General features: G+C 46.6%; 2 protein-coding genes across 5 annotated transcripts; one reads left to right on the top strand and one right to left on the bottom strand.

The window, feature by feature from the left end:
* The first annotated feature begins 46,085 nt into the window (after positions 1-46,085).
* Positions 46,086-70,313, top strand: klhl15 (kelch-like family member 15). 3 transcript variants are annotated; one of them, XR_011948685.1, is made up of 5 exons: positions 46,086-46,373; positions 50,504-50,619; positions 59,188-59,899; positions 66,086-67,260; positions 69,961-69,978. XR_011948685.1 is itself a non-coding variant. In XM_072514039.1 (4 exons), exons 1-4 carry the CDS (start codon positions 46,368-46,370, stop codon positions 67,193-67,195), a joined length of 1,944 nt encoding a protein of 647 aa, XP_072370140.1. In that variant the 5' UTR covers positions 46,086-46,367; the 3' UTR covers positions 67,196-70,313. The 3 variants fall into 3 exon arrangements, 1 of the variants encoding a protein (XP_072370140.1); XR_011948684.1 differs by lacking the exon at positions 69,961-69,978 and adding an exon at positions 68,768-68,878; XM_072514039.1 differs by having other exon boundaries at positions 66,086-70,313.
* A 6,697-nt stretch (positions 70,314-77,010) lies between these two features.
* On the bottom strand, positions 77,011-136,477 carry c8hxorf58 (chromosome 8 CXorf58 homolog). 2 transcript variants are annotated; one of them, XM_072514038.1, is made up of 10 exons: positions 136,298-136,477; positions 134,590-134,903; positions 126,222-126,349; positions 120,931-121,030; positions 106,500-106,594; positions 105,907-106,018; positions 102,704-102,835; positions 95,555-95,784; positions 81,493-81,637; positions 77,011-77,472 (listed from the first exon to the last, which is right to left on the bottom strand). In XM_072514038.1, the coding sequence occupies exons 3-10, from the start codon at positions 126,326-126,328 to the stop codon at positions 77,299-77,301; spliced, it is 1,095 nt and encodes a 364-aa protein (XP_072370139.1). In that variant the 5' UTR covers positions 126,329-126,349; positions 134,590-134,903; positions 136,298-136,477; the 3' UTR covers positions 77,011-77,298. The 2 variants fall into 2 exon arrangements, with proteins under 2 accessions (XP_072370139.1, XP_072370138.1); XM_072514037.1 differs by lacking the exon at positions 134,590-134,903.
* Between the last annotated feature and the right edge of the window lie 7,702 nt (positions 136,478-144,179).

Here is a 144,179-nt window from a genome sequence, read left to right as displayed (position 1 = left end):
GTCACTGGTGTATGAGGACACCCAGGTCTCGTTACACGTTCCCCTCTCCTCATTTATGGCCATTCAGCTAACAGTCTGCCTTCTCATTTTTGCTACCAAAGTGGATAACCTGCATTTATCCAAATTATACTGCGCCTGCCATTCATTTGTCCACTCACTCAATTTGTCCAAATCACACTGAAGGATCTCTGCATCCTCCTCACATCTCATCCTCCCACCCAACTTGGTGGCATCTGCAAATTTGGAGACATTATATTTTGCTCCCTCATCTAAATCATTAATATATATTGTGAATAGCTGGGGCCCTAGCACGATCCCTGCGGTACCCCATTCGTCACTGGCTGCCAATTTGAAAAAGACCCGTTAATTCCTACTCTTTGTTTCCTGCCTGCCAACCAGTTTTCTATCCATCTCAATACACTTCCCCCAATCCCATACACTTTAGTTTTACACGCTAATCTCTTATGCGGGACTTTGTCAAAAACCTTCCGAAAATCCAAATAAATTACATCCACTGGCTCCCCCTCATCAAATCTACTAGTTACATCCTCAAAGAATTCCAGTGGGTTTGTCAAGCATGATTAACTTCATAAATCCATGCTGACTCTCTCTGATCCTGCCGCTGTTTTCTAAGTGCTCTGCTATAAAATCTTTGATAATGGATTCTAGAATTTCCAACGTCAGATTTACTGGTCTATAATTCCCTGCGTTCTCTCTACCTCCCTTTTTAAATAGTGGAGTTAAATTAGCTACCCTCCAACCTTCAGGAACTGTTCCAGAGTCTATGGAATCCTGGAAGATGGCCACCAATGCATCCACTATTTCTAGAGCCACTTCCTTAAGTACTCTGTAGATTATCAGGCCCTTGGGATTTATCAGCCTTCAATCCCATCAATTTCCCCAACACCATTTCTTTACTAATATTGATCTCCTTCAGTCTTCCCTTTAACCAAACCCTACCTTCTCCAACATTTCTGATATCTGATTTGTGTCCTTACTTGTGAAGACAGTACCAAAGTATATGTTTAGTTGCTCAGACATTTCTTTGTCCCCTATTATACATTTCCCTGTTTCTGATTGTAAGGGACCAATATTGTCTTCACCAATCTTTTTTTCTTCACGTACTATAGAAAATTTTACAGTCAGTTTATATGTTCCCTCCAAGTTAACTCTCGTACTCTATTTTCCCTTTCTTAATTAATCTCTTGGTCCTTCTTTGCTGAATTCTAAACTGCTCCCAATCTTCAGACCTGTTGTTTTTCTTGGCCAATATGTATGCTTCTTCCTTGGATTGAATATTATCTCTAATTTCCCTTGTAAGCCATGGATTGGCAACATTTTCCAATTTACTTTTGTGCCAGGCCAGGAATAAATAACTGTTGCAGTTCCCTCATGCGTTCCTTCTTTTTGGTTTCAGTTTCCAGCATCCGCAGTAATTTGCTTTTATCCAGCATAAGCAATAAGTAATGGACAGAGCTAAGCGATTCCACAATAAACGCATCAGATATAAGCTCTGCAGTCAAGCCACATCCAGTCATGAACAGTGGTGAACAATGAAACAACTCACTGGACAAATACTGCTTGCCATTGCCTATCCACTGTCATCCCTTTAAGTAACGTTCCCCAATCGATCAAAGCCAACGCACCTCATATCATCATAGTTTCCTTTATTAAGATTCAGGACCGTAGTCTCAGAATCAACCACTTCGCTCTCCATCTTGTTGAAAATTTCTAGCATATTATGATCGCTGATCCCGAAGGATTTTCGCATAACTAGATTTTTTTTAAATTCATTTACGGGATGTGGGCGTCGCTGGTTAGGCCAGCATTTACTGCCAATCCGTAGTTGCCCTTCAGAAGGTGGTGGTGAGTTTCTTTCTTGAACCGCTGCAGCTCTTGAGGTGTCGGTACACCCACTGTGCTGTTAGGACGGGGGTTCCAGGATGTTGCCCCAGCAATAGTGAAGGAACGGCGATATATTTCCATGTCAGGGTGGTCAGTGACTTGGAGGGGAATCTCCAGGTGGTGGGGTTCCCAGGTATGTGCTGCCCTTGTCCTTCTAGATGGTAGTGGCCGTGGGTTTGGAAGATGCTGTCTAAGGAACCTTGGTGAGTTACTGCAGGGCATCTTGTAGATGGTGCACACAACTGCCACTGTTCGTCAGTGGTGGAATGTTGAATGTTTGTGGAAGGAGGAGCAATCAAGCAGGCTGCTTTGCCCTGGATGGTGTTGAGCTTCTTGAGTGTTGCTGGAGCTGCACTCATCCAGCCAAGTGGAGAGTATTCCATTACACTCCTGACTTGTGCCTTGTAGGTGGTAGACAGGTATTGGTGGGTCAGGAGATGAGTTACTCGCTGTAGAATTCCTAGTCTTTGGCCTGCTCTGGTAGCCACAGTATTAATATGGCTAGTTCAGTTTCTGATCAATGGTAACCTCCAGTATGTTTATTGTGGGGATTCAGTGATGGTAATGCCATTGAATGCCAAGGAGTGGTGTTTAGATCCTCTCTTATAGGAGATGGTCATTGCCTGGCACTTGTGTGGTGAGAATGTAACTTGCCCCTTGTCAACCCAAGCTTAGATATTGTCCAGGTCTTGCTGCATTTGGAGATGGTCTGCTTCATTATCTGAGGAGCTGCAAACAGTGCTGAACATTGTGCAATCATTCACAAACATGCCCACTTCTCACCTTATGACGGAAGGGATGTCATTGATGGAGCAGCTGAAGATGGTTGGGCCGAGGACACTACCTTGAAGAACTCATGCAGTGATGTCCTGGAGTTGAGATGATTGACCTCCAACCACAAAAAACATATTTTTTTGTGCTAGGTAGGCTTCCAACCAGTGGAGAGTTTTTCCCCTGATTTCCATTGATTCCAGTTTAGCAAGGGCTCCTTGATGCCATACTCAGTCAAATGCTGCCTTGATGTCAAGGGCAGTCACTCTCACCTCACCTCATGTTTGAACCAAGGCTGTATTGAGATCAGGGGCTGAGTGACCCTGGTGGAACCCAACCTGAGCATCTGTGAGCAGGTTATTGCTGAGTAAGTGCCACTTAATAGCACCATTGATGACTCCATCTATCACTTTGCTGATGATGGAGAGTAGACCGATAGGGTGGTAATTGGCTGGGTTAGATTTGTCCTGTTTCTCAGGATGATGCACTATCAATTACGACGAGACGAGAGTAGAATGTAATCGAGGCTTTAATACACAGAGATGTGTGGCCTCCTACAGCAGCTGATGAAATGGCTGCTGTTTGGAGAGCACACAAATTTATACTCCGCCTGCTGGCCGGAGCCAGCAGGCAGGGATCTACCCCGTACCTGTAGTACAGGGGCCTTACCGTAATACCCATATATACAATATAATACAACAGTGGTGACTACCACATTCACCCCCTGTTAAAAATGAGTCCAGCGGGGGTGGTGGAAAACTATATACATACAGATTGGTTTTAAAATTACAGAGAAGATTACAAATTTAGACGATCGGGCGCCTTGATCTGTCGTTGAGAGCGCCGCAGTGCTGGTGGTGACTCAGTCGGATGCTTGGTCTTCGGTGACTCCGGGGGCGTGTCGAAATCCTCTTCATCCCCGGGTGGGAGCAAGGGGAGGATGGATTGTCCTGGAGCGGAGGCTGTGGTGGGGTGCGCCGGGGGAGGGGAGGGTGGCGCGGGGCAGGGGGGAGGGGGAGGGGGGGGTGTTGTGGGGACCCAGCTGGTGCCAGATCCCTGAGGGAGGCTGCATCTTGACGGCCGTTGGAGTATGCTATGTAGGCGTACTGCGGGTTCGCATGGAGCAGCTGTACTCTCTCAACCAACGGGTCCGCCTTGTGGAGCCGCACGTGCTTGCGGAGGAGAACGGGTCCTGCCGTTGCCAGCCACGTTGGGAGCGAAACCCCGGAGGTGGACTTCCTGGGGAAGGCAAAGAGACGTTCATGGTGGGTTTCGTTGGTCGCGGTGCACAGGAGCGACCGAATGGAGTGAAGTGTGTCGGGGAGGACCTCCTGCCAGCGGGAGGCCGCGAGATTTCTGGACTGTAGGACCAGCTGGACGGCCTTCCAGACCGTCCCAATCTCCCGCTCCACCTGCCCATTTCCCCGGGGGTTGTAGCTGGTCGTCCTGCTCGAGGCAATGCCCCTGTTGAGGAGGTACTAGCGCAGCTCATCGCTCGTAAATGGGGATCCCCGGTCGCTGTGGATGTAGGCGGGGAAACTGAACAGAGCGAAGATGGTCTTGAGGGCTTTGATGACGGTGGCAGACGTCATATTGGGGCATGGGATGGCGAAGGGGAATCTTGAATATTTGTCGACCACATTAAGAAAGTACGTGTTTCGGTCGGTGGAGGGGAGGGGCCCTTTGAAGTCCACACTGAGGCGTCCAAAGGGGCCGGAGGCCTTCTCCAGGCGCACACGGTCTGGCCGGTAGAAGTGCGGTTTACACTCCGCGCAGACCTGGCAGTCTCTGGTGAAAACCCTGACTTCCTCGATGGAGTAGGGCAGATTGCGGGCCTTAATGAAGTGGTAAATGCGAGTGAGTCCCGGGAGACAGAGATCGTCGTGCAGGATCCGGAGTCGGTCCACTTGTGCGCTGACACATGTACCTCGGGACAGGGCATCGGGAGGCTCGCTGAGCTTACCGGGGCGGTACAAAATCTCATAATTGTAGGTGGAGAGCTCGATCCTCCACCTCAAGATTTTATCGTTTTTGATCTTACCCCGCTGTGTGTTGTTAAACATGAGGAGTCAGTGAGGAGAGTGAATCTCCTGCCGGCCAGGTAATGCCTCCAATGTCACACAGCTTCAACGATCGCTTGGGCCTCCTTTTCGACGGAGGAGTGCCGAATTGTGGAGGCATGGAGGGTGCGGGAAAAGAATGCCACGGGCCTGCCTGCCTAGTTGAGGGTGGTGGCCAGAGCGACGTCTGATGCATCGCTCTCGACTTGGAAGGGGAGCGTCTCGATGACTGCGTGCATCGCGGCCTTGTCGATGTCGGCCTTGGTATGGTTGAAGGCCTTGTGAGCCGTCAGTGGGAAAGCGGTGGATTGAATGGGTGAGCGGACCTTGTCCACATAGTTTGGGACACACTGGGCGTAATACGAAAAGAACCCCAGGCATCGTTTGAGGGCCTTGGGGCAGTGGGGGAGGGGGAGTTCCATGAGGGGGCGCATGCGATTGGGGTCGGGCCCTAGAACTCCATTCTGAACCACATAGCCGAGGATGGCTAATCGGTTCGTGCTGAACACACACTTCTCCTTGTTGTAGGTTAGGTTGAGGAGAGTGGCGGTGTGGAGAAATTTGGAAAGGTTAGCGCCGTGGTCCTGCTGGTCGTGGCCGCAGATGGTGACGTTGTCCAGGTAGGGGAAAGTGGCCCGCAGCCCGTACCGGTCAACCATTCGGTCCATCTCCAGTTGGAAGACCGAGACCCCGTTGGTGACGCCGAAGGGAACCCTAAGGAAATGGTAGAGGCAGCCGTCTGCTTCAAACGCAGTGTATGGGCGGTCCGCCTTACGGATGGGGAGCTGGTGGTAGGCAGATTTCAGGTCCACTGTCGAGAGACCCGGTACTGTGCAATCTGATTGACCATATCAGATATGCCACACAACACAATGAAAGGTATCCTCAATGTGAAGAAGGGACTTTGTCTCCACAAGGACTGTGCGATACAGTCGTGGACAGATGCGTCTGCAGCAGGCAGATTGGTGAGGATGAGGTCTGATGTGTTGGGTGTTCTGGATCACATACAGGTCACCAACACTTGAAATAGTGCAACACTATTTTATTGAATCATTAACTGTTTAAACATACTTAGACTGTGGGTTAATACGATACTAGCTTTAACTAAAGACCTCTGCCTTGTCCTAACCAGTCGATGCACTCAGCACATGGTGAATGTCTGTGTTGCAGGCTGTGAGCTCTGTCCTCCTAGCTAGCTGCAACTCGAATGAGCGGGAACTCTGATGCTCCCTGTCTTTATCGTGCATGTGCTCTCACTGGTGATTGGCTGCGGTGTTGTTTATGTTGATTGGTCCCACTGTGTGTCCATCAGTGTGTGTCTGCACCATGATATACTGGTGTATATTATGACAAGGCCAAGTATGTTTTTCCCTCTTGTTGGTTTCCTCACCACCTGCTGCAGTCCCAGTCTAGCAGCTATGTCCTTTATGCCCCGGCCAGCTACACCTGTGGCTATATTACCAAGCCATTCTTGGTGATGGACGTTGAAGTCCCCCACCCAGAGCATATTCTCCGCCCTTGCTTCCTCCAAGTGGTGTTTAACATGGAGGAGTACTGATTCATCAGCTGATGGTTGCCGGTGCATGGTAATCAGCAGGAGGTCTCCTTGCCCATATTTAACCTGAAGCCATGAGACATCATGTGGTCCAGTGTCTATGTTGGAGACTCCCAGGACAACTCCCTCCCAATTGTAAACCACTGTGCCGCTACTCTGCTGGTTCTGTCCTGTCAGTGAGACAGGACATATCCAGGAATGGTGATTGTGGTATCTGGGACATTTTCTGTAAGGTATGATTCTGTGAGTATGATTATGTCAGGCTGTTGCTTAACTAGTCTGTGAGACAGCTCTCCCAACTTTGGCACAAGTCCGCCAGATGTTAGAAAGGAAGGCTTTGTAGGATCGGCAAGGCTGGGTTTGCCATTGCCGTTTCCAGTGCCTGGGTTGATGTTGGGTGGTCCGTCCAGTTTCATTTCTTTTTTTGTATTTTCATAGTTGTTGAATACAACTGAGTGGCACTAGTGAACCAGATGGGTTTTACGACAATTGACAATGGTTTCATGGTCAGCATTAGACTTTTAATTCCCGATATATTTTATTGAGTTCCGCCGACACGATGGCGCAGTAGTTAGCACTGCTGCCTATGGCGCTGAGGGCCCAGTTCGATCCAAGCCCTGGGTCACTGTCCGTATCGAGTTTGCACATATTCCCTGTGTTTGTGTGGGTTTCACCCTCACAGCCCAAAGATGTGCAGGTTAGGTGGATTAGTCATGCTAAATTGCCCCTTAATTGGAAAAAAACTTAATTGGGTACTCTGAATTAAAAATATATATATTTTATTGAGTTGGAATTCACCTGCTGTGGTGGGATTCGAATGCAGGTGCCCAAATGCCTCCCCCTAGATTTTTAACATTCTTTTTAACATTACTTGTCTTGCTCCCAATATTTTTCACTGTTGCCCTGTTTGAATCTGACTGTTGGTTTCTCTGCCCATCACTTTTCCTATTCTCTTTTCTGTATTTTGTTTCTGTCCTGTTTCCTCCTCCTCTGACTCCTTGCATAGGTTCCCAACCCCCTGCCAATTTAGTTTAAACCCTCCCCAACCACTCTAGCAAATACTCCCCCTAGGACATGATCCCTGTACGAAGCTGCCAGAACGTAAGGAGGTCCACAATGGAGATGGCTGCACCAGTGTCCATATCCATTGTCACCGGATGCTCATTGACCCGTAGCGTGACCCGGATCAGTGCAACCTTTGGAGCCGTGACACAGTTCAGTTGCATCAGGCTGTTCTTCTCATCCGGGGTACTCACATGCAAGGCCCTGGTTTGCGGTGATCCGATGGTTGCCATGGACGGTGTTCTCTGCGTTGAACCTGGCGGCCCTGACCATCACGAGTTCTCAACCCACAGTTGGCAATGCAGCCAGCTCTCCCCTTCATCCTCGAGGAGGCATACCACTGGTCAGCGGTCGCGTCCAAGATTAGAACCTTGCTGCAGAATTACCTCTGAGACTGCCCCTCTTGAGGAAGTCTTGCCAGACATTCACCTTTCCATGAAGCAGAAGGAGTTTGAAAAGAAAGGCGGCCCAAACAATGGACTTCAAAGTCCATGGACCCCTGCAACTGTTGCACTCCTTTCCCTGCATGCTCTTGAGATAAGATAACTCAATGGCTTGTTTCACATCTAGGGTGGGTTCCAACAATAGCTTCTTCTGTGTGGCCATATTGTTAACATCACAGACGAGCCGGTCCCACAACATCTCTGAAAGGGACGGCACAGACTCAGAGTATTCATCCAGATGTCTTAAGTGGATCAAGAAATCTGTGACTGATTTGCCAGGGGGCTGTACTGCCTTATTAAAATGATCTCATTGCATAATTATGGAGGGTTTGGGGTCATACTGTTCCAAAACCATAGTGACCAGCTCATCAAAGGATCTGAAGTCCGGTGCAGCTGGATAAGTCAGACTCTTTATGATCCCAAACGTCTGGGCCCTGCAGACGGTCAGGAGGAGGACATTCTGACGGTTTCCCCCCCCCAAATCCCGTTTGCCTAGAAAAAATATCTCATGTGTTCCACATACTGTTTCCAATCTTCCAGGCCTGCGTTGAAGGCTTCCAATTTTCTGAATGACAGTGTCTTAAATTGTTACGATGTAACATCGCAAACAGCAACTTCCAGCAGTCAGGCAGTTCTATAAGTGAGTCTGGAGTTTCTTTTAATCCTTGTCACCAGTTTATTAATTTGAGGAAGCAGGCGAAAATTGAACATAAATTTATTTTAACTATGTACAACATTCTACGTAAAGCAGTATCTCGCTCCCAGTACAATCCTTGCTGGGAGGACTAGTCTGTCTAGACCCTGTTTTGGCCAGGGTTTATATCAGGACAGAATGAGTCCCAGGTAGGTGGCTTCTGCCCCTTTGTGGGAAGTCCGTAATCCATGAGTCCCATGGGAAGATCAATGATGGTTTTCCTGTGGTCCACGTGAGGGTTATGACAGTTTGCTTATATTTTAATTCTCAGTTTTGATTAGAATATGCAACAAAACATTTTATTTGTTATTCTGTTTATACAAGTATTGACTGACTTATGTACTTCAAACATTTTCTGGCAGATTTCAATATTTACTGTTTTCATTTTTATTATTGGTTTAGGTACCCTTGATTTTATGCCCCTCCAATTGCTCTATGTTCTGATCATTGCCTTCATCTACTTATCATTGAGGGTTTTATCTAATTCATGGGAACCTGAGCCCATTTGGCCACCCCAATTCTATTATGTCATGGGCACAACTGAAACTGAACTCCATTTCTCTCCATATCCCTCAGTATTCTTATCAAATAAAGAACTCCATCCTAAAAATTTCAACTGATCAATATCTGCAGCCTTATGAAAGAGAGCATACCAAATTTATATTACCCATTGTGAGATTTCATTCTAAGTAGCCTGGTTCTAATTTTATGATTGTTTCTCTGTCTGGATTCCTCTATCATAGGAAACAGTTTCTCTGTATTTACTTTATTAATTCCCTTTATAAATTTAGAGACCTTGATTTTAGGGGTGGCACGGTGGCACAGTGGTTAGCACTGCTGCCTCACAGCTCCAGTGACCCGGGTTCAATTCCGGGCGACTGCCTGTGTGGAGTTTGCACTTTCTCCCCATGTCTGCGTGGGTTTCCTCCGGGTGCTCTGGTTTCCTCCCACAGTCCAAAGATGTGCAGGTTAGGTGGATTGGCCATGATAAATTGCCCCTCAGTGTCCAAAAAGGTTAGGTGGGGTTACTGGGTTACGGGGATAGGGTGGAGGTATGGCGTAAGTAGGGCTCTTTCCAAGGGCGGGTGCAGACTTGATGGGCCAAATGGCCTCCTTCTGCACTGTAGGAATTCTATAAATTCCATCAGTAAAGCAATGGGGCAAATTCTAGTGGGGTTAGCCTCTGGATTTGTGTACAAACAGAATGGTAGAGGTGGGAAATTTAATGGAAACAAATTCTGGAAAATTCAGACCCTGCACCAGCTTCTGGTCAGGCCTGGGACAGACAAATGAAACTCGTATTTGAAGCAGGATCATTTACCTGGGGGAGGGTACACTTTCCTTTACAGATCTGTGAGCATGCTGACACTCATTCAACAAACCTGGCAGTCTCAACCTGCTTGTTTTTTTCTCCGAGGTCCTGTGATGGTTCTCTGGAATGATTCCTTTGACCCATCAAAAAGGAGGAATTAGACACAAAAGGGAGACACGGTGCGAAGGGCAGGAAAGATAAATGAGGTGTTCAAGACCTTCTATGAGGAACTGTATAGGTCTCAACCCCCAGAGGGAGAGGAGGGGATGCGGCAGTTCCTGGACCAATTGAGGTTCCCGAAAGTGGAGGAGCGGGGGGTGGTAGGCCTGGGGGCACCGATTGGGGTGGACGAGGTTATTAAGGGACTGGGAAGCATGCAAGCAGGGAAGGCCCCAGGACCAGACGGGTCCCCGGTGGAGTATTACAGAAAATATGTGGACTTGTTGGCCCCGTTGATGGTGAGGACGTTCAATGAGGCCAGGAAAGGGGGGACTCTACCCCCGACGATGTCGGAGGCGACGATATCGTTAATTTTGAAGAGGGATAAAGATCCGTTGCAGTGCGGGTCCTATAGACCCATTTCATTATTGAACGTGGACGCCAAATTGTTGGCAAAGGTACTGGTATCGAGGATAGAGGACTGTGTCCCGGGGGTGGTGCACGAAGACCAGACAGGGTTCGTAAAAGGGAGACAACTGAATGTTAACGTGCGACGACTATTAGGGGTGATAATGATGCCCCCAGTGGAGGGGAAGGCAGAGATAGTGGCGGCAATGGACGCAGAGAAGGCATTTGATAGGGTGGAGTGGGAGTATTTCTGGGAAGTGTTAAGGAGGTTTGGGTTTGGGAAAGGGTTTATTAGCTGGGTTAGACTTCTTTATGGGGCTCCAACGGCAATCATAGTTACAGGTCGACATAGATCGGAGTATTTCCGACTATATAGGGGAACAAGACAGGGATGCCCGCTGTCTCCATTGTTGTTCGCGTTGGCAATTGAACCTCTGGCCATGGCGTTGAGAGACTCCAGGAAATGGAGAGGGGTGATTAGAGGGGGAGAAGAACACCGAGTCTCGTTATACGCGGATGACCTATTGTTATACGTGTCGGACCCAGCGGGGGGGATGATAGAGGTTATGCGAATTTTGAGGGGGTTCGGGGATTTCTCGGGGTATAGGCTAAACATGGGGAAGAGTGAATTATTTCTGATACATCCAGGGGACCAGAGTAGAGAGATAGAAGGCTTGCCTCGAAGGAAAGTGGAAAGAAACTTCCGATACCTGGGGATTCAGATCGCTAGGAGCTGGGGAACCTTGCACAGACTTAATCTGACACAGTTGGTAGAACAAATGGAGGAGGACTTCAAGAGGTGGGACATGCAGCCTCTATCGCTGGCGGGCAGGGTGCAAGCAATTAAGATGATGGTCCTCCCGAGGTTCTTATTTGTATTTCAATGTCTCCCTATACTAATCACCAAGACCTTTTTTAATAAAATAGACAGGAGCATCACGAGCTTCGTGTGGGCAGGGAAAGTTCCAAGAGTAAGGAGGGGGTTCCTTCAGCGTAGTAGGGACAGAGGAGGATTGGCACTACCGAACTTGGGCGATTACTATTGGGCCGCCAATGTGGCAATGATACGTAAATGGATGATGGAGGGTGAGGGAGCGGCGTGGAAAAGACTAGAGAGAAAGTCCTGTAAAGGGACGAGTTTAGAGGCGCTGGTGACGGCGCCGCTACCGATCTCATCTAAAAAGTTTACCACGAACCCGGTGGTGGCGGCAACATTGAATATCTGGGGACAGTGGAGGCGACAGAGAGGGGTGCGGGGAGCCCTGGTGGAGTCCCCAATCAGGAACAACCATAGGTTCGCCCCAGGAAGAATGGATGGAGGATTTCAGAGCTGGTACCAGTTGGGAATTAGGAGGGTGGGAGATTTATTTATAGATGGGACTTTTGCGAGCTTGGGAGCATTGGAGGAAAAGTATAAGTTGCCCCGGGGAAATTTCTTGAGATATATGCAGGTGAGGGCGTTTACTAGACAACAGGTGAGGGAATTTCCGTTGCTCCCGACACAGGGGATACAGGACAGGGTGCTTTCAGGGGTGTGGGTCGGAGAGGGCAAGGTGTCAGAGATTTACCGAGAGATGAGGGAAGAGGGAGAGGAGTCAGTGGGCGAACTAAAAGGAAAGTGGGAAGAAGAACTAGGGGAGGAGATAGAGGAGGGTATGTGGGCTGTTGCCCTAAGCAGGGTAAATTCCTCTTCCTCATGCGCCAGGCTTAGCCTGATTCAATTTAAGGTGCTACATAGAGCACACATAACGGGAGCAAGATTGAGCAGGTTCTTTGGAGTGGAGGACAAATGTGGGAGGTGTGGCGGGAGCCCGGCAAACCACGCACATATGTTTTGGGCGTGCCCGGCACTGGAAGGGTATTGGAAGGGAGTGACGGGAGTGATTTCGCGGGTGGTGAAGGCCCGGGTCAAACCAGGCTGGGGGTTAGCTCTATTTGGAGTTGCCGGAAGAGCCGGGAGTGCAGGAGGCGAAAGAGGCCGACGTTGTGGCCTTTGCGTCCCTAGTAGCCCGGCGCAGGATCCTACTCATGTGGAAGGAGGCGAAACCCCCCGCACTGGAGGCCTGGGTAAATGATATGGCGGGGTTCATTAAACCGGAGCAGATAAAGTTTGCCCTGAGAGGATCGGCTCAAGGGTTCACCAGACGGTGGCAGCCATTTCTCGACTACCTAGGGGAACGTTAGAGGGAAGACAGATGACCAGCAGCAGCAACCCAGGGGGGAGGGGGGGGGAGGGGGGAGGGGGGGGGGGGTTTAGTTTAGTTTAGGTCAAAGATAAAGGGGTTTTGTTACTTGTGTATTGTTAAAAATTTCTGTATTGTTATTGTTGCGTTTGCTTTGTAAGAGGGGACAAATTGTTGTTTGGGAAAAAAAATTCAATAAAACATATTTTTTTAAAAAAACTTTAGCATAGCACCAGCAGATTTACAACACAAAACTTTGGACTACATTAAAAATTGTTCTGAAGTTGTTCATGTTTGAAATTAAGATTCTTGATAGACTGCTGTAAAGATTTTAATATACTCAAAGAGCCTTTGGTAAAAATGACTCTGTGGTATAGGGAGGAGAACATGAATTTTCAGAAGAGAAAGCAATGGAAAAATGGGATGAGATGGCACGATTACTGCAGTATTCTATCCTGGAATTATGGTAGCAAACCCTCCCAAAATGATGAGGGGAGGCAAGCAGATTTACCATCAATCACCCGGTAGCCATCAAAAATCATCTGAGAATTATTAAACGGTAATTTTGTGATTTATACAGGATCTCTGGGCTAGCCATTTCCTGATCACAAAACCCAAAACCATGATGATTGTATTCGCAGTAGCCATGCAGGCGCAGGGTGATGACAGAGAACATGAACCGACACGGCTGTGTACGTGTGTGTAGTGTGGTGATACACCACTGTACCTCCCTACCATTGTACATAGTATATAATAGTTGTGCGTAACGTGGCCCTGTAATACTGTGTATTGTACTGTAACTCTGCAGAGGTTCGGTCACTGGTAGGTAACCCGACCTGGCCACGGAGAGCTCCGCCTTAGCCACTCCCCCGGGAGTCAGTATAAGAACCTCTTCTGGGACAGCCCCCATTCTTTCTGGGGTCGTCTGTGTCGGGTAAGCCTCCCTTGTAGTATATTAAAGCCTGAGTTAAAGTCTCACATGTCTTTGTGGTTCTTGACGCTTAGCGCATCATGTAGTGCTCACAAACGTCGTTGCATTGCCTGTTTTTCTGTCGCCGATGTCTCAGCCTCAATCTCGAGATGAGAAACACAGAGCAAAAGAACTGAAAAGGAAGTAAAAGAAGCAAGTGATTAAATGAAGGGCAACTGTCTGAACTTTTAACTGCCTTTGAAATTCATTCCATAACAGTAGCCAGCCTAGAAAGCTCTTTACACATAGGCTGTGTCTCAAGACTCAGAGTAAGATGGAGCTCTGCTGTCTGCTTTGCTACTGGAATAGAAAAAAAAAACAAGAACAATTCAGGCCTAGACGCATCTACTCACTGAGTGCCAGGGTAGTCAAGTGCCTACAGTACATAGCATACAGTGTACAATGCTTGTCAACACTTGTAAGACAGTAAAGTAAATATGGCTTCCTTATAAAGGTTCTCGCAGACTAATAATAGCAGGAACAGTGCAACTATAGGATAGGTGGGCAGGCGGCATTATTCTGAAGCTCTGTAATTGTGCACTAGTTTATCTGACAGGTCAATGATGTTGTCATTTTTGGAAACAAAATCCAGGAATAGCTTCAGTCACAATTGGCAACCCTACCTAGAATATTATAATGTCCTGTAGGGGTTTGTTGTAAATCATGAACCAAAGGAAAGAGTTCAAAAAAGATGGCGGGGAATGGTACAATCCTCCATTTAAATTGCATTTTATTGGAAATGGAATTGAGGCGTTGATCAATAGACAATTCAAAGAGTTATATAAAAGTGTCAGGATGATAGTATTGGGTGATTCTAACTGTTCTGAGATCAACTGAAATAAAGGACAAAGTAGAGTGTATTTTTAGACTACACCAGGAATACCCCCTCAATAAATATGTTGCTTATCCAACAAGAAAAGCAGCATTGCATGATATAGTCTGAGGAAATAACTGATTTGAAAGTAGGAAAACAATTACGAAATATCCACCATAGCATAAATTAGGTTCAATATTTAAACAGAAACAGGTAAATAAAACTCAAAGATAAGGATGTTATTGAGGCACGATCAATTGGACAAAGACGATAGTTGAATCCAACTGAGGCTTTATTGCTATCAGATGTGTGGCCTCCCACAGCAGCTGGCGAAATGGCTGATAGCTGGAGGCCACGCATATTTATACCCCGCCCCCTGAGTGGAGCCAGCAGGCAGGGACTACCGGTGAACCTGTAGTGCAAGTTCTACCGTACATCCTCTAATACAGGCACAACAGTGGTTTACCACAGTTAGACTTCGAAAATGTGGCAAAGTTCAGCTGGTTAAGAACAATGGTTCAAATTCAGTACGCAGAAAAGTCACAAACAGGTCAATAGATCAAGCAATGCAAAATAGGGGACGGGATTCTCCATCAGCTGACGGCAAAATCGGGAAACGCGATTGGGCGGAGAATTGGTTCTGACACCGAAATCGCAGTGGGTGCCAATTCGATGCCAAATCGCAATTCTCTGTCGCCTTTACAGCAGCGTCAATGTGTTCCGGAATGCACGTACAGTATACTCCCTTGACATATCATTAGCGGCCTGACCCTGAATTCTCCAGGGCCTCCACGATTTTCCGCCTCTAATGGGCTGAATTCCCGATGGTGCGGTTCACTTGTGCTTTTAAAAATCGTGAAACTGGCGTCATAGTTAATGAGGGAGAGAGAGGAGGTAGGAAACAGAGAGGTGCCACTGTGGGCAGCAGGGCCGGACACTCGCCGGGCTGGCTCGGGTGGGGGGGTACGCAGCTGGAGGGGAGGGGGGGGGGATATGACAGAGGAATGGGTCCTGTAGCCGGGGTGACCCCCCATGGAACTGAGGCGGTGTCCAGGCACGGACCGCCATTGCTGCGGCCTGCAAGGCAGCCATCTTGCTGCACACCCCACTGACCACCCACCTTGGCCCCTGGTTCTGCAATGTGTCACCGGCCATATGGGTGACCCCACTCCCCCATTCCAACTCCCATCCCCGCACCTCACCCTCCGCCTCACCCCCCACCACCCACCTGGCTGCCACCCACCGGCGATGCATCACAGGGCCCACTCAAGGACAACGCCCACTGTAGTCCATACGAGGGCGCCGGGCGGGGACCTCGGCGTGTAGGGCTGACAAGGGCCGTGCCAGCCGATGGTACCCCTAACATCAGTGACGCCAGGGCCAGAGGCTCCACGGCACCAGGCACCAGCGGGGCCAGGGGTGCGGGGAGGGAACATGAGGGGGCAGAGTGCGCTGTGCCAATCGGGGGCACCGTGTAGCCATTGGACCTGGTTGGGCATGGTTGTATGCACCATGCTAACATTTTGGCCTTTCACTCCCTGCAGGCAATGGATATTGGAAGTCACCAGCAATGGCGGCCTTCCTGCTAATCACCGCTGCCCTGGGGGATGCAGTGCGGCTGTATGAGCTGGAGCTGCTCCAGGAGGAGGAAGCTGCAGCAGCGGAGCTTGCCCCAGAGGAATATGAGGCAGCTACCCAGGATGGAGAGCTGGCCACCCTACAGCCGAGGAGGAGGAGGTACTAAGGAGGCGATGCATGAGGCCTCGCATGTACCAGCAGCGCCTGTCATTAAGGCACCTGCCAGACTGGGCATGTCATCAAAGACTCTGGCTGAGCAGGGAGACAGAGCAACATATCTGCCAGATCATGGTGTGTTTGGCACAGTGGGAGAAGGGAGAGTACACCTGCTCCCGGTGGCCATCAAGGTGACGATCGCCCTGAACCTTTATGCCAATGGGTCCCTCCAGGTGCTGAGTGGGGACCTGGCCAGGAACTTACAGAGCTCGGTGCACCGGTGCATCTGTGCCATCACAGAGGCCCTAAATGCCCAGGCAACACAATACATCCATTTTACTGTGGACCAAGTCCATCAGGATGCCCGGGCAGTTGGGTGCGCTGCCATTGACGGGATGCCCCAAGTCTAGGAGGTAATCGATGGAACGCATGTCCCCCTACCAGCACCTGCAGATGACAGGCCGGTCTACACAAACCGAAAGGGGTTCCACTTGATGAATGTACAGCTAATATGTGACCATCAGCTATGCATCATACACGGCTGTGCCCGATACCCGAGCAGTGTGCACGACGCCTTCATCCTGGCACACTTGACGATTCCTGCCAAATTCGAGACCCCCCCCTGCTGGGGGTTGGCTCCTGGGTGACAGGAGTTATCTACTGTAGTCATGGCTGATGACGCCTATCTGGAGGCCACAGGCGATGCAGGGACCCACTGCAACACTCCCATGCCATGACCAGGGGTGTGATCGTGCGGTGCTTCGGTTCAGATGCCTGGACCACTCTGGAGGGGCCCTCCAGTATGATGCTGAGAGGGTCACCTGTGTGATGCCCTGCTGCGTCCTCCACACATTCGCGCACCAAAGGGGCGACGTGCTGGAAGAGGTTGAAGGCCAGACCGCGTCCGACGAGGAGGATGCGGGGGGAGGGGGAGGATGGGCAGGATATGGGGTCCAGGCAGGCACGGGAAGCCACACAACATGTGCGCCAGGGCCATCGTGCACTGGACGCTCTGATTGCCTCCAGGTTCACCGGTTGGCTGAGGGGGGCGACTGGCCAGGGGCATGGCCACCGCATCCCTCGCCCCCCACCGCTGAATCAGTCCAGGTGCGTGCCAGTTTTGTGTCATGGATCTCCACGAATATTGCACTGGCATCAACACTTAGTCTCAGGAACAGAGAACCCAGCCCAGATGTATAGAGTACAACAAATTTCTATAAAACCAAAAGCAGTGATCTCAGACATCCTTTTACCTTTATATGTTTATGAAATCTGTTACTGCTGCATTTTATATTATTTTAATATTTTTCTTATAGTTCTTGTTTAGAAACCTATACCTATGCTTGGAGATCGGGAACTATGGTTCCTGGCGAACCGCAACATTCTGCGCATGCACCAGACGTTAGTTGGGAATTTCGGCTATTCAGGCGTACTGGCCCTGCAGGCCTGTCCAGAAAGGAAAAAGAGAAAACAGCCTGAAAAAAGTTACCTGTTGGGAATGCCATTGCGAAAGTGTGTTGCTGGTAGGACATGAGATGGAGGGGGGGGGGCGGGGGGGGGGGGGAATAGAGTTTGAATTCAAGGAAGAGCTGCAAAGAGCAGGATTTCAGCAAAGTTGGCATTAAAGGAGCCCAGAAGATTGTAGCCATCTGGGATGGCCACTTCCCGATTACAAAATGGACACTTTGCAAAGATTGCAGGGAAAATGGACAATACTGAGAAAACAAGCAGGGCGCCCGAAGCTAAGTATAGGCTTTAGCAGTAGTGATAGTTTAGTCTGTAGTATTTGTGCATGATTATATCTAACTGTGTGTGTAAATAAATAAGCATTTGACTTTGAACTAACTAACTGGTGTATCGAGTCTTTGTTCAGTATTCGGTTTGTACCTTGTGGCGGTATCGAGAGATACCTGACTACTCGAGAGCAAAACGTAATTAGAATTAAGGAAGGCGACCATATTGGCCACCATATTCAGAGCCAAATGAAGAGAAACACAATTAGCAACATTTACTGGCGACCTCTGACGGGACTCGACCTAGAAGTGGCCTAGTCACTCCGAGAGAACCCAAATTTGAATTAGAAGTCTCATTGGAAACAGAAAAACCACAATTGTGAGAACGATACTGATCAAACCTCCGAGATTCCGGAGTGTGTTAATGCATGCGTACTAACAGGGATATAAGGTAAACCTGAGAGATTTTGTTGCGTAAAACTGTCGGGAGTTTTGTAGGCCGGAAAATAGCGTAAGCCGTACCTGTGTTCACACCACCAATTTATCACCCCCTGTTCCAAATTCAGTAGAGAACCCAGAGATAGAGAAAATGGCAATGAAGGCAATGGAACGCCTTATGAACCCCCAGGAATTTGAGGTTGCAGCAACCAGTAGAGTAGGACAGAGGAAATCAGAAAGTACCTTGTAGCCACTTAAATTGGCCAACTCCCGATTCAAAATGGCGAGCAGCAAAGGCTGATGGGAAAGTCAGCCAACAAGACAAAAACCAGCAGCTGCAGGTTGGCTGTGTATTTACCTCTGGAAAGGCCAGACAATATCAATACCAGCAACCATCAGCATAACAAAACAACAGCCATCTGCATACTAATGAGCAATCCCCGGGAACAATAAGCAACATTGAGATGCACAAAGAAAAACCAGACTCTTCGGCGCCAGCAGGAGCCTACACAAAAGGAGGTGAACGAGCACCTCAAGACCGCCCATCGATCAGGAACCGCTCCAGCACTGGAGAAAATCGAACCAAGCGATTGGGACAAAGTCCAATCACTTGGGACCAGGTACAGGGTCCGCCCCGAAAGGCGGGAAGCCCCTGGGGACTATACGAATTGAGCCCCAAGTTCAAATCTCCCTCTTCTTCTCCACCTCTTCGCTCTCTTCACGCTCTTCTTCCTGCCCGGGTCACCCAGCAACAACGAACCAACATTGACCGTGACCGGAGAAGTGAAGATCGAAATTGTAAGTCTTAATTCAACGCTCGCTACGAGATAGGCGCTCCTAGCTACCAATCCGTACCAAACTTCGAATCCCGCAGGCTCAGAACCCGAACGAAAGGCCATTTGTTTCCCTGACCTGGTGGGCCAGTCCGAAGTTAAGTATAGGCCTGTTAGTTGTAGAAGTAGTTTAGACGTAGAATTTGTGCATGAGTAGCGATTACTGTGTATAATAAATGTGCTTTGATTTAAATCTTAATAATCGGTGTATTGCATTATTGATCATTACTCGGACTTGAACCTCGTGGCGGTATCATAAGGATACCTAGCAACTCAAGAGCAAAGGTAATAAAACAGAGCAATTGAACTAAGGCAAAGTTAGCAACATTATTTGGCAACATCCTGACGGGACCCGATCTAGAAGTGGAAAACCACTCCGGGAGAACCCAGAATTTGAATTAGAGATACAATTGGAAACAGAAAACCACAAGCGTTCAAGCAGTTCTGATCAATACTCATAAATTCAGAAGTGTGAGCATGCATGCGTAACTAACAGGGCGATAAGGTAAAACTGATAGATTTTTTGTTGCGACAAAACTGTCGGACGTTTGTATATCGGAAAGTAACGAAAGCCGTACCCGTATTTACAGCACCGCCTTAATACTCCTGTCCCAAATTTGAAGAGCAGCATTCTGATTAAAACCCCTGTCCCAAATTTGAAGAGCAGCATTCGGATAGGAAAGGTGGCAATGCAGGCAATGCAGCGCCTAATGAACCCAGAGGAATTTGCGGTCGTAGCGACCAGCAGCACTAGAGTGGGACAATGTCCCATTTGGGAGGAAGAGATCAGGAAATATCTCAAAGGGAAAGGATGGCCCCATTGGAATGAATTCTGTGACAACGAGGAATCAGGCCCCGGGAGTATAGGACATACTTGGTGGGAAAACCTGAGCGAGATCCACAAAAAGAGCTTAGGGAAAGCTCGCAAGCCGATGGCAATTGTGTCCTGCTTGGCACAATTGCGAGGCACAGAGGAGGTCGTTAGGACGCTCCGGAAAGAAGTTAAGGGCGTACATCAAATGAGTAAGGTCGATGTAAGCGAGGTAGAAAAGGAGAATTTGGAATTGAGAAGGAAGTTGGCAGCAAAAGACATAGAGGTGTGTGACGCCAAAAGGGCTCACCAGTCTTGTCTGGCGCACTTAAGCAGCTTCCAGTCTCAATATGAAAAGGCTTATCAGGACACGCAACGTGCAGTCCTGTTACATGAAGAAACAGAGAAACAGGTAGAAGCATTGCAGAGACAGTGCAGCGATCTAAAGGCAGCATTAAGAGCACTCCATGCTGCCACCACAAAACTAAGGCAAAGCACGCTAGATCACGCAAAGTGCCGGAAGCAGATTGCAGAGCTGCAATCACTGCTTTCTGTTCAGAAAGGTTTCCAGGAAACCTTTGGAGAAAAATTAGATCAGGAAGACGGCCCTGATTGGGAAGAATTGAATGAAACAGCACAGAGATATGTTCAGGGAACATGTGCGCAGGGAAAACCACAAAAGAGGAAAGCGCCCCAACCCCCCACACAGCAGATAGTTCAAGCTCCAATTAACCCAGTAACCACCCACCGCACAGCCACATCGGACGATGCGGAATTTCTATACTCCACCCCCTTAACAGTGACCCAATTATGGACGCGTGCGATAAGATCACACCGTTCCTCCCACCTCAGACCCCCGCCATTTCTTTGCCACAGTAAAACATCAGGCGACCATGTACGGCCTGGATGAGCGAGAGCATGTAAAGCTCACAGTTTTAAGTTTAGACCCTTCAGTAGCAGCAGCCCTTCCCGACCCACAGAATGTAGGAGGAGGCACCCTTGCAGAAATGCATACCGCGATCCTGGATGTGATCGGGTATAACCGGGGTGACCCCGTAGATGGCCTCAACAAATGCAGGCAAAAGAAAGCCGAGCACCCCACAGCGTTTGCTGGACGCATGTGGATCCACTTTGCAGCAGTTTTTGGAGACTTAGACCGTGCCCATTTGTCCCCAGACAACATGGCCAAATGGACCCGCACCCTTATCTCCTATGCCACAGAAGCAGGACAGAAAGCTTGCGCGAGTTATGATCCCTCAGAGGAGGCCCATAACGAGGAGTGGGTAGTGTGGTGTTGGGTGCTCTGGTGCACAGATGAGCCAACACAGTTGTATGTGGTACAACTCTATTTTATTTTAACTCTTATAATACAGTTCGTTCTGGATACTCTGCACGTGCTGTCTCCCTGAGTGTGTCGTGTAGTAGATCTGTCCTGGTCCTCCTCTGCAGCTAATACTGACCACCGGGGGTCGTGTCTGTGCTTTTATATCTTTCTGTCATTGGTTGTGGTGTTGTGTGTTCTGATTTGTCTGTTGGTGTGTCTATCATGATGTGTGTGTTTGAATATCATGACATCCCCCCTTTTTACAAAGATATGTGCCTACGTGGTTATAAATATAATTGTGTCGTGAGTGCATCTAAGAGTGTGTGTGTGTGTGTTGTGTACAGCGTGTGTATATGACGTAACTATTTACATGAGGCGATGTCGGGTGCGTCACACTAACAAGGTTGTACCATAACAAAACATGGATGCGAGAGAAAAAAAACTTGAACAGTGGTCCGGTCAGACGATATCTGGAACAATAAACAACAACAGGTTATAATACAGAAGTGTTTGACTTTTTGAACGTATGAACAGCGTTATAAGTCCAGTCTAATGGGTGACCGCCTCAAGAATGGGCTGGTCCTCAAGCCGGTTCAGCTGTGGAGATTTGTGGTCACACTGGTTCACCTTGGACTGTTGGAGGTGATGCTGTTGCCGAAGTCTCTACTTTACCATTTGTTGTACTTCGTGCAGTGCTTGGTTTTTCATTCGTGCAAATATAACATTCAACATCTTTGTTATTGTTGCCTTGGCTGTGGTTTGGTTCTGGTGGCGATGGAAGGGGCATGATCCGTGGCATCTCCACGAAGTCATCCTTGGGAACCAGTGGAGGATCCGGCGTGTGCGTACGGGTCAGTTGCGAGCGTGGAAGGCGGCGCAAAGCTCGCTGATTGCGCCTACGCACCAATCCATCCGCCCTGCATGCCAGGAACAAGGTGGAGTCTGTTTTCTTTTTATGTTTGTGGTGGACGGCATCTTGTAGCCGATGGGTCGTTGCCATCGAAGTAGCACCATCACTAATATCATGCAAGGCGATGACGGTGCCAGATGTGGACGTTGGCCGAGACCGTGCACGCTGGTTCCGGCCACCTGCTGTGCCGGAAGGGCGACTCCGCAGAGAAACGTCGAAGCATGTCGCCTTGGAGAGAGAATTGTTGCTCGCATCAACGTCTGGCGATGGCGCGAATTGGTGTGTCCATCTTGGACCGCCGGTGCTGGTTGCCACTGCCGACCCAGTGGGACTGCCACGCGATCCATTCCCTGTCGCCGTGGCATCCGCCGTCACCCTGAGCGTGCCATCACCGAGGCCGCGACACCGCCCGTCCGGAGCAAGGTCTGGCGTGCGCGAATCAGAGTCGGCGCTTGGCTGCTCCCCATCTGGAGTCCGGTCTGCCTTCCGTCGATGCCCCCCGTCCGGAGTCCCAACAGGTTCACTGGAGGCAGCCGAGATTCCCTGAAGCTGCACTTCTGGAGTCGGAACATGCAGGAATGCACCAACCAGTGGAGAGGCTCGAGCCATCGAGGGTGGAAGCGGTGCGCCGCCACTGCAGTCGTCAGTGGTCCCACCGTGATCGTCGAGTGCCTCGGTACGCACTAGGCGAGGTCTGTCACCTTGCACCTTTTGCATGGGAAGTGGGATGCTGTCGTCACTCGTCTCACATCCCGTGGATAGATCCTCATTAGCAGCTTGCTGTTCACTAGGGTTGGGTAAATTGTCAGAGTTTTCATCTGGTGGTGCACACCATGTCGGTGGACTGTCATTGTCTTGCCGTTGTCCTTCATTTGGGCTTTTCTTCTTTGGAATTTTAAATCTTCCCCCAGACATTGCAGAACCTTGTTTCTTACCCCCAAATTCTCCCATATGTATGGTCTCTAATATAGGATCCAATGTTTCTATCGACATTGTACTATTTTCCAAAGAACATTCCGTTTCACTTTTCTTCTCAGGTACCTCATATGTATCTTTGTCTAATGTACATGCCTTCATGGTCTCTGGGTCTGATTTTGCTGGGACTGCCATGGTCACAGTCTCTCTTTTACTGTTCTCAATTGCCCACATTATACTCCCCATACATAACTGCTTAATCACTGGGGTTAGTGTGGTACAATGGATAATCGGGTCGACCTTATCTGCATCTTCACCATTAGTGGAAAGCACACTTGGTTCACGTGAAACTGCTGTGGGTTTTAAATTCGTTATCTGGCTACTCGATGTCGGTGTCCTCAGGATTCTTGCTCCAATGTTCTGCTCATTTATCAGTGGAGTGTGTATAGGTTCAATGCAATTAATGTTCCCCTCAAGGTTTGAAGAGTCATTACTGACTAACTGCTGGTCTCCGAAGTTGGGAATATGCGGCGTTGTGTTGAAGGGAGACATTTGTCCCTGCTGTAGATATGATTCAGGTTGTGTTATTTCCATTACCTGAGGATCAATGTCTTGTCCATTTTCTCGATCCGTACTAAAACACTGGCAATTCTCAGTCTGCTCCTTGCAAGTTAAACATTCAATTAATTTCTTTAGCAAATCCTCAGCATCCTTCTGTGGCCGTGCAGCATTATTAATCTCTGTTCGGCTATAATGATCCTGAAGGTCAGCGCATAAACCTTTTTCCTTCGGGCTTGGACGAGGCGATTCCTTTGGCTTGTCTTCAGTTGGGCTTGAACAGTCTTCAGCGCTGTGCCCTTCATTGTAGCATGAGAGACCGTCATGGTCATGCTGCTGTGTAGTGGAGCATGGTAGACTTGCATCATCTGCCGCTGGTTGGTCAGGAGAAGTTGCTAGACCCTCATGGTCTTGTTCCTGCAAGGACTGCACATTGGAGTCTTGCGTTGCTTCTATCGTGGAGGCTGTCCACGAGCTCTCTGTGGAGGCTTGTGACACTGGAGTCACTTCTTGTTCGTGCAAGGACTGCGCTCTGGAGTCTTGCGTTTCTGCAATTGTGGAGTCTGTCCACGAGCTTGCTGTGGAGGCTTGTGACACTGGAGTCACTTCTGGTTCATGCGAGGACTGCGCTCTGGAGTCTTGCATGTCTTCTTTCATAGAGTCGGGAACGTTGAGCGGGATGTGGACCACGCTCTGTGTGGCAGCAGGGCGCTCTACGTGTGCTTGCAGCGCTCCCTGTCTGTTAATGTCAGGCTGCAGCATCATCCGGTACTGATAAGTTGGAACGTCATATCTGCTGGATTGAAGATCCTCAAATCCGAAAAATGAATCCGCATCTGCGTCGGATTCAATGTGGGGGCCGCCAATGTGCAACACAAAAGGTTCGTCCGAGTCATAGTCGTATAGGACCACGGAGCTATCATTGGGCTCGCGAGGTCCGGAAACACTGCAAAGATCATCATCGAAGTATTCGAGGTCGGAATCATCGGCTTGTGCGTAGGTAACTGCTTGTCGGAGGGTTCTTCGGAGGTCAAATTCATCTCCTGGGTCAATTTGCGGCAATGTGCTGTCATTCCAGGTGAGGGAAGGTTGTTTTACAGCTTTAACAGATTTTTGTTTTTTTGATTTGGGACGTTTCCCTTTTAAATTGGATTTGGGACGTTTCCCCTTTAAATTGGTGCAGTCTGGGGCCTCTGACATCCTGACGCTCGGTATGTAGCACGTAGGAAGCGACTGCGCATGCTCAGATCGCTGTTCCTTTACCGATGGCCGTTTTCTTGACTGCGCATGCGCAGCATCTCGCGCATGCGCAAACGAATCTTCCGGTTCTGCGCACTGCTCGCGCAACTGTGCTAGCGTGATACCTTTAGCAAGATGGCCGCCGACCTCGACCCAGCCCTCTCTCAGGCCCGGGATTTCGGCCTCTGGGAATTCGGGCTCCGGGATCCCAGCCACGAGGTGAGTACTGCAGCTTTTCTTACCTTTACTTGCCGATTGGATTGCGTTTTCTTCACAGTACTTGGAGAATTTGTCCAGGACTGCCTGGTAATCGTACCTTTGCTGCCTCCTGAAGAACCTGAACCTTGTGAATATTTCTCTTGCCCTTGCACCGGCGATGGTGAGGAGAAATTCAATTTTTTCGCTATCATCCAGGTCTTGGAGTTCAGCTGCCACCAGGAACAATTCGAACACTTGCCGGAATCGCCGCCAGTTTTCGCGGAGGTCGCCGTGGCACTGGAGCGGCTGCGGAACCGGGAGCTCTATCATTTTGCCTGGGCACTGCTGGTTGTCTGTGTACACTGAGGTATGCCGGCAGGTATCGATCCACTCCTGTACCATGTGGTGTTGGGTGCTCTGGTGCACAGATGAGCCAACACAGTTGTATGTGGTACAACTCTATTTTATTTTAACTCTTATAATACAGTTCGTTCTGGATACTCTGCACGTGCTGTCTCCCTGAGTGTGTCGTGTAGTAGATCTGTCCTGGTCCTCCTCTGCAGCTAATACTGACCACCGGGGGTCGTGTCTGTGCTTTTATATCTTTCTGTCATTGGTTGTGGTGTTGTGTGTTCTGATTTGTCTGTTGGTGTGTCTATCATGATGTGTGTGTTTGAATATCATGACAGGTAGTGAAAAGATTGTTCCGCGTTTGGGAGCAATCTGTACAAAACAAACCCGCAGTAAAGAATCCCGAGGAAAAGCAGGCCAGCGCAGATTTGCAGGCAGTAAAAACACACCAGAACCCCGCATGGGTGAATGAGGGAAAGATCAGCCCCCCACCCAAGTCACTGGAGTGTTACAACTGCGGACAGTTGGGACACTTCGCAAGAGAGTGCAATGCCCCTAAAAAGCCACAGATACCCCAGCAGATGGGCACTCTGAGTAAGAAAAAGACAGAGCCCATTCATAGCGTTAGCGCCCGTTCAGATCAGACGGACTTGACCGGAGCGGACTGATGGTGTACGGGCTCCCCCAGTTGGGTCTGCGACACCCTTTGGGATAGGTCCGGATGACCAGTAGTTGCAGCGGAAATTCGGGGACAGCCCATCAAATTTTCCTGGGAGACAGGAGGGTCCCGCACCACAATAAATTCCTCCACCCTGTTTCAAAAAGACACGTGGCCCACTACAGCCACTATCACCCTCAGCGGCTTTACAGGCCACTCACAGCAGGGATACATCACAGCCCCTGCCCCCATTCAAATCGGCAACATCACCACCAAGCACCCCGTAGTTTTAGTTGACCTGCCCCACACAGCAGAACACATTCTGGGAATCGATTTCATGAATTCCCATAATCTTTCATTCGATCCAGTCAACCAGTGTGTCTGGAAGATGGCAAAATCCGCAAGAGCCCCCGCAACGCTCAACATAGGAGAGTAAGTGAACAAAATTAGTGCAGTAGGCAAAATTTGGTTCAACCCGACCATGCTTAGTACGGACAAGCAGGTTAGGGCAGTTCTGCAAAAGAACAGGGCAGCATTCGCGACCCACAAGCACGACTGTGGACGGATGAGTGGCTCCGTACAAATAACAGGACCTGACCCTAGACCCCAAAAACAGTATGGATTTCCCCAAGAGGCAGAGGGAGAAATCTCCAAGGTAATAGAAAACATATTAGAGCAGGGCGTACTTAGATCAGTAGCCTCCACTAATAATGCCCCGATTTGGCCAGTGAGAAAGCCCGATGGATCATGGCGACTGACCATCGATTACCAGGAACTCAACAAAGTCACCCCCGCAGCAGCCCCCACAGTAGCCACAAATCCCGAGACCATGCTCAAGCAGGGACTCAATTCCCGATTCTTTACGGTTTTGGAAGTCAGTAATGGATTCTGGTCCATTCCATTGGCAAAGGCGTGCCAGTACAAATTTGCCTTCACCTTTAAAAATCAGCAGTACACGTGGACATGCCTGCCACAAGGATTCTACAACTCCCCCTCCATTTTCCACCGACAGCTGGCAAATGGTTTAGCCAATTTCTCTCGCCCCGAATGTCTGGTTCAGTCTGTAGATGACCTACTACTGCAGACAGACACCAAGGAAGAGCACATTGAGCTTCTGTCTGATCTCCTGGAACTCTTACACTCAATCGGTTGTAAAGTCAACCCCAAAAAGGCCCAGATTTTGGAAGATAGGGTGATATATTTGGGAACAATTATCACACATGGTAAACGCGAGATCGAGCATAAAAGGATTGACTCGATTGCTAAATTGCCCCTTCCCCAGAACGTTTCAGCCCTCCGGTCGTTTTTAGGACTGGTTGGCAACTGCCGAAACCACATTGACGGTTTCGCCAGCAAGGCAGCACCCCTCTCAGACCTCCTAAAGAAGGGAGCCCCCTGGGAATGGCTTCCACAGCATACGGATGCTGTGGACTCTTTAAAACAGGCACTCATAGCAGCCCCCGCACTACATGTTCCAGACCCGCTTTCCCCTTACGCCATAGAGGTTGCGACCACAGACCGCACCCTTTCGGCCGTGCTCCTCCAGGAATGGCACGACCAGTTAAGGCCCATAGTTTACGTCTCCAGGCGTTTAGATGCTCTGGAGCAGGGATTTTCAGCCTGTGAGAAGCACCTGCTCACAGTATTTTGGGCAGTGCAGTATTTTTCATATATTACCGGACTGAACCCCATCACAATTCTCACCGAACACACCCCCACCCAACTTTTACTGGACGGACGACTCAAGGACGGTACAGTAAGCCAGATTAGAGCAGCTAGATGGACCCTTCTCTTGCAGGGATGGGACATCACTGTTAAAAGGACAAAGACGCACACCTATTTAGCCGACAACTTACAGTACCCCGGAACGCCCATGAATGCGAAATTATCTCTCCACACCACAACACAGGCCCCTTTATTACAAAAACACCCCCCAGAAAGATAGGTAGTTCAACCAGAGCCCCCAGCACACACACGCGTCTGAGCCCATAAAGATCTATGTGGATGGATCTTCCACAGTCTTGGATGGGAAGCGCATAACAGGTTGCGGTATCTATGTCGAGGATGCGCAGGATTTCCTTGAGGAAATATCGTTAAAAATTCCAGGCCAGTTAGGCGCGCAGGCAGCAGAGCTCGCGGCCATCGCGTATATAGTGGAACACCCAGATTCCTTCCCCAGCCCAGCAGACATATACTCGGACAGCCTCGATGTCTGCAACAGCCTAAGACATTTCTGCCCCTGTGGTAAGCAAGAGGATTTGTTTCCACAGACGGAAAACCCCTCCCCTCAGCCCCATTGCTCCGTCATATTTTACCGAGAGACCAGAACAGGACTTTTGGGATAATCAAAGTCCGTAGTCACCATCGTTCCTCCCCCCCTGGAAATGTGAAAGCCGACGCACTGGCCAAAGCAGGTTCCAGACACGGATATTTTTGGTCACCCCCCGAAAGCGCACCAGTGAATGCAGTTCAGGTCTCACAGACAAAGATCGAGGATCGAGTGGAGGCCCAGAAGCAGGACAGCAATCTCAAGGAGATTGTAAAAGGAAAATATCCAGCTCCCTATGAGAGGTTCAAAAATGCACTGACCACACATGACGGTGTGGTGTTAAAAGACACCCTTTATGTGGTTCCTGAACAGGACAGGAATCAACTGATTTGTTTCTTCCATGAAGGTCATGGAAATCAGGGAATCGATCCCACTACAGCCCATCTCAGGCAGCTTTGTTGGTGGCCGAATTTAAAGGAAGATGTAAACCACTACATCGAGAATTGTCTTATCTGCGCCCAGAATAATCCGGACAGATATGCCAAAAAGGCTCAACTAAGCCACACCCGACCCGTTAATGGCCCCTGGACTAACCTCCAGATTGATTTTATAGGACCATTGCCCCCTTGCTGGAATGGCTATAAATATGTACTTTGTGGTAATTGACACCTTTACGAAATGGGTGGAAGCATTCCCAGCCCGCACATACACTGCAAAAACCACAGCCAAGATTTTGACCACCACATCTTTACAAGATGGGGACTCCACCGCAGCATTGAATCCGACTTAGGTTCCCATTTTACGGGACGTGTCATGCAGAACGTCCTCACGATATTTGGCATCACCCAAAAATTCCACATAGCATACCACCCACAGTCGAGTGGTATCGTGGAGCGCATGAATCGGACCCTAAATTCCACCCTCAGAAAAATGGTCCAGCAAAACAACACAACTTGGGACTCAGTCCTCCCTTTTGCGCTGATGTTTTTGAGTAACACAATTTCTACTTCCACAGGTTACACCCCACACACCCTCATGACCGGACGCCCCATGAAAGGCACAGAATATTTATTAGGTTTAGACTTGACCAGCCCCGAAGTGATGGCCCTCACACATGAGAAAGCAGTAGAGAAATTAGTTGAAAATGTTAAAACGGCTCAGCTAGCAGCCGCAGTAAAATTGGGCACCAGAAAGAAACAGAGCAAGGCTTGTTTCGACAAGACAGTGCATGCGACTGAGTACAGTATAGGACTGCAAGTTATGCTCTCTGTATATAACCCCAGCACATTCCTGTCCCCAAAATACTCGGGTCCGTACTCCATTGCGGACAAAGTAAGCCCTTCCGTATATAAAATAAAGTACCCCAACGGTAAGACTGCATGGTTCCATATCAACCAGCTGAAGGCATATGGAACACAGTCTAACCACTCACACCACGTCATGCTCGACGCAGCACACCACGCCCCGCCCACAGCCAACGTACCCCTACCATCCCCCAACACGCCCAGCCCAGCCACGGACTCGACCTCGACTCCACCCCCGAAATATACACTCCGCCCGGGAATGCCCACAGACTGCAGCAGCAGTGACAGCGACTGTGACTCGGACGATAGCCACAGCACGCCTCCCACTATCCCCATGCAACAGGACCCATACCCAGCGACTCCGACTACGATCCGAGTGATCCCTTCATGATCACTTTGCTAAATAAACCCAACCACCGACCACCGAACTACACTGATGACCCCGATTCTGTCCCCACACAACGAGACACCCCCTATTGGCACCGAGATAACTCGTTCCTACTCGTCCGCAACGACGAGAGGACCCCACCTCACACCATGCAGCCCTTTCAGCCCTGATACACTCAAGAGTTTGGCACCCGGGAGAAGATGACGACCGAGAACCCCTTTGCGACCCTGTTCTCAACCGAGAACTGAGGTGTCCAGATGATGTTTTAAAAGGAACCGCTTGGGAGAAGTGGTGTCTTTTCTGATGGCACCTGCAGCATGTTTTATGTTGTTTGTAAGTTTGTTAAATGTTGTATGTCAGACAGGAAAAAATTTTCACGGCCCCACGCCTTTTCGGCCGAAACCTCTGAGGACTTGCCCACAGAGACTCATTATTGCCAGACAGTAGTTCAGCGGAACTAGCTTGTCTACAGAGACTTGTTCAGGTACCAGACGCCCGTTCGTAACTGCTCTTCTGGTTCGAAGGAAAGAACCACTACGGCAGCCCCACCATGATGACTACATTTCTTGCCCGTTCTTGTCGGTTGCTCAGGCAGTGGAGAAATGGCTTGGGACCCGCCCTGCCTGGGAACCCTCCCTCTGGTCAACTACGCTCGGGTAGGAGAGACATGGCATTGGTAGCCGTCCTACCCGGGGACTCCATCCCACTCTTACCCATCGCGGCCCATACGCACCTCATTTTGGAACTTTTAGTTCAAAAAGTTTTGTTTTGGTTCAGGTAACCCTTAGGTTGCCAACCACATGCTATTTACATCCTGAAACATTTGGATGGTAAATTGCGCAGTCTGCGAGACGGCTCGCACTGGTTCATTATTGGGAAGTGTGTCTTGTCCTAAAATTCGGTTTTGAAAACAAAATGAGTGAGTCACACATAGTAACCAATTATAAAGGGAGTAATTAGCACTAAAGGACAGACAGACTATCGTACGAGATGTTAAACAAAGATAGTTACAGACACTATGCTTGTTTCCACAGAACTCCAGAAGCTCCAGGACCGGAGAAGAGAAGGAAAGAAAAGAGAAGAGCCATGAGGACTTCCTTCTCATGGATCAGCATCATACTAATGGACATTTGGTTGCGCGTGAACGTGAACCCCATGACTTCAAGCCCCCCAGCCGTTAATGTTTCACTTCCCCACAGTACCCAGAGCCCAGTCACCATCGACACCACATCATCTTGGTGTGCCAGGTTTATAACCTGGTACTCTCTGTCGTACGTAATAGAAACTTTACTGGTATTAGTGATACTCTGCTGCATCGTGCAGACTATGCGTCTAAGGAAATGGAGAAGGAGAGCCTACCGCGCTCGAACCCCGATATACAGGATCAGATCCCCTATTTTCGGATACGACCAGACCCCAGACCCCCGCGATCTATAATAAAGAGCATTCACTTGTGTTTTATTGTAAATAAAGAAATGTAAAGAACTGTTCATGAGCAAATTGTACGATCCTGAGCTTGACTGCCAAGCCAGGAAAACTGTGTATAAACTGCTATGATTTTGTTGTATGGTTGAGGAAGTTAGAATAATGAAATGTTTAAGTGAGTGTAGTGTATTAAGAATAGTTAGAGGTTCCCAGTTTATTGTTTTGTAATGCATGTCCCTGTTTGACATAGCGCCCTTAGAATTGTCAGTTAAGAATCTTTGCATAGTTATGGTCAGTGTAGAGGCCATGAAGGAAGTGCCCCCCCAGGTCAGGGAATGGAAAGCAACATAGTTATGTGATCCTTCACGCTTCGCGTTAGGATCACAAGGAGGGTTTGTAGCCACTTAAATTGGCCAACTCCCGATTCAAAATGGCGAACGGCAAAGGCTGATGGGAAAGTCAGCCAACAAGACAAAAACCAGCAGCTGCAGGTTGGCTGTGTATTTACCTCTGGAAAGGCCAGTCAATATCGATACCAGCAACCATCAGCATAACAAAACAACAGCCATCTGCATACTAATGAGCAATCCCCGGGAACAATAAGCAACATTTAGACACACAAAGCAAAACCAGACTCTTCGGCGCCAGCAGAAGCCTACACAAAAGGAGGTGAACGAGCACCTCAAGACCGCCCATCGATCAGCGAACCGCTCCAGCATTGGAGAAAATCGAACCAAGCGATTGGGACAAAGTCCAATCACTTGGGACCAGGTACAGGGTCTGCCCCGAAAGGCGGGAAGCCCCTGGGGACTATACGAATTGAGCCCCAAGTTCAAATCTCCCTCTTCTTCTCCACCTCTTCGCTCTCTTCACGCTCTTCTTCCTGCCCGGGTCACCCAGCAACATCGAACCAACATTCACCGTGACCGGAGAAGATAAGATCGAAATCGTTAAGTCTTAATTCAACGCTCGCTACGAGATAGGCGCTCCTAGCTACCAATCTGTACCAACTTCGAATCCCGCAGGCTCAGAACCCGAACGAAAGGCCTTTTGTTTCCCTGACCTGGTGGGCCAGTTCAAAGTTAAGTATAGGCCTGTTAGTTGTAGAAGTAGCTTAGACGTAGAATTTGTGCATGAGTAGCGATTACTGTGTATAATAAATGTGCTTTGATTTAAATCTTACTAATCGGTGTATTGGATTATTGATCATTACTCGGACTTGAACCTCGTGGCAGTATCATAAAGATACCTGGCGACTCGAGAGCAAAGGTAATAAAACAGAGCAATTGAACTAAGGCAAAATTAGCAACAACCTCAAAGGGAAAGGATGGCCCCTTTGGAGCGAATTCTGCACGAATGACGAAACAGGTCCCGGGAGTATAGGACATATTTGGTGGGAGAACCTGTCAGAGATCCACAAGAAGAGCTTCGGGAAAGCTCGCAAGCTGATGGCAATCGTGTCCTGCTTGGCACAATTGCGAGGCACAGAGGAGGTCGTTAGGACGCTCTGTAGAGAGATTGAGGAGAGAGACAGAAATAGTGAGGGAGATGTGAGCGAGTTTGAGAAGGAGAATAAGGATTTGAGAGAACAGTTAGCAGCGAGGGACAGAGAGGTGGATGATGCCAAGTTGGCACACCAGCCTTGTCTCGCCCATTTGAGTAGTTTTCAGACCCAGTATGATAAGGCCTACCAGGACACGCAACGTGCGGTCTTGGTAAGACAAGAAACCGAGCAACAGGTAGAGAAATTGCAGAAACAGTGCGATGATTTAAAAGCAGCCCTACGAGCACTCCACTTCCACGACGGAACAAAGGCAGAGCTCAGTCGATCACACAAAGTGCCGGAAGCAAATTGCAGAATTGCAATCTCTGCTTTCTGTCCAGAATGGGTTTCAAAGTACGTTTGGACCCCAGTTAGACCAGGAAAACGACCCGGTTTTGCAGGAGTTAAATTAAACTGTCCACAGATACGTACATGAGACATGTAAGCAAGCAAAACCCCAAAAGAGGAAAGCGCCCCAACCCCCGACTGAACAGAACCCCCCCCATGAACCCTGTAACCACATATCGCAGGGCCGCAGCAGAAGGAAACGCAGATTTCCTATATACAACCCCGTTAACTGTGACCCAATTACGGGACGCGTGTGGGAAAATTACACCGTTCCTTCCCACATCAGACCCCCACCAGTTTTTTGCTAGAGTTAGACAGCAGGCTACTAAGTACGGCCTGGACGAAAAGGAGCAAGTGAAGCTCACAGTTTTAAGCCTCGACCCTTCAGTCGTGGCAGCCCTTCCCGACCCACAGAATGTAGGAGGAAGCACACTCCAAAAGATGCACACAGCGATCCTAGATGCGATCGGCTATAACAGAGGAGACCCCGTAGAAGGCCTAATTAAGTGTAGGCAAAAGATAACAGAGCACCCCACAGTGTTTTCTGGACGCTTGTGGATATATTTTACAGCAGTATTTGGAGAGTTAGCCCGTGCCCATTTGTCCGCAGATAATATGGCCAAATGGACTCGAATCCTAGTCTCTCATGCGACAGAGGCAGGACAGAGAGGTTGCGCAAATTACGACCCCTCAGACGAGGCCCACAACGAGAAATGGGTTTTGAAGAGTTTGTCCCGCACTTGGGAACAATCCGTCCAAGACAAAACCGCATTTGCAAAACCCGAGGAAGAGCTGGCAGACATGAATCCAGTTAAAGCGCACCAGAACCCCGCATGGGTAAATGAGGGCAGGAACAGCCCACCGCAACCAAAATCCCAGGAATGTTACAACTGTGGATAATTAGGACATAGAACATAGAACATAGAACATAGAAAATACAGCACAGAACAGGCCCTTCGGCCCACGATGTTGTGCCGAACCTTTGTCCTAGATTAATCATAGATTATCATTGAATTTACAGTGCAGAAGGAGGCCATTCGGCCCTTTGAGTCTGCACCGGCTCTTGGAAAGAGCACCCTACCCAAACTCAACACCTCCACCCAACACCAAGGGCAATTTGGACATTAAGGGCAATTTATCATTGGCCAATTCACCTAACCCGCACATCTTTGGACTGTGGGAGGAAACCGGAGCACCCGGAGGAAACCCACGCAGACACGGGGAGGACATGCAGACTCCGCACAGACAATGACCCAATCCGGAATCGAACCTGGGACCATGGAGCTGTGAAGCAATTGTGCTATGCACAATGCTACCGTGCTGCCCTTAAGAACAAATAAATCTACACTATATAATTTTACCGTAATCCATGTACCTATCCAATAGCTGCTTGAAGGTCCCTAATGTTTCCGACTCAACTACTTCCACAGGCAGTGCATTCCATGCCCCCACTACTCTCTGGGTAAAGAACCTACCTCTGATATCCCTCCTATATCTTCCACCTTTCACCTTAAATTTATGTCCCCTTGTAATGGTGTGTTCCACCCGGGGAAAAAGTCTCTGACTGTCTACTCTATCTATTCCCCTGTTCATCTTATAAACCTCTATCAAGTCGCCCCTCATCCTTCTCCGCTCTAATGAGAAAAGGCCTAGCACCCTCAACCTTTCCTCGTAAGACCTACTCTCCATTCCAGGCAACATCCTGGTAAATCTTCTTTGCACCTTTTCCAGAGCTTCCACATCCTTCCTAAAATGAGGCGACCAGAACTGTACACAGTACTCCAAATGTGGCCTTACCAAAGTTTTGTACAGCTGCATCATCACCTCACGGCTCTTAAATTCAATCCCTCTGTTAATGAACGCGAGCACACCATAGGCCTTCTTCACAGCTCTATCCACTTGAGTGGCAACTTTCAAAGATGTATGAACATAGACCCCAAGATCTCTCTGCTCCTCCACATTGCCAAGAACTCTACCGTTAACCCTGTATTCCGCATTCATATTTGTCCTTCCAAAATGGACAACCTCACACTTTTCAGGGTTAAACTCCATCTGTCACTTCTCAGCCCAGCTCTGCATCCTATCTATGTCTCTTTGCAGCCGACAACAGCCCTCCTTACTATCCACAACTCCACCAATCTTCGTATCGTCTGCAAATTTACTGACCCACCCTTCAACTCCCTCATCCAAGTCATTAATGAAAATCACAAACAGCAGAGGACCCAGAACTGATCCCTGCGGTACGCCACTGGTAACTGGGATCCAGGCTGAATATTTGCCATCCACCACCACTCTCTGATATCACCCATCCACCACCACCACACTTTGCACGAGAGTGCAACGCGCCCCAAAAGCAGCAGAGAAACCAACAGACAGGCACCCTAAATAAGAATAGGGCAAAGCCAATCCATAGCGTTAGCGCCCGTTCAGAGAATGCAGATATGAATGGCACCGGCTGACGGTGTTCGGGCTCCCCAACTTGGTCTGCGACACCCTTTGGGACAAGTCCGGTAGACCGGTCGTAGCAGGCCAAGTCCGGGGACACCCTGTAAAATTTTTTTGGGACACAGGAGGGTCACACACCACACTCAATTCCTCCACGATGTTTCAGCGAGACACGTGGCCCACAACAGACACCATCACACTCAGCGGCTTTACAGGTAATTTACAACAAGGACACATCACAGCCCCTGTAACGATACAAATAGGGAACATTACAACTAAACACCCCGTAGTTTTGGTCGACCTACCCCAGACAGCTGAGCACATCCTAGGAATCGATTTTATGAGCTCCCACAACCTCTCTTTTGATCCAGTTAATAAATGTGTATGGAGAATGGCAAAGGCAGCACGAGCCCCCGCCACACTCACAGTTGGAGACTATGAAAACAGGATTAGCTCAGTAGGAGACTTCTGGTTCGACCCTCGAGCCATTAGTCAGAAAAAAGAAGTTAAGGAAGTCCTGCAGCAACACAAAGCAGCATTTGCACAGCACAAGCACGACTGTGGCAAGATAGCTGGCTTGGTAAATATTACAGGTCCCGACACCAGACGCCAAAAGCAGTATGGTTTTCCCCAAGAGGCAGAGGGAGAAATCTCCAAAGTAATAGAGAGTCTGCTTGATCAAGGCGTACTCAGATCAGGAGCCTCCACAAACAACGCACCAATTTGGCCCGTCAGGAAACCTGATGGATCATGGCGACTGATCATTGATTACCGGGAACTGAACAAAGTAACCCCAGTAGCAGCCCCCACCGTAGCCACGGGTCCAGAGACCATGCTCAAACAGGGACTCCAGTCAAAATGTTTGGACATTAGCAAAGGCTTTTGGTCCATTCCATTGGATAAAGCGTGCCAGTACAAATCCGTCTTTACATTCCAGGGACAACAATATACGTGGATGTGCCTTCCACAAGGTTTCCACAACTCCCCCTCCATTTTCCACCGACAGCTGGCAAATGGACTAGCAAAATTTTGCCGACCCGATTGTCTGGTCCAGTATGTCGATGACTTGCTACTACAGACAGACACAAAGGGAGAGCACATTTCGCTTCTCGCCGAACTCCTAGGACTCCTAAAAGAAATTGGATGTAAAGTCAACCCCAAGAAGGCCCAGATTGTGCAGGAAAAAGTGATGTACTTGGGTACAGTAATCACTCATGGTAAACGTAAGATCGAGCAAAAGAGAATTGACTCGATTGTCAAATTGCCCCTTCCCCATAATGTCTCAGCCCTCCGGTCATTTTTAGTACTGGTTGGCTACTGCCAAAACCATATCGACGGTTTTGCTAGAAAAACAGCACTCCTATCCAACCTTCTCAAGAAGTAGGCACCTTGGGAATGGCTTACACAGCACACAAATGCAGTGGATGCTTTAAAAAGAGCCCTCAGCACAGCCCCCACATTACAGGTCCCAGATCCACTTCCCCCGTATGCAATCGAAATTGCAAGCACCGACCGAACCCCTTCGGCCGTGCTCCTCCAAGAACGACATGATCGATTAGGCCCCGTGGCATATACCTCACGCGTGTTAGATCCTGTCGAGCCAGGATTTTCTGCCTGTGAAAGGCATCTGATCACAGTTTTTTGGGCAGTACAGCACTTCGCCTACATTACAGGACTCAACCCCATCACCATTCTCACTGAACACACCCCAACACAGCTATTATTAGACGGTCGACTTAAAGATGGCACAGTCAGCCAAATCCGCGCAGCCCGTTGGACCCTTCTTTTACAGGGAAGGGACATTACAGTCAAAAGAACCAAGGCCCACACTTTCATAGCCGATAATTTGCAATATGCAGGTACCCCACATGAGTGTGAGATCATCACCACAAAACACAGCACAGGCCCATTTATACCTAAGTCAGCTTCCAGGAAAGCAGGAAATACACCCCAGAGACTCCAGCCCACAGACACTTGCGCATCCCTGAAAATTTATGGATGGCTCCTCCACAGTTTTGACTGGAAAGAGAATCACCGGTTGTGGCATTTATGTAGAGGACGCACAGGGACGCGCCTTAGATGAGATTCCACTAAAGTTGTCAGGCCATCCAGGCTCGCAGGCAGCAGAACTGGCAGCCACAGTGTACATTGTAGACCACCCTGACTCGTTTCCGACCCCGGCAGACATATATTCGGACAGTTTATATCTCTTTAATAGTTTAACGGAATTCCTACCCCTGTGGGAAACTAGAGGATTCTTTTCCGCAGACGGAAAGCCCCTACCCTCAGCCCCATTACTCCGACATATCCTAGAGACAGCAGAAGAAAGGAAATATGGCATAATTAAGGTTCGCAGTCATCACCGTTCTTCCCCCCCCCCCCCTGTAACGTTAAAGTAGACGCCCTAGCGAAGGCAGGTTCCAGACATGGTTACTTTTGGAACCCCCGAAAGCACCCCAGTACACGCGGTTCAGGTCTCACAGACCATCATTCAGGATCTAGCAAAGGCCCAGAAGGAAGATGAAAAACTCAGGGAAGTTTTAAAAGGAACCTTCCCAGCCCCGTACAATATTTTTAAGAACACAATCACCACACATGACGGTGTGATTTTGAAAGAAGGCATTTATGTAGTTCCCAGCCAGGACAGGAACCAGATTATTTGTCAGTTCCATGACAATCATGGACACCAACGCATTGAACCCACCCTAACCCACCTCAGACCTCTCTGCTGGTGGCCTGATTTAAAAGCCGATGTTACTCACTACATTGAGAATTGCTTGATCTGTGCCAAGAACAATCAGGACAGATATGCAAGAAAGGCTCAGCTTAGTCACACCCGCCCCGTTAATGGCACCTGGACGAATTTGCAGATAGATTACATAGGACCCCTATCCCCCTGAAGAAATGGTTATAAGTATGCGTTGGTGGTCATCGACACCTTCACAAAATGGATGAAAGCTTTTCCATCGAGAACGAACACGGCCAAAACAACAGCTAAAATACTAACACAGCACATCTTTACAAGATGGGGCTTCCCACGCAGCATAGAGTCCGATCAAGGCTCCCATTTTACAGGAGTAATGAAAAACATCCTTACAATTTTCGGAATTAGGCAGAAGTTTCACATAGCCTACCACCCCCAGTCAAGCGGCATTGTAGAGAGGATGAACAGAACTCTGAAAGCCACTCTCAGGAAAATGGTACAACGGAACAGCAACACCTGGGATTCAGTTCTCCCATTTGCTTTAATGTTCTTACGAAACACGGTATCCACGTCCACAGGATACACCCCCCACACCCTCATGACCGGATGCCCCATGAAAGGGACAGAGTATATATTTGGACTGGATTTGGCCAGCCCCACAGTCACCGCCCTCACGCATGACAATGCTGTACAGCAGCTTATTGAGAATATAAAGGCAGCCCAGCTCGCAGCAGCTGTGAGACTTGGGACCAGGAGGAAACAAAGCAAAGCTTGTTTCGATAAAACGGTACACGCCACCGAGTTTGTAGTAGGGCAGCAAGTGATGCTTTCCCTATACAACCCCAGTTCATTCCTTTCCCCCAAATTTTTCGGACTGTACTCCATTTCGGACAAAGTCAGCCCCTCGGTATACAAGATCACATATCCCAATGGCAAGTCTGCGTGGTTTCACATAAACCAGCTCAAGACTTATGGCTCGCAGAACCATGCACACCACATCTTGCTCGCAGCAGCAGACGAGCACGCCCCGCCCACAGATGACATATTCCTACCCTGCCCCAGCCAGTCCAGCCCGTCCTCACACACATCTTCAACTCCACACCCAGAGGTACGACTCCGCCTCTCCCTTCCTTCAACCAGCAGCGACAGCGACAGTGATAGCGATAGCAATGACGACAGCCACAGCACACCACATTATGATTATACCCCTGCACCAGGCCCCACTCCCAGCGAATCTGAGCATGATTCCAGTGACCCCTTCGAAATCACGTACATCAAAGCCCGACCCAGACCCACCACCCGACGATTACGGATTAAAACCTAGTAGCTCCAATCTCAACACACGATTCTGGCACCGAGACAATTCGTTCAGCTCATCCGGAATGATGAGATGGACCCCAATTCACCCCAAGCAGCTTTATCCAAACTACTCCAGTCAAGAGTATGGCAGCCGGGAGAAGATGATGACATAGAGTCTGACTCCCACCAAACGAATCCCTTTGCGACCCTGTTCGCGACTGAGGTGTCCACATGATGGTAAAAAGGAACCGAGGGAGAGATACGGTGTCCTTTCTGATGGAACCTGCACCATATTTGTTGTATGTTTGTTTGTCTAATGTACATGTTTGTTGTTTGTGAATTAGAACGTTTGTCATGGCCCCACGCCACCACACTTTTGACGCCCAATGGCTGTTAGAGGAACTAGTTTGTCGGCAGACACCACTCATAGCTACTCTCCTGATTCGATCACGAGAGGCAGCCTCCCATGACGACCACATTCTTACCTGTTCTTGCCGGTCGCTCAGGCAGTGGAGAAACGGCACTGGTCCTCGCCCTGCCTGAGGACCCCCCTCTGGTCAACTACGCTCGGGTAGAGCACATATGGCACTGATCACCGTCCTACCCGGGGATTCCACCCATTTCTTACCCGCTGCGGCCCACACGCACCCCATTTTGGCTCATTACGTTCAAAATTCTTTTGTTTGTTTTTGGCAACCCTTGGTTGCTTCCGTATGCTATTTATATCCTCAAACACTAGGATGGTCGATGGCACAGGCTGCGAGACGGCTCGCACCGTCAGTATTTTTCTCGGATGTCTTGTCCCAAATATTTGGTTTTTTAAAAAATGAAAGAGTCACAGATGGTGACCAATCATAATGGGTAGTTGGCAACACAGGACAGACAGACAGACATACGAGATCTTAAGCAAGATAATAACAGATATTATGCTTGTGTCTATAGAACTCCAGAACCTCAGGAACCCCAGAGGAAGAAAAAGAAGACAGAAAGACGGAAAGATGAAGACAACCTTCATGTTCTACACCTGGATCTTAGCAGGATCCCTTCAGTTGCGCGCGGACCCCTACCACACAGGCCGTGAATGATTCCCACCCCTACCATACACTGTACCCCGAGATAGTTAACCCCGAGACAATTACCGACACCCCGACCTGGTGTGACAAGTTCATAACCTGGTATTCACTATCTTACATAATAGAATCACTCTTAGTACTGGCGATACTCTGCAGTGTCGTGCAGACACTTAGACTCAGAAAATGGTGAAGGAGAGCCTACCGCTCTCGCACCCCGGTATACACATTTAGGTCCCCTATTTTCGGACTTCACCAAACCCCCCAACCCCTTGAGTGAATTAAAGTGCATCCATTTTTCTTTGTGTGTGTTTTGTTCATTCAATAAAGAAATGTAAACCTCTGTGCTTGACTGCCAAGCCAGAGAAACTTGTGTTGCTATTTGTACATTTTAAAGTGTTGTAGAATTATTGTGGATTATTTGAGTGAGGATAGTTTATTGAGCATAGTTAGAGGTTCCAGTTTTTTTATTTTGTAATGCATGCCTGAATGTCATAGCGCCCCGTAGAGTTTTATACTGATGTATGTAAGTAAAATGATTTTAGGTAAAAATTGTGTTTCATAGGATAGGGCAGTGTAGAGCCCGTGAAGTGCTTATGGGTGCCCTGCTTGGTCAGAGAACGAAGACGACGCGGTAATGTGGCCCGCCCAAGATAGCGCAAAGCCCCTTTTGGGTATACGAAGGATCCCCCAAGAGAGAATCACTCTCTTGGCTCCGTCTCTTACCGAGGAGAGACCTGTCCAACAGCTGCACCAGAACAAGTAAGTCCAAGGTCAACGCACGCTACCAGACAGACGACCTTAGCTGTTATCTCGTATCAGTTCCACCCCAGCAGCCTCAGACCGAACAACGGCCATTGTTCCTCTGACTGAGTGGGCGCCCGAAGCTAAGTATAGGCTTTAGCAGTAGTGATAGTTTAGTCTGTAGTATTTGTGCATGATTATATCTAACTGTGTGTGTAAATAAATAAGCATTTGACTTTGAACTAACTAACTGGTGTATCGCGTCTTTGATCAGTATTCGGTTTGAACCTTGTGGCGGTATCGAGAGATACCTGGCGACTCTAGAGCAAAACGTAATTAGAATTAAGGAAGGTGACCATATTGGCCACCATATTCAGAGCCAAATAAAGAGAAACCCAATTAGCAACAAGATCCAAGACAGCAGCTGAAGGTTGGTGACTCCTTGCTGCAAGTTGTTGGCACAAAGGTGGGCCTTTGGAGTGGTGGTGTTCTGCTTGGCACAGCTGAAGACCTGATATTGTGTGTGGAAAGTGAAGCTTGAGTTTACTGGGAGATCAGGGAAGAGAATCTTGGAAGGTGAAATTGAAACCCTGAGAGGTGGATCATTCGAGTGGGGGCAACCTTTGAAGACAACTTCAAGGCAAGATATCCAAATGTGGAAATTGGAAACCCCCTTGAGAAAGACAAGTTTCAGTGAGATTGGTTACCTCACAATTTGACAAACATCTGGGTGCTTTGACAAAGGATCACCTGGATGCGAAACGTTAGCTCTTTTCTCTCTCTACAAATGCTGCCAGACCTGCTGAGATTCTCCAGCATTTTCTCTTTTGGAAACATCTGGGTGGGTTTTGGGGAAATCTATTTTGGTTGCATCTGTCATCTGTGCAGCATGGGTGTCCAACCACATTTCGCCTGTAAATTCACATATGCCTCACTTACCCTGAATGTTAGAGTACAAGATGGATATTGTAAATCGTTTTATCTTTTTGAACTTGCATAGTAAAGTTTATTTTTGATTCTTCAAATCTTGCAGAATCTTATTCACTGCGCAAGAGTCTTGAATCTCGGCAAGGTTGAGCCTGATACAGTTTAAGGTGGTGCACAGGGTGCATATGACTCGGGCGAGAATGAGTGGGTTCTTTCAGGTAACAGATGAGAGTGAGAGGTGTGGGCAGGGGCCAGCAAATCACGCACACATTTTGGGGTTGCGAAAAATTGGAAAAATTCTGGGCGGGGGTGTTCACCGTCTTAGCTAGGGTAGTGGAGGAGGAGGAGGACCCGGACCCTTTGGTGGCGATATTTGTCGTTTCAGCGAAGCCGGAACTCATGGAGAGGAAGAAGGCCGATGTCGTGGCCTTCGCCTCTCTGATTGCACGGCGGCGAACTTCGCTGGAGTGGTCGTCGGCATTGCCATCGGGGGTAGCGGCATGGTTGGGTGACTTCCTGCGGTTGGAGAAGATAAAGTATGAGTTAAGGGACTCAGCAGGGGAGGTTGAGAAAAGGTGGGGGATGTTTGTGACCTTGTTTGAGAAACTGTTCGTTGCAGGGGTGGGGGGGGGGGGGGTGGCGGAGAATGAAAAAGGAGGAAAATCTGAACAAATTGTATAGTTGATTGTTGGGAAGTAAGTTTCCCGGGGTGTTTATTTGCTGTAACCTGCTTTGATACATGCTTGTAATAAAGTACATTTTAAAAAGTCTTGAATCTCAAACTTCATCTACTTAAACAAAATGTTATTGGTCCCTTGCCAGATATTCCCCATGATCCAGGGTGTGGTCAAGGATCCCTCATGAACATCTATAGAACATCTACCTAAACACATTAAAGAAGCCATCCCCTATGGACAAGCGCTCCGTATACACAGGATCTGCTCAGACGAGGAGGAGCGTAACAGACATCTACAGACGTTGAAAGATGCCCTCGTACGAACGGGATATGGCACTCGACTCATCGATCGACAGTTCCAACGCGCCGCAGCGAAAAACCGGACCGACCTCCTCAGAAGACAAACATGGGACACAACCGACAGAATACCCTTCGTCGTCCAGTACCTCCCCGGAGCAGAGAAACTACGTCATCTTCTTCACAGCCTTCAACACGTCATTGATGACGATGAACACCTTGCCAAGGTCATCCCCACACCCCCACTACTTGCCTTCAAACAACCGCGCAACCTCAAACGAACCATTGTTTGCAGCAAACTACCCAGTCTTCAGAACAGTGACCACGACACCACACAACCCTGTCATGGCAATCTCTGCAAGACGTGCCAGATCATTGACATGGATACCACTATTACACGTGAGAACACCACCCACCAGGTACGCGGTACATACTCGTGCGACTCGGCCAACGTTGTCTACCTCATACGCTGCAGGAAAGGATGTCCCGAAGCGTGGTACATTGGCGAGACCATGCAGACGCTGCGACAACGAATGAACGGACATCGCGCAACAATCACCAGGCAGGAATGTTCCCTTCCAGTCGGGGAACACTTCAGCAGTCAAGGGTATTCAGCCTCTGATCTCCAGGTAAGCGTTCTCCAAGGCGGCCTTCAGGACCCGCGACAACGCAGAATCGCCGAGCAGAAACTTATAGCCAAGTTCCGCACACATGAGTACGGCCTCAACAGGGACCTGGGATTCATGTCGCATTACATTCATCCCCCACCATCTGGCCTGCAAAATCCTACCAACTGTCCTGGCTTGATACAATTTACACCTCTTTAACCTGGGGTTACCCCATCTCTGGATCTGTGAAGATTTAATCACCTGCTAATGCTCGCATTCCTAGCATTGTTTGGCATCTTTGAATTTGTCTATATATGTGTTTCTGGAAGACCTCTGCATTCACCTGAGGAAGGAGCAGCGCTCCGAAAGCTAGTGACATCGAAACAAACCTGTTGGACTTTAACCTGGTGTTGTAAGACTTCGTACTGTGCTCACCCCAGTCCAACGCCGGCATCTCCACATCACATCTATAGAATTGTCAGCACTTATTTCATCATATGCCTTTCATTTTAAATTTCAGTTTATATTTAAGCTTTGTATCCAGTGGGCTTTAATCTCGGTCCTTGGTTCATTTTGCTTTATGGGACTAATTTAAGTAAAGGAGAGCATCTAAATGTGGAGAATAATATGATATAAATCCTTAACGAAATGTTTCTTGGAGCTGTAGAATTGAGAGCATAGGTGTCAAGGAGGAAAATATGGGACAATTGTTACATACTTGTTGAAAAGAATTGGTTTCTGAAAATATTGAGCTAAAGTTTAAATGTCCCAATTCTGTGCACCCTGGACTGTGAATAAAATGTTAGAATTGAAGTCACCATTTGGCTCATCAAGTCAGCACCAACCCTCTGAAAGGGCCCATCTAGGCCACTCCCCCACCTAATCTGCATATCTTTGGACTGTGGGAAGCCCACGCAGACACGGGAGAACATGCAAACTCCAGTCACCCAAGGCCAGAACTGAACCCGGGTCCCTGGCGCTGTGAGGCCTCATTTACTCCACCAACTAGGCCCCAAGTTCGGAATCTCCCCACCTCGACCTCAATTTCGGACACTTGTGAAAACCTCAACCTTTCGTCATGTTTTTAGTCATTTGTTGGCGGGGTAGGGGTGAGGGTCCGGGCAATCGGCCACTGTCTGCCTGCCTTCCCAATGTCTGCGGGAAGCTATGCTGCTCTTGCCGAGCGGAACGCTCCAAAAACCCAGAGCTGCTGATGAAACTGAACAAACTCCTGCCGGACGATGGTGGCTGAGAACAGCATCTGAACCCGTCCCCGTACACAGAGCGCAACCTGTAACCTGTCCATCAACACCAGACCCCGCCCCCTTGGCTCTGCACTCCAGACTCCGCCCCCTTGGCTCTGAATTCCAGACTCCGCCCCCTTGGCTCTGAATTCCAGACACCGCCCTCCTTGGTCTGAACTCCAGACTCCGTCCTCATTGGTCTGAACTCCAGACCCCGCCCTCTTGGTCTGAACCCTAGACCCCGCCCCCTTTGTCCTGAACGCCAGACCTCGCCCCCTTTGTCCTGCTCTCCCGGCCCCGTCCCATTGGTCTGAACTCCAGATCCCGCCCCTTTGTTCTGAACTCCAGATCCCGCCCCTTTGTTCTGAACTCCAGATCCCGCCCCTTTGTCCTGAACTCCAGACACCGCCCCCTATGTCCTGAACTCCAGACCCCGCCCCCTTGGCTCTGAACTCCAGACCCCGCCCCCTTGTCTCTGAACTCTGGACACCGCCCCCTTTATACTGAACTCCATACCCTGCCCGTGCCTCTGAACTCCTGGCCCCGCCCGTGCCTCTGAACTCCTGGCCCCGCCCCTTTGGTCTGCTCTCCTGGCCCTGCCCCTTTGGTCTGCTTTCCTGGCCCCGCCCCATGCCTCTGAACCCCTGACCCCGCCCCCTTTGGCCTGCTCTCCAGGCCCCGCCCCTTTGTTCAGATGGACTGAGCATGCCCCCGGGCAGTTGGTTTGAACTCCAGGCCCCGCCCCTCCCAGACCGCGTGGGAAGAACTTTAGCCGGAAGTGCTCCTCGTTGTTTTGGTGGTTTTCGGGGGAAGTGACGTCAAACGCCATTGGCAGTGCACACCGGTGGAAGAGAAGATGGCGGCGGTGGGCTGGAGCTGACACAGAGTTTAGGGGTTGGGGGGGGGAAACGGCGCCAACATCACTGGCGGTTTAACGCCGAGAGAGGCCGAGCGCGAAGAGGAGAGAGCGCCGGGGTCCCCCCCAGGAGTCGCTTTTAAAGGGAGGGTTACATTGTGAACGCGGAGCGGCATCTACTGATGTTGGTGAGTGTGAGGCTGCACCCACCCGAGAAATCTGCTCGACTCGGCGGATGCCCTTACTGCTAGCAGGTTAACGGGCGTCAACATTCAGTTCAAACCTTCCCATCATTCGACCTATCTTGTAGTAAACTACCTCCTGAAGCGCGCGCCCGAGAGCGCAACACATGGTTATTTTCTAATTTTAGTGAAAATTCTAAAGACGAAATTAAGGGTCAAACTTAGGGACTAGAGTTTTTTCATAGAAAAATACTTTAACCCTGATTCTCCGTTTCTGTTACTAAATTTTCTGCATGTATTTTTTAATGAAATTTATTGAGGTTGGCACTCAGTCTATTTTTAAACATTAGATTTTCGTACATGACTGAACTTCATTCAACCTATTGGTGTGTTTTTCCCTTGGGTAACCGGGATTTAAATGAATCCAAATTTGATCCAAAATTTTTAAAACACACATGTTTTAGGCCAATAAATGCAGAACTTAAATTTCGAATGTTTTACTTGTGTGATCTTGGAAGAAAATACGATGAGGCAACCTTGCACTGTAATCACTGGTCTTTTAAAACTTTGTATTCTTTAAATCTCATTTTGAATTTTCAGATTACAAGGATCACCCTGGCAAGGTGTTGAGAAAGGCAGTTGGTAGTAACTCTTGAGATTGCAATATTGCATAGATGCTATTGAGTGTGATGCGTGGGGCCTTTGTAGCCCGAATGCAAGTTTCCTTCTGTTCAGTCATGGGGTGTGGCACAGCTAGCATTTGTTGCCCATCCCTGATTGTCTTTGAGAAGTTGGTGGTGAACTGCCATCTTGATTTAATGAAGCCCATATGGTGTAGGTATACCCACTGATGTTAAGAAGGGAGTTCCAAGACTTTGACCCAGTGACAATGAAGGATTGGCAATATATTTCCAAATTGAGATGGTGTTTGGTTTTAAGAGGAACTTATAGGAGATGTTTTTTCCATGCATCTGCTGCCCTTACCCTACGTAGTAGCAGTTGTGGGTTTGGAAAGGAGGTTTGACAAGTTGCTGCTATGCATCTTGTAGGTGGTATACACTGCTGGCACTAGTGGAGGGAGTGAATGTTTAAGGTGATTGATGAGGTGCTGATCAAGTTTTGTCCTAGATTGTATTAAGTGTTTTGAGTTGTAGCTGCACTCATCCAGCAGTAGTGTATTCCATCACAGTCCTGATAGTGGATAGACTTTGGCATGTTAGTGAGCTACTTGTCCCAGAGCTCCTGGACTTTGAACTTTGATCTGTGGTAATAGCTACAGTCTTTATGTGACTGGTCCAGGTAGTCTTTAGTCATGGTAACCACCAGGAGGATGTTCATGGTGGGAGATTCAACAGTGATAATGCTGTTGAACCTGAGTGGAGAGAGGGTTGTATTCTCTCCTGTTGGGAGATGGTTATCACCTGGCACTTTGGCATGAATGTTACTTGCCAGTTATCAGTCCAAGCCTGAATATTGCCCAGGTCTTGCTGCATATGGACACTGACTGCTCCATTTTTTGAGGCGTTGCAAATAGTGTTGAACATTGTCCAATCATCAGCAAAAAATCCCACTTGATCTTATGATAGAGGGAAGGTCATTGATGAAGCAGCTGAAGATGGTTGAGGGTAGGACAATGCCCTGAAGAATTCAACAGTGATGTTCTGGGCTTGACATGATTAGTCTCCTTTGTGCTAGCTATGACTCCAACCAGTGGAATGTTTTCCACATGATTCTCACTGACTATAATTTTGTAAGGTTTTCTTGATGGCCCACTCTCATTGCTGCCTGATGTCAACGGTAATCATTCTTGATTTATCTCTTGAATTCAGCTCTTTGCCCATCTTTGGATGGAGGATGCAATGAGGTGATGACCCAAGTTGGGAAACCCAAACTTGAGTATCGATGTCGATGGGAGGTTATTGCTGAGTAAATGCTTTTCGTTAGAACTATCAATGTGACAGAACTATCAATGTGACTTACCATCACTTCACTGTTGATTGAGGATAGATTAATGGGGCAGTAAGTGGTTCAGTTGGGCTTGTCTTGTTTTTTGTGGACAGGACATGCCTGGACTATTTTCCATATTGCCAAGTAGATGCTAGGAACAGCTTGGTTCGGGATGTGGCCAAGTCTGGAGCACAAATTTTCAGCACTTCAGCTGGTATATTGGCAGGGCTCGGCCTTTTCGGTATCCAAGATCTTCAGCCTTTTCTTGCTATTCCATAAAGGTAAGCAAATTTGCTGTACCACCTGTGATGCTGGGACCTCAGGAGGAGGCTGAGATGGAACATTCATTTTGTAATTCTGACTGAAGATGGTTGCAAGTGCTTCTGCCTTGTCTTTTGCACTGATGTGTTGGTCTCCCCCATTGCTGAGGATGCATACCAGTGTCTGCCGCCACCGCTGGTAGGTCTGGACTACCAGCAAGATAGGACATATCCAGGGATAGTGATGGAGGCGTCAGGTAAGCAAATTTGCTGTGCCATCTGTGATGCTGGGACCTCAGGAGGAGGCCGAGATAGAACATTCATTTTGTAATTCTGACTGAAGATGGTTGCAAGTGCTTCTGCCTTGTCTTTTGCACTGATGTGTTGGTCTCCCCCATTGCTGAGGATGTATACCAGATCTGCCGCCACCTCTGGTAGGTCTGGACTACCAGCAAGATAGGACATATCCAGGGATAGTGACGGAGGCGTCTGGGACTTTGGCTATAAGGTATGATTCTGTGAGTATGACTATGTCGGGCTATTGCTTGACAGGTCTATGGAACAGCTCTCCCAATTTTGGCACAAGTCCTCAGGTGATTAATGCGGATCACTTTGGAAGATTAAATGGCAGTGTGCCTTTGTCATGTCCCATGTCTAGGTAGATGCTGGGTAGTCTGTTTGATTTTATTCTTCCTTGACTTTTCTGTAGAAGTTTGATATACCTAAATTGCTAGACCATTTTAGAGGACAATTAAGTGTCAATCACACTGCTATGGCTCTGGAGTAACATGTAGGACACATTAGCTAAGGACAGCAGATTTCATTCCTTCCAGGACATTAGTGAACTAGATGTTTTTTTACAATAATTCAGTAGTTTCACGGTCACCATTATCAAGACTAGCTTTATATTCTATATCCAGTTTAAATCCACAGCTGCTGTGGGGGAATTGAACTTGTGCCTCTGGAGCATTAATCCGGGCCTGTGATTTACTAGCCAAGTAATATTACTGCTATGCTGCAGGATAGGTGGGGTTGCAGGGGAGTGGGCCTAGTCTGGGTCCTCTTTCAGGGGGTCAGTGCAGACTCAATGGGTGGAATGGCCTCATGCACTGTAAGGATTCTATGGATTCTAAAGCTAGAAAATGCTGTTCACTTAATAGTGTTCCTGTTACTATCACAAGCTGAGATAAGATTTGTTCACCAGAATGGTAACAGCACTAAGAACAGCCATTTCCAAGTGTCCAACCAGGGCAAACAACTGGGCATGAAATAGAACTGAATTCACAGAGCTTTGTGGGTCATGTGGCCCAAGAGCTGTAGCGTGGGCATGCTTGCTTCAAAGCATCAAAATATATCAACAGATTATAATTTCCAAAAGACTTGACATTTTAGCTTTAATCCTCGTGTGCTTAGTGGTTTGTTTCTTCGTAGTTTTGGCTTGGCAAATGTAAAATAGTTTTAAGGAACCTAACATTTGTGCTTTCTGATAACTGAGTGGGTAAATGCACTTCTCGATAAGTGCCCATGTCCAATTCCGTTAGGCTAACAACTCTTAGTCATGGAAATATCTGATCATTTTTGCTGAATAAATTCAGTGCTGTATCTAACATGGTCAAGTGACTGACTCCCTTTGGATAGTAGATGTTTAGATGTCAGTTAAATGTAGAATTGAGCTTGAGTGTAATCTCCTCTGCCATTAAGCAACTTGCCACAAAGTTTCAGCTCAAGATACGAAAAGTAGCTGCTTGGACAAGGTAAGATAGCTGCTGCAATCTAGGAAACCGAGAAGGGGAACAAATTTGGAAAGTCGGAAAACCATAAATATGTCCTTTTTAGCTTTTTCTCTGTCGTAAAAACATTAGGGATTAGTTATTTAAATTGAAGTAGGAAACCATAAGCAAACTTTTTTAAATTTTCTCTCCTATTCAGACGAGTGTGGAGCCTCCTTTGGGCAGGAGCACAGGACGGTTGGGTCTGCGGACATCCTCACGGGTTTCATCAATGTTGCTCCACGCTCATTCAACAGAAGGTGCACTTGCAGCAGGGTGAGATGGCTGTCAGATATTTCCTCTTTTGATGAGATTGGTGTGCTATTTCTGATTATACAATCTATCTTGCATGCAGCCCAGCCAAGCACTGGTGATGCCTACTTAATCCTCACCTCTGGGCTGTGTCATATGGGCACCACTGGAACCATGCTCACTGCTGTGAGGTTGATGCTGTGTTGCCTTGCTACTGAGCTATCATCAATAAGCTATAAATTACCAAATCTTATCAGCAAGCATGCAAATAATAGTTAAATTCTTTCGTGTATAAATGTGGGAGGTATATCTAATTATTCTTAAAGCGCTATTCCCTGTCCTATTTTGACGTATCTGTGCTACTTGAAGGACAGAGGTTTCAAAAGACATATTTTTCTTGTTGTAAATTCCTTCCTGAGGCAACCCAGCAGAAATAAGACCTTATTGTGCAGGGAAATCTAGTCAGTCCTGTTTCTCACTTAGTGTGCCATCAAATTATTTGGTGGATATATAAATATGTATAGTTTATATATATTTTTTAAAGAAAAGCCTCAATGTGGTGTGATGTGATTTGTGCAAGCTATTCTCTCAAAGTTAAAGTGTGCCATTTCCACAAGGGGCTTGGTGGAACAAATCCAGAGCTCACTGGATGGCGAATGAGAGTGTAAGTGAGAAGAAGTGGTAAAAAAGCATGTGTGTAACATAATACAAATGAGAACCAAGCTGAAAATAGGAAGTTCAGAACCAGGCTGAATATAGGAAGTTCAGAGGTTAAGTGAAAAAAGTAATGTCAAGCAAAGAGAGAACATGAGAAGAGACTGGCAGTTAATCTAAAAGAGTACCAAAAGACTTCTATAAGCATATAGGTCGTGAAAGGAAGGGTGGAGCCAATGAAAGACATAAGAGGGGATTTATACGTAGTAGAGGACATGACTGAGGTACTAAATAAGTAATTTGTATCTGTCTTCACCCCGGAAGCAGATGCAGCCAAAGCAATAATGAAATGAGAGAGTTGAAATGTTGGGTGGGCTAAAAATTGATAAAAAGGAGATAGTAGAAAGGCTGGCTGTTCTTGGTTCATAAGTCACCAGGACCAAATGAGATGCATCCAAGCATGTTGAAGAAGTTAGGGTGGAAATTGCACTGGCCAGAATCTTCCAATCCTCCTCGCTTACCAAGGCTTCTGCCAGAGGACGGAGGAACTACAAAATGGGTGTAAGGATCAGCCTGGTAATCATAGAATCCCTACAGTGCAGACGGAGGCCATTCGGTCCATCGAGTCTACACTGGCCCTTGCTCCTTTAGAGCATCCTACCTGGGCCCAATCTCCCACTTCTATCCCCGTAACCCCACCTAATGTTTGGGCAACATTAACATGGCCAATAAACCTAATCTACACCTCTTTGGACTGTGGGAGGAAACCGGAGCAACCAGAGGAAACCCACGCAGACACTGGAAGAAAGTGCAAACTCCACACAGTCACCTGAGGTTGGAATCAAACCCGGTCTCTGGCGCTGTGAGGCAGCAGTGTTAACCACTGCGCTGTCCATAGGTCAGTCAGTTTGACTTCAGTGGTGGGAAAGAGTTTAGAAATGATAATCTGGGACAAAATTAAGTCACTTGCACAAATGTGTATTAATTGAAGAAAGTCTGCAGGCATTTGTTAAAGGCAAATCATGTTTAACTAACTTGCTTGAATTTTTTGATCAGGCAATAGAGAGGGTTGGTGGGGATACCAATGTGTAATGTGGATCACATTGCCTTCCAAAAGGCATTTGATAAAGTGCCACATAATAGGCATGTCAGCAAAGTTAAATACCATGGAATAAAAGTCATGATAGAAAGTGAATAGCGAGGTATAAAGGATTCTGGGCTTTAAATTGTGGCATAGAGTACGAAAACAAGGGAGTCATGGTGAGTTATGCTAAACATTGATTCAGCCTTACCTGGAGTAGTGTGTCCATCCAATTCTGGGCACCACACTTTCGGAAGGATATGAAGGCATTAGAGAGGGTGAAGAAAAAATGTATAAGAATGGTTCCAGCTTGAAGGGCTTCAATTACCTGTATTGATTGACAAATTTGGAGTAGTTCTCCTTCAAGAAGACATGGTTGAGAGGAGGTTCAAAATTATGAGTGATTTGGGCAGAGTATACAGAGAGAAACTATCCCCACTGGTAGAAGGATCGAGAGCCAGGGACACAAATTTAAGGTGACTACTAAAGGTGAGATGAGGAAAAACATTTTTAAGCAACGAGTGGTTAGGTCTTGGAATATAGTTCCTGCGAGAATGATGGAGGAAATTTCAATCATGGCTTTCCTGAAGGAATTGGATAATTATCTGAAGAGAAAATCTCTGAAGGGCAGCGGGATGAAACTAGCTGATTTGCTCTTGAAAGAGTGGCATGGAAACAAATGGCCTCCGGTGCTTTAACTATATGATTAGATGAAGAAACATAAAGACCTTTCTCTACTTGTATGTTATTCGGCATCATGCCTCCTTTTCCACATTGGAACAGCAGGACAATCGTTGTTCATAACTGCATTTGAGGGAGGGAGAGTCAGTCACTGAATTACATGTCTCTCTAATCCATTTTGAACATAATTTCTTCTGAAAACTTTTATATACAGCATAAGAGAACTGGAGTTTTCTGTTTGATTTTCATGGAACCATAGAGTGCACCATAGAAGGCAGCCATTTAGCCCATAGAGTCTTTGAGGGTTGTTTTGAAGAGTAACCCAGTTAGTCTCTCCTGCACACATGCCCCATAGTCCACCTTTCCTGCTTCAATTTATTAACCTGCCTAATTCCCTTCAAAAACTACTATTGAATCTGTTTCCATTGCTATTAAACAGTGCATTCTAACCACTTCTTGCGTAAAGTGTTTCTTCGTGTCATCTCCAGTTCTTTTGTCTGTCGCATTAAATTTGTTACGTCTGATTAGCAACCCTTCTTCAGCTATTGGAAATTGTTCTCTTTAGTTATCCTATCTAACCTGGTCAGGATTATAGACACCTCTATCAAATCTTCTCTTTTCTGCTTGAATGAGAACAGTTCCAGCTTTTCCAGTCTACCCATATAATTTATCCTTCATCCCTGGTACCATTTGTGTAAATCTCTTCTGCACCATCTCTAAGGCTTTGAACATCCTTCTAAATTATGGTTTTGAATTGCAATTAATAGTATAGTCTAACTAAAAGTATCTTAAGAAATAGCATTGTAGGAATGTTGAATTAAAAAGTGACATTTTAGAGATATATGGGAAACAGAACTTGTGCTAGACACTATTAAAGAGCAAAAAAGCTGCATTGCCTCTGGAAGGGGCAATGGAAAACCAGGGATTTGTCCCTTTTTATATTGCCAGTCTCTGTCATCCTCTGCCATGAGACAGTTGTGAGTGAAATGGAGGAGCATGACCACATAAAGGAAAAGCTGATGTCTAAATTGCTGTTCACATTCGTGTAGTTCTTGCCAGTTAATTACTGACTAACAGCAGCTACATTGGAATTAGAGGTCAGAATTGAGGCTTTTTTCTCCTCCCATCTAGAGATGTGAACATGTTATTTTTCAATTTGCAAAAAGATTGTCTTCATGGGAAAAACAGGTGAAATTCCAGCTCCAGAATGCTGCTCAGTGGTTCATGTTGGAAATTGTTTCTTGATTGGGTTTGGCTGTGATATCCACTGTGGGATAACATCCCAGTGACATGTTAGTCATAAAGTTAGGATCTTGATCATTATAGGCACACTGGCCCGAGCAGTAGAAAAGACTGGCTGGGAAATTGAAGCTAGCACCTCCTGATTGTTATCTGCTCTCCGCAACAGAAGAATGGGAATTTAGGTTAAGAACAATGTTGGTTTAGGGCAGCACTGCTGCCTACAGCGCTGAGGACCAGACTTCGAATCCCGGCCCTGGGACATTGTCCGTGTGGAGTTTGCACATTCTCCCCATGTCTGCATGGGTTTCACCCCCACAACCCAAAGATGTGCAGGGTAGGTGGATTGGCAACGCCAAATTGCCCCTTAATTGGGGAAAACATTTTCTTTTTTTTAAAAAGACCGTGGCTGGTTTAATAGTACAAGATTTGAGGCATGCAAGCCTCAAAATTGCAGTAGGTGGCAGCACTGTACGTAAGCACATATTGTTGAATGTTAAATGTTACTATGTAGAAATATTAAGATTAATAGCAACTAAATGTAACTAAATACAAGTGCTACTTTCAAGTAAAGTACAAATTTTGACTTAATTTTAACTGCCACAAATTGCAGCACACAGAAAGGACACCCCTGAAGTAATGGCCTGTGCTACACTAAAGCCCTGCGTTGACGTCAGCTTCTCATTTGGTGTTTTTACAGAGAACCAACATGGGCATGATGGGTCAAATGGCTTCCTTCTGGGCTGAAACCATTATATGATTTTGCAGCTTTATTGTATCAGAATATACTTGAAGAATGGCCACATGGGCAAGGGGCCACAGACCTATGCCTCAACACGAGTTGCTGCCTATTTGTATGAGGGAGAATAATTAACGTGCCTGATTGCATTTTTCAGAATTGTTGTGAGCCTTATTAATAGGCTTTGTTCCGTATCTGACGACAGGTGCTGTTTTGTACATAAGGATTTCCTCCTCCTTTTGTTAGTTCATTAATATTCATTTGTAGTTAAAATGAGTGATTTATGCAACAAATTTGTGTTGTGTTTTGTAGTGCAGAGTATTGCAGTTTTAGAATCACTGAAATTTCAAAACAGTAGGAGGCTATTTGGCCCATCATGTGTCTCATGGCTGGATTTTGACACATAGAGCTTATAATCTAATTTCCACACCCTTTATCTGCCATCTTCCTGAACCCTGTATTAACTGCCAGATGCTCTGTTCCTCTGATTCCAGCTTTCTATGCATCTCACATTTTTTTTCCCCCATAGAGTGCTAAACTACCTACCTCGGCCTACATTTTGAATCTCTCCCTGAAACATTGCCACGTTGTTCTCCACATTTCTAACTAATCTCAATGTCATCTGTTTCGCTGGGTTTTATTCACCCTTTCAGAGTTCTTTCCAAGATAGCGACAGATTTTCTTGTGCCGTGGGATTTTTCTTTCACATAAGTGCTATGCAAATACAAGTTGTTGGAAAATGGTGATTGAAGTTGAGCGGCATTGTGTTTCTGTTACTCATGAAAGAATGAAAACACAGTCAGACTGGTTGAATTCCAATCTGACAATAGTGAAAGTTTATTTTCCTTTTGGAAAAAGTGTCCTGCTTATCGGTGTGAAAACCATCGACTTACATCTTGTGTATCAAAACACAGGCGTACATCCCTCTTTAGATAATAAAGCAAAAAGGATAACATTTTTATTAGAAAAATGAATGGATTGAAGTTGAGGTCAACTCATTTGTCTTATTTTGCTAGCTAAGAACTCTTCAGTGTTTACAGTAGCCTGGTTAGGATTTCAACTGCTGAATAATTTAAAGTTGCAGTAGATTTGCTATTGTTTTATGTTTCTGGCAAAGCAGTGTTTGTTGCTTGTCATTGTTTAGGAACAGACAGTGACTTTTTTCTGCTTGTAAGTTGCAATTTTTATTCATTGATCTCTGACCCTTTCCCCCACTCTGATGACAGTCCTGCTACTAGAATTTTTTGCATTTAACAATTTATTGACATACAGAATTGAGGGGCAGTGATGGCTGAAATCTGTATTTTTTTTCAATAAGGAGGCATCTTAATTTATCATAGAATTTACAGTGCAGAAGGAGGCCATTCGGCCCATCGGGTCTGCACCAGCCCTTACAAAGAGCACCTGACTGAAGCCCACAAATCTACCCTATCCCCGTAACCTAGTAACCCAGACTTAACATTTTTTGAACACTTAAGGGCAATTTAGCATGGCCAATCCACCTAACCCCCACATCTTTGGACTGTGGGAGGAAACCGGAGCACCCGGAGGAAACCCACGCAGACACTGGGAGAGCATGTAGACTCCGCATAGACAGTGACCCAGCCGGGTATCGAACCTGGGACCCTGGAGCTGTGAAGCAACTGTGCTAACCACTATGCTGCCCCAAACAGTAAATTAAATCTTAATTTGCAAGTTCTTAAAGGGCATAATCGAAAGAAAAGTCTTAAGAAATAATTGACTAGATATGTAATATATGTAAGATGAATTGTCTTTGAATCTGGTTACAATGTCAGGAAGAAAATCACAAAGTTGAGTGGGTATAGAAGTTGTGTGGTTGCTGGTTTCTAATGAAACCCCTGCTAAATACTGATTAATTGGGTCAAGTGAGCGCTTTTGAAACTTAATTTCAGGTCCATTATGGAGGACATGCTGTCAGTTTTTACATACATGATGATGACATACAACTCTACCTCTCGACTCCTTCACTGTCTCTAAATAAGCAGATTGCCTATCTGCTATCCAGTGCTGGGGGACACAGAAATTCCTTCCAACTAAGTATGGGAAGGTCGAAGCCATTGTCTTTAGTCCTCACCACGAACTCTGTTTCCCACCTAGCAAATCTATATCTCTCTGGCAACTGCCTGAGGCTGAACCATGCTGTTTGAAATCTTGGTGTCATATTTGACATGCCTGTGCCATCACTAAGGTTGCCTATTTCCATCATTGTAGCATTGCCCAATTCTGCCCATACCTCAGTTTATCTGTTGCTGAAATTCTCATCCATACTTTTCTTACCTCTTCACCATATAAACATATTCCTGACTGTCTCCCACATGCTATGCCCGTCAACTCAAAGTAATCAAAAACTCTGATGCCTTTGTCCTAACTTGCACAAAGTCCTGTCATCCATCACCCCATGTGCTCACTGACCTACAATAGCTTCTAGTTAGGCAACATCTCAATTTTTAAAATTCTCATCCTTTTCAGATCCCTCCATTGCCCCATTTGCCCTTTACTAAAATCTTCTCTTGCTGCACAGTCCTCCATGCTGCTGGAAATCTGGCCTCTTGAGCTTTCGCAATTTTAATTGCTCCATTCCAGGCTGTCGTGGCTTAAGCTGCCAGCTCTGGAATTCGTGCCACAAGACCTGTCCTCCACCTTTTCCTCCTTTGAGCAGCTCTTTAAACTCACCTCTTTAACTCCATTTTCTTTTGTGGTCTGGTGGTCAATTTTGTATTCTAACATTTCTTGTGAAGTGCTTAGGGATGTTGTTAGTCTGTTATATAAATGAGAGCTGCTGTTGTCAGGCTCGTTAACCAAACAAAATGGATTAAATTTCAACTAAAATGATCGACCAAAGAATCAGAAACTTACTTTTGGCTAGTGGGTGCGGGGTCCTATTTGGATCTGTGCTAAGTTTGCTATCTTGGTTAGGACTGTGCTGAAAACACAACAAACAAATGGCTCAATATCCCAGGTTAGTACTAAGGGGCTCCAGTTCTTTATTACTACTCAATAATTGGAAGTGTACATATGTCACCACTGGATGAAATCTGGATCAGTTTGGTTATGTTGACCCCCTGGATAAATAGCCGAACAATTCACAATTGAAGCTCATTAGAGAGGATCATAATTCTCACACCACTGATTCGAATGGCATAAAATAAGGTGGGCTGTAAAACAAGAGGGTGATCGAATCTGCCAAGCTAGTACCCAGGTGTTGAAGATGGAAACCTATCCCAATTAGTGCACAAAGCACCCCTCTAATGTGGGAAAAGCAGCTTGCTTTTTGTTAAATAGCACTGAATGAAAAAGGTCTGTTTAAATTTAAATATGGCAGAAATGTATTTGCATATCAGAATGCTGAATATGTGAGAACATCAGAGGATTAGCTAAAAATCTTTATTTTAAAGGTTGAAACCTTTGGCTAAAAATGATTTTAGTCACTTAGTGGTAACATTCTTTATAAAATAAACTTTTAAGAATGTGATGTATATTGTGTTATACTAAATATTTAAAAGGGGTTAAATGAAAAGCTAAAGCAGGGCGTTAACTGTGTGTTAGTCATTTTGCTCTGCTGGGCTGGGCAAAAAACAGGAGTGGAACTGGAAGTAAGTGATTTCATTGAATTCTAAACATGCTTCAGACACAGTTGGTATTTCAGGCTATCTGTGAAGAATTTAGACTGGAAACAAATACTGATTGCAAAAGTAATCGCCATAAAATGATACTGATGGTAAACACTGAGGACAATAGAGAGAATGAGCAGTATAAATAAAAACTGATGATGGTGAGCACTACTGAAAAGGTAAATTTTAATGCAAAATCTTGGACAGAATGTTCTTGAACATTGGAACAATAAAATCTGCTTTGGTTGAGCAATTGCAGTGACTGCAGGTGCATATGAATACCAGTGCTACTGTAATTAATTTATTTTGTCTGATAATCTAATTAGTTACCATGCTAAATCTGAGACCTGCAGTAAATTTCTGTACACTTTTTAATTGTACTTGGTGTTAGCCTGGTATAGATGTGAAATTTCTAAATTATAGCTACAAACATTGTACTACTTGTGCCAGAAGTTATAACGGTTAATGTTAGTTGTCAGGAAAAGGGAGCAGTAATTCTATAGGTTTTTAAAAAAAGATTAAGTGTATTAATCCATATTAAGATTAATCCTTTTTGACTGTTTCAGGGCATTAATGGCAGGAAACGTGGATGTATACAACTCTTCTGTTCATGACTCCTGCGTGTCTTCAGGGTTTAAAACCTTGTATGAGGAGGGATTGCTGTTTGATGTCACCCTTGTAATTGAGGATCATCAGTTCCAGGCTCACAAGGCACTACTTGCTACGCAGAGTGACTACTTTCGAATAATGTTCACAGCTGACATGAGGGAGCGGGACCAGAACAAGATTCACCTTAAGGGACTGACTCCAACGGGTTTTAGTCATGTGCTTCAGTTTATGTATTATGGCTCCATTGAACTGAACATGAGCACTGTCCATGAGATCCTGCAGGCAGCCATGTATGTCCAGTTGACTGAAGTGGTGAAATTCTGCTGTTCTTTCCTGTTGTCAAAAATCTGCTTGGATAACTGCGCAGAAATCATGCGGCTCTTGGATGATTTCAGTGTTAATATAGACGGTATCCAAGAACAGCTGGACAAGTTCCTGCTCGAGAATTTCGTGCCACTCATGTCCCGAGCTGACTTTCTGTCCTACTTGAGTGTTGAAAAGCTTTTGTCATGTTTGGAGAATGATCAGCTGAGCCGATTCCCAGAGATTGAGCTTTTTGAGGCTGCGCAGGCCTGGCTGCGACATGACAGAAGCCGTTGGAGGCACACAGATACCATTGTTCAGAATGTCAGGTTTTGTCTGATGAATACGACAAGCGTTTTGGAAAAGGTTAGTATGTTTGAAAGCAGTAACCAAGAATCAGCATTTAGTTAGATCATTGTGTGTTGTGGGGAAAACATCATTCAAGGTCCATTTGCTCTTTGCTTTAGCTTGCTGATCTGTTATCGTTAGCAATTACTCTTTCCCTTTTATTTTTTGCTTTTTCCTTCACTTTTTAGCTATTATTTTACGCTGACGCAGATTATGCAGTCTTCTTGTATCATGGGGTGACTTACGACATTTATGAAAAACAGAATTACATTAATCTTTTTGCATGTCATATATACTGTGATGTAGAAGTTTTGTGATTTAAAAAAAACAAAAATTGATTAAAATGTTTTATCTAGAATGCTGTAGAATTTTTTATATTTGGGGAAGAAGATAGCTTTTGGAATGTCACTCCAATGCAAGCAGTTCTATTAAGATTTTATAGTAAAAGCTAAATCCCTACTTTAAAACTTCCTTTCAAACTAGAATGTTTCCCATCTCTGAATCAATTTTGGTTGTGGTTGTGAATGGCAGCACAAACACTTTGGATTCTTGAGAAGCTGACTCGAGTGAACTCTTTAGTCACTGGTGGTTATTTCCTGTGGAACTAGGAATGAACTTGAGTGGTCCTGAATCCACTTGCACCAGGAGCTAGTGTAAGATAATAACAAAGATAGGACAGAAAGGCAACTAAACATGGGTTAGGAGTCAGGATCAGATCAAATGGTTGACATTCCTATACAATTGGACTATCCACCAGGCTTTGGTTGGTTATCCAGCGTTACTTACCACTTCAGTGAAATCAACTGACTTTAGATTATTTTTCCACCTTTTCAGAAGAACATTGCTTTCCAGCAATCATTTCATAGATTAGCTTTATTTTTCGGCAGTTTGCTGGTGGTCCTGACTTTTTTTTTAAAAACCGTACAACTGACTATAGGAAGAGGTCCAAGTGTGCTTGTGTTCAAAATCTTGCATTAACGTGTTGGGAGGAACTTTTGTACAGGAATGTTTGTCTGTAGCAAGAGACTATTGAGCTACTTTGTTTGGATCTGCAAGTATCGCAACAAACTCTGCCAAAGCTGTTATACTTGTGTACATCGTAGTCACCGTGAATTCTCAGGAACCAAATGAACATAGAAAGCTCAGGAGATTTGAATTCAGGCAGGTCTTGGTAGGACTTATTCCCTTCAAAGGATAATTATGTACCTTTTTGTACTTGTGTGTATTTAAATCTGCACACAGTTTAGTACGTTCTATTTAGCAAGAAATGTCTTGTTCTGTCTCCAATGTTTGTGTGGAATGATTGCAATACAATTGGTTATAACTTCTGTAAATATGATAATTCTTGTAGTCAAGAAATACAGTGGAGCACACTTAAGATCAATTATTTTTCTCTCCAGGCTATGCACTTATTGCAACCAAGTGGACTGGTGTAAGAGTTGATATGGGGACACCTATTAGAAGACCAGCGGAATGGTCTGCTGAGCATGAATTTTAGTTTTCTCCCTCCCTTTTAAATCGTTAGAGGCGTGACTGTAATAAAGTGGAAGCTTGAGCCTGTGCTCTCCCCTCTCCCCTTTACTTACTCATCTTCTCCAGCATCTTGAGCTCTGCACCACAAATAGCTGATGATCAGTTCATAGCAAATTCAATTGTAAGCCACAAACCGAGCCATTTTGATTCTCAAATTAAATACCACATGTCAGCCTTTTTAAAGCAGCGTTATCAGCAATGGTCACTTTCAGAGCCTTTTGCTCAAACAACACAACTTGTTAATTCAATGAATTACTCATCACTTTTGTATCCGTACATCCAGTTGTGCTGAATTGATTAATATACGTAACATAAAGCTGACATTGCTCTAATATTGCATTTAGTGGTGCTGTTTAATATCAGCCTACACCTGCTACCTCATCAGCCTGGGCATTGATATATTTGTAGCTGTTAATGATCACTATATGCCTGTAGTCAAATGCAGTGCAATATTCACAGTGAGCTGGTGATACCTATCTGCTTAAAGTAGGTTCTGCCCTATTCTACTTCAATCCGGCCAATACCAATGGTGCGCAATTGGATTGAGACTGAAATGTTCTCGGGCAGGTGAGAATTGAGCTTAAGATGGTTCCACTGTTATCAATAGATGGCACTTGTTCCAGATACTGTTTTTCAAAGTTGTGATCTGGTATGGTGGGAATGAAGGAAACAGTTAATATACCAGTTTTAGTGTCTGTAATTACCATTCATCTTGTATGTGAAAATGTACGCACTTGTGATGTTGATTTAATTACAGAAACTTTCTTGAGCAAAATAGATGTGTTTATTGTTTTTGTTTGGTGTTTTATTTGGTGGTGGGAGGGAGGGAAGGGGCAGGACGCACACTTTTACTCTAATACAGCTCACCTTTTGCAGTAACACACCAGCCGTGTGGCGTGGACTGATACTCCCAGCACACATCAAAGTGTGGAGAGCATTTATACTGGGGATACCAACCTAGCCTGTAAGTCTTTGTGCATTTATTTGTACATAACGAGTGTAACTAAAACACAAGCTTTAAGAATGATTGGAACACAATGTGCTGATTTGCGCAGACTGTGTAATAAATAAGATTGGCCATTACCCGAGGAAGAAAGACACGATAACATAGGTTTAAAATTTTAAATTCATTTGCAACTTTCCTCATAATTATGGGGGATCTTTATACGTTTGATTTCTATATCTCCATCCTACCCCCAGTTGATCGACCATACAAAACGTGAAGCATGAGGTATTTCCGTGTGAGGCTGACCAGGTAACTTGAAGCAATATCCCAGTAAATTCTAACTTGAATTTTTGAAAAACTGACCGATCTTACTTTGGGAAGAGGAAAATTATTGTATGGTGCATTTTAATTTTGATGGTGCTATAATGCGCCAGGACTTTGTTTTCTTTCCCCACAAAAATGATGCAATTTTGTGTATTCAAGTTAAATTATTACTAAAATGAAACAACTGCAGCATGAGGCTAGCTATATTAATCCAGAGTTTTCACACTTTCACAATTTCCCCTTTATGTGTTATCCTGCATTCAGATGCAACAAAATAACATACTAAAGGCAACTGACTTTCAGACATTCATTCTGTATTCTCTCCTATACATCCATGCTAATAAAAAGGATTCTTTGCGGCTTTATCATCCAGTTTTAAATTGCCAGCACGGTGGCACAGTGGTTAGCACTGTGGCTTCACAGCGCCAGGGTCCCAGGTTCGATTCCCCGCTGGGTCACTGTCTGTGCGGAGTTTGCACGTTCTCCCCGTGTCTGCGTGGGTTTCCTCCGGGTGCTCCGGTTTCCTCCCACAGTCCAAAGACGTGCAGGTTAGGTGGATTGGCCATGCTAAATTACCCGTAGTGTCCATAAGGGTTGGGAGGGGTTATTGGGTTGCGGGGATAAGGTGGAAGTGAGGGATTAATGTGGGTCGGTGCAGACTCGATGGGCCGAATGGCCTCCTTCTGCACTGTATGTTCTATGTAATCTATGTAATCTCTTTACCAACTTCCATTTCAGATGCTCATAGTTTGCAAAATAATTAATATCTTCCCATTAGAATATCTGTGCTGTTTAAGTAACAAATAAGGTTGGGTGCCGTACTGCAGTTTTAGAATTACAATTTTGTTTCCTGCGTCACTCCCACCCAACTCCCAAAATTGTCCTCTCCCAAAGTTTCTATTGATCCACGAACACAGTCCTTTTTCAACTTGGTTTTTGTCTCCGGTTAAATGTTTTGTTGGATTTACTGGGACTTGTGCACTTTATTGGTTAATATCTAAAGCCAGACATGCTAGGAATGGCTTGGTGCTGAAATAAATATTTTTGAAGGATCAATTTTATGAATTGAATGCTTGGCCTGGTGACCTTTACATCCCAGATTTGCAACTGTTTTGACATTAAATGGTTATTCTTCTTTTTGTTTACTTGCAAACATAAGCCTCAACTCCTGAGATATTAGTACACCATTCAGATATTGCCCATCCTTAAGGGATTACCATGCAGGTGTTGTGGAAAACCTTTTAGTGGACTACTCATTGAAAGTTCCAGGCTTCTAAGGTGTCTACAACATATTTTTAAGTTCTTACAAGCAAGAGTCTCAGCTACCCCCCCCCCCCCCCCCCGTACTACTTTTTCAAAAGAAAGAGTTCAGTAAGAGTATTAGTAAGGAGAAATAATGTGTGGTATTTCTATTGAATGTTTTCTTAAAAAGTGAACTTAGTAAATTTGCATGAGTCCCCAGTTTGCTCTCTGAACCCTCAGCCATGGGATAGGAAAAATCAACCAAGGCGTCAAGTTTTTGATCATTGTATCAAATTCCCTTTGCTGAAGGTGGGTGATGGCGAGCATGGGTCTTGACTGTGATGCTATTGCCCTCAGTTGCCAGTATTCATTATCTAAGCTTATTAAGAAGTATAAGTCCTTCAGAAAAGGTCTCGGGGATGGAGGGAAGGGTGGGAGAATGCAAATATCCAGCATTATATTTTCAATTTAGAATGAAACTTCTGTGTCATTATATAATCATAGCATTTATTTTGAACATTATTTTACACAAGGTGCTGTTGAGGCTGTTCTTTCACCAAGTCTTAAGACATTACACAAAGTGTTAGGTGGAAAATCTGTCCATCCCTATGATGTTTTCTAAAGTAAAAAGAAGTTACAAAGTTTTCACTTCACGAGGAATCAGATAATAAAAGAACTATATAATGTGTCTTACGGGTGGAATTATTTCTTGTGGAAGAAACGCACTGATAATGTGTCTTGCGGGTGGAATTATTTCTTGTGGAAGAAACGCACTGTCATTAAGTGATTTTTAAAAAAATACTTAAACAAATTTCTGAATTTTACATATATTAAGTTTACATTTGACAGTTGTCGGGTAGTGTTTGCATTGCAGTCGCAGGCCACTTTAAGTGAAGGGGTGGTGTGTGTGTTGATTGTTGCATGTGACTGCAAGAAGTTAAAATAAAACTTGCAGTTTAATATAGTTTTTTTTTTTTTAATTGTGTTAAATATGTAAAGTCAGTCCAGGTCAACATGTATGGATTTTTGTTGTGATACTCCAATCCTTCTCTGCCCCCAGATTATTGCACGTGTATTGAGCCTTGTATTATATCTCCAAATGAGAACCAATGTTGTCCCAACAGTCTGTGAAACATAAAATTCCTATCGTAGAATCCCGACAGTACAGGAGTCCATTCGGTTCATCGAGTCTGCACCGACCCTCTGAAAGAGCACTCTACCTAGGCCCACTCCCCCAACTTCTCCCTGTAATCCCAGCTAACCTATGGACACTAAGGGGCAATTTAGCATGGCCGATTCCCCTAACCTGCATCTTTGGATACTCATCAAATTATGTAAATAACAAAGGATATTAACATGCATTCTCGGTTGAATCCATACGGTAGAACATAATTATTGTTGTACTTTCAGAAGGAAAAGGTAATGAGTATGGCATCAAAATAATTACATATTTAAGTGACACCGTTATTAAATATCCAGGTTAAGTTGGAGGTGGTCAGATATTTGATTTTTCTTTTAATATAGCCAATGCCGTTCTATACCCCGGTGCCATAGCGACTTGTTAACTAAACCATTTAGAACAAAGCAAGGGGCAAAGTTGACAAATTCTAAAATATTGCCATTGCTGAAGTTTAGCTTGCTGAAGATAATTTGATTGAGCTGCACAGTAATTTTCCCAAAGAGATAGTGGAATATAGATGTTATTAATAGATGTATTTTATCACATTTTGGTCATAGTCATTTGTAAAGTATTTGGGGCAGAAAGAGCAACAGTAAGTTTCACGTTTTGTGACAGAACACCGTCCTTCTAAACAATCTGCAATAAAGAATGAGTTGTGTAATTAGAATTAACATTGGTACTTGCACATTGTGTGTAGTTTACGCCACAGTGCTATTGCTAACCCATGTGTGAAGACTAGATTGTAATGTTATGCCAAAGTATTGGTTGTGGTCTATCCTAAAATTGCACAACCATGGAGTATAGTGCTTTTGATATTGATTGTGTATTTGGTCACTTTATTGGACAAAGACTTCCTATTGTAAGTACTAATTATATTAGGATTTAGAATTAGACTGGAGCAGAGATATTCTAGCTGTTTAAAGTTGATCTTTCCTATTTCCAAATTGTCACCATGTTATATATTCTCATTTCTTCTCAGGTGAAACCATCTGAATTTTATCGCTACTCTCGACAGCTTCGATTTGAGGTTGAGCAGGCTTTAAGTTACTTTCAAAACATTAATCAACAGCCTCTTCTGGAGATGAGATCTAATCACATTCGCTCTGCCAAGGCACAAACTGCAGTTTTCCGAGGAATGATTGGACACAGCATGGTGAATAGCAAGATTCTTTTGCTGCACAGGCCAAGGGTCTGGTGGGAACTGGAGGGTCCACAAGTACCACTGCGACCTGACTGCCTTGCAGTAGTGAACAACTTTGTGTTTCTATTGGGAGGGGAAGAGTTGGGTCCCGATGGTGAGTTTCATGCCTCTTCCAAAGTTTTCAGGTATGATCCCCGACAAAATTCATGGTTGAGAATGTCTGATATGTCTGTCCCCCGATCTGAGTTTGCTGTCGGCATCATTGGAAAATTTATCTATGCTGTGGCAGGGAGAACGAGAGATGAAACCTTTTACTCAACAGAACGTTATGACATTACGCAAAACAAATGGGAATTCATTGATCCATATCCAGTTAATAAATATGGCCATGAAGGAACAGTTCTTAACAATAAGCTGTACATAACTGGTGGCATAATGTCCTCTTCGACCTCTAAACAAGTGTGTGTATTTGATCCCAGTAAAGAAGGGACTGTAGAACAGCGGACAAGGAGAACGCAAGTGGTTACAACATGTTGGGAGAACAAGGCCAAAATGAATTATGCACGCTGCTTTCATAAGATGATTGCCCACAATGGGAAACTCTATGTATTTGGCGGTGTGTGTGTGATTTTACGAGCATCTTTTGAATCTCAAGGCTGTCCATCTACAGAAGTTTATAATCCTGATACTGATCAGTGGACCATCTTAGCATCAATGCCCATAGGTAGAAGTGGACACGGGGTGGCAGTTGTTGAAAAGCAGATAATAGTTCTTGGTGGCCTTTGTTACAATGGTCAGTATAGTGACTCCATACTTACCTTCGATCCAGAAGAAAATAAGTGGAAAGAAGATGAATACCCAAGGATGCCTTGTAAGCTGGATGGCCTACAAGTCTGCAGCCTTTACTTTCCTGACTTCATATTGGAGCATGTTCGGAGATGTACCTAAAACGTGGCTATGGCTACATTACACTAATCAACTGGAGGGGAAACAGTAGATCTTTAATGGTTTGGGTGAGAGAAAGTTATGCACTATTGAAAAAGTATTGCCCTTGAACACAAGATGCCAAAAGAAGAAGCTATGTACGTCATTTCTGTGCAGTTCAGTGTTATTTTTAAAACATTTTATTAGATGTAGTCTTTGTCAAAGTCTATCAAAGATTTTAGATTAATTCTCTACCATTTAACTTTAAAAAAAATAATTTGCTGTGAAAGGGGAAGTTTATGTTTGTAACTGTACTTTACAATTTACACCTTGATAGCCTCGCACCTTCAGCTTGGCACTTAGTACCTGGTACAATTTCTGTAGAGCTTGATTTTTTCAGCCATTTTTTTCATTTATTAGGTTTTGTTTTCCTTTTTGCTTCCTCTCCTGTTTATAATTCTAGCAACAACTTTGGCCTTTCCACTAAATCTTATTTCTTATGAATTTGAAACCAAGTTTTCCATACTGTCTTTCATGGTCTGATCATTCCGTCATAGAATTATGCATCCATTAAATAATCATAAAATCATAGAGGTTTACAGCATGGAAACAGGCCCTTCAGCCCAACGTGTCCATGCCGCCCAGTTTTTAGCACTAAGCTAGTCCGAATTGCCCGCATTTGGCCATATCCCTCTATACCGAACTTATCCATATAACTGTCAATGCTTTTAAAAGACAAAATTGTACCCGCCTCTACTACTGCCTCTGGCAACTTGTTCCAGGCATTCACCACCCTGTGTGTGAAAAAACTACCCCTCTGGACCCTTTTGTATCTCTCCCCATGAAGTCTTTAGGACCGTAACGTTATGAAAATACCCCATTGTGCAGTTAGTTTAATACAGGAGGCAGCAGAGCTCACAAGAGCCTGATAGAACTATTTGTGTGTGTGTGTGTGGGGGGGGGCAGCAGATAGGAGAATTTGCGTGAATCAGACGATTATTTGGGGGAAATTTGAGTTTCCTTCTGTGTATAAACCTGTGTTTAACATTTGCTTTGTGTTCACTTTTTATAAGCTTTAACATGATTGGTTTTTACATTTATCTGTGATGTAAAAGTTAGATTTTTCGAGTTTCCAAAGGACAGCCTTGGAAACCTAAACTCCAGCGTGAATTGTATCCTACAAATAGCTTAAACCCATATGAACTAATTTAAGAAAGGATTGCTGGGAAATCCTTTATTAGGTCACTTCAATGTCTTTTGTATGTTTGAATTTCATCACCTTTCTGTGAATGTAGGGTTTGACATAATATGGTAAGTTTTAGGTCGAACTGCAGAAGTCGGGTAGACAAGTCTCATATTGATTTGAGTTGAAATGAACTGTATTGTATTTGGATGGTGATAACACTGGAAAGGCTTCTGTTTTAAAAAGAAAAAATGTTCTGTTCTAAGAACAAACCGTTTTTCAAAATGCACGTAAATGTACATTTTAGTACCATCTCTATGCCATCATTTATTGTAGAATAGGCAGTAAACTGCAGCTTAAACAATTTATCTTGCACATTTGTAACTATCTTTATTTCTCTTTGTGACTCACAGAGCCTATTTAACAATATTGGACACGCCTACCATTTTAACCATTCTGGAAACCAAAAAAAGTCATGGATTTGATTGTAGGAAAACTAGTAGATTTATCAAAAAAATGTAAAGGGACAAAAAAAATCAGGAAGTGTAAAAAGTATTGCAATGTAAATACTGAATCTTATTTTTCACTCTGGGCAAAGTGGATGCATCAAGCTTCCAAATGAAGTGTATTTAGTTAGCCATAGTCTTGAAAAGTTGAGCTACAGAAAATTTTAATGTTAAAAATTATCACGGACATGTTATTGTAGTAGCAATTAAACAATCTGAATTTTTAAGGCCTCTCAGTTACAAGGTGATATCCAAAAATCAACAAGCTGTATTCATTAATTTTGTGGAGGTGACTAACCATACTCGTCACTTTATAATGTGTTCCAGTTCAGTAGGATGCACCTTTGCAAATACAATCTTGCTTGTTTTATGGATTCCATTTCCACTATTATAAATCAATCTACTAAACTGCAAATTACCACTTCTTTTAAATGAAACTCGCTGTATTGAATAGTCTGCTTTTTATATAAAGCCTTTAAGATGAGGCTAATTTATATTAAAGATTTGAGAAAAGTTTGTATGTGTAGGATGAGGGGAAAGAAATTGAATCAATCCATAAAAACTAATTGGTCATAAGAAAAGACCTTGTTGTACAGAAGTGTATGTAGCTAACATTTTGGTGCCTGGAGACTTTACACTCTGTTAATGGATGACACTATTTGTGTATAAGCCAGATGCATTCTTCTGTGCTTTAAAAAAACTTTAAAGATCTTGCAATTAGCAACCGTGACATACATAGTTCTTTAATTTCATGAACATTTTGGTAACTATAAGAAGCTGAGCATTCAGACTGTTGTCCCAGGGGTTTTAAGTGCCTGCGTTCACAAATTAAATGTGAGACTAAGATCAGTCTGCAAGGGTTCTTTAAACCATTTTGTTCCATTGTGACTAAATGGGGACACTGTAAAGCACAGTAAACCTAAACTTCTCTAATGCATTGTCAAGGTTTTGAGTAAAAGGGATGTTTTTCTACATTTGAAACAGACTGTAAATCATAAACATTGGGCTGTTCTTGGACTATTTCACAAATGCAGCCAATGTAGTTAAAGTACGACAAAATAAATTATAGTTTTCTTAAATGCTGTAACATTTTTTTTTAGATCTTATTCTCCTACTTGAAGCCTACTCATCTCTGGTCATTGTAGAATCATGGACCAGCTGTTCTGTTGGTGCAGGGGGCCACCTTTACCAGCAGGAGCAGGCAGTAGCACTTACAGCCTAAGACAGACCCAAGTTGGAATGCATTTACATGTTAACTATTTGACTGAATGTTCATGTCTTATTTATATTAACTATATCCTCACTGGAAAAATTGGAACCACACTGCAGTACAATATACAAAATATTCAAATATCCACTTAATCAGTGCAAAAAATATTTTGTGACTTTTTAAAGCTGAAGATATTTGTAAAAACTGTAAAAAGTGTTAAATAAAAGAGTTGACTTTTAAAAAGGAGTCCTTTATTTGTCAATTCTCCTTGACTATTTGAACATCTATCAACACACATTGACTTAATTCCTATTAAAAGTAATGCCAGCAAGAGCCCAAACATGGTGTTTATGAATTTGCCTTGATTTCTCAGTTTGAAGGAAAAATCGATTTAAATTTGTTTTGTTTTGTATCGTATTAATGTATCAATTAATATACAATGATTGTTTTTAATGGTCGCAGTAGTCAACTAATCATTGGATGACAAGTAAAAAGAAAGCGTGCAATACCTTTACATTTTTCATCTCATGACAAATCATCTGTATGAAATCCAATCAGTGTTCCAGTGATTTCCTGATGAGTGCATTTCGAATTTTTTGACAAATTGTCAAATGTGTTTTTATATTTTATTTGCGTATGCAAATGTGTTTTTTGTAATTGTTTATAATTACTTCGATTAAACCAATTAACCCCTTTCTCTACCCAATTGAAATGTTAAGTGAATATTTATTTCACTAAGGAAACAAAATTTTTTTTTTGAATGTGGCATGTTTATTTGCCTTGACTGTTTCTTTTCTATGTTAAATTTATGCATATACTCTGTAAAATAAAGATGTTATTTTTTTGCTACAATAGTGATAGGATGGATCTCTTTCTACCTGTTCAGGTAACACAAAGCTTAATCAGAAATGGAACCGAAATTTCCTCCACTCTAAATTCTTAAACCTTAAATCTGCACCTGATGTGGAAATTTAGAGTAACATTTGTTTTGCCCAGTAAAATCTTTGTTCAGCTAACAGCAAGTATAGTATGTAGAATCTGTCCTTAAAGTACATGGATTAACAGCCTTGTGGCTTGTTGTTACACCATTAAGGCCAGATTTGTGATCTTTTGTCTGTTCTTGAGCAAACTAAATTCATCAGGGGTAATTGGAATTGGCCTGAGAATATTTGGGTTGATTGGTAGCAAGATCAGCCACAAGTGGGTAGTTGTTGTTGACTGGATTTAGTTTAGCTGTGATTTCTCCTTTGTCAAATTGTTTGCTTAGTACCTGGATTTGCACAGCATGAACAGCCAATTGTGAGAGTTGCTCAGTGTACATGAGTTACTGGTACACATGAAATTACTATCTTCAGATCAAGAGGAGGAAAATGTAAAATAAAATATTTTCAAGATAAGGAAGTGTGCAATTCATGGCAATTAATGTGTTAATAATAACCAGGAGTCCACCAGGTCAATGCTAAACGGCGAGAGTTATGGTTGTAATGCACACTACATCGAGTAGCTTCCCAACTATTCAAATATCACACGTGCTAGTTCCGTAGAAGACTCTTACTGGATTTGAAACATTAGCTCTGTTTCTCTCTGCACGTGCTACCAGACCTATTGAGTTTTCCCAATACTTTGTCTTGCTAATGCTTTCTCTTTGTGGCTTTTACTGATGTTTCCCTTAAACTTACAAATTTGTAACTCTTGATTTCATAGTTTTACTGCATGATTTTCCACAACCTGTTTTATTGGTATTTTAAAACTAACATGGTGCTCCTGTATCAACATACTACATGTCTCAGTTTTAGAAAGTTACCCAGGGATTTCTGCCAGCATAAAGACATGAGCACCAGTATAATCTTGCTGAACATGATTAGCATTACTTCACTTTTTTGAAGCTTTTATATATGAAGCTTAAGATCTTGTTCAGTAGTACTGAAGTTCTCCAGAGCACTGTTGAAAGTTTCCAATTTCAATATGTTTATAGAAACATACCTAAGATTTTAAAGTATCGTCTTGCATCTTTGACTTTGTGTGTGTGTATATATATATATATATATATATTATATATATATTATATATATATATATATATATATATATATATATATATATATATATATATATATATATATATATATATATATATATATATATATATATTTATTCACTCTTTATTCACCTGAGGAAGGAGCTGTGCTCCGAAAGCTAGTGATTCAAAACAAATCTGTTGGACTTTAACCTGGTGTTGTAGGACTTCTTACTGTGCGCATCCCAGTCCAACGCCGGCATCTCCACATCATTAAGATTTGAAAAGTAGTGAATACATCATTGCTTATTTGGGTCTAATTCCTACCATGTGTTAGGTGCAACCTTCACAAATGTTTTATCATCAGTACACCTTTAACCCCATTCTCCCCTGAAGGAGCTGGTTTGTGCTATTTCTGAAGGCACTATTATTATGGTACCTTGCCCAAGTAGGTAATGATTCTTATCCTCACCTAGAGCTTTGGAGGAACTTTTAAGTGTCCAACTGGATTGCTACAATCTACCAGGTTTAGTACTTTTGCACTTCTATCTGTAGGTTATGGGTCCAATCCCTGCTGCAGAAAAGGATCTAGGCTAACACTTCACTGCAGTACTAATGGATTCTTATTCAAAATGTGGCAACTCTAAGGGAGAGCAACTGTCAATTACTATTTTTTGGATGAGATGTTAAACTAAAGCCTTCTTTGCACTCTTAAGTGATCTCATAGCACCATTCAAAGAAAAGCAATAACAACTTATAGAGACTTCAAAGGAATATTATCAAACAAAGTATTATGCCAACCTACAGGAGGAGATACTTGGTCAGAAGGGTAGGGTTCAAGGAGTGCCTTAGGAGGAAGTGTGGTGGAACGGTGTATGGAGGGAACTCCAAGGCCAACTGAAGGCACGGTTAGCGATAGTGGAATGATTAAAAAAAGGGATGCTCAAGTGGCCAGAATTAGAGGAGTGCAGATATGTCAGAGGGCTGTGGGATTAGAGAAGATTACAGAGGTGGGGAGGGGCAAGACCATGGAGAGATGTGCAAACAATGAGATTTTGAAAATCAAAATGTTGCTTGACTGGAGTCAATTTAGGTCAGCACATACAGGAGTGCAAGAGGAAAATTACTTGCTGTGAATTAAGACCTGGGTAATAGAAAATGGAATGGGGAGATCAGCCAAAGGTGCAATAGAATAGTCAAATCGAGAGGTAACAAAGGTATGACTTGAAAGTTTCAGCAGCAGATGAGGGGTAAATAAGATACAAGTTGGATTTGGCTACATAATGTAATGCAATATGGTCACTTGACAATATAATGTTTTTGAATTTTTGTGATATACAAAACAAGGATAAGTGGACAAATATTAGGAGACAATGAATAAAAATATTTACACATCGGTCAGTTTCAATTTACATACCTACATCGTCGTTCTTGCATTATTTACAGTGGTGGTCACGATTTCCTGTTTATCGTTCTCCAGTAGTTTTTCGATTCTGGCTGTTTCCCCTGCTCCCTGTTGCCTTATTCTTTCTCACCCCTCCCCCCCCTTTCTTGGTCATTTATCTTGCCGCCTTCACTTATCTTGTACCCTACTCCAGTCTGTTGCTGTGATACTGCGCCTCGTATTTTTTTTGTTGGGCATGGTTGGGTTCCATGTTCCCCTGCCCCCCCCCCCCCTTCCTTGCTGTGTCGTGGCTACCCTCTCCTGTTGACGTCTTAGCTGTTGGCTACAAACTGGTCTTGGAACAACCGAGTGAATGGCTCCCACATTTTGTGGAAGCCCTCCTCCGACCCTCAGATGGCAAATTAAATTTTCTCCATTTGGAGAAATTCCGATAAGTCGGACAGCTTTGGTGGTGCTGATGACCGCCAACCGAGCAGATTCTCCAACAGGCTCAGGGAGGTAAGGGCATCGGCCCTCCTTCCCATGAAGAGATCTGGCTGTGCTGATACCCCAAAGACTGCCACTCGTGGGCAAGGCTTCACCCTCACCCCTACCCCCTTGGGCATTGCCTCAAAAGTCTGGGGCAAGACGAGAACATGTGGCTGTGGTTGGCTGGGCCTCCTTGGACCTGTCCACATTTGTCCTCCACCTCCGGGAAGAACCTACTCATTTGGGTTCTGGTTAACGGGGCTCTGTATACCACTTTTAGCTGCATGAGGCTTAGCCTTGCGCAAGTGATGGTGGTGTTGACCCTGTGCACTGCTTCGCTCCAGAGTGCCCAGCCTATTTCAAACCCAAGTCCTCCTCACCCTTCTCTCTCGTCTAGTTGGGTGTTGGCCCTCATGAGCAGTCGCCCATACATGTCACCATAGTTCCCTTTCTCTAGGATGTCTGCAACCAGTAGGGCCTCTAACAGTGATTGTTATGGTGGCCGTGGATCCGTCCTCGTTTCACTTTGTCGGAAGTTTTTGCAGATACCATAGTTTGTTCCCCCTGTCAGCTGGAACATTTCTGTCAGTTCCTCAAGCGTTGTCAGCCTGTTGTTGGTGTAAATGTCTTTAACTGTCAGTGCCCCCCCTCCCCGGCCGGGGCCTGTCTCCGCCTTTTGAAGGTGGTGTTCATCGTCGCATGGTCATGACCATGTTCATCAGGCGCCATGTTCGATGTTAGCTGTCTACCCTTGACAAAGCCCATCTGGTCTTCTGCTACCACCTCTGGTACGCAGTCCTCCAGTTTGACTCGGACCTTGGCCAGTATTTTTGCTTCTGCGCTTAGTTCATAAGATATAGGAGCAGAATTAAGCCATTCGGCCCATCGAGTCTGCTCTGCCATTCAATTTTGGCTGATATGTTCCTCATCGGCTACCTACAACGTCACAGACCAAGAACTGGATTGCATCTCCTCCCTGGAACACATGACCTAGGAGCGGGAGTAGGCAATTTAGCCTTCTGAGCCTAACACCCTCAATGTTATGGCTGATCCCATCCTGGCCTCAAATCCACCGTCCTGCCCGTTGCCCATAACCCTCCAATCCATTATCAATTAAAAATCTGTCTAACTCCTCAAATGTACTCACTCCCAGCATCCACCGCACTTTGGGGTAGCAAATTCCACAGATTCAGAACCCTTTGGGAGAAGTAGATTTTCCTCATCTGTTTTATATTTGCTACCTCTTATTCTAAGATTTTGACCTCTCGTTTTAGAATACCCCACAAGAGGAAGCATCAGCTCCATGTCTACTCTATCCCTAACTTTTAGCATCTTGTATACCTCCAATTACATCTCCTTTCATGCTTTCATGTTCGTTTTCTGTTTAGCAGCGAGATGGGCCTGTAGGAACTGCATTCTGTTGGGTCTTGTCTTCGGTATCAGCAAGATTGAGGCTTGTGCCAGTACAGGTGGAAGGGTGCCCATCACCAGTGAATCTCTGAACATCTCCCGCAGGTGTGGGGCCAGAGATAACTCAAATCTTTTAGAAGTCCGCCGGGAAACCGTTTGGTCCAGGCGCCTTCCTCGTTGTAGCCAGCCTAATGGCCTCCATCCTCTTTACCTGTATTTCCCTTGTGGTGTTTTCTTCCACCCCCCCCCACCCCCCGTCTTCTACGCTTTCCTGCACACATTCCTACCTTCCTCTCTCGTCCCCAAAACAAGGCAGCACAATCCCGCGCAAAGTGGTGGTTCACAGTTGGTAATTCAGAAAGTAGAAAGTAAACATTAAGAGTCTCTTCCTATGGGTTCTTCATCATTGTTCCTGCTGCTGCTTCTCTCGTCCGCTTTCCGAAATGAACTTGTCTGCATCTGCAGGGGCCATGAAGAGGTGCTCCCTGCCTTGGAACGTCACCCAGAGCTTGGCTGAGTACAGCATCCCAAACTTTATGCTGATTTTGTACAATGCGGCCTTCATCCTATTAAATTCTGCCCGCGCTTGGCCAGGTCAGCTCCAATGTCCTGATAACTCTGAATCTGGTGGCTTTCCCAATTACAGATTTTAGTTTGACTCGCCCAGCGCAGGATTCGTTCCCGGTCCTGGTACCAGTGCATTTTGGTGATTATCACTCTCGACTGTTCCCCGGCTTTAGGCTTTGGGTGTGCTCTTTTGATTTCTGGTGGGTTGGGGAAGCTATCCTTCCCACCAGGTTACCAGTATTTGGGCCACATAGACTATGGGGTTCCTACCTTCGATCCCCCAGATTGGCCCACAATTTGTAAGTTCGCTGGTTCTTCAGGTCCTCGATTTTTTTCCTTTTCAAATTATCCTGTGTTGTGACCAGCCTTGTCACCTCCTTCTCCAGGGTGATGAGCCGGTCGGCCTGGTCTGTTGCAGCTTTTTCCAGCTCTTTGATTATTTCCTCCTGGGCTTCCAGTCACCTCTCTGCGTTATCCAGGGCCACCTGCATGGTCGCCAGAGCTTCGGCAACCGCACCCTTCACAGCAGCTTGAATGTCCGACTTCATCTCTTTCTGATGCACTCTCAATTCTCTTGAAAGAAACATCCAGCAATCAGCTGGTATGGGTGGGCTTCTTGTATGGCGGGCCGGTCTCGCTCTGGCAAGGCCCGAGTTTTGCCGCCTCGTGCCTAGACTGGCTTGGTTGTTTGTTTGACAAGACAGTTCCACTCCTGGTTTCCACACATCCTCTGAAATGCCTGCTATTTAGCTTTTTGCCTCTCGTCGTGTTGTGGTACTGGTGTGGGGATGAGTTTTTAGTGTCAGCGTGCTCTTTCAGGCAAAAAGAGCCTATTTTTCAGGTTTGTGAGAAGAGAGCCATCTGATGTACAAGTTCTCAGCACATCCCCGTCACCAGAAGTCCCGCTGACAATATATTAAGGGGTGGTTAATTCCCATGTTTCATTGTGCAGCATGAGTCACATCTTCAGAAGAGAAAGGGAAAAAGATTTGTAGGGGTGGAGGGAAGGGTGAAGGAAGGGCAATGTTGATTGCAGTTTCTTGCTACAATGTAATCTACTGTTACATAGAGACCTTAATTTCATGCACTTTAATGCTTAACATTTACACTGAAAACTTAAAGCCATTCAATTTACAATTCATCATATGTGTGTATCCAACAGATCGATTCTGTGTATTCAAACCAAAGGTTAATTGAATACAGCTTGTACATAGTGTGTCAAAGTGAAAGCCAACGAAAAAGCCCCTCAAAGGCTATTACTTTTTCTTAACAGTTGTTAATAGTGCTGACAATGCAACAATCAAAGTGTGGCAGCCCACGTGCCGCCTTCAAGAGTCTTATTTCAGTCAGGGAAAGGTACATCTAATAGTCAAGTGAAAGCTCCTGGGTCCAAGCATAGAGTTCATCCACTTCAAGCTCCCACTCTTCATCCGAAGCTAAATAAGCAACTTGACTTTTCTTATCTTGATCACAGCTTGTGACAAACTGAGGGCCATCCTGTGCAAGATTATGTTGAGTGGGTTTATTTCGTTCATCCTGGAAATCACATTGATGCAGTCATTGTTTAAAGAAAGTTGAAACAAAACCATCAACAAATAGGGTCTTAAAATCTGATGGTAGTATTGTATCTTTATGTTTCCGAATAGGAAAGACATTTTTAAATTTTGGAATAGCCCTCATTGTAATTTTTCTTCTGTAATAAGGTAATCAATCATCTGTCAATGGTACAATATACTAGTGCCCAATATGTATGTGGATTGATATCGTACATGAATTCAGACAATGCTGAAGTAACTCCACCTCGCTTCGCTTGCTTTGCTCCCTAACAATAGAGAACAGTAATGTAAGGCCACAGCTGGAACTTTGTGTACAATTCTAGTCACCACATTAATGGAAGGATATGATTGCTGTGGAGAGAGTGCAGAGGAGATTTACAAAATGATGCCAGGGCTTGACAACTGTAGATATACGAGGACAGATTGAACAAGCTAGGGTGGGTTTCTTTAGATCAGAGGAAGCTGAGGGGTGACCTATTTGAGGTGTACAAAATGATGAGGGGCCTAGACCGGTTGGCAGGAACAACCTGTTTCCATCTAACTAAGGGGTCAATTACTAGGGGGCATACATTTAAGGTGATTGGCAGAAGGATTAGAGAGGATAAGGGGGTGGTGGACATCTGGAATTCACTGCCTAAATTGCTAGTTGAAGCAGAAACGCTGAACTTATTTAAAAGGTACCTACAAGGCTACGGACCTGATACTGGAAAGTGGGATTAAAATGAAAGGATGGAAGGGTGGTGCAGTCGTTTGCTCTGCTGCCTCACTGCGCTGAGGATCCGGGTTCGATCCCGGCCCCAGATCACTGTCCGTGTAGAGTTTGCACATTCTTCCCGTGACTGTGTGGGTTTCATCCCCATAACCAAAGATGTTCTAGGTAGGTGGGTTCCACGCTAAATTGTTCCTTAATTGGAAACATTTAAAAAAATAAATGGATGGTTTATTTTTTTCAACCAGTGCAGGTACGGTGGGCTGAATGTGCCGTAACGTTTCTATGATTTTCTGGGAAGCAAAACCTTCATTGCAAAGTCCTTTATTATTGTGTGTGAATAAGGTACGAAATATCCTGCATTTTACATAAGAGCTCTTTGCCTGCGTAGGTTATCTAGCAAAACTCCCTGATATGTACTAAATTCACTGGTCCTTATAACTTGCCCAGTAATCCTTCTATTGTGCTCATCAAGGTGAGGATATGCTAGGAATGGAACACTGCATTTCAAGAACCCAATGGCAGCACCATGTATTCCCAATAACATCTTGCATTAATCATATTCTCTTAAAGTAAAAAGAAAGTTCGAAGATGGTTTACAAAGGGTTGGAAAAATGAAAATGAAAGATAAAGATGTTAAGCTATGAAGTGGAGATGCCGGCGTTGGACTGGGGTGAGCAGAGTAAGGAGTCTTACAACACCAGGTTAAAGTCCAACAGGTTTGTTTCAAATCACTAGCTTTCGGAGCACTGCTCCTTCGTCAGGTGAATGAAGAGGTATGTTCCAGAAACATACATATAGACAAAGTCAAAGGTGCAAGACAATGCTTTGAATGCGAGCATTTGCAGGTAATTAAGTCTTCACAGATCCAGAGATAGAGGTAACCCCAGGTTAAAGAGGTGTGAATTGTCTCAAGCCAGGACAGTTGGTAGGATTTCGCAAGCCCGACTGGAAGGGAACATTCCTGCCTGGCGATTGTCGCGTGATGTCCTTTCATCCGTTGTCGCAGCATCTGCATGGTCTCGCCAATGTACCACGCTTCGGTACTTCCTTTGTATGAGGTAGACAACGTTGGCCGAGTCGCACAAGTATGTACCGTGTACCTGGTGGGTGGTGTTCTCATGTGTAATGGTGAGAACGTGAGAACACCACCCACCAGGTATGCGGTACATACTCATGTGACTTGGCCAACCATGGTGCAGACATTGGGGAACTGCCAGGGGTGGCAGAGCCAGATGATGAAGGACAGCCAGGGCTTGTACCAGCTGTCCCTCTGCCCAAACATCACACACGCAACATCCGAACACCCAGGGGATGGGACACAGCTCTGGGGACATGCCCACGGCCAGAGGGTGGGTGAGTGCCACGGGGAGGGGGGGCTGCCTGGAGAGATGGGCACCAACCAGGAGGAGGGGACCCTGACTGCCAACCCAGACCTGTCCAATGGAGTGGCCATGGTGGGCACCAGCTCCCCCGAGTTCCAGCCCCCCCCCCCCCCGATGAGACCACGTCTGAAGGTCAGCACACAGGACACGACACATGTATGGCTATGCATGTGCCGCGGACAAGTGACAGGGAGCAGGGTGTTGGGGGTAGTACCACTGGGAGTGGGGTATTGTACAGCACATTAAACTCCTTTTTGCACAACCATTATGATGCCTTTGTCACTTTATTCCGCAATGCAGGCTGCACCCCCCCCCCCCCCCCCCCCCCCCGGATCCTCTGCCCATCTCTCCAGGCATCCCACCCTCCCGATGGCATGCACCACCCTCCGGCCGTGAGCATGTCCCCGGAGCTGTGTCCCATCCCCTGGGTGTTTGGACATTGCGTGTGTGATGTTGCCTCCCGCAGATTTCAAGCAATGTCCAGGTATCAAGGTGTGATTGGGATGCTAGGCAATGACTCCTACATGCTATGTGGTCCGCCCACCCACAGGAATCCAATTGACATCTGTGGAGTGCTCACTTAACCGCGATTGCCAATTCCCTTTCAGAAATAGTCTTCAGCTGTGCAGCCAGAGGCTTCAGCAGTGGGGAGTATGGGTGATCGGTGGGGCAGGGGTTGCCCCGGGAACGGGTAAACATGATCCAGGGTTGACTTGGTGCTGCAAGCAGTTGTACGCCCGGTTGCAACCCCCCCTCCCCAAAACGCCTCCCCACATCCCGGTGACGGCCCACCACTGCGGAGGGTCCCCCCCCCGCCGAGCACGGGTGGCAAGTTCAGCGCCCCCGTCTCTTTGCCTGTGAACAAAGATGGCTACTCACCTCCTCGCCTCCCCACAGGAGCCCTTCCACCATATTCATGTTTTTCAAAAGGAACACTAATTGGCGGCAGCGTGACCACTTGCTGGGGTGGCTGCTGAATGACAGAAGGCCGTTGGATGGTGGGTCGTTCTCGTTAATTATATGGAAATAGGGCTTAAGTGATGATAATTGGTTTCTTTCAACGTTACGGCGAGATCCCGATTTCGCCTACAGGAGCTGGCTGTTTGCATCGCAAACTGTTTGGCGCCCTGCGCAGTTCTCATTTTTGGCCTGTCCCGCGATTCACTGGCCTCGTTACGCTTGAGCAAGAGCATAACGAGGCCAGAGAATCGCACACATGGAATTTATAGATGAGGGAAAAACAAGGCTAAGGGTTTCAGCAATAGACAGACTGAACTAGATGTGACTGCAATCATGGCAGCTTTTGAACAACAGGGTAAGGCAGAACAGGCTGCTACGATTTAGCATGATCTGCTTCAGTCCAAGTGAGTGGCTGAGGAGGAAGACGGAATCACTGGAAGGAGTGCAGGATTTTGTGGTTGAGCTAAAAGTTATGGTTTCAATCTTCCATACATTTGGTTAGGATAAGTTGTGACACCATGAGAGTGACAGCACAGAGATCGTCGGGGAATGGACAGGTGGAGTCGGAAGTCCCAATGTAAAAATGGAAGTTGTTAACAGATCATTTCACAAAGCGGGTTATGTAGATAAGAAAGAGGAATCGGCCATGGATACATCCTTGGAGAAGTTTGGAGGTGATGATGCAGAAGTGAGATGTGAAGGCTCTGCTGGAGGTCAGCTGGCTGTGCTCAAAGGTAGAATTAAACCACACAAGCCCATTTCCAATGGGTGAAAACAGTAAGTGGACCATGTAATTGATCATTTCACTAACTTACTTGATAAGTAAATATGAAATAAAATGAATTTAACTATTTTGACAAACACTAGATTAACTCATGCAGTCATAATTCTTTAGGGAACAAAATATAGGGAATTAAAACATTGTATGTAAATCATATGGTTTTACCTGCTTGATTTCATCCAAACCATACATCTTTCTCATTTTGGAAACTTTTAGTTGTGTTTTATAAGAACGGCGCTGTGACTCTCTTGATGTTTTTGAGGATATTGAGGATCGACGTGGAGGAAATTGTGTGGCTGGACATGGTGATCTAGGAAAATAAACATAGAAACATAGATCTTTCTATGCAGATTTTGGTATTTTTCTCATCAACAAGCTCCTAGTTTGTTGTACAGAGTATCTTGCGTGTAAATGGGAATGACTGGCAGGGTTATGTAGCTAATGTGCATGTGGTGTTGCAAAATTTCCATCCACCCAATTCGTTTTCTCTCCAGTAGCTGGTTTAAGCTACCAGATTAGTCTAGACGAGAGCTGCCCAAAATATTGCACAGCAGGGGAAAACTGACTGAATGGAATATCAGGAAGAGATTAAGGGTTAAGGAAAAGATATAGGAAGAGATATAGGGTTAAGGAAAATCCCAAGGCATTCTACATGTTCCTAAAAAGCAAGAGGGTAGCCAGGGAAAGGGTTGGCCCACTGAAGGATAGGCAAGGGAATCTATGTGTGCCGCCAGAGGAAATGGGTGAGGTACTAAATGAATACTTTGCATCAGTATTCACCAAAGAAAAGGAATTGGTGGATGTTGAGTCTGGAGAAGGGTGTGTAGATAACCTGGGTCACATTGAGATCCAAAAAGACGAGGTGTTGGGCGTCTTGAAAAATATTAAGGTAGATAAGTCCCCAGGGCCTGATGGGATCTACCCTAGAATACTGAAGGCGGCTAGAGAGGAAATTGCTGAGGCCTTGACAGAAATCTTTGGATCCTCACTGTCTTCAGGTGATGTCCCGGAGGACTGGAGAATAGCCAGTGTTGTTCCTTTGTTGAAGAAGGGTAGCAAGGATAATCCAGGGAACTACAGACCGGTGAGCCTCCTCAGTGGTAGGGAAATTACTGGAGAGAATTCTTCAAGACAGGATCTACCCCCATTTGGAAGCAAATGGATATATTAGCGAGGGGCAGCATGGTTTTCTGAAGGGGAGGTCGTGTCTCACTATCTTGATAGAGTTTTTCGAAGAAGTCACAAAGATGATTGATGCAGGTAGGGCAGTGGATGGTGTCTATATGGATTTCAGTAAGGCCTTTGACAAGGTCCCTCACGGTAGACTGGTACAAAAGGTGAAGTCACACGGGATCAGGGGTGAGCTGGCAAGATGGATACAGAACTGGCTAGGTCATAGAACAGTACGAAGTCTTACAACACCAGGTTAAAGTCCAACAGGTTTGTTTCGATGTCACTAGCTCAGGTGAATCCTGAGGAAGGAGCAGCGCTCCAAAAGCTAGTGACATCGAAACAAACCTGTTGGACTTTAACCTGGTGTTGTAAGACTTCGTACTGTGCTCACCCCAGTCCAACGCCGGCATCTCCACATCATAGGTCATAGAAGGCAGAGAATAGCAATGGAAGGATGCTTTTCTAATTGGAGGGCTGTGACTAGTGGTGTTCCGCAGGGATCAGTGCTGCAACCTTTGCTGTTTGTGGTATATATAAATGATTTGGAGGAAAATGTAACTAGTCTGATTTGTAAGTTTGCAGACGACACAAAGGTTGGTGGAATTGCGGATAGCGATGAAGACTGTCAGAGGCTACAGCAGGATTTAGATCATTTGAGACTTGGGCGGAGAGATGGCAGATGGAGTTTAATCCGGACAAATGTGAGGTAATGCATTTTGGAACATCTAATGCAGGTAGGGAATATACAGTGAATGGTAGAACCCTCGAGTATTGACAATCAGAGAGATTTAGGTGTACAGGTCCACAGGTCACTGAAAGGGGCAACATAGGTGGAGAAGGTAGTCAAGAAGGCATACGGCATGCTTGCCTTCATTGGCCGGGGCATTGAGTATAAGAATTGGCAAGTCATGTTGTAGCTGTATAGGACCTTAGTTAGGCCACACTTGGAGTATAGTGTTCAATTCTGGTCGCCACACTACCAGAAGGATGTGGAGGCTTTAGAGAGGGTTCAGAAGAGATTTACCAGGATGTTGCCTGGTATGGAGGGCATTAGCTATGAGGAGTGGTTGAACAAACTCTGTTTGTTCTCCCTGGAACGACGGAGGTTGAGGGGCGACCTGATAGAGGTCTACAAAATTATGAGGGGCATAGACAGAGTGGATAGTCAGAGACTTTTTCCCAGGGTAGAGGGGTAGAGGGGTCAATTACTAGGGGGCATAGGTGTAAGGTGCGAGAGGCAAGATTTAGAGGAGATGTACGAGGCAGGTTTTTTACACAGAGGGTAGTGGGTGCCTGGAACTCGCTGCCGGAGGTGGTGGTGGAAGCAGGGACGATAGTGACATTTAAGGGCATCTTGACAAATACATGAATAGGATGGGAATAGAGGCGATACGGACCCAGGAAGTGTAGAAGATTTTAGTTTAGATGGGGAGCATGGTAGGTGCAGGCTTGGAGGGCCGAAGGGCCTGTTCCTGTGCTGTACTTTTCTTTGTTCTTTGTTCCATTTCCTGAGTGCCCCCATGAATGGATTCACTGTGCAATATCATCAGTGCACCAGACTTGTGACCCCCGACACTGTCCATCAACCTTTCTTCGTGAGAATTCCAAATATCTCTGATGCAGATCATGGACCTGAAACATCAACTGTTTCTGTGCCAGACATGCTGAATGTTTCTGGCATTTTCTATTTCTATTTCAGAATTCCGACATCCGCAGTATTTTGCTTTGCGTTACCAAAGCTCTCAATCATAGATTATCATAGAATTTACAGTGCAGAAGGAGGCCATTCAGCCCATCGAGTCTGCACCGGCTCTTGGAAAGAGCACCCTACCCAAAGTCAACACCTCCACCCTATCCCCATAACCCAGTAACCCCACCCAACACTAAGGGCAATTTTGGACACTCAGGGCAATTTATCATGGCCAATCCACCTAACCTGCACATCTTTGGACTGTGGGAGGAAACCGGAGCACCCGGAGGAAACCCACGCAGACACGGGGAGAACGTGCAGACTCCGCACAGACAGTGACCCAAGCCGGAATCGAACCTGGGACCCTGGAGCTGTGAAGCAATTGTGCTATCCACAATGCTACCGTGCTGCCCCAAATCTCTTTGGGGAACTAGTCTGACTCTGGTGTTCAGGATACACTTGCAGCCAGCCATCTCCTTAGCTGCAGTCCCCAACAAACCTGATGCTTCTTGTGTCTGGGAGGTAAGAACAGCCCGTGGAGGGAGGAAGGGGGAGGGACCTGCTTGGGCAGTGTCCTGGTGCATGTGAAATGAAATGAAAATCACTTATTGTCACGAGTAGGCTTCAATGAAGTTACTGTGAAAAGCCCCTAGTCGCCACATTCCGGCGCCTGTTCGGGGAGGCTGGTACGTGAATTGAACCGTTCTGCTGGCCCGCCTTGGTCTGCTTTAAAAGCCAGCGATTTAGCCCAGTGTGCTAAACCAGCCCCTGTGTGGTGTGGATGGGGGGGTTGTTGCCCTTCTGCTTTAGTGTGGGGGGGCTTTGCCCTGGTTCCTCTGTACGTATGTGTATCTGGGGTTTGGCTGTGCGGGGCGGGGGGGGAGATGTGGGAGTTCCCCATAGCATGCTGGGGGTACCCAGTGTCCATGGGGGCTGGGGAGAGTTTTGGTTTAATGCAGATTGAGATGCTCTTTAAAAAGAGAGCCCGATTACTGTGGAGCTGTCGTTGCCGGCTCCATCAGGCCGCACCCCACCAGTGTGACACCGGCAGCCAGGCCTCCAGATTTTTGCTGCACAAAGTGCGAGAGAATGTGGAGAGAAATTTCAGTTGTGCAGCTGGAGAGCTACACGCCGGTTTTCTCGCTCCCAGCCAGCGCAAAGTTCTGCCCATGAAGTTGGTTTCTAATAAGTGGGGCTGCTGCAAAACAACGGCTCATGATTTATGAGATGTCAAAAATTTCTGAATATTCCAGTTCCAACCGCTAAGTGCTTCAAGAAGTTACATTTAGTTAACAATTTAAATATAAAAAAATGACCTCAGTTGCTTCACAGAGACACAACGGATGCTGAGCCAAAGAGGAAGCAATTAGGAAGGTTGAATAAAAGTTTGGTCAGAGGTAGGTTTTTTTTTGGGTGGTGGGAAGTTGTTGAAGCTGAGCAATATAGATAGAGAATTTCAGAGTATGAAGGCATAACTATAAATGGCAGGATAGAGGATGGGCTGAGGTAAGCGGAACAAGACTATTGGAGCGATGGGGGTTGGGTTTAACACTGAAGGAAATTATAAAAATAGGAGTTTTGAGGTCATCGAGGGATTTCTAAATAAGGATGCAAATTTTGAACTTGAGGTATTGTGGCAGCAGAGGTGAATGTAGGTCAGTGAGAACAGGGCCTGAAAAATGGGGAAAGTGGGATAAGATACAGAAGAGTTTAGATGAGCTGATGTACATGGAGGATGGGAATCTGGCCAGTAAGGCATTGCAATAATCTGATTTGGAGGTGACAAAGCCATGAATAATGGTTTCAGCAGTAAATGGTTTGAGGGAGGAGCAGAGGTGGGTAGTCTTTCGATGGAGAGGACATCAGAATAGCAACTGATCTTAGGTTAAAGGACATTGAGGCTACGAACAAACCTGTTCAGACAGTGGACTGGGATAATTTTGTTTTATTTTTATTTGCTCATGCATTGGAGGCGATGGTGGCAAAGCCAGAATTTATTGGCCGACCCTAATTTATTTATTTTTAATCAATTTTAGAGTAGCCAATTCATTTTTTTCCCAATTAGGGGACAATTTTAGCATGGACAATCCATCTGACCTGCACATCTTTGGGTTGTCACGCAAACACGGGGAGAATGTGCAAACTCCACACGGACAGCGACCCAGAGCCGGGATCGAATCTGGGACCTTGGCGCAGTGAGGCAGCAATGCTAACCACTGCGCCACCGTGCTGCCCATGGCCAATCCTAATTACTCTTAAAAAGGCAGTCCATCTTCTTGAAGCACTGCTGTTCATGAGGTGAAGGTTCTCCCAAAGTGCTGTTAGGTAGGGAGTGCCAGGATTTTGACCCAACAAAAATGAAGGTATGGCAATATTTCCAAGTCAGGATGGCTTGTGACTTGGAGAGGAACATGCTGGTAATGGTGCTCCTGTGCAACTGTTGCTCTTCTAGTTGGTAAAGGTCAAAGTTTTGGAGGTGCTGTCCAAGGAACCTTGGCGGGTTGCTGCATTGCATGGGTGTAGATGATTCAAACTGATGTCCTATTGCATTGGTTGGGGAGGATGTGAATGTCTCAGGTGTTTATCAAGCAGGTTGCTTTGACCTGGATGTTATTAAGCTTCATTAGTGTTGTTGGAGCTGCATTCATCCAGGTAAGTGAAGAGGGCTCCACTCCTTGCTTTGTGCCTTGTAGAAAGCCGACCATTGTCTGCTGATGATGTCATCAAGGGACTTATTATAGATGAGGAAAAGGATGGTGTGTTATTCCTTGTGTCTGAATAAAACTCGTAATCTTACAGCTGAAGTAGATGCTTTATTTTGAGTTTGTTCCCTCTCCAGCGCTTATACTGTTACATCTGAGCTGCCTGTCTATGTCCTGCTCACCAGCTGCCGTTCCTGTGAAGAGTCCCTGACTTCCTGTTTGTCTGTATTTATACATCTCCCGTGCTCCCTCTAGTGATTGCTTAGTTGTATTGCATTTACATTGACACCTTGTGTGTATATATACACAGATATGCAGATCACTACATCCCCCTTTTTTTCTTTTACATATTCTTTGTACACTGTTAAAGAAAATTGTACAAAACAGTTAGATTACTTATATGTATATCTGTACAAGTGGTGATGATATTGGTTATTATACAAAGCCAATTAATATTTATGAGTCCAATCTTAATAAAAATATTGATGAGTCCAAACTTTATGAATTTGTTTGGTTGAGGTTTTTTTCCCCTGTTGTTGACGTGGTGATATTGATATTGTAACTTCTTTGTGAATGTCATCAGTGCTGTTGTTTTAAGTAACCAACACGTCATCACGAGGTGTTTGAATGGTCACTGATGTTGACTACCGAGGACTTTTTTCTGTGCTTGTGGTATTGATTTAGTGTGTCATCTGCCTTGAAAGCTGGTGTGCTTGTTTGTTCTGGAGCAAATGTGAATTCGTGAGATTCATTGTCATGCCATAGTTTGTTTGTATTCTTGTCATTGTTTTGGAGTGTGCTGTTGCATTGTCCTTCATGTGCAGAGTTGTGCCATGTTGTACAGGTCGTTTCATTGTTGTTGTTTCTTTCTTTGTTGTTTTCGTTCTTGTTGTTGTCGTTGTCGTGCTTGTTGTCGTTGTTGTTCTTGTCGTGCTTGTTGGTGGCTTTGTTGTGCTTCTTGTTGTTGTTCTTGAAGTTGTGCTTGTAGTTTTAGTTGTGCTTCTTGTTGCTGTTGTTCTTGTTTCTGTTGTGCTTCTTGTGGTTTTTATCGTTCTTGTTGCGCTCAATGACTGCTCCGTGTGGATAATTTGAGTAATTCTCCAAGTTATTGGTGTCAGTGTCCTTTTGTGGTATCTGCTGTTTCATTGAGTGTTTCTTCTTGAGGATTGTGAGAATGATCTGATGTTGCATTGGTCTTGGTGACATCAGTCATTTGTGGTGGATTTAATTCCTCGTCTTTGCTTCCTTTGTGCTCTTCTTCTGGAGTCATTTCTGGTTCATTTGCTTCATCTCTGATCTCTTTGTGCTCCTCTTCCGGAGTTATTTCTGGTTCATTTGAATCAGCTTTGGTTTCTTGGTGCTCCTCTTCTGGAGTCAAAATCTTCATGATTTCATTTTCTTGTGGGTCTTGGTGCTCCTCTTCTGGAGTCAAAATCTTCAAGATTTCATTTTCTTTTGGGTAGTTTAGAGTGGATGAGGTTTCAATTGACATGGTTACTCTGGACTCATGAGTAGCCCGACTCTGATTGTTGAGTGCTTCTGTGCAGACGAGCTGAGATCTGTCAGTCTCGCTGTGATCCTGCACATCCTGTATGTCGATTGTGATCACATTGTCACTGTTTTCACATACAGTGGGTAGACTTGCATTGTCTGCTTGTGGTTGCTCAGATACCGTGGGTGGACCTTCATGGTCTTGATCATGCATGGCATTCGCTATGGAGTGTTTAATTGCTTCCATTTTGGAGTCTGTGAATGAGCTCTCTGTGGAGGCTTGCGTCACTCTCCCTGTGGAGTCTTTCATCGCTCTCTGTGTGGAGGCGTGCAGTGTTCTCTCTGTGGAGTCGATCTGTGCTCTCTCAACGGAGTCATTCAGTACTCTCTGTGTGGCGTTGTTTTCTTCTTTGGTATTTGACAGGTTGCTGTCATCCAATGTATCGACGATCTGCCATTGCATCATGGTATTGGACTCATCTACCATGAGTAGAGTCGTGTTGAGCTTTGCAACTGTGTTGTTGATGCTGTGATCAGCATATCCGAATAACTCAGCCATGTCTGAGTAGTATTGTTCGATTAAACAAATCATCTTTTTTTGTTTCGGATTTGTTATCGTTCTCTTCATGTTCAATGAACAAATTATCTTCTTTGGTTTTGGATTTGTTATTGCGCTCTTCACTTTGGGTGGTGCAAACTGCTTGTTCCAGGGTGCTGCAAAAGGTATTTTCAACTGCTGGTAGAAGTTCAGGCAGTGTTGAGCCCTTTGAGGTTGAATTTGGTGGTTTTGGGCCTTTAAAGGTCTTGTTTGTGATTTTCAGGCATTTCCCCTTTAAGTGGGCATGGTCTGCGTCTGATGATGTCATGCCGCTCGTGACGTAAAAGCGTAGGAATCGATTGCGCATACGCAAATCGATTTTCCTTTACAGTACACTTTTTTATAAACTGCGCATGCGCAGATCGATCTGCACCCAAAACTTCTTTTTTTAACTGCGCTTGCGCATCTTGCGCATGCGCAGAACGGTCTTCGTGCATAATGGCTGATTTCAACTGCGCATGCGCGGCTGCGGTTGCCTGCGCAGACACAGATTTGCGTCTTCTGTTCCCCAGCAGTTTAAAATGTGCTCAGATGCCATTTTAACTGCTTTAGACCCGTGGAAAAGATCTTTCTCGTCGTTTTTTTATAGGTAAGCACTTAAAGTTACTTTTTTCTTGTGATCTGCATTTGTCAATCGCGATTTCCAGCGTTAAACCTTTCTGTTCTGGTAATGATTGGTTGAGTTTTGCATCACTCATTCCCTGTGCAATTTGGTCTCCAAGCATTGAATGTCTTAAAGCAGCATTGTTACTGGTGTTACAGTACTCTTCAAATTTTTACAGTATTACTTCTAATTTGGTGTTGTCTTCACCTTTCAAGTATTTATAGCCGTTATATATTTCTCAAGCTTCATGTCCTGCGAGGAGCAGTGCTATTTTCTTCTGAGGCTGCTTTCAAAATGATATATATGTCAAACATTTGTTTAAAACTTTTCCAGCTATTACTTAAATTACCGGTTGTGTTCAGCTGCGGTGGAGTTCCAACAAATTCCATTAAATCAGCGAAGTCTTCCCACGTCGAATGTCCGGTACAAGTTTTCTTGTCATTTCGATTTTTCTTTGTCTGCATCTTGTGTAATCTTATAGTAAGCGTTCTGACGTCTCCTGGTACCATGCGTTATTCCTTGTGTCTGAATAAAGCTCGTAGTCTTATAGTTGAAGTAGATGCTTTATTTTGAGTTTGTTCGCTCTCCATTACTTATACTATGTTACATCTGAGCTGCCTGTCTGTGTCCTGTTCACCAGCTGCCATTCCTGAGAAGAGTCCCTGACGTCCTGTTTGTCTATATTTATACATCTCCCGTGCTCCCTCTAGTGATTGCTTAGTTGTATTGCATTTACATTGACCCCTTGTATATATACACAGATATGCAGATCACTACAGAGGGAACTTAGGATGGATCCTTTGGGAACCCTGGAGATGAATGTGTGGGAGTGGAAATATTCTAGTTACAATTGAATAAGAGTGTGACCAAGTGAGGGCAGTTGCTCAAAGCTAGATAATGGAGGAGAGGCATTGTGAGGAGAATTACCCATCACATAAATGTCAGGGAGTTTTGAGACAAGTATCGATTGTAATGAAATTGGAAAACAAAAACAAATAGCGAAAAATACTTATCAGGCCACTCAGCATCTGAGAAGAGGACATGTAACTTAATGATTCAGACATAAAGTCCTTCATTGGAACTGAACGAAGTGAAAGCTCAGCAAACATTTTTTTAAAAACACATTTTATTCGGGTATTTGTAGTTTTTATAATAACAATAACAGCAACATAAACATTGTACATAAAACATTTCCATCCCCATCACATACTTCACACCCCCAATCAATGAAACAATAGCCTAACCTCCCCCCCCCACCCCCCTAGATTTCTGCCTCTGCTGACAGTTTAATTTTCTCCGAGAAAGTCGACGAACGGCTGCCACCTCCGGACGAACCCTAACATTGACCCTTTTAGGGCGAACTTTATTTTCTCCATGTCCCTCCACATTAACAATATCCGTCTCCGGGCTACCAGGGAGGCAAAGGCCAAAACGTCAGCCTCTCTCTCTCGGCTCTTCCAACACTCCAACGATTGCCACCTCTGGACTCAGCACCACCCATGTTTTAAGTATCGTGGACATAACCTTAGCAAAACCCGGCCAAAACCCTCCAAGCTTCGGGCATGCCCAAAACATATGGACATGGTTTGCTGGACCTCCCGCGTACCTCGCACACCGTCGTGTGTGCTCAGTGAACTACATTAAATTGTATCAGGCTAAACCTGGCACATGATGAGGATGTGTTAACCATGCTTAAGGCATCTGCCCACACACCCGCCTCTATCTCTCCCCCTAGATCATCTTCTCACTTACCCTTTAGTTCCTCTACCTGAGTTTCCTCCGACTCCATAAGCTCTTTGTAGATATCTGATACCTTCCCCTCTCCCACCCATGTTCTGGAAACTACCCTGTCCTGTATCCCCCGTGGTGGCAGGAGCGGGAAGGTCGGAACATGCCTTCTCAGAAAATCCCGTACCTGCAGATATCTAAACTCATCCCCTGCTGGCAGTTCAAATTTCTCCTCTAAATCCTTCAAGCTAGGGAAGCTCCTGTCTATAAATAGATCTCTCATCCTCTCAATTCCTACTCTCTGCCATCTTCAAAACCCTCCATCCAGCCTTCCCAGCACAAACCGATGGTTGTTGTAAATCGGGGCTAAGACCGATGCTCCCTCTGTTCTCCTATATTTCCTCCACTGCCCCCAGACTCTCAGAGCCACCACTACCACCGGGCTTGTGGAATACTGGGCCGGCGAGAATGGCAGAGGTTCCGTTATCAGTGCCCCCAAACTTGCGTTCTTACACGATGCCGTGGCCTGCAACATTGTTGGGGGAACGACTCCCCTCTCCCTTGCCTTATTAATTGTCCTCACCAGCAGTGGTCTCAATATCTCCGAGAACGTCTTGTAGAATTCCATCGGGGAGCCATCCAGCCCCAGGGCCTTGCCCAACTGCATGACCTCCAGTCCCTCCATTATTTCCTCAATTTCAATTGGGGCTCCCAGCCTTTCCACTAGTTCTTCCTCCACCCTCGGGAACCTCAGCTGACCTAGGAACTGCCTCATCCCCTCCACCCCAGCCGGGGGTTCCGACTCATATAACTTGCTATAAAAGTCCTTAAACACCTCATTCACCCCCAATGGGTCAAGGACCACATTGCCATCTCTGTCCTTTACCATCCCTATCTCCCTGGCCGCCTCCCTTTTCCTCAGCTGGTGTGCTAGCATTCTACTGGCCTTTTCTCCATACTCACACACCGCTCACCCTTGCCTTCCTCAGTTGTTCCACCGCCTTCCCTGTAGATAATAGCCCAAACTCCAGCTGTAACCTCCGCCACTCCTTAAGTAGCCCCGCGTCCGGGAATTCCGAATATCTCCTACCACCTGGAGTATCTCCCCAACCAACCTATCCCTCTCTGCTCGTTCCACCTTTTCTCTATGGGCCCGTATCAAAATTAACTCCCTTCGAACCACTGCCTTCAGAACTTCCCACACCGTTGCTGCCGAGACTTCCCCGGTGTCATTTATTTCCAAATAGTTCTGGATGGACTTGCTCACCCGACCACACACTCCCTCATCTGTTAATAGTCCCACATGCAGCCTCCATGACGGGCGTTGCCCTCTCTCCATACTAACCCGTAGATCCACCCAATGTGGGGCATGATCCGACACCGCGATACTCGGTATCCACCAGCCCCGGCAGCAAAGCCCTGCTCAGGATAAAAAAGTTGATCCGAGAATATACTTTGTGGACATGGGAGAAAAAAGATAACTCCTTCACTCTTGGCCGTCCGAACCTCCATGGGTCTATTCCCCCCATTTGCTCCATAAACCCCTTTAATTCCTTCGCAACGGTTGGCAGCCTCCCTGTCCTACATTTTGACCAGTCCAATCCTGGATCAATGACTATATTGAAATCTCGTCCCATGATAAGATTATGTGACTCTAGGTCCGGGATCTTAACTAACACCCGCCTCATAAATTCCATATCATCCCAGTTTGGTGCATATACATTCACGAGTACCACCCGCATCCCCTGAAGCTTCCCACTCACCATAATGTATCTGCCCCCCGCATCTGCCACGATTCTACCTGCCTCAAATGCCACGCGTTTGTTAATCAGGATCGCGAAACCCCTGGTCTTAGAGTCCAGCCTTGAATGGAATACCTGGCCGTCCCACCCCTTCCTCAATCTGGTCTGGTCGATAACCTTTACGTGTGTCTCTTGTAACACTGCCACATCCACCTTCAATCCCCTCAGATGCGCGAACACACGAGCCCTCTTAACCGGCCCATTTAGCCCTCTGACGTTCCAAGTTATCAGCCAAGCCAGGGGCCCCCCCCGCCGATTAGCCATCACCCTTCTTAGGCCAGCCACCAGCTCGCGTCTCTCGCCTCCTCGGGGCTCCGCTGTCCTCGACCTCCCTTTTGACACCTAGCAACAGTTCCTCCCCTGTCAGCAGAGCGTCTCTCCACCCCCCTCTCCCCTGGTAACAGCACCAGAAACCCAACCCCCCATATCAAACTTATCACCTGCTCACCCCCCACTGTGCTTCCATGAGCTAGCTAACCTAACCAGCCTGGTAGCTCCCGCCCACGGCACCAGACATCCTATCTCCCCATTGTTCTCTCCCCCCCCCCACCCCCCCCGGGGCTTGGACAAAAATAATCAAAGCATCACAGTCCCCAGTAAACAAACAGTAGAAAAAAAATCCGTCTACCCAGCTTCCAATGGAACAGAGTTAACTTACATTTCTGAGCAGCTGCTCAAACATCTTATCACAACGAAAACCAAAGAAAAAAGGAAGGGGAAAATAACCCCTTGTTACAGAGAGCACTGCATATTCAAAACAACACAGAAGTGATTTTGACCAAATCGCCACCGCAATGCCCTCCCCCAGGGTTCAGTGACCTTAATCCCCTGCTAGCCTTTTGTCATTGATAAAGTTCATAACTTCGTCCAGTGATTCAGAATAATGTACCTGGCCCTCAAACGTGATCCAAAGACGCGCTGGATACAACATCCCGAACTTCACCCCCATCTTGAAGAGGGATGATTTTGCCCTGTTAAGTCCGGCTCGCCTTCTGGCCAGTTCCGCGCCCAGGTCCTGGTAGATGCGCAACTCACAGTTCTCCCACAGGCAGGTCCATACCTGCTTGGCCCACCGCAAAAATCTGTTCCTTGTACAGGAACCGGTGCATTCGCAACACCATCGCCCTCGGCGGTTCATTCACTTGCGGCTTCCTTGCAAGAGCTCTATGCACTCTGTCCACTTCCAAGAGCCGCATAAACGCCCCATCTCCCATCAACTTTTCCAGCATACTTGCCACATATGCCCTCGCGTCCGAACCCTCACTGCCCTCAGGGAAGCCGACGATCCTCAGGTTCTGTCTCCTGAATCTGTTCTCCAAGTCCTCCAACTTCTCCTGCAACCTTTTCTGGTGGTCCTTCATCATCCCCACCTTGACCTCCAAAGCAGTTAAATGGTCCTCTTGTTCGGACACCTTTTCCTCCACCTTCTGAATCACCCATCTGTGGGTTTCTAGACCCTGTTCCACCAGGTCGATCAATGCTTTAATCGGGTCCAGCGTATCGTTCTTTAGCTTGGCGAAGCTCTCCTCAAAGAACTTCACCAGCTGTACCATCGACCACTGTGCCCCCGCACCAGGATCCTGCGACTCCACCATGCTTTCCTGCGCTGCCGGCTCTGCACGCGTTTTCCTTGCTTGACTATGTCTCCTTACACGGCCACATCTAGTCCACTGCTCCATACACTGGTGGGGGCTTTCTCCTCACTGTCTCACTCTCCACCGATTTATCAAGTGAAATTCCGAAAGAAACGGGAGAATAGGTCCAAATGTTTATTCACAAGTGGGACCTACCAAATGTGCGACCTCCTACTCCATAGCCGCCACCGGAAGTCGCCCAGCAAACATTTTAATCGATTCGGACCAAAATGAAGAAAAAAGAGAAATCCTCAGCATGGAATGACTGGTTAACTGGTTAAAAAGAAAAAGCAAAAGATAGATACATTATTGTGATGATCTTCACATCAGACAATGGAAAGAAATTAGAAAAGAAAAGAACATGTGAATAGCAGTGGGAGGGTACCCGTTGAGGAAATGGATTGAAAGGATCCACATCTGTTCTGAAATTAAACCAGCTGACAAAATAGTGGTCTCCACTGGCCCCCAAAAAATCAAAGAAACACAGGCCAATACCAATAGGGTAGATTTCCCCATCGGTACATAAGATCTCAACTAACAGACACGGACAGACTCATCTCGCATTACCAGAAAAAGAAAACATTCTCATGCAAAATATTTATTTTCTCTGACCTCTCATCTGTCCTTGTGTAAGAAGTTTGTCAGATAAGGTATTAAATGTAAGTTTACAATTTTGCGTTTGTAGGTTTTTAATGCTGTTATTTCCTATTTATTACTGCTTTATCCACCTTATGTAGTTGGAAACTGATTTCTGAATATAAAATATGACAAGCATTTCACAAAGTCACTCCTCTCAATTAGGTACCTGGTCTGAGAGATGGTTCTAATGTGTTGAAGTTGAATCTCTTCAGTAATCGGTTTGGAAAGCAGAATTGGCAATTCCTTCTTCAAACGCTGAGATAAAATGCTACTTTGAGCATAGTCCATGATGTCATACATAATTGTTGTTCTGGGTAGGTCTGTCAGAGTCAACATTCTCCAGCAGTTATCCCTTCCTCCAAGATAAGCTGGAGTTTCATCCAGATTACTTGTGTACTACACACGAAAAATACAAATGAGAATATGAACTGCAATAAATGAGTTTTTGCATTGGAACATCGTCAATGTGAGTCATGTGACATAGGTGAACACCAAAAGCAGCACAAAAATAGATTAGGGCCTTATAACATCCTGTTAAAAATGACATTAATGGACTTCCGGGTGCGGCGATGACCAGCTAAGTCGCACGTTTCGGCAGCTCCCGTTGGAACGGACTTTGGGGCTCTTAATAGGAGCCCCAACGGCAATTTAAACGGCCAAAAACACTGTGCGGTAAAACAGAAGGGAATCCCCCCGGACACGCATGGATAAGGGAGAGGATAACGGCCGGATTGCGGAGGATGCTCTGGAGCAGCGGCAAGGAAGGGAAGCTCAAAGCAAGATGGCGTCGGAAGGTGGCCGTTTGTTATGGGGCCCGGACCAACAAGAGTTCCTGCGGCGCTGTGTGGAAGAGCTGAAGAAGGAGTTGAAGAAGGAGCTGCTGGCCCCGACATTACAGGCGATTGAAGGGCTAAAGGAGGAGCAGAGGACCCAAGAGCTGGAGCTTCGGGTCGTGAAGGCAAAGGCTGCTGAAAATGAAGATGAAATACAGGGCCTGGTGGTGAAGACAGAGACGCACGAGGCGCAGCACAAAAGGTGTGTGGAAAGGTTGGAAGTACTGGAGAATAATTCGAGGAGGAAGAGTCCTGGGTCTTCCCGAAGGCGCAGAAGGGGTGGACGTCGGGACATATGTGAGCACGATGCTTCACTCGCTAATGGGATCGGAGGCCCCGACGGGCCCTTTGGAGGTGGAGGGAGCTTATCGAGTTCTGGCGCGAAGACCGAAGGCTGGAGAAATACCTCGAGCTATAGTGGTGAGGTTTCTCCGCTACAATGACAGAGAGACGGTCCTCAGATGGGCGAAGAAAACTCGGAGCTGTAGGTGGGAGAACGCGGTGATCCCCGTATACCAGGATTGGAGTGCGGAGGTGGCGAGAAGGAGGGCAAGTTTTAATCGGGCTAAGGCGGTGCTTCACAAAAAGATACAGTTTGGAATGTTGCAACCGGCGAGATTGTGGGTCACACACCAAGGAAAGCACCACTACTTTGAGGCGGCAGAAGAGGCGTGGACATTCATTGTGGACGAGAAGCTGGAATAGTCTGGCGAGAGAAAGAGCTTTTGGGACAAAGTGGTGGGGTGATTATGTGGGGCGAGAAAAGGGGGGGGGGGGGGGGATGATTTTTCAATTTGTTAATTTTGTGATCCTGTAACTTTTCTCTCTTCCCCATGTTGGGGGGGGGGGGGGGGGGGGGGGAGGGAGTGGGGGGAATATGAGGAACTGTGGGCGCCGGCCATTAGGGGCGGGGCCGAGTGGGAAACGCGGGCTTTGTTCCCGCGCTATGGTAATTATGGCGGCAACAGGGACGCAGGAAGGAGGGGGCCTCGCACAGTGGGGGCCGAGGACAAGGGAGGAAGCCGAGGTCAGCCAGAGTTCGCTGACTTCTGGGAGCAACATGGGGGGTGCAACTACGCTAGAGGGGGATCTAGCGGAGGGGAGGGGAGGGGGGGGTTAACTGGGTTGCTGCTGCTAAGGAGAAGGGGGAGCTGTTATGGGATGGGGTGGTCGAGGCGGGAGGGCGCCGTCGGGGGGATATACGGGTACGTGGGAACCGGGTGAGGAGCTGGGTTAAAAAACGTGGAACGTGAGAGGGCTGAACGGGCCGATTAAAAGGGCACGGGTACTCGCACACCTAAAGAAATTAAAGGCAGATGTGGTTATGTTGCAGGAGACGCACCTGAAACTTATAGACCAGGTCAGACTACGTAAAGGATGGGTGGGGCAGGTGTTTCATTCGGGTTTAGATGCGAAGAACAGGGGGGTGGCTATCTTAGTGGGGAAACGGGTACTGTTTGAGGCAAAGACCATAGTGGCGGATAGTAGGGGTAGATATGTGATGGTGAGTGGCAGATTGCAAGGGGAGGCGGTGGTTCTGGTGAATGTATACGCCCTGAACTGGGATGATGCAAATTTTATGAGGCGTATGTTGGGACGTATCCCGGACCTGGAGGCGGGAAAGTTGGTAATGGGGGGAGACTTCAATACGGTGCTTGATCCAGGGCTGGACCGGTCGAGGTCCAGGACCGGGAGGAGGCCGGCAGCGGCCAGGGTGCTCAAGGACTTCATGGAGCAGATGGGAGGGGTAGACCCCTGGAGATTTAGTAGGCCTAGGAGTAAGGAGTTCTCATTTTTCTCCCATGTTCACAAATTATACTCACGGGATAGACTTTTTTGTCTTGAGAAGGGCACTGATTCCGAAGGTGACAGGGACGGAATATACGGCCATAGCCATTTCGGACCACGCTCCACATTGGGTAGACCTGGAGGTAGGAGAGGAAAAAGAACAGCACCCACTCTGGAGAATGGATATGGGCTTATTGGCGGATGAGGGGGTATGTTTAAGGGTGAGGGGGTGCATCGAGAGGTACTTGGAGCTTAATGACAATGGAGAGGTTCAGGTGGGAGTGGTCTGGGAGGCGTTGAAGGCGGTGGTCAGAGGGGAACTGATATCCATAAGGGCACATAAAGGGAAGCAAGAGGGTAAAGAAAGGGAGCGATTGTTGAAAGAACTTTTGAGGGTGGACAGGCAATATGCGGAGGCACCGGAGGAGGGACTGTACAGGGAAAGACAAAGGCTACATGTGGAATTTGACCTGCTGACCACGGGTAAGGCAGAGGCACAGTGGAGGAGGGCACAGGGTGTACAGTATGAGTATGGAGAGAAGGCGAGTCGGCTACTGGCCCACCAATTGAGGAAGAGGGGAGCAGCGAGGGAGATAGGTGGGGTGAGAGATGAGGAGGGAGAGATGGAACGGGGAGCGGAGAGAGTGAACGGGGTGTTCAAGGCATTTTATGAGAGGTTATATAAGGCTCAGCCCCCGGAAGGGAAGGAGGGAATGATGTGTTTCTTGGATCAGCTGGAATTCCCTAAGGTGGAGGAGCAGGAGAGGGCGGGACTGGGAGCACAGATTGAGATGGAGGAGGTGGTAAAAGGGATTGGGAGCATGCAGGCGGGGAAGGCCCCAGGACCGGATGGATTCCCGGTGGAATTTTATAGGAAATATATGGACCTACTGGCCCCGCTTTTGACGAGAACCTTTAATGAGGCCAGGGAAAGGGGGCAGCTGCCCCCGACTATGTCGGAGGCAACGATCTCGCTCCTTTTGAAGAATGAAAAAGACCCGCTGCAGTGTGGGTCCTACAGGCCCATTTCCCTTTTAAATGTAGATGCTAAGCTCCTGGCCAAGGTGATGGCGACGAGGATAGAGGACTGTGTCCCGGGGGTGGTCCACGAGGATCAAACTGTGTTCGTTAAGGGGAGACAGCTGAACACGAACATATGGAGGTTGCTAGGGGTAATGAGTATGCCCCCACCAGAGGGGGAGGCGGAGATAGTGGTGGCGATGGACGCCGAGAAAGCATTCGACAGAATGGAGTGAGATTATCTGTGGGAGGTGCTGAGGAGATTTGGTTTTGGAGAAGGGTTTATTGGATGTTGTATAGGGCCCCGGTGGCGAGCGTGGTCACGAACAGGCAGAGGTCTGACTACTTCCGTCTTCATAGAGGGACGAGGCAGGGGTGTCCCCTGTCTCCGTTACTGTTTGCATTGGCGATTGAGCCCCTGGCCATAGCACTGAGGGGCTCCAGGAAGTGGAGGGGAGTACTCAGGGGAGGAGAAGAACACTGGGTATCTTTGTATGCAGATGATTTATTGCTGTATGTTGCGGACCCAGTGGAGGGGATGCCTGAGATAATGCAGACATTCAGGGAGTTTGGGGAATTTTCGGGGTACAAATTGAATATGGGGAAGAGTAAGTTGTTTGTGGTGCATCCGGGGGAGCAGAGCAGGGGAATAGATGACTTACCGCTGAGGAAGGTAACAAGAGGTTTCCGGTACTTAGGGATTCAGATAGCCAGGCGTTGGGGAACCTTACATAGGCTTAATTTAACAAGATTGGTGGAACAGATGGAGGAGGATTTTAAGAGATGGGACATGGGCCCCTGTCACTGGTGGGTAGGGTGCAGGCGGTCAAAATGGTAGTCCTCCCGAGATTCCTTTTTGTGTTTCAGTGCCTTCCGGTGATGGTCACGAAGGCTTTTTTCAAGAAAATTGAGAAAAGTGTCATGAGTTTTGTGTGGGCCGGGAAGACCCCGAGAGTGAGGAGGGGGTTCTTGCAGCGTAGCAGGGATGGGGGGGGGCTGGCACTACCGAGCCTAAGTGAATACTACTGGGCCGCCAATATCTCAATGGTGTGTAAGTGGATGGGAGAAGGGGAGGGAGCGGCGTGGAAGAGATTGGAGATGGCGTCCTGCAAAGGAACCAGCCTACAAGCAATGGTGACGGCGCCGTTGCCATTCTCCCCGAAGAAATACACCACAAGTCCAGTGGTGGTGGCAACACTAAAAATTTGGGGGCAGTGGAGACAACATAGGGGAAGGACGGGAGCCTCGGTGCGGTCCCCGATAAGAAATAACCATAGGTTTGTCCCAGGGAGAATAGATGGGGGATTTAGAGCATGGCAGAGAGCTGGGATTGTGCAACTGAGAGATCTGTTCGTAGGCGGGACTTTTGCGAGTCTGGGAGCGCTGACGGAAAAATATGGGTTGCCCCAAGGGAATGCATTTCGGTACATGCAACTGAGGGCTTTTGCGAGGCAGCAGGTGAGGGAATTCCCACAGCTCCCGACGCAGGAGATTCAAGATAGAGTGATCTCAGGGACATGGGTGGGGGATGGTAGGGTGTCGGATATATACAGGGAAATGAGGGACGAGGGGGAGATCATAGTGGATGAGCTGAAGGGGAAATGGGAAGAAGAGCTGGGGGAAGAGATTGAGGAGGGGCTGTGGGCTGATGCCCTACGTAGGGTAAACTCGTCGTCCTCGTGCGCCAGGCTAAGCCTGATACAATTCAAGGTTTTACACAGGGCGCATATGACGGGAGCAAGGCTCAGTAAATTTTTCAGGGTAGAGGATAGGTGTGGGAGATGCTCGAGAAGCCCAGCAAACCACACCCACATGTTTTGGTCATGTCCGGCACTGCAGGGGTTCTGGGTGGGGGTGGCAAAGGTGCTTTCGAAGGTGGTGGGGGTCCGGGTCGAGCCAGGCTGGGGGTTGGCTATATTTGGGGTTGCAGAAGAGCCGGGAGTGAAGGAGACGAAAGAGGCTGATGTCTTGGCCTTTGCGTCCCTAGTAGTCCAGCGAAGGATATTGCTTATGTGGAAGGAAGCCAAACCCCCGGGCGTGGAGACCTGGATAAATGACATGGCAGGGTTTATAAAACTAGAACGGATAAAGTTCGCACTAAGGGGTTCGGCTCAAGGGTTCACCAGGCGGTGGCAACCGTTCACTGACTACCTCGCAGAACGATAAAGGAAATGGGAAGGTAACAGCAGCAACCCAGGGGGAAGGGGGGGTGGGGGGGAGGGCTCGGGTGGGTCCTCAGGGGTGTTTTTGTATAGATATTTGTACTAGGTTATGTATAATGGATTGTTTGATTTTATTTTTGGAGAGTTATTATTTTTGTTATGGCAGTTGCCATTTAGTTTATATATTATTTATTTATTTGTTAAAACGGCCACTGTTATTTATATTGTTTTATTGTTGTAAAAAGGAAAACCTTTGATTGTTTTGTTTGGCCGAAAAATGTGAATAAAATATATATATATTTTAAAAAATGACATTAATGCAATTAATGGAAGGAGGAGGTTCCATCAACGATGCGCAAGAGTGCTGGATGGCGGAGTGAAATGTTTATAAGTACATCAGATACCCATATAGCGCATCACGTGGATTTTCAGGGCTAAATTAAATGGTAGCCGGGAGGTCTTGTTTTTAAATGTGAGAGCTTAACTGTAATACTTAAATGAAGTCACAACAATATTATTTTAACATATAAATGGTACCCTGTTCTTTGTGAGCACAACATTCAGTGACCTATACTATGCACAACGCACACCCAGAATTGCCATGGACTGATGTGTAAGTTCATTCAAATAACCCAGAAATATGATCCAATTACTGATTTTCAGACTATTTCTGCAGTACATTTTTTGCTCTTTTCCTGTTGTGACTCAGGGTTTTAGGTGCCTTTGTAATAATACTTGTTCTGTTTTTTTTCCACCAGCTCCAACAATGCAACATTGGGGTTCTCCATGGAAGGATAAAGGACCAAGAGAGAAATGCCAAGCAATGAATAATATAGCAGACATATTCAGCACCCACCCAATTGTGAGCTGCCATGTTTCCAACTGGATGTTCCATTCAGAAAATATAGGCGAAATATATAAACAACTAAACGTAATCTGTTTCACCTCTGTAAGAGCATATACAACAATCCTGGTCCCAACAGAAGAACTGCCCAAAGGGAGCAAGTACCATAGTATAGGGTTGCCAATTCTGATTGGGTGTATGGCTGGAGATTTCAGCACATAACCTTCCATCTTGAATCATTATGTCCTCAGATTCTTAGCAGTGTCCATCCTCCAGATGCACTGCCTTTCCACACCAATTGGAAAAGAAACAGACTCTTCCCCACTCAATTGGATTAATCTTGATTGTTGGGGAACAGCCAATTTTCTTCACCTTCAATATTTTTGAAACTAATGAAGTGCTCAAAGAAAAGGAAAAGCAAACACTATTATTTTTAATATCCCTTTGATTTTCCTCCTGGGTTTCTTGCAGCAGTATCCTGAAGATTAATCTTCAGTTTAGAGAGATTCAAGGCCAATCCTGGAACATTGGCAACCTTTGTGTTGTCACCTAATTTCTAGCCCAGGGTTTGTCTTTGATACCACTCCCTACTGGGAATGCGGATGAGCTCAAATTTACCTACAATATCATCAACTCTATTATTAGCATTGCAAATTCAGCTTTCGAACCTGCATATAATCTTTCATTGTAACAATATCAACTTCTTCGGCTATTTTAGTTCTTTGATACTGAAGGTTATCCTGTATTATAAGATCGTAGAATTTCCTGTGTCCCATCATTTTGCAGGAAGCAGCAGCTGCCTGTTGAGAAAAAAAAGAATGGCTTTATCCATGAATGAAAGTAAATCTGTGAATTTTAATTTTTTTTTTCCTTTTTCTTTCTTTTTAAAAATAAATTTAGAGTACACAATTATTTTTTTCCAATTAATGGGCAATTTTGCATGGCCAATCCACCTTCCCTGCTCATCTTTGGGTTGTGGGGGTGAGACCCATGCAGACATGGGGAGAATATGCAAACTCCACACAAACAGTGACCTGGGGCCAGGATGGAACCCGGGTCCTCAGCATCATAGGCAACAGTGCTAACCACTGCACTACCGTGCCGCCTGAATTATAAAGTTAAAGCCCAAAAAAGAAAGGCAATTCACATCAGCTCCTTCTTAAATCCTCCCCCATAAAATTAATGCAAATCAATTATTAAAATCTAAGCAATAATGTAGCATAGTTTCATGGGAGTGTCCATTTACAAAATGTTTTTGTCTTATCACATGGCTTCAGTGATGTCATTGTATGTGTGGAGCTGGGCTGTGGCTCTGTGAGTTTTTACTTTTGTTTTCACATTTGGCTGCTGTAGACTCAGACAGAAAATTATTTTGGCCTGTCTCTCTATTTTCAATTTTAAAGAGTTATTCCAAGGAAGAAACCCAATGATTATACTTACCTGCTGTGTTGGAAAAAGGTTTTTTTGGTTTATGGGATCTTGATATTGAATTGGAACAGTTAAAGGGGGAATTCATTAAGGGTTATACATAGATTACTGTAGCTGTGTGGGGGCTTTATATTTATGGTTGATAATAATTCTTACTGTGTGTGTTTCTACAGATGTTAACTAAATTCGTAGAATAAAGCTTGTTTTTGATTAAAAACGCCTTAAGAACGCAGTTGAATAACACCCAAAAGGCAGGCTCTTCTGCCCATCGTAACCAAAATCAATAAATAGTTGTAGGTCAGGTGAACTCCATGATACACTTTGGAGTTTCCTAAACCCTGGCCCATAACAATAGTGGGTTATTTGGTTGGACTAATGTGAAGATGATTGAAAATCAGGAATTTTTTTTTTTTTAACTATCAGTCATGCTGACCATGAAACTACTGGTTGTCACAAAATCACAACTATTCACTAATGTCCTTTAGGGATTAAAATCTATCCTTACCTGGTCTGGCTTACATGTGACCCCCAGATTCACTGCAATGTGATTGACTTAACTGCCCTCTGAAATGGCCTGCAAGCCACTCAGTTCTAACAATGTTGCTACATACATTTATAAGCAGAATTTTCTGCCCCCGCCCCGCTATGGGATTGTCCAGTCCCGCCAAAAGTCAACGGGGCTTTTGGTTGGCCCACTGCATCTCCTGCTGAGTCAGAAAATCCCGGCCGATGATGGGATTAGAAAGGGATAGATCTCCGGGCATTGACAGAGGCACCAGATTTGGAGACGTCGGATTAGCAGGTGGCGAGGGGTACATTCAACGGGACATCCCATTGACAACGGTAGGACAAAATCCCGCTGCTGGTCAATGGCAGGCCTCCACCCGTTGCATGTTGCTTGGCAAATCCTACCCTACATGTTGAAGATGTATCTGTCCATGACAGTATTGGTAGGAGTGGAAGGCAAAATCCCGCTTTCACATCGAGGATATCTTCCATTACGATGTGTTCCACCATCAATGTGCTAATTGAGGTAGATTCCAAATAATTGCTGCAGCTCAAAACTGGGCATCTATGAGACACTGTGGCCCATGAGCAGACAACAGAATTGTATGTTGCCACAATCTATGACCTCATGGCCCAACATATTGCTTACTTTACCATTACCATTAACAGTGGCATTACTGTCGTCAAATCCCCCATCATCAATATCCTGGAGATCATCACTGACCAGGAACTTAACTGGGTCAGCCACATAAATACTGCGGCTACAACAGCTGGTCAAAAGCTGGGGATTCTGTGGCACATGAATCCTCTCCTGATCCCCAACGCCCGTTCATTATCTATAAACCACAAGTCAGGAGTGTGATGGAATACTCTCCACTTGTCTGGGTGAGTGCATTTACTACAACACTCAAAAAGCTCAATACTATCCAGGACAAAATAGCCCGCTTGATTCGCACCCCTTCACCTGCATTCAATATTTACTCCCTCCATCCTAAGTGCACTTTGCCTGCAGTGTGCAGCAATGGGTTCCACAAAATGCATGGTTCCAATTTGCCGAGGTGTCTTTAACAGCATCTTCAAAACTCTTCACCTCTAATAATAATCTTTATTGTCACATGTACGCTTGCATTAACACTGCAATGAAGTTATTGTGAAAAGCCCCTAGTCACCACATTTCAGTGCCTGTTCGGTTACACAGAGGGAGAATTTAGAATGTCCAAGTTACCTAACAGCGCGTCTTTCGGGACTTGTGGGAAGAAACTGGAGGAAACCCAGAGACACGGCGAAAATGTTCAGACTCCACGCAGACAATGACCCAAGTTGGGAATCGAACCTGGGACCCTGGCGCTGTTAAGCAACAGTGGTAACCACTGTGCTACTGTGCCGCCCATAAGAACCGCCTAGAAGAACAGGGCAACAGGCATGTGAGAACACCACCGCCTCAAAGTTCCCCTCAAGCCACATACCATTATGACTTGGAAATATATTGCCAGTATATTGAGCATAAAAATGAAAGATACTGATGTCAGCTTGATTGCAAAATAATTCATTAAAATATACTAGGTTTATAAACTTTCTGCCAGCAAGATTCAAGTATGATGTCTGAACAAAATAAATGCTACAGGAACAGTGCGAATGGAAGGGTTAAGAGTAATATGTGCCTCTACATACCAGGATAATCCCAGCATTTGTATGGGTGAGTGCCAGGCAGGGGTTTGGGTCAGGTTCATGTAGATGGACATCAGGTAAAGACAGGATTCAGCTAAACGGTGATATCCTACACAGGTGAATAGCTTATCAGCACTCAGTCAAGTTCACATAAGATATTGAAAAGTGATGTAAATTACGCCCTGCATTGGAATCAGCCCCAGAAAGGGGATCAACACTTTCTGGAGAGGATAAAATAGAAAGGAAAAATTAGAAAAATTGGAGTTACCTCAGTTGCAGCTTTGATAATTCTTTTTCCACTAAAATATTGATTTTTATAATTCCCAATGTGTTGAAAAATCTTAAACACGAGGATAGGAGGAAACTCTTCTCCAGCAAATCTGAGGGAAAATCAGATGATTGATTTCTGTAAATGGCGCCAGTCTTTCTAGGTAGCTGCGCTGTTTCTTGTTTTAAATTAGAAGCCACGAGCAATGTATTCCTGGTCCACCATTCAATATTTCATTGTGCTGACTACACAAATTCAAATGGGGTTATCATTGCAATTCTGTCCTGTCAGCATTTCTGCAGCACCAATGTAATCTGGTTATATGCTGTGCTATAAAACTTACAAAGCAGAACGTGTTAAGTATACAAGAGAAACAATGAAACAGCTCTTAATGTTTAGTTTATTTTAAAATTAAAAGTATTTTTCAGCTGATAGATGAAAATTATGAAAAACTGTATATAATTGATCAATTATAGTTCTACGCTACAATATTATGCATTTCTCAAATACAGTCAATTCTGAGTTTGTTTATTTTGCACTTCTTTTCCTTATAATTACAGTTGTTTTGTTAGATAGAGTCCCTCAGAGCTTACCTGAATCTAACTTTATATGACATGCTAGTATCCTTCAGGAGCTCAACATCAGCGGGTTGCAACTTCCTTAGAATGTCAGTTGTCAGGCAGTGTTCCTATCACAGAAGAAAACTGGTAAACTTGTACAGATTTTCACACAAGTGCATTACAAATAAACTGTATGTATTCTTTGGGGAAAATAGCACTGACTAATTCAAGCACCATTATCTTCTGGGTATCTTTTAATGCCAGAAATAACCACTGCATTCAGTGAAGTAAAATATTGTACATAGAAGGAATTGTTACCTTATCATAAAGTTTTTTTTTAGAAAGGGCAGCACGGTGGCACAATGGTTAGCACTGCTGCCTAACAGCACCAGGGACCAGGGTTCAATTCCGGCCTTGGGTGACTGTCTGTGTGGAGTTTGTACGTTTTCCCCCGTGTCTGTGTGGGTTTCCTCCCACAATCTAAAGATGTGTGGGTTAGGTGGTGTAGCCACTTAAAATGGCTAATGCCCGATTTAAAATGGCGAACGGCAAAGGCTGATGGGAAAATCAGCCAACAGGACAAAAACGAGCAGCTGCAGGTTGACTGTGTATTTACCTCTGGAAAGGCCAGACAAGATCGATACCAGCAACCATCAGCATAACAAAACACCAGCCATCTGCATACTAATGAGCAATCCCCGGGAACAATGAGCAATATTTAGACACATAAAGCAAAACCAGACTCTTCGACGCCAGCAGAAGCCTACACAAAAGGAGGTGAACGACCACCTCAAGACCGCCCATCGATCAGGGAACCGCTCCAGTATTGGAGAAAATCAAACCAAGTGATTGGGACAAAGTCCAATCACTTGCGACCAGGTACAGGAAGCCCCTGGGGACAATAAGAATTGAGCCCCAAGTTCAAGGCGCTCTCTTCCAGCCCTCGTCCAGCCCTCTTCCACCTCTCCTCAACCGCTTCCAGCTCTCTTAACTCTTCAACAGCCGCTCAAAAACTGTAAGTCTTACTTCAACGCTCGCTACGAGATAGGCGCTCCTAGCTACCAATCTGTACCAACTTCGAATCCCGCAGGCTCAGAACCCGAACGAAAGGCCATTCGTTTCCCTGGCCTAGTGGGCCAGTTCCAAGTTAAGTATTGGCCTGTTAGCTGTAGAAGTAGCTTAGACGTAGAATTTGTACTTGAGTAGTGATTACTGTGGATAATAAATGTGCTTTGATTTAAATCTTACGAAGTTGTGTATTGGATTATTGATCATTACTCGGACTTGAACCACGTGGTGGTATCATAAGGATACCTAGCAACTCAAGAGCAAAGGTGATAAAACAGAGCAATTAAACTAAGGCAAAGTCAGCAACATTATTTGGCGACATCCTGATGGGACCCGATCTAGAAGTGGAAAACCACTCCGGGAGAACCCAGAATTTGAATTAGAGATCCAATTGGAAACAGAAAACCACAAGCGTTCAAGCAGTTCTGATCAATACTCATAATTCGGAAGTGTGTGTATGCATGCGTAACTAACAGGGCGATAAGGTAAAACTGATAGATTTTTTGTTGCGACAAAACTGTCGGAAGTTTGTATATCGGAAAGTAGCGAAAGCCGTACCCGTATTTACAGCACCGCCTTAATACCACTGCCCCAAATTTGAAGAGCAGAATTCGGATTAAAACCCCTGTCCCAAAATTTGAAGAGCAGCATTCGGATAGGAAAGATGGCAATGCAGGCAATGCAGCGCCTCATGAACCCAGAAGAATTTGCGGTCGCAGCGACCAGCAGCAGTAGAGTGGGACAATGTCCCATTTGGGAGGAAGAGATCAGGAAATATCTCAAAGGGAAAGGATGGCCCCTTTGGAATGAATTCTGTGATGAGGAATCAGGTCCCGGGAGTATAGGACATACTTGGTGGGAGAACCTGAGCGAGATCCACAAAAAGAGCTTCGGGAAAGCTCGCAAGCCGATGGCAATCATGTCCTGCTTGGCACAATTGCGAGGCACAGAGGAGGTCGTTAGGACGCTCCGGAAAGACGTTGAGGGCATACATCGAATGAGTAAGGTCGATGTAAGCGAGGTAGAAAAGGAGAATTTAGAATTGAGAAAGAAGTTGGCAGCAAAAGATGGAGAGGTGGATGACGCCAAAAGGACTCACCAGTCTTGTCTGGCGCACCTAAGCAGCTTCCAGTCTCAATATGAAAAGGCCTATCAGGACACGCAACGTGCAGTCGTGGTACGTGAAGAAACAGAAAAACAGGTAGAGGCATTACAGAAACAGTGTAATGACCTCAAGGCAGCATTAAGAGCACTCCATGCTGCCACCACAAAGACAAAGCACGTTAGATCACGCAAAGTGCCGGAAGCAGATTGCAGAGCTGCAATCGCTGCTTTCTGTTCAGAAAGGTTTCCAGGAAACCTTTGGAGAAAAATTAGATCAGGAAGACGGTCCTGAATGGGAAGAATTGAACGAAACAGGCGCAGAGATATGTTAAGGGAACATGTGCGCAGGGAAAGCCACAAAAGAGGAAAGCGCCCCAACCCCCCCCACACAGCAGATAGTTCAAGCTCCAATGAACCCAGTAACCACCCACCGCACAGCCACATCGGACGATGCGGAATTTCTATACTCCACCCCCTTAACAGTGACCCAATTATGGACGCGTGCGATAAGGTCACACCGTTCCTCCCCACCTCAGACCCCCACCATTTCTTTGCCACAGTTAAGCATCAGACGACCATGTACAGCCTGGATGAGCGAGAGCATGTAAAGCTCACAGTTTTAAGTTTAGACCCTTCAGTAGCAGCAGCCCTTCCCGACCCACAGAATGTAGGAGGAGGCACCCTTGCAGAAATGCATACCGCGATCCTGGATGCGATCGGGTATAACTGGGGTGACCCCGTAGATGGCCTCAACAAATGTAGGCAAAAGAAATCCAAGCACCCCACAGCGTTTGCTGGACGCCTGTGGATCCACTTTGCAGCAGTCTTTGGAGACTTAGACTGTGCCCATTTGTCCCCAAACAACATGGCCAAATGGACCCGCACCCTTATCTCCCATGCCACAGAAACAGGACAGAAAGCTTGCGCGAGTTATGATCCCTCAGAGGCGGCCCATAACGAGAAGTGGGTAGTGAAAAGATTGTCCCGCGCTTGGGAGCAATCTATACAGAGCAAACCAGCAGTCAAGAATACCGAGGAAAAGCAGGCCGGCGCAGATATGCAGGCAGTAAAAACACACCAGAACCCCGCATGGGTGAATGAGGGAAAGAACAGCCCCCCACCCAAGTCACAGGAGTGTTACAACTGCGGACAGTTTTGGACACTTCGCAAGAGAGTGCAATACCCCTAAAAAGCCACAGAGAGCCCAGCAGACGGGCACTCTGAGTAAGAAAAAGACAGAGCCCATTCATAGCGTTAGCGCCCGTTCAGATCAGACGGACTTGACCGGAATGGACTGACGGTGTACGGGCTCCCCCAGTTGGGTCTGCGACACCCTTTGGGATAGGTCCGGACGACCGGTAGTTGCAGCAAAAATTCGGGGACAGCCCATCGAATTTCTCTGGGACACAGGAGGGTCCCGCACCACAATAAATTCCTCCACCCTGTTTCAAAGACACGTGGCCCACTACAGCCACTATCACCCTCAGCGGCTTTACAGGCCACTCACAGCAGGGACACATCACAGCTCCTGTACCAATTCAAATCGGTACCATCACCACCAAGCACCCCGTAGTTTTAGTTGACCTGCCCCACACAGCAGAACACATTCTGGAAATCGATTTCATGAATTCCCATAATCTTTCATTCGATCCAGTCAACCAGTGTGTCTGGAAGATGGCAAAATCCGCAAGCGCCCCCGCAACGCTCAACATAGGACAGTATGCGAACAAAATTAGCGCAGTAGGCGAATTTTGGTTCAACCCGACCACCTAACGGACAAGCAGGTTAGGGCAGTTCTGCAAAAGAACAGGGCAGCATTTGTGACCCACAAGCACGACTGTGGATGGATGACTGGCTCCGTACAAATAACAGGACCTGACCCTAGAACCCACAAACAGTATGAATTTCCCCAAGAGGCAGAGGGAGAAATCTCCAAGGTAATAGAAAGCTTATTAGAGCAGGGCGTACTTAGATCAGTAGCCTCCACTAATAATGCCCCGATTTGGCCAGTGAGAAAGCCCGATGGATCATGGCGACTGACCATCGATTACCGGGAACTCAACAAGTCACCCCCGCAGCAGCCCCCACAGTAGCCACCAGTACCGAGACCATGCTCAAGCAGGGACTCAATTCCCGATTCTTTACGGTTTTGGACGTCAGTAATGGATTCTGGTCCATTCCATTGGCAAAGGCGTGCCAGTACAAATTTGCCTTCATCTTTAAAGCACAGCAGTACACGTGGACATGCCTGCCACAAAGCTTGTCGACAGTGTGGAAGGATGTAGCAGGTTACAGAGGGACATAGATAAGCTGCAGAGCTGGGCTGAGAGGTGGCAAATGGAGTTTAATGTAGAGAAGTGTGAGGTGATTCACTTTGGAAGGAATAACAGGAATGCAGAATATTTGGCTAATGGTAAAGTTCTTGGAAGTGTGGATGAGCAGAGGGATCTAGGTGTCCATGTACATAGATCCCTGAAAGTTGCCACCCAGGTTGATAGGGTTGTGAAGAAGGCCTATGGAGTGTTGGCCTTTATTGGTAGAGGGATTGAGTTCCGGAGTCAGGAGGTCATGTTGCAGCTGTACAAAACTCTGGTACGGCCGCATTTGGAGTATTGCGTACAGTTCTGGTCACCGCATTATAGGAAGGACGTGGAGGCTTTGGAGCGGGTGCAGAGGAGATTTACCAGGATGTTGCCTGGTATGGAGGGAAAATCTTATGAGGAAAGGCTGATGGACTTGAGGTTGATTTCGTTGGAGAGAAGAAGGTTAAGAGGAGACTTAATAGAGGCATACAAAATGATCAGGGGGTTAGATAGGGTGGACAGTGAGAGCCTTCTCCCGCGGATGGAAATGGCTTGCACGAGGGGACATAGCTTTAAACTGAGGGGTAATAGATATAGGTCAGAGGTAGGTTCTTTACGCAAAGAGTGGTGAGGCCGTGGAATGCCCTACCTGCAACAGTAGTGAACTCGCCAACATTGAGGGCATTTAAAGGTTTATTGGATAAGCATATGGATGATAATGGCATAGTGTAGGTTAGATGGCTTTTGTTTCGGTGCAACATCATGGGCCGAAGGGCCTGTACTGCGCTGTATCGTTCTATGTTCTATGTTCCACAACTCCTCCTCCATTTTCCACCGACAGCTGGCAAATGGTTTAGCCAAATTATCCCGCCCCGAATGTCTGGTTCAGTATGTAGACGACCTACTACTGCAGACAGACACCAAGGAAGAGCACACTGAGCTTCTGTCTGAAGTCTTGGAACTCTTACACTCAATCGGTTGTAAAGTCAACCCCAAAAAGGCCCAGATTTTGGAAGAAAAAGTGATACATTTGGGAACAATTATCACACACGGTAAACGCGAGATCGAGCATAAAAGGATTGACTCGATTGCTAAATTGCCCCTTCCCTAGAACGTTTCAGCCCTCCGGTCGTTTTTAGGACTGGTTGGCTACTGCCGAAACCACATTGACGGTTTCGCTAGCAAGGCAGCGCCCCTCTCAGACCTCCTAAAGAAAGGAGCCCCCTGGAAATGGCTTCCGCAGCATACGGATGCTGTGGACTCTTTAAAACAGGCACTCATAGCAGCCCCCGTACTACAAGTTCCAGACCCGCTTTCCCCTTACGCCATAGAGGTAGCGACCACAGACCGCACCCTTTCAGCCGTGCTCCTCCAGGAACGCGACCAGTTAAGGCCCGTAGCTTACGCCTCCAGAATTTTAGATGCTGTGGAGCAGGGATTTTCAGCCTGTGAGAGGCACCTGCTCGCAGTATTTTGGGCAGTGCAGTATTTTTCATATATTTCCGGACTGAACCCCATCACAATTCTGACCGAACACACCCCCACCCAACCTTTACTGGACGGACGACTCAAGGACGGTACAGTAAGCCAAATTAGAGCAGCTAGATGGACCCTTCTCTTGCAGGGACGGGACATCACTGTTAAAAGGACAAAGACGCACACCTATTTAGCCGACAACTTACAGTACCCCGGAAGCCCCCATGAATGTGAGATTATCTCTCCAGACCACGACACAGGCCCCTTTATTGCTAAAACACCCCCCCAGAAAGATAGGTAGTTCAGCCCAGAGCCCCCAGAACACGGACACGTGTGAGCCCATAAAGATCTATGTGGATGGATCTTCCACAGTCTTGGATGGGAAGCGCATAACAGGTTGCGGTATCTATGTCGAGGACGCGCCCTTGAGGAGATATCGTTAAAACTTCCAGGCCACTTAGACGCGCAGGCAGCAGAGCTCGCAGCCATCGCGTATATAGTGGAACACCCAGATTCCTTCCCCAGCCCAGCAGACATATACTCGGACAGTCTCTATGTCTGCAACAGCCTCACGGAATTTCTGCCCCTGTGGAAAGCAAGAGGATTTGTTTCCACAGACGGAAAACCCCTCCCCTCAGCCCCATTGCTCCGTCACATTTTACAGAGAGCCCAGAACAGGACTTTTGGGATAATCAAAGTCCGTAGTCACCATCGTTCCTCCCTCCTGGAAATGTGAAAGCCGACGCACTGGCGAAAGCAGGTTCCAGGCATGGATATTGTTGGACACCCCCCGAAAGCGCACCAGTGAATGCAGTTCAGGTCTCACAGACAAAGATCGAGGATCTAGTGGAGGCCCAGAAGCAGGACAGCAATCTCAGGGAGATTGTGAAAGGAAAATATCCAGCACCCTATGAGAGATTTAAAAATGCACTGACCACACATGACGGTGTGGTGTTAAAAGACACCCTTTATGTGGTTCCTGAACAGGACAGGAATCAACTGATTTGTTTGTTCCATGACGGTCATGGACATCAGGGAATCGATCCCACTACAGCCCATCTCAAGCAGCTTTGTTGGTGGCTGAATTTAAAGGATGATGTAAATCACTACATCGAGAATTGTCTTATCTGTGCCCAGAACAACCCAGATAGATATGCCAAAAAGGCTCAACTCAGCCACACCTGATCCGTTAATGGCCCCTGGTCTAACCTCCAGATTGATTTTATAGGACCATTGCCCCCTTGCAGGAATGGCTATAAATATGTACTGGTGGTAATTGACACCTTTACGAAATGGGTGGAAGCATTCCCAGCCCACACAAACACTGCAAAAACCACAGCCAAGATTTTGACCCACCACATCTTTACAAGATGGGGACTCCCCCGCAGCATTGAATCAGACAACGGTTCCCATTTTACGGGACGTGTCATGCAGAACGTCCTCACGATATTTGGCATCACCCAAAAATTCCACATAGCATACCACCCACAGTCGAGTGGTATCATGGAACGCATGAATCGGACCCTAAAATCCACCCTCAGAAAAATGCTTCGGCAGAACAACACCACTTGGGACTCAGTCCTCCCTTTTGCGTTGATGTTTTTGCGTAACACAATTTCTACTTCCACAGGTTACACCCCACACACCCTCATGACCGGACACCCCATGAAAGGCACAGAATATTTATTCGGTTTGGACTTGACCAGCCCCGAAGTGACGGCCCTCACACACGAGAAAGCAGTAGAACAATTAGTGGAAAATGTTAAAACGGTTCAGCTAGCAGCCGCAGTAAAATTGGGCACAAGGAAGAAACACAGCAAGGCTTGTTTCGACAAGACAGTGCATGCGACTGAGTACAGTATAGGACAGCAAGTTATGCTCTCTGTATATAACCCCAGCACATTCCTGTCACCAAAATACTCAGGTCCGTACTCCATTGCGGACAAGGTAAGCCCTTCCGTATATATAATAAAGTACCCCAACGGTAAGACTGCGTGGTTCTATATAAACCAGCTGAAGGCATACGGACCACAGTCTAACCACTCACACCACGTCATGCTCGACGCAGCACACCACACCCCGCCAACAGCCAACGTAACCCTACCATCCCCCAACACGTCCAGCCCAGCCACGGACTCGACATCGACTCCACCCACGGAATATACACTCCGCCCCGGAACGGCCACGGACTGCAGCAGCAGAGACAGCGACTGTGACTCGGACGATAGCCACAGCACGCCTCCCTACTATCCCCATGCAACAGGCCCCACACCCAACGATTCCGACTATGACCCAAGTGATCCCTTCATGATCACGTTCCTAAACAAACCCCACCACCGACCACCGAACTACACTGATAACCCCGATTCTATCCCTACACAACTAGACACCAACTATTGGCACCGAGATAACTCGTTCCGACTCGTCCGCAACGACGAGAGCGACCCCACCTCACACCGCGCAGCCCTTTCAGCCTTGATACACTCAAGAGTTTGGCACCCGGGAGAAGATGACGACCTTGGGTCTGACTCCCAAACCGAGAACCCCTTTGCGACCCTGTTCGCAACAGAGAACTGAGCTGTCCAGATGATGTTTTAAAAGGAACCGCTTGGGAGAAGTGGTATTCTTTCTGATGGAACCTGCAAAATGTTTTATGTTGTTTGTACGTTTGTTAAATGTTGTATGTCCGGCAGGAGAATTTTTTTTCTCACTGCCCCACGCCTATTCGGCCGAAACCTCTGAGGACTTGCCTACAGAGACTCACCATTGCCAGACACTAGTTCAGCAGAAACCTCTGAGAGTTTGTCTGCAGAGACTGGTTAAGGAACCAGACGCCCGTTCGTAACTGCCCTTCTGGTTCAAAGGTCGAACCACTACGGCAGCCCCATCACAATGACTACATTTCTTGCCCGTTCTTGTCGGTTGCTCAGGCAGTGGAGAAACGGCTTGGGACCCGCCCTGCCTGGGAACCCCCCCTCTGGTCAACTACGCTCGGGTAAGAAAGACACGGCATTGGTAGTCGTCCTACCCGGGGACTCCATCCAACTCTTACCCGTCACGGCCCATACGCACCTCATTTTGGCACTTTTCGTTCAAAAAGTTTTGTTTTGTTTAGGTAACCTTTAGGCTGCCAACCACATGCTATTTACATCCTGAAACATTTGGATGGTAAATTGCGCAGTCTGCGAGACGGCTCGCACTGGTTCATTATTGAGAAGTGTGCCTTGTCCTAAAATTCGATTTTTGGAAAAAAAAATGAGGGAGTCACACATAGTGAACAATTATAAAGGGAGTAATTGGCACTACAGGACAGACACACTATCGTACGAGATATTAAACAAAGATAGTTACAGACACTATGCTTGTTTCCACAGAACTCCAGAAGCTCCAGGACCAGAGAAGAGAAGAAAGAAAAGGAAAGAGAAGAGCCATGAGGACTTCCTTCACATGGATCAGCATCATATTGATGGATATTTGGTTGCGAATGAATGCGAACCCCATGACTTCAAGCCCCCCAGCCGTTAATGTTTCACTTCCCCGCAGTACCCAGATCCCAGTCACCAGCGACACCACATCATCTTGGTGTGCGAGGTTTATAACCTGGTACTCTCTGTGCTATGTAATAGAAACCTTACTGGTATTAGCGATACTCTGCTGCATAGTGCAGACTATGCGTCTACGGAAATGGAGAAGGAGAGCCTACCGCGCTCGGACCCCGGTATATAGGATCAGATCCCCTATTTTCGGATACGACCAGATCCCCGACCCCCGCGATCTATAATAAAGTGCATTCACTTGCGTTTATTGTAAATAAAGAAATGTAAAGAACTGTTCATGAGCAAATTGTACGATCCTGATCTTGACTGCCCAGCCAGGAAGACTGACATCCACTAAGTATGAGTTAAGGGGCTCAGCTGGGGAGTTTGAGAAAAGGTGGGGGATGTTTGTGATCGTGTTTGAGGAGCTGTTCATCGCAGGGGGTGGGTGGTGGTGGATGGGGGTGGGGGGGAGGGAGAAAAAGGGGAAAAGTCTGTATAGTTGATTGTTGGGAAGTATGTTTCCCGAGGTGTTTATTTGCTGTAACCTGCTTTGATATATGTTTATAATAAAATACATTTTTTTTTAAATGACTGTTAGAGCAGAGATTAAGGTGTTGTAAAAGAGAAGTAATCATTGATTTTCAGGTGAAGTGTCCTGCTAATAGATCTTGAGAACCATTTACTTGTTTACAAATAGCTAGCTAATGGAATATTGTTTAGGTTTGAAGGACACCTGGGGTGTAGGTAATTTATGAGGGTGTTGTGTTTGTTCCTGGCTAAACAAGTCAAGGGACACTTTTAAGAAGGGACAAAATCATGCCTGATGTTTTGGCTACAGATTAGGTGGTTAATGGGGGAGCCAGGTCTGTCTGAAGAGTCAGTAGGTCATGAACTCTAATCAGAACAGAGGTGTTTCAGTTTGGTCCTGAAAGGTTTTTCTCCAAAGATTCTGCACAGAGAAAATAAGTAAAATGCTGGTTGTTAACTTTATTCAAGAGTGGTATTAAATTATATTGGTTTCTTTAATTGGAATATAGTGGCAGGTTTAGGAAGTAAGTTTTCTTCTTTTACTTAAAATCTGTTCTAACTGTTAATTGTAAAACTATTTCTTTGTTATAATTCTGTGATTAAAGATTGTTTTAACATGAAAGATAAAAGATTGGTCAGTGTTATCTCTCCTGTGGTGCAGTAACATTTCCTCACAGTTTTACAAATTGAAAATAGGTGGGTTCTTGTTCAGGATTCTAATAACACAAATTAACAAAGCAAACAATCAATACTTTCTGTTTTTACTCCAACATCCAGAATTAACATGAGGCAAACCACCAACGCCATGTTAAAATAGCAGACACAATTAGAACAGATTCCACAAACTATCTCAGCAAGCCATCCAGATGCCAGTGAGTCACAAATTTATTTTTAACGCTGGCTTCCTCCTGAGAAATTTCAGCTGCTCTCCTTCAAAGATCTAGCCTTTACTTTCCCTCAAAAGCCACTCCAGCTCAGACTGCACCAATGACCGCTCTCTTCCCAGTAGCTCAATCATAGAATCTCAGCAGTGCAGAAGGAGGTCATTGGACCCATCAAGTCTGCACTGACCCTCTGAAAGAGCACTCCACCCAAGCCCATTTCCCCATCCTCTCCCAATAACCCCTTAATCTAACCTACACATCCCTGGAAACTAAAGGACAATTTAGCATGGCCAATCCACCCAACCCGCACATCTTTGGACTGTGGGAGGAAACCGGAGCACCTGGAGAAAACCCATGCAGTCATGGGGTGATGTGCAAACTCCACACATACAATCACCCAAGGCTGGAATTGAACCCAGGTCCCTGACACTATGAGGCAGCAGCGCTAACCATTGTGCCACCATACCGCCACTTCCTCGTCCCAAGACTGTGTCCCACTGGATTCATTAGATTGTACCCCCAGCATCTGGATACTGGCACAATTCCAGCTCCTTAGCTATTATGGGCAGAACCCTACTGTTCACGGTCTTTCATTTGCCCCAACTGCCAGCTTCATAGAGCTATCACTGCCACCCAAGCTTCTCTGAGCTGCAGCTCTTCAGAACTAATGGCAGCACTTCAGCTGTACAGAGTTAGCACCTATCTACTGCCTCCTCAGTTCTGGACTATTCTGAGCAACCACTTCTCACACTGGATACTTTTCACTCTGACTACTGAACTGATCAGTGTGATCTATTAATACCTCTGCTGTAGACCAAAATCATCAACAGAATTGTACTCAACCATAATTGCAATCCGATGACCTCTTTCGGGAAAGATGCCAAGCAGAATTGATGGGCTGAATGGCCTCCTTCTGTACTGTAGGGATTTGGTGATCTATGACTCGCATCCAGACTTGAAATGTTGGCTCCGTTCTCTCCACAGATGTTGCCAGACCTACTGAGATTATTCAGCATTTTCTGTTTTGTTTCAGATTCCAACATCTGCTGTAATTAAAGCAGGAGATCAAACCTGGTTCAATGAAGAGCACAGGAGGGCATGCCAGGAGCAGCACCAGTAATACCTAAAACTGAGGTGCCAACATGCTGAAGTTGCAACACAGGACTTCTTGCATGCCAAACAACGATGGCGGCAAGTAATAGAGCGAAGTAATCATACAACCAATGGACCAGATATAAGTGTTGCAGTTCTGCCACATAAAGTTGTGACACATAGGTGAACAATTTAACAGCTAACTCGAGGAGGAGGCTCCACAAAGAACCCCATCTTCAATGATTGAGGAGTCCAGCAGACTAATGCAAAAGATTAAAAAATAAATACATTTAGAGTACCCAATTATTTTTTTCCAATTAAGGGGGATTTTTAGCATGGTCAATCCAATTAACCTGCACATCTTTGGGTTGAAGCCTACGCAGATACAGGGAGAACGCGCAAACTCCAACGGGCACTGATCCGCGGCTGGGATCGAACCCGGGTCCTCAGTGTCGTAACCACTGCGCCACCGTGCCGCCCCAGTACAAAAGATAAGGCTGAAGCAACTGCAACAATCTTCAGCCAGAAGTGCCGGGTAGATGATCCATCTCAACCTCCTCTTGAGGGTCCCAGCATCACAGATACCAGTCTTCAATCAATTAAGTTCACGGCACGTGATATCAAGAAATGACTGAAGGCACTGGATACTGCAATGACTATGGGCCCTGATAACATTCCAGCAATAGTACTGAAGACTTGTGCTCCAGAACTAGCTGTTCCCTTAACCAAGCTGCTTCAGTATAGCTACAACATTGGCTTCTACCTAGCAAATGTGGCAAATTGCTCAAGTATGTCCGGTACACAAAAAGAAACTCAAATCCAAGCTAACCAATTTCCACTTCATCAATCTACTCTCGATTATCAACAAAGTAATGAAAGGTGCCATCGATAGTGCTATCTAACGGCACTTACTGAGCAATGTCCTGCTTACTGACGCCCAGTTTTGGGTTCCACCAGCTCCTGAACTCACTGCAGCCTTGGTTCAAACATGGATAAAAGAACTGAGGTAACAGTGACTGCCCTTGGCGTCAAGGCAGCATTTGACCGAGTGTGGCATCAAGGAGCACTACCAAAGCTGCAGTCAATGGGAATCAGGGAGGAAACTATCCATTGGTTGGAGTCATACCTGGCACAAAAGAAGATGGTTAAGATTGTTAGAGGTCAATCATCTCAATGTCAGGAGATCACTGCAGGAGTTCCTCAGGGTAGTCCTAGGCACAAATATCTGCAGATGTTTCACCAATGATATTCCTTCCATCATAACGTCAGAAGTGGGGATGTTTGCTAACGATTGCAACATTCAGGCTTGGGCTGAGAAGTGGCAAGTAACATTCACACCACACAATTGCCAGACAATGACCATCTCTAACAAAAGAGAATCCAACTATCTCCCCTTGACATTTAATGGCATTACCATCACTGAATTCCCACTATCAACATCATGGATGTTACCATCGACCAGAAATTGAACTGGACCAGCCATATAAATGCTGTGGCTACAAGAGCAGCTCAGAAGCTGAGTATTCTGTGGTGAGTAACTCATATCCTGACTCCACAAAGCCTATCCACCGCCTACAAGACATAAATCAGGAGTGTAATGGAATACTCTCCACTTGCCTGGATGAGTGCAGGTCGAACAACATTCAAGAAGCTCAACACCATCCAGCCCACATGTTTGGTACCCATCCGGTGCCTCCAGTTAGAGGACAACTGCAAGCAAGATATGAAGATGGTGGACATTGGCTGATGACTGGGAGACAGTCGCTGATTGCTGTGCCTTCTGGAAGCTGACTGTTTGGAAGGGCATTGAAAGAGGTGAGCAGAAACAAAAAGCTGAGAAAAGGGTGCAGAAAAACCAGGGCACCTCCTCAGCGTACTGTCCACTTCATAGGATCATAGAATTTACAGTGCAGATGGAGGCCATTCAGACCATCGAGTCTGCACCGGCCCTTGGAAAGAGCACCCCAGTAACCTCACCTAATCTTTTTTTTTGGGGGGGGGCACTAAGGGTAATTTAGCATGGCCAATCCACCTAACCTGCACATCTTTGGACTGTGGGAGGAAACCAGAGCACCCGGACGAAACCCACGCAGACACGGGAAGAACGTGCAGACTTCACACAGAGAGTGACTCAAGCTGGGAATCGAACCTGGGACCCTGGAGCTGTGAAGCAACACTGCTAACCACTGTGCTACCGTGCCACCCCTTCTGCAGCAAATGTGACACAGGTTGCCAGATACCAGATTGGGGTTGCTGAATCACACTTAACACAGATTTGAACATACAGCGCAAACTATTGTCTCATGAGATGGAAGGTTGCCACCACTGGAGAACTTCTCATGTGAATATCAGTCATTGATGCAGCAGTCCTTAAAAATTCATAAAACAATAGTAATAGACTTAAAGAGAAAACTTTCTCCAGTTCTCCATTATTAATAACCTACAGAACAGCTTCAGCTTTCATACTTACGGCTGCACAGATTGTGTGCTTGAGTAGGCGAAATAGCTGTTTATTTCTGTAAGAACACCATGATGTCTGAATAACTCTAGCTGCAAAATCTGGATCAATTCTGAAAGACAGAAAGTAAAGATCAGCTGGTACATGTTAGAAATTATTTATCAAAACGGACACCTACTTGAGAGATTCAGTAGTACAGACAAAGTAAGGAATACTTTAATCTGATATAATTAAAGGCGCAAACTTTTTAAAAATTTGTTCATGGGATGAGCATTGTTGAAGGCCAGCATTTATTGTCCATTCCTAATTATCCTGGAGAAATGGTAGTGAGCAACATCCTTGAACTGCTGCAATCCATGCGGTATAGGTACATCCACAGTGCTGCTGGGGTAGTGGGAGGCTTCCAAGATTTTGACCCAGCAGCAATGGAAGAACAGTAATTTATTTCCCTCAGGATGCTTTGTGACTTAAGGGGGAATTTGCAGGTAGTTGTGTTGCCATGTTCTTGCTGCCCTTGTTATTCTAGGTGGTAGAGGTTGCATGTTTGAAAGGTGCTGTCAAAGGAGCCTTGGCGAGTTGCTGCACTGCATCTTGTAGATGGTACACACTGCTGCCACTCTGTGCCTGTCTTGGAGGAAGTGAATACTTACAGTGATGTATGGGATGGTAATCAGGCTTTGCTTTATCCTGGATGGTATTGAGCTTCTTGTGTGTTATTGGAGCTACACGTATCCAAGCAATAATTCATTATTGATTCTTCCTTTCTCTAATTATGTCTCCTCCTTTGCTACTGTACTGTTCTAAAATGGACAATCTCAGGAATTATCTATTCCTTTGCTCCTATCTCCAAGACAAATGGTGGGAGCCAAGATAAAGAAAAAAAGGTAAACGGAGAATGATAGCCAGAGAAAATATAGTCTAATCTATTTCTGAGATTATGTTTATTAAAACTGTATAGATCGTGGTTAGTATTGCAAATACTAATTTATTCCTGACATTTTGGTGGGCCAATTGATTTACTTGTTACAGTGTGAGCTAGAAATACACAAAGCTTTGTGGACAAAGGCAAGAGTCATTTCCCTGAACCGAAGAGCACAGCAGCTTAAACATTAAATATCATGCTCCGACATGAATAAATACAAATCTATAATACCATCTAATAGCTAAAACCAAAATAGGTATAAAGCTTTGACTCCCAGACTTCCTACTTCCTACCTCATTTTCTGTAAAGACATCAACCCATTTTCAATGTTTCTCCATCAGCTGTATTTCCTCTGATAACATCGCTTACCATACCAGAGCTTCCAAAGCATTTGACTGAAGATTCCCCTCCACCATGGTAACAGGACCTGATACTGGGCTTGTTGCAATTCCCATGCTTGTCTTTAGTCCTTCTTTTCCTCACTCTTTTTTAAATTTGTTCATGGGATGTGGGCATCGTTGCTGGGCTAGCATTTATTGCCCAGACCTGAATGCAATTGAAAGTCAACCACATTGCTGTGGATCTGGAGTCACACGTAGGCCAGACCAGGTAAGGACAACAGATTTCCTTCCCTAAAGGACATGAGTGAACCAGATGTTTTTTTCCGAAAATTGACAATGGTTTTGTGGTCACCATTAGATTTGTCATTTCAGATTTTTTATTGAATACAAATGTCACCATCTGCCATGCTGGGATTTGTACCCAAGTTCCTAGAGCATTACCCTAGGACTTTGGATTACTCGTCTAGTGACAGTATCACTACGCCACTGCCTTCTCTGCCTCTATACCACCATTATACGGTCCCTCATCTTCATCTTCCAACCCACCAGCTTTTGTGCTCTGTGGACCACCTTTAGCCACTTAAACATATCTCAACACCAAACATATCTTGCTCTCTGCTCTTCATCTTGCAAAGGAAAATGATTCCTCTATGCTGCGTTGTCTCACTCACTGTAACATCATTCCTATCACCAGTCCTCTTTCCCAGGTACCTCCCATTCAAACTCAGAAGATGAAATATCTAGTTATCTCACTCCTTCCACACCACTGTTCATGGTCCCAAGCACTCCTTCCTGATTAAACAGCAATTTATTTGCACTTCCTCAAACACAGTTTAACATATTTACTGCTCATGGTGCAGTCTCCTTTGTAATGGGGGGATCAAATGTAGTTTAAGTGACTGCTTTGTTTAACAACATCGTTTGCAAGTGTGACTCTGAGCCATTACTTGCCCCATTAATTCAACTACCTACTCAGGTGGTTGTAAAAGATCCTGAAACACAATTTCAAAGAAGAACAAGGGAGTTATTCCTGGTGCCCTGGCTAATATTTATTCCTTCAGTCAACATTATAAAAACAGAAATGGAGGAGGATTTCAAAAGATGGGACATGTTACCGCTCTCGCTGGCGGGTAGAGTGCAGTCGGTCAAAATGGTGGTCCTTCCGAGGTTTCTGTTTGTGTTTCAGTGCCTTCCCATCGTGATCACTAAGGCCTTTTTTAAGAGAGTAGGCAGGAGTATTATGGGGTTTGTGTGGGCGAATAAGACCCCGAGAGTAAGGAGAGGGTTCCTGGAACGCAGTAGGGACCGAGGAGGGTTGCCGCTGCCAAACCTGGGGAGCTACTACTGGGCAGCAAATGTGGCGATGATCCGCAAGTGGGTTATGGAGGGAGAGGGGGCGGCATGGAAGTGGATGGAGATGGCGTCCTGTAAAGGAACGAGCCTGGGGGCGTTGGTGACGGCACCGCTGCCGCTCTCGCCGACAAAGTATACCACAAGCCCGGTGGTGGCGGCAACATTAAGGATCTGGGGCCAGTGGAGACGGCACCAGGGTGCAATGGGAGCATCGGTGTGGTCCCCGATCAGGGGTAACCACCGGTTTGTCCCGGGGAAGATGGACGGGGGGTTCCAGAGCTGGCATCGGGCGGGGATTGGAAGAACGGGACGTTTGCGAGCCTAGGGGCACTGGAGGAGAAGTTCGAGTTACCCCCGGGAAATGCCTTTATATATATGCAGGTGAGGACTTTTGTGAGGCGACAAGTGAGGGAATTCCCGTTGCTCCCGGCACAAGAAGTTCAAGATAGGGTGATCTCAGGTGCATGGGTCGGGGAGGGCAAGGTGTCGGAAATACACCAGGAGTTGAAAGAAGAGGGGGAAGCGCTGGTAGAAGAGTTGAAGGGTAAATGGGAGGAGGAGCTGGGGGAGGAGATCGAGGAAGGTCTGTGGGCTGATGCCCTAGGTAGGGTTAATTCCTCCTCCTCGTGTGCCAGGCTCAGCCTGATACAATTTAAGGTGGTCCACAGAGCGCACTTGACGGGGGCGAGGTTGAGTAGGTTCTTTGGGGTGGAGGACAGATGTGGAAGGTGCTCAGGGAGCCTGGCGAACCATGTCTATATGTTTTGGTCATGCCCGGCACTGGAGGGGTTCTGGAGAGGAGTGGCGGGAGCCTGGGAGGGTGGATGAGCAAGAGATAACATGAAGGGTTGGGGAAACTGGCACGTACGGGTGAGGGCCAGTGTACAAAGCTGTGTAAATATATCATTTTGCCATGTATATATCTTGCTCTGCGCGATTTCTCGTTTTTTTTTGTTACGGGGGGGGGGGGTTATTGTTTGTAAGGGAGAAAAATTGTGTTAAAAAACTTTAATAAATATATATTTTTAAAAAAACATTATAAAAACAGACTAACCGTCATGATCACATTGTTGTTTGTGGGAGTTTGCTGTGTTCTGCTTCCTACATTATAACAGTATTTCAAAATTGCTTCATTGGATGTAAAGGGCTTTGAGACATCTGGTGGTCATGAAAAGCATTATAAAAATACAACTCTTTCTAAGAAACAGGACCTCATTGTTCTATTAAGCATTTTGCAGACTCTGACCTTAATAATGTCTTTACCAACTTCTGAATTTAACTGTGGCTCCCACTGTCTCTTTGGCAGGCTATGCTAGTGATGTGGGATAGGTTTGCCTGTGGGTGGAGGTACAGTTTAATGCTTGCGTTGGGGATCTACCTGGGTTGGTCTCCTTGTTTGGTGTCAACTTGTCCTTTTTCCCCCCCAAGCCCCTGGACTACTAAAGCCTGCTTCATTTTCCCGTTCAAACCAGCCTCATCTCTCTTTTCCTTTGCAATTCACAGATTCTTTATGACTCATAGTATTCTTAAGTATTAATTGCTTCCATTAGGCCTCATGCGAATATCATTTCTGCCATTTAACCATCTGTGGGTTTTCATTAATGCATTCTAAACTATTCTACTTCTCTCTTGCGCGTGTGTTTACTACCTTCCCCTTGTTCTGTTCCTTTTAAGATGATATTCATTTGCAACATCTACTAGTTGTAGTGAAGGATCGTGTCCATTCTGCGCAAACCCAGGAAGGATATATTGGCTTTGTATAGAAAGTGCAGCATAGATTTATCAGAATGATACTTGGACCCCAAGGTTTGAATTACAAGGAGAGATTACATAAAACCAGAATTACATTCCCTGGAATTTAGAAGGCCTGCGAAAACCGGCAGGGTCGATACAGATACGTATTTTGCTCGTTGTAGAATCTAGGACTAGCCTAAAAATTAGAGCCAGACTTTTCAGTAGGGAAATTACAAAACACTTCTACAAAGAGTGGTAGAAGTTTGGAACTCACTTATGCAAATAGCAGTTGATGTTAGATCAATTGTAAATTTAAAATCTGACATTGATAGATTAAGGGATCTTGGGCAGAATATGTAGTTCAGTCACATCAGCCATCTGTATGGTAATGGCACTGAATGGCATGCTAAAGGAAATGGCACATTCCTGTTCCTATGAACTCATTTGTTCTCTATACAAATGCTGTCTGGTCTGTGTTTCTGACATTTTAAAATTTTTGTTTATGGATTTTATAAATTATCGCACCTTTTTGTTTTTTAAGTGGAAGGTGAACTGGCAGCACATAAATTGAACGAATTTAAGCAAATCATATTTGGTTCCTTATTATGCATATAAGATTATGCAAATACATTTTTTATAATTGTTATAATAATCTAAAACGACAAATAAAGAAAAATTCAGAGAGGTAATTAAATAAATGCACAGGCAGACAGCAGATTGGAACTCTGATAATGTAAAAAGAGAAACAGGGAAAGTGATGGGTCATAACTATCAAAGCAACCGAAAGAGGCATTCCTTGGTGTGAGAGACAAGTATTTTTGCATTAACCCAAATATTTCTATACTCTCTTCTCATAACCCATTGATGTTATTTATGTTAAACGTAAAATAACGCAAATCAAAACATCTGAGTCAATTTATATTGGTAATGAAAAATATTTGTGAATTACTTACATCTTTGATTCAGATGTTTGTGTGTGTGATGCTATTTCTTTATTATTCTGTAACAAGCAATCATTTTGCAGACATGGAAGTGAACTCTCCAGCTTAATGGGATCCATAATTAGTATTTCAAAGTAATTCTGAAGACACAAAAAGGAGCGAAGATAACTATCACATATTTACCGTCTGTATCATTATTAAGTAATGCTTTTAGAAAGTATTTGATGCATCAATACTGTATCAATATGGTATAATGACTAGGCACTTGATCATTTTCACATACCATTAGTTTCACAAGAGGAAGATCACATGTTTAAAAGATTACAGTTTCTATCACAGCATATTAAAGATGTGTTAATTTAAATGTGCTTTTTGTATAGTACGATGTATAGACATTCTTACGTTGGTTAGACCACATTCAGTTCTTGTAATGATATGCAGACCGACATGAAACTAAGGGGTTAATCAGAACACCTGGCTGTGGCACGACCATTAGAGGGCACTACACAACTCATTGTAAAACCAGACACACACTAGACTCTCCCTCTCACTCCTGGCAGGGACTGTAGAATTAGCACCAGAATAGTTTAGATCTCAGGCTGGGTCACCACATGTGGCCTAGATCCCAGTTTTAGAGTTAGTCATTATCACTGAGTTATTAGAGTAGGATTAGCAGAGTGTCGAACACACTTATCCAATTGTTGTTACTGAATAAATCCTTTCAACTTACTTCAAGACTGGAGTGTCTTTCAACGTCATCTATGGTCAGTAGCAACTTATGTTAATCAAACAGCATAACATAACATGGTACCGGGATTGGCTGCTGCATCTACCTAGGTAAATTCAGTACGTTTAGGGAAACAATCAAGACAGCTATTCACAACAGAAGCATTCGGAACGACCCTGTCGAATCCAGGCACAATGGACAAGCTCCTCATCACCTCAGGACCAACGGTTACCTTAGTGATAACTGGTGCTTGTTTAAACAAAAATTCCAACTGTATGTAGAGGCGTCTAATTTAACAAACATGACCAATGCTTGGAAAATAGCTCTCTTATTGACTACTGCTGGTGATCACGCGTTAGAGATCTACAACTTGTTTAACTATACAGATGGGCAGGACAAAACTAAGTATGAAACCATCATTAAAAAATTTGATAGCCATTGCGAGGTCCAGGAAAATGAAATCTTTGAGCGCTACGTTTTTAAGAAAAGGATGGAAGGAACAAATAAATCCTTCAACAGTTTTTTCATTAACCTCAGACTGCTAGCCTAATCTTGTAACTTTGGTGCACTGGCTGACTCGATGATCAGAGACCAGATAGTTTTTGGAATCCACTCTGATCCTCTCAGAGAGCAACTACTAAAGCTCAAACACACGACTTTAGAAATCGCCATTGAAATGTGCACAGTGCATGAACACTCAAAAAAATCGCTACCTACAGCATAAGAGTGCTGAACATGGTGAAAAAGCCTCCCTCGCGGCCGAGTGTGTCCAGGCCATCTCCCGATTGCAGCGCCCCCATGTTTCTGACGGCAGCCATCTTGCGTGCACGAATTCGGGCCCTGCACATGCGCAGTACAAGAAGAAGTATGAAATGCCCGCGAACCGCTCCGCGCAGGCGCACCACGAGCCAAGGTATGAAACGGCCGAAAACTGCATCACGCATGCGCGAAGACGCACGGAATGTCATGACGGTGACGCGATGACAAATTGTGGAACTTTAGAAAAAAATGCCCTGCAACCGGTAAACATTGTCTTAACTGTGGGAAAAGTAATAATTATGCTATCCAGTGCAGATCTGCATCTCAATTCAGAAATCAAAGACCGCTCTTAGAGTAGAGTCGCATCAGATGTGTGCAATTTCAAACGGATGAGTCTGATCAAGGTAGTGCAACGGATCCAGATGAGGAATACCTGGATAAACCATTCCAAGTGGGAATCATCACCAAGTTTGAAACCTCCGCACAGAACACTTCGAAAGTGAAGTTAATCCATGCCATTGACGCTGAAGCTGAATGGAACACAGTGTTAACTGTAAACAACTGCCCCATTAAGTTCAAACTGGACACAGGTGTCTCCGCTAAGCTGATCTCGAAGCTCAACTTTACGAAGATCAAGAACGCTTCCAAAATCCTTCCAGCTGCCTGCCAACTCCAGGACTACAATGGCAACACGGTCTCCTCACTGGGGTCATGCCATTTAGCTGTATCCAACAAAGACAGGGAGGCGAGCCTGGGGTTTGAGATTGTTCAGCCTGACAAGTCATCGCTGTTAGGTGCACAGGCCTGCAAGCAACTGAACCTCATTCGAAGAGTCCACACCATGACGTCTTCTCATTACGCTCTCTAGACCAGCATTGACGGAATACTGGAACAATATCCGGATGTCTTCAGCGGCATGGGCATTCCATATCAATATCAGATTCTGCTGTGTGCTGATGCAAACCAGTGGTTCACCCACCCAGGAGATTGCCCGCTCCCCTGAGGGAACGGTTAAAATCAGAACTTGTGAGTCTTCAGAAGAAGGGCATCATCTCCAAAGTCACTGAACCACCTGGCTGGGTCAGTTTGATGGTGTGCGTCAAAAAGCCCTCAGGGGACTTAAGAATCTGCATCAACCCCAAGAATCTCAACAAAACATCATGAGGGAACACTACCCGATCCCAAAAAGAGAAGAGATCACAAGTGAAATGGCACATGCGCGTTTCTTTACCCAGCTAGATGCATCCCAAGGATTCTGGCAAATCCAACTAGAAGAATTCAGCAGAAACTCTGCACCTTCAACATGCCTTTCGGCAGATTCTGCTACAATCGAATGCCATTTGGGATCATCTCGGCATCTGAAATCTTCCACCGCAGCATGGAACAGATGATGGAAGGGATAGACAGAGTTCGTGTCTACGTGGATGATGTTATCATCCGGTCCTCGACTCCAGAGGAACATGTGTCACGGCTGAAGAGGGTATTCAGATGCATACATGAGCATGGACTCAAGTTAAACAGATCCAAATGCAGCTTTGGAATGTCCACGCTCAAGTTCCTGGGCGACCAGATATCGGAACACAGTGTATGCCCCGACACGGACAAGATAAAGACCATTGAAGCGATCAAGGTCCCCGAGGACAAGAAAGCAGTACTTCGCTTCCTTGGAATGGTGAATTTTTTAGGCAAATGTATCCCAAATTTGCCCACACACACGTCTCTACGACAACTGATTAAGAAGTCCATCTCTTTTGAATGGAAGACAGAACATCAGAACGAGTGGTTGGAGTTGAAGGCAAAGCTTACCACTGCACCCGTTTTAGTGTTCTATGACCCTGATCATGAAACCAAGATTTTGACTGCTGCCAGTCAGGATGGCATTGGAGCAGTTTTGCTGCAGAAAGATAACAGCTCGTCATGGGTCCCAATAGCATATGCATCACGTGCAATGACACCGACAGAGACTCGGTCCGCTCAAATTGAAAAGGAGTGTCGAGCCTTCTCACAGGCATTTTGAAATTTCAGGATTATGTCTACGGCCTACCAACATTCACCGTTGAAACAGACCACAGACCTCTGGTACACATCATACAGAAGAACCTTAATGACATGTCTCCTCGGCTATAGAGAATTCTGTGGTAGTCGGTATTAGAGGTATTATGGTACCCCCCCCCCCGTGACCGACTCCGATGCATCCCCCATCCCCCCACACGCTTGTGTTGTGAGACTGCCAGGCAACCCCGGGGGACCCAGTTGCTATTTTTGCGGGCAAGCCTTGCACCTCGGACAGCGCTGTCCGACCCACTCATCCCTCTGCAAAGGATGCGGCAAAAAGGGCCACTTCGTGGCGGTATGTCAGGCCCGGGCGGTCGCTGCGGTCTCCGGAGGCGAATTGGGACCGGCACCACACCCCTCTCCACGGGTCACGTGCGGCCAGCGGGCGCCGCCATCTTCCTCCTTCAGGGCCACATGTGGCCTCCAGGCGCCGCCATCTTGTCTCTAGGACACCACGTGTGATGGATAGGTGCTGCCATCTTGTGCACCCCCAGCCATGTGTGACCAGTGGGCGTCGCCATCTTGGTTGGACTCTCAGGACCCCGACTCGGATGACCACACACCGTCCGAGAACATCCAACTTCTGCCACGACTAGCCTCGGTGACCCTGGACCAGCCTCGTACCCGAACACTCTCGACTGCAACGACGACCGTGCTCATCAATGGGCATGAAACATCCTGTCTGATCGACTCTGGGAGCACGGAGAGCTTCATACACCCCAACATGGTAAGGCGCTGTTCTCTCCCTGTTCACCCAGTTAACCAAAAAATCTCCCTGGCCTCCGAGTCTCATTCAGTGGAGATCAAGGGGTTCTGCATAGCGAACTTCACGGTCCAGGGAAGGGAGTTTAAAAATTACCGGCTCTACGTCCTTCCCCACCTCTGCGCTGCCACACTCCTAGGGTTAAATTTTCAATGCAACCTCCAAAGCTTAACCTTTAAATTCGGCGGCCCTATACCCCCCTCACTGTCTGAAGCCTCGCGACCCTCAAGATCGATCCGCCTTCCCTGTTTGCGAACCTCACCCCGGATTGTAAACCCGTCGCCACCAGGAGCATACGGTACAGTGGCCACAGACCTTTAGTTGGTCGGAGGTCCAGCGATTACTGAGGGAAGGTGTCATTGAGGCTAGCAACAGTCGCTGGAGAGCTCAAGTAGTGGTTGTAAAGACGGGGGAGAAGCATAGGATGGTCGATTATAGCCAGACCATCAACGGATATACGCAGCTTGACGCGTACCCTCTCCCCCGCATATCCGATCTGGTCCACAGGATCGCTGCATACAAGATCTTTTCCACGGTGCATCTAAAGTTTGCCTACCACCAGCCCCCCATCCGCCCTAGCGACCGCAAATACACTGCTTTTGAAGCAGATGAGCGGCCCTACCACTTCCTAAGGGTTCCCTTCAGTGTTACTAATGGAGTCTCGGTCTTCCAACGAGAGATGGACCGAATGGTTGACCGGTACGGTTTGCGGGCCACGTTTCCGTACCTCGATAATGTCACCATCTGCGGCCACGACCAGCAGGACCACAACACCAACCTCCGAAAATTCCTCCATACAGCAAAAATCCTTAATCTCACATATAACAAGGATAAATGCGTGTTCAGCACCGACCGTCTAGTCACCCTCGGCTACGTAGTGCATGATGGAGTTATAGGCCCAGACCCTGAACGCATGCGCCCAAGGCCCTGAAACGCTGCCTGGGATTTTTCTCTTATTATGCCCAGTGGGTCCCCAACTATGCGGACAAGGCCCACCCGCTAATCCAATCCACGGTTTTTCCCCTGTCGACAGAGGCCCGTCAGGCCTTCAGCCGCATCAAAGTGGACATCGCAAAGGCCACGATGCGCGCCATCGACGAGCCCCTCCTCTTACAAGTCGAGCTCCGGCGTCGCTCTGGCAGCCACTCTCAACCAAGCGGGCAGACCCGTGGCCTTCTTCTCACGCACCCTCCACGCTTCAGAAATCTGCCATTCCTCAGTTGAAAAGGAGGCCCAGGCCATAGTAGAAGCTGTGCGGCATTGGAGACATTACCTGGCCGGCAGGAGATTCACTCTCCTCACTGACCAATGGTCGGTCGCCTTCATGTTCGATAATGCACAGCGGGGCAAGATAAAGAACAACAAGATCTTACGGTGGAGGATCGAACTCTCCACCTACAACTATGAGATCTTATATCGTCCCGGGAAGCTAAACGAGCCTCCTGATGCCCTATCCCGTGGCACATGCGCACAAGTGGACCGCCTCCGAGCCCTCCACGAGGACCTCTGCCATCCGTCGGTCACTCAATTCTTCCATTACATTAAAACCCGCAACCTGCCCTACTCCATCGAGGTCAGGACAGCCACCAGGAACTGCCAAATCTGCGCGGAGTGCAAGCCGCACTTCTACAGGCCAGAGAAAGCGCACCTGATAAAATCTTCCCGTCCCTTTGAACGCCTCAGTATGGACTTCAAAGGGCCCCTCCCCTCCACCAACCGCAACACGTACTTCCTGAACGTGATTGACGAGTATTCCCGGTTCCCATTCACCATTCCCTGCCCCGACATGACCGCAGCCATCATCATAAAAGCCCTCCACAGTATCTTCACGCTGTTTGGTTTCCCCACCTACATACACAGCGATAGGGGGCCCTCCTTTATGAGCGACGAACTGCATCAATTCCTGCTCCGCAAGCACATTGCCTCAAGCAGGACAACCAGTTACAACCCCCGGGGAAATGGACAGGTAGCGAGGGAAAACAGAAAGGTCTGGAAGACCATCCTACTGGCCCTACGGTCCAGGAATATCTCAGTCTCACGCTGGCAGGAGGTCCTCCCAGATGCCCTCCACTCCATCCGGTCATTGCTGTGTACCACGACCAACCAAACACCTCATAAACGTCTCCTTGTCATCCCTAGGAAGTCCTCCTCCGGGACCTCGCTCCCAACCTGGCTGGCAGCTCCTGGACCCACCCTGCTCCGCAAACACGTGCGGGCGCACAAGTCAGACCCATTGGTCGAGAGGGTCCATCTCCTCCACGGTAACCCTCAGTACGCCTACATGGCGTACCCCGACGGCCGACAGGATACGGTCTCCATACGGGACCTGGCGCCCACTGGATCCCCACACACCCCCACCACCAATCCCACCCTCCCTCCCACCGGCGCACCCCACAGCCGCCCCCTTCCCAGGTAGATCGGTCCTCCCACTGGTCCCGTCTCTGGGTGATGAAGCTGCCCAAGAAGCCGAAGCCACGCTTCCGGACCCACAGATGCCCGAGCCGGTGCCTGCATCACCACCGAAGCTACGACGATCGCAGAGGACGACCAGGGCCCCCGATCGACTAATTGCTCCATTCTGAACTGTAAATAAATTTTATAAATAGTTGCGATGTAACGAGGCAAAACCACTGTACTGATGTATACCGGGTACCTCCATAACCTTAACCTCTACCACTGTGTAATGCGAGGCCACCACCCCTGCCGGACTCTTTTTTTAACAGGGGGTGAATGTGGTAGTCGGTATTAGAGGTATTACGGTACCCTGTAATGCTGTAAGACCATTGGTGTAGGAGGTACTGTTTTCATTGGTTAAGCCTGACTGCTGGTTCCGCCCAGTAAGGCGGAGTATAAGAACCCGTGTCTCCCCAGCAGCTGCCTTCTGTACCCACGCTGCTGGGGGGAAACATCTAGTCTAATAAAGCCTTCAATTGTCTCCAATCTCGCTTCTGGAGTTATTGATCGAGCATCAAATTCTACTTAAACTTAGAAGGTATGACTTTAATCTTATATACACGCCTGGCAAGGATCTCATCATTGCCGACGTGTTGTCTCGCTCAGTCACTGCACCAAGTGAACCACTAGTGATGATCCGACAAATTGAAGCCTCGGTACAAATGTACACAGACAACTTTCCTGCAACGGACGAAAAGATAATTCTCATCAGAGCAGAGACGGGCGCAGATCCCTTGCTGCAACGAGTAATTCACAACCTAAACCATGGGTGGCCAAAGGGGCAATGCCCACAATTCTACAACATCAATGACGACCTGACAGTGATTCCGCTGCGTCTCAGGCCCATGGTACGTTGTCAGATCCACGAGGGCCACCTGGGCATAGAAAAATGCAGACGAAGGGCTCGACAAGCCGTCTACTGGCCTGGCATCAATTAGGACATCACGGACATAATCTTGAGCTGTGAGACTTGCCAGAAGTTCCAACGAGCGCAGTGTAAGGAGACTCTGCAACCACACAACGTGGAAACCTTTCCGTGGTCCAAGGTAGGTATTGACCTCTTCCACTCCAATGGTCGTGACTACGCACTGCTCATAGACTACTACTCGAACTTCCCTGAAGTACTGAAGCTGTCTGACCTCACCTCACAAACCATGATCAAAGCATGCAAAGAGATCTTCTCTCGTCATGGCATTCCAAACACGGTTATGACTGACAATGGACCATGCTTCCACAGTCGAGAATGGCCCGCGTTTGCAAATTGCTACAATTTCAAGCATGTCGCCTCTAGTCTGCACTACCCGCAGTCCAACGGCAAGGTTGAAAAGGGGGTGCACATAGTCAAACAGCTCATCAACAAAGCCTTGGATTCGGCATCCGACCTTCATTTAGCACTACTCTCGTATCGTGCTGCTCCCTTAGCATCTGGCATGTCATCGGCTCAACTGCTGATGAACGGGGACCTGCGAACAAGGCTTCCGGCCAACAACTGCCTAATCCCGATCTCCTACCGGTGATACACAAGATGCGATGGCTTTGTGATGGTCAGAAGCATCACTGTGACAAACAGGCAACTGATCTGGACGCGCTATCTCCAGCAGACACCATCAGAATCAGAATACCTGATGGTGGCTGGTATGCTCCAGCTGTTGTTATTCGACAAGCTGCACCCAGATCCGATGCGATACAAACGGCTGATGGTAGCATCGTCCGCAGAAATCGAAAGGCACTTCAGAAAATATGGCCGCCACTGATCGCCCCTTCACTGCTGTTTGCTGAGGCAATCCCTCAAGACATCCTGACCGACGTTTCCACTGGTCGTGAGACACACAACGATCAAGCCACCAACGTCTCTGCCGCCACCTCTCAGGTCATCAAGGACGAGGCAGAAGCCTCAAAGACTGAACCCGTGAACATTTTCTCTTCCCTGTTTGCTCTGTATATAACAAAATTGTACATATCATATCATTATATTTAGCTTTGTCACATAATTTCCCTAGTACCACACCTGTAATGTAAAAAGACAAAGGGGGAGATGTAATGATATGTAGACTGACATGAAACTAAGGGGTTAATCAGAACACCCGGCTGTGGCACGACCATTAGAGGGCACTACACAACTCATTGTAAAACCAGACACACACTAGACCCTCCCTCTCACTCCTGGCAGTGACTATCGGATTAGCACCAGAATAGTTTAGCTCTCAGGCTGGGTCACCATATGTGGCCTAGATCCCAGTTGTAGAGTTAGTCATTATCACTGAGTTTCTAGAGTTAGATCAGCAGAGTGTCGAACTCATTTATCTAGTTGTTGTTACTAAATAAATCTTTTTAACTTTCTTCAAGGACTGGAGTGTCTTTCAACGTCGTCTATGGTCAGTAGCAACTTATGTTAATCAAACAGCATAACATAACAGTTCCATGTGCGGTCTTGGGTGCTCCATTATAAAGAGATATCACAGCCAAAGAAAGCCTATAATGCAGTTTTATCAGGATAATGTTAGAGTGGAAAACTGTAGATCTGAGAGGAGATTTGAGTTACTGCAACTATTTCCACCACAGCAGAGAATACAAAGATGAGGTTTGTAAAGGTTAAGAGAAAGATTAAGAGAAAGACCATTTCCTCTACTTGGGGTGTAAATGATGAGAAGGTTACTAATTGGGAGAGGAATTATGACAAATTCCTTTGCAGAGAATTGTGGTAGCATATGATGATTTGTCACCAGGATTGATTGAAGTAGAACTCATTGCAGTTTTTTAAAAAGGAGTATTTGAAGCAGGGAAAGAGAGAGAGCTGTGGGAATGGAGTGGGTTAGTAACAATAGTTCTGATTCCACTATCAAAGAGCAAACACAAACATCATGGCTAACCTACCTCTCCTGTGGTGTAAGCTTAAATTGTTTTCTGGTCCTTTGCAACTATTTCACATTATAACAGGCTGTAGAATAGCACTTTGGGTCAATCTGAAATAATCTATAACTAGCTGAAGCAAACTCTTTGCAGGATAAGGCAGGGAGTGGGGCCAGGTGGTTTTATCTTCCAGAGAGCTGGCATGGACACAATAGCCCAAATGGCATCCTGTAATGTAACTATTCAACGATACTATAAAAGGATATAGACTGCACCTATGCAGTGTAGTGCCTATGAAAGGGGTGTAACTTTTCATGCCTTGTTTTCATGTTCAGCACCAATGGTACGGATCCCATATCGCCCGAAAGGGGGAATAGTAAAAATAAGCTGTGAAGGTGGTAGAGGTTTGGGCCACCATTGACCCTGAAACATTTCACCAAGTGACTATGTTACGTGCTATTAACACAGACAGACAAATACCTTGATGCTGTTTTTCTTGAAGATGTTTACATTTCAGGCCAGACACCTGGAGACAGAAGGTCCGACCAAATGGCGATGGATTGGTTCGGGTTTCTCAGGCTGGCACTTTCTTTGATGCTGGGCCCAGCTGCTGAATTTTGACGCTCCGACTCCAGGCCGCCCGGTTCCCCCCTCACCGGGCCGGTGTGCCTCCCCCCCCCCCCCCCCCCAAAAACAGGAATTCCGGCCAAATTACAGAACCGACAGCGTCGCCACGCGTCTCGGGAAAGGAAAAAGACCGACCACTCGGTTCCAAACAAAGTTGCTCCCGAGTCTTGGTGCCGGTAACTGCAGCCGGATCGAAGCGACTCTCCCTCCCACCCGGAGGCCGGAAAGCCAGCACAGCGTCTCCGTTACCAGGCAACAGCAGAGGGAAAGTGAGCGGGAGAGAGAAAGACAAATAGCTGGAGAAGCAAAGAGGGGGTGAGAGATAGACGGGGAGTGAATGAGAGCGGAAAGCAAAGAAGGCGCAACAGGAAAGGAGAAAGGTGGAGACTGAGGAGGTAGGTAACCTCAACACACTCACTTCTACTTGGGGAGATGGACGGGTGTGTCTCCAGCAAATTCTCTACTTTGGCACAACTGGTGTTGAAGTGTCTCCGGGAGGCCAGATCAGTGACATTGTGCTTGGCCCGCTACTAATCCTTCTGCACAGTGGTGCAAATGTAACCTTGGATTTTCTAGGAGGTCCCCCACCCCAGCTTCGATTTTGTATTTATCTTGTCCATGTGCCAGTATTCTGAAGTTTATAATGACTACACGCATTGTCTTTTCATCTGAAAAGTGACTGCTAATTTATTTGAAAACGTCAAAGGCAATAGTCAAAATGATGATTTATTAACAAAGGAAGAACTTTGTATTTCCTCAACTCCTCGGCTTACTCTTAAGTTCCTTCATTACCTGGGTCCTGGCACTCCATAGCTGCAGGTTCACATCCTCTGCCCCCATCGGGTCTGGGTGGTGTGGTGGTATGTATTAGGGGTAGTACGGTACCTGTGAAGCCGAGAAGCTATTGGCTGACAGGTCCCGGGTCCTGGTTGGATCTGCCGCCTGCTGGCGCCACCCAGAAGGCGGAGTATAAGAGCTCGAGTTCTCCCAGCAGCCGCATTCTGTAACTGAGCTGATGGGGAACAAGTCTTGCTTAATAAAGCCTCAGTTGACTTCACCACTTCTCGACTTGAGTGAGTAATTGTTGCGCTACAATTTAGTAAGCAAGCTTAAAAGACTATGGAGCTCCGGATCGCCCCGGGGTGTCTGCGAATCAGCCCCCATGCAGCAAACTCGGCGGCAGTGTTTAAACACTGGCTAGCATGCTTCGAAGGTTACCTTCGAACGGCTCCCGGCCGGACCACGGAAGATCAGAAAATGCAGGTCCTGCATTCCAGGGTGAGCCCGGAGATCGACACGCTCATCGAAGACGCGGCAGATTTCCCGACGGCGCTCGCCATGCTGAAAGGAGTCTACATTCGGCCCATAAACCAGGTCTACGCACGCCACCAACTCGCGACGAGACGGCAAATCCCCGGAGAATCGCTCGACGAGTTCTACAGCGCGCTGTTGATTTTGGGAAGGAACTGCAACTGCCCATCGGTGAGCGCAAACGAGCACATGGAGCTCCTAATCAGGGATGCTTTTGTGGCAGGTATGACTTCTTCTCAAATTCGCCAAAGACAGTTAGAGAGAGACTCGATAGGACTCACAGAGGCACGGGCCCTTGTGGCCTCCCTCAACGTGGCCTCACAAAATACCCGCGCCTACGGCCCCGACCGCTCGGCAGCCCCTTGGGCTCCGTGGACCCCCGTTGCGACCGACTCCTCGGCACCCCCCACCCCCCCACAAGCCTCCGCGGCTAGAGCACCAGACCATCCCGGTGGGCCCTGCTGCTATTTTTGTGGGCAGGCGAAACACCCCCGGCAGCGCTGCCCGGCCCGCTCAGCTATTTGTAAAAGCTGCTTCAAAAAGGAGCATTACGCAGCGGTGTGCCAGTCCCGGGGGTCGCCGCAATCTCCGGGGGAGAACGGGGGCAGCAGACTCAACCCCCCCAGCGATCCATGTGCGGCCCACGGGCCGGACCCATTTGGGGTCCCAGACACCACGCGGGGAGTATGGGCGCTGCCATCTTGTGACCCCCCCCCCCAGCCATGTGCCACGATCCATGAGGGCGGCCATTTTGTCCACCCCCGACCGCGTGCGATCCATGGACGCCACCATCTTGGCTGATAGCCAAGGACCCTAGCATAGACGGCTCCACGGGGTCGGAAGAAAGTGCCACGGTGCAGCAACCAAGACTGGACCAATTGCGGCCCCGGACGCTCCAACCGGCAACACCAATGGTGCTGGTCAACGGGTACGAGACGCCATGCTTAATCAACTCTGGGAGCACGGAAAGTTTTATCCACCCGGACACGGGAAGACACTGTTTTCTTTCTATTCGTCCGAGCACCCAAAAGATTTTCCTGGCAGCGGTATCCCATAGAGAGGGGCAGCACGGTAGCATTGTGGATAGCACAAATGCTTCACAGCTCCAGGGTCCCAGGTTCGATTCCGGCTTGGGTCACTGTCTGTGCGGAGTCTGCACATCCTCCCCGTGTGTGCGTGGGTTTCCTCCGGGTGCTCCGGTTTCCTCCCACAGTCCAAAGATGTGCGGGTTAGGTGGATTGGCCATGCTAAATTGCCCATAGTGTCCAAAATTGCCCTTAGTGTTGGGTGGGGTTACTGGGTTATGGGGATAGGGTGGAGGTGTGGACCTTGGGTGGGGTGCTCTTTCCAAGAGCCGGTGCAGACTTGATGGGCCGAATGGCCTCCTTCTGCACTGTAAATTCTATGATTCTGCATCGCGAACCTAACGGTGCAAGGGAGGGAGTTTGAGAATTATAGGCTTTATGTCCTTCCCCAACTCTGCGCTCCCACTCTCTTGGGGTTAGATTTCCAGTGTAACCTCCAGAGCCTAACGTTCCAATTTGGCGGGCCAATACCCCCACTCACTATCTGCAGCCTCGCGACCCTCCAGGTTGAACCGCCTTCCTTGTTTGCGAACCTCACCCCGGATTGCAAACCCGTCGCAAATAGGAGCAGACGATACAGCGCCCAGGATCGGACGTTTATCCGGTCTGAAGTCCAGCGGCTGCTGAAGGAAGGCATAATCCAAGCCAGCAATAGTCCCTGGAGAGCCCAGGTGGTAGTTGTGAAGACCGGGGAGAAGCAGAGTATGGTTGTAGACTATAGTCAGACCATCAATAGGTACACGCAGCTCGATGCGTACCCTCTCCGTCGCATATCCAACATGGTCAATCGGATTGCACAGTACAAGGTCTTTTCCACCGTGGACCTCAAGTCCGCGTACCACCAGCTCCCCATCCGCCCGAGTGACCGCAAGTACACGGCCTTCGAGGCAGACGGGCGGCTCTACCACTTTTTAAGGGTCCCATTTGGCGTCACGAATGGAGTCTCGGTCTTCCAACGGGAGATGGGCCGGATGGCTGACCGGGTTGCGGGCCACGTTCCCATACCTCGACAATGTAACCATCTGCGGCCATGACCAGCAGGACCACGACGCCAACCTCCGCAAATTTCTCCAGACCGCTAACGCACTGAACCTCACCTATAACGAGGAAAAGTGCGTTTTTAGCACCAACCGTCGGGCCATCCTGGGATACGTAGTGCGCAATGGAGTGATAGGCCCCGACCCCGAATGCATGCGCCCCCTTATGGAATTTCCCCTCCCCCACTGCTCCAAAGCCCTGAAACACTGCCTGGGCTTCTTTTCGTATTACGCCCAGTGGGTTCCCCAGTACGCAGACAAGGCCCGCCCGTTAATCCAGTCCACTACCTTCCCCCTGTCGACAGAGGCCCGCCAGGCCTTCAGCCGCATCAAAGCGGATATCGCAAAGGCCACGATGCACGCAATCGATGAGTCCCTCCCCTTCCAGGTCGAGAGCGACGCATCCGATGTAGCTCTGGCGGCCACCCTCAACCAAGCGGGCAGACCCGTGGCCTTTTTCTCCCGGACCCTCCACGCCTCAGAAATCCGCCACTCCTCAGTGGAAAAGGAAGCCCAAGCCATAGTGGAAGCTGTGCGACATTGGAGGCATTACCTGGCCGGCAGGAGATTCACTCTCCTCACTGACCAACGGTCGGTAGCCTTTATGTTCGATAATGCACAGCGGGGCAAAATCAAGAATGACAAGATCTTGAGGTGGAGGATTGAGCTCTCCACCTATAACTAGGAGATCTTGTATCGTCCCGGAAAGCTGAACGAGCCGTCCGATGCCCTATCCCGCGGCACATGTGCCAACGCACAAGTAGACCGCCTCCAAGCCCTCCACGAGGACCTCTGCCACCCGGGGGTCACTCGATTCTACCATTTTGTGAAGTCTCGCAACCTCCCCTACTCTGTTGAGGAGGTCCGTACAGCCACCAAGAACTGCCAAATCTGCGCAGAGTGCAAACCTCACTTTTTCAGGCCAGATAGAGCGCACCTGATAAAGGCTTCCCGTCCCTTTGAACGCCTCAGTTTGGATTTCAAAGGCCCCCTCCCCTCCACCGACCGCAACGCATACTTCCTGAACGTGGTGGACGAGTACTCCCATTTCCCCTTCGCCACCCCCTGCCCCGACATGACAGCGGCCGCAGTCATTAAAGCCCTCGGCACCATCTTTACACTGTTCGGTTTCCCCGTGTACATCCATAGCGACAGGGCGTCCTCCTTCATGAGCGACGAGCTGCGTCAGTTCCTGCTCAGCAAGGGCATTGCCTCGAGCAGGACGACCAGCTACAACCCCCGGGGGAACGGTCAGGTAGAGAGGGAGAATGGTACGGTCTGGAAGACTGTCCTACTGGCCCTACGGTCCAGAAATCTCCCAGTTTCCCGGTGGCAGGAAGTCCTCCCGGATGCCCTCCACTCCATCCGGTCGTTGCTGTGTACCACCACTAACCAAACGCCTCACGAGCGCCTCCTTGTCTTCCCTAGGAAGTCCTTCTCCGGAACGTCCCTGCCGACCTGGCTGGCAGCCCCAGGACCCATCTTGCTCCGAAAACATGTGCGGGCGCACAAATCGGACCCATTGGTCGAAAGGGTTCACCTTCTCCACACAAACCCTCAGTACGCCTACGTGGCGTACCCCGACGGCCGACAGGACACGGTCTCCCTGCGGGACCTGGCGCCCGCCGGCAACACACACACACCCCCAAAACCAATCACCCCCTCCCTGCCACCGGCGCACCCCACGACCGCTCCCTTCCCGGGTGGATCGGTCCTCCTCCCGTCCCCGCCCAGGAGTAAAGAAACAGGGACGAACAACGCAACGCTCCCAGAGACGACAGTGCCAGAGCCAGCACCTGCACCACCACCGGGGCTGAGGTGATCGACAAGGACGACCAGGGCACCCGCTCGACTCGTGGAATCCGCGTGACACAAAAAAAAAACTTGTAAATAATTCTAACAACCTGTACATAGTTAACTGTTGGGCTAAATGCATAGCCACTGTACGAAATTAGTTCCAGGACCAGCCTTGTAAACCCCTACCACCATGCGAACCACCACCCCGCCGGGTTCTTTTTTAACAAGGGGTGAATATGGTGGTATGTATTAGGGGTAGTACGGTACCTGTGAAGCCGAGAGGCTATTGGCTGACAGGTCCCGGGTCCTGGTTGGATCTGCCGCCTGCTGGCTCCGCCCAGAAGGCGGAGTATAAGAGCTTGAGTTCTCCCAGCAGCCGCATTCTGTAACTGAGCTGCTGGGGAACAAGTCTTGCTTAATAAAGACTCGATTGACTTCATCACTTCAGGACTTGAGTAATTGTTGCGCTACAGGTGGGTCACGTGGCCCACAAAAACACACCCCTTAAAGAAGCCAGACTACCACAGTTTGCATCTCACTTGTCTGTCTTCCTCTTTCTCCATCCCTACTCTTTTCCTCATCTCTTCCCATACTGTTTCACTCCATAACTTCTTCATGCTCCTGTCTTTTTCTTCTATCATTTTATGTGGTATGTGTCGTATTGGGTGTTCTGATGCACAAATGATCCAACACGGCTGTAGATGGTACAACTCTGTTTTATTGTCTACGTGCCTGGGTACGTGCTTCACCAGCTAACCTGTGGACCCAGCCCTATCACTATCTTAGTGAGGTACTCAGCACATGGTCTATGTCTGAGTGGCACGCTGTGAGCTCTGTGCTCTGAGCTATCTCCTGAAAGAATGAGCGGGAACTGTGGTGTTCCCTGTTTTATAGTGCATGTGCTCTCACTGGTGATTGGCTGCAATGTTATGTGTGTGCTGGTTGGTCCAACTGCCTGTCCATCAGTGTGTGTGTGATTGCACCATGATATGCTGATGTGGATATCATGACAGCAGGTGGTAAATGATGTGACAAAGTATAGCAGGGAAAAGAACAAAGAACAATGCAGCACAGGAACTGGCCCTTTGACCCTCCATGCCTGTACCGATCATGATACCACCCTTGGCCAAAACCCTCGGCACTTCCTTGTACCGTATCCCTTTATACCCATCCTATCCATGTGTTTGTCAAGATGTCTTTTGAAGACTTCCGGGTGCGGCGATGACCAGCTGAGTCGCACGTTTCGGCAGCTCCCGGTGGAACGGACTTTTGGACTCTTGATAGGAGCCCCAACGGCAATTTTAACGGCTAAAAACACCGTGCGGTAAACCAGAAGGGTGTTCCCCCTGGACACGGATGGAAAAAGGAGAGGAAAGTGGCCGGATTGCAGCGGATCCTTTGGAACAACGGCAAGGAAGGCAAGCAGAAACCAAGATGGCGTCGGAAGGTGGCAGGTTCATATGGGGCCCTGAACAACAAGAGTTCTTGAAATGCTGCGTGGTGGAGATTAAAAAGGAAATGAAGAAAGAGTTGTTGGCCCCGATATTACAGGCGATCGAAGGGCTGAAAGAGGAACAAAAGACCCAGGAGCAGGAGCTTTGGGTCGTGAAGGCGAAAGCAGCTGAGAATGAGAACGATATACAGGGCCTGGTGGTGAAGTCGGAGATACAGGAGGCACACCAGAAACGATGTGTGGAGAGGTTGGAGGCACTGGAAAACAACGCAAGGAGGAACAACTTGAGGATTCTTGGCCTTCCTGAAGGTGTGGAGGGGGCGGACGTCGGGGCATATGTGAGCACGATGCTGCACTCGTTAATGGGAGCGGAGGCCCCGACGGGTCCGTTGGAGGTGGAGGGAGCATACCGAGTTATGGTGCGAGGATCGAGAGCAGGAGAAACTCCCAGAGCCATAGTGGTGAGATTCCTCTGTTTTAAGGATAGAGAAATGGTCCTTAGATGGGCGAAGAAAACTCGGTGCAGTAAATGGGAGAACGCGGTGATCCGCGTTTATCAAGATTGGAGTGCGGAGGTGGCGAGAAGGAGGGCGAGCTTTAATCGGGCCAAGGCGGTACTTCACAAAAGGAAGATAAAATTTGGAATGCTGCAACCGGCAAGACTGTGGGTCACATATCAAGGGAGGCACCACTACTTTGAGACGGCGGATGAAGCGTGGACTTTTATTGTAGAAGAAAAATTGGAATGAGTGGATTATGAAAAAGAACGTTTGGACAAAGTGGTGGGGCGAATGGGGGGGGGCGAAGAGGGGTTTTATGTTCTAATCCTGTGGTATGGTAACTTTTCTTTCTCCCACAGGTGGTGATGGGGGGAGGTGGGGAGGGAGAGGAGATGGGGCGTTGGCCATGGGAGGCGGGGCCGAGGGAGAGGCGCGGGCTTGGTTCCCGCGCTATGATAATTATGGCGGGAATAGAGAAGCAGGAAGGAGGGGGCGTCGCACGGTGCGAGCCATGGTCACGGGGGGAAGCCGAGGTCAGCCAGAGTTTGCTGA

This window comes from Scyliorhinus torazame, chromosome 8, assembly GCF_047496885.1.
Source record: "Scyliorhinus torazame isolate Kashiwa2021f chromosome 8, sScyTor2.1, whole genome shotgun sequence".
Classification (NCBI taxonomy): Eukaryota; Metazoa; Chordata; class Chondrichthyes; order Carcharhiniformes; family Scyliorhinidae; genus Scyliorhinus; species Scyliorhinus torazame.
This window is presented reverse-complemented; position numbering and strand designations above follow the sequence as displayed.

Excerpts from the sequence above, each read along its gene's own strand:
- klhl15 (XM_072514039.1), top strand. Across the intron at positions 50,620-59,187 it reads GAAGGTGCACTTGCAGCAGG|GGCATTAATGGCAGGAAACG; the intron begins GTGAGATGGCTG and ends TGACTGTTTCAG. Across the intron at positions 59,900-66,085 it reads CGACAAGCGTTTTGGAAAAG|GTGAAACCATCTGAATTTTA; the intron begins GTTAGTATGTTT and ends ATTTCTTCTCAG.
- c8hxorf58 (XM_072514038.1), bottom strand. The coding sequence starts at position 126,328 with ATGGATCCCATTAAGCTGGAGAGTTCACTTCCATGTCTGCAAAATGAT. Across the intron at positions 106,019-106,499 it reads TCATATAAAGTTAGATTCAG|ATTTGCTGGAGAAGAGTTTC; the intron begins GTAAGCTCTGAG and ends ATTTTCCCTCAG. Across the intron at positions 102,836-105,906 it reads TTATCAAAGCTGCAACTGAG|GCAGCTGCTGCTTCCTGCAA; the intron begins GTAACTCCAATT and ends TTTTCTCAACAG.